Below are 144,179 nucleotides of genomic sequence, written 5' to 3'. Positions count from 1 at the left end.
AAAGAAAGAAAGAAAGAAAGAAAGAAAGAAAGAAAAAGGAAAACTATGTATATAAGTTTGAGATGTTGGACTTTCCCTCATTGAAAGTAGAGTGGTCTTTCCTGCATTTCCTCTAATACGGAGCAGAGAAAATGATGAGTAAATTATTTTTTTTATGTTTATTTATTTTTTAGAGAATTAGAGAGTGCAAGTGGGGGAGAGAGAGGGAAACAGAGGATCTGAAGTGGGCTCTGTGCTGACAGCAGAGAGGTGGATGCAGGACTTGAACTCATGAATTGTGAGATCATGACCTAAGCCAAAGTTGTACGCCTAACCAACTGAGCCACCCAGGTGCCCCAAGGAGTAAATGATTTTCAAATGAATGAACAATCACATTCAGACTAGAGCAGATTTCCCTGCAGACACATCCAGTATGTATCATACCTAGAATTGTTATGACACATTTAAAAAATCAACGTAAAGTCTCCATTAAAAAACTGTTTTTGAAGGAGGCACCTGGGTGACTCAGTCGGTTAAGCATCCAACTTGGGCTCAGGTCATGATCTCATGGTTCATGGGTTAGAGCCTTGCGTTGGGCTTTGTGCTGACAGCTCAGAACCTGAAGCCTGCTTCGAATTCTATGTCTCCCTCTCTCTCTGCCCCTGTCATGCTTGCACTCTGTCTGTCTCTCTCTCTCTCAAAAATAAACAAACATTTAAAAAATTAGGGGCGCCTGGGTGGCTCAGTCGGTTGAGCGTCTGACTTCAGCTCAGGTCATGATCTCACAGTTCGTGAGTTCGAGCCCCACGTCGGGCTCTTTTGCTGACAGGTCAGAGCCTGGAGCCTGCTTCCGATTCTGTGTCTCCCTCTCTCTCTGCCCCTTCCCTAATCATGCTCTGTCTTTCTCTGTCTCAAAAATAAATAAATATTAAAAAAAATTTTTTTTTTAATTAAAAAAAATTTTTTTTAAGGTAATGTAAGCTAAGAATTGTTTTTCTCTCATGTGTCTTCACAATACCTCTTAGTAGACATTACCCTTTCTGGAGTAATATTGAGGGAACCAGATTGTGGAGGGCTTTATATGCCACGACAAAGAGTTTATATTTGATGTATTAGCTCTGGAGAGTCACCGAAGGATTTAGAACATCAAAGAAACTTAATGAGAATGGCTGTGACATGACACCTGGGCCTGGGAACTAGGGGCACTAGGTGGGATTCTGTTATGACATCTCTGGGTGTTGCAGGAAAGAGAACTGGTCTTAGACAGGGTCAGTGGAAATGGAAAAGAGATGGATAGGAGAGGTATTTTGAAAAAGTATATACTCCTTGAAAGCTGGAATTCTGTCTCACCTGTCTCTGTGCCTGCTCCAGCATACCAGTACAAGGGACTCTAAAGAGCCAACACACATATGTCAGAGTAAATTGAACTGTGTGACAAAACATGGCAAATGAAGACTAAAGACAAATCAATAACGCCTATGATACCTGTGGTGGATTGTTTGGGATGAAAATTTAGTTATATTTTGAAAAATGATACTAACATACCAGTAAATCGGAAAAATGGTGATATCCTTGAGAGACTTCACCGGTGTGAGGGTCATAATCAAACACCAATTCCATACTTACTTATGGTGCCTTTGAGCTGTCCCCAGACACCATTCCTTGATCTTCCTCTGAGCTCCAGGGATACTCCATTCACTACGCATATTGCTGCTCTTACCACATTGTACTACTGTTAGTTCCCTCCCATTATAACTTCTTGAAGATAGAGACTGAATCATGTTTGTTTGTTTTTTTTTAGTTGAGGTATAATTGTCATGCAGTAACATGCACACATCATTACTGTACAGCTCACTTTCTACTTACATATACACCCATGTAGCTACTAATCTAGATCAAGATGTAGAATATTTCAATCACCCCAGAAAGTTCTCTTCCACTCCTTCTCAGCCAAAAGTCATGTTTTGCCCTGCCCCCAACCACTATTCTGACTTCTATTGTATAGATTGGTTTTGCCTATTCCTGAATTTCAAATAAATGGAAACATTCAGTGTGTACTCTTGTGCTCAGCATGAGGTTTTTTTGTGTCACTGTATTTACTGGTTGCTCTAATTATTTTTCCATTGTTTGAAGATATCACTTTCCTGTTGATGAATATTTGAATTGTTTCCAGTCTTGAGCTATTATGAATAAAGCTGATACTGAATTCTTGTGCATGTCTTTTTTGGTGACACATGCACTCATTTTTCCGGGGTGTGTATCTGGGGGTAGAATTGCAGGGTTGTAGGGGAGGCATATGCTTCACTTTATTAGAAATTGTCTGGGGCGCCTGGGTGGCTTGGTTGTTTAAGCGTCTGACTTTGGCTCAGGTCATGATCTCGTGGTCCGTGGGTTCGGGCCCCGCGTCGGGCTCTGTGCTGACTGCTCAGAGCCTGGAGCCTGTTTCAGATTCTGTGTCTCCCTCTCTCTCTGCCCCTCCCCTGTTCATGCTCTGTCTCTCTCTGTCTCAAAAATAAATAAACGTTAAAAAAAATTTAAAAAAATTAAAAAAAAGAAAAAAATAAAGAAATTGTCTAATAGTTTTCCAAAAAGGTGGTAGTATTTTACTGTCCCACCATTAATGAGACTTGCAGTTGGTCCACAGCCTCACCAATGCTTGGTAAGGTTGGTCTTCTTATTTGGGTCATTTGGGTGAATACATAATGCATACAAAATACATAATGTGTTTTGTACATTTTAAAAATCAGATTGTTTGTCTTATTAATTACTCATGTTACTTTTTTGGATTCCCAGTATTCAGCATAGTGACTGACAAGTAACAAATATTTTTATAGGTTTGTTGAATAAGACAGTGAGAGTAAATAAATCTGGCTTTATCTGCAAATTTTTCTCTGTCACTGGCCACAGGAAATGGGTTGTGGAAGTAATTAGCTTCTATGATGCATTTAAATTTGTTGGTTTTTGAAAATATCAAGACATAAATTCCAAACACAGCTGGTTGTATTTGTGATAGAAGCACTTATAATTTTACATTAAATTTTGGTTCATTCATGCATGCATTTAAAATACTCATCATCATAATGTCTGGAAGCCCAGAAAGATTTTAGACCAGAATACAAATTGTAACATTATTTTCTGTTCTTCTTTCATCATGTTAATAAGGTAGATTAGATATGATGTCCAAAATGCAGGATTTATTCCATTAGTTACATTTTTTATTTGATTTCTAGACTAGAAATGTGCTTTCAAATTCCTTGGAGATAAACGAGCTTTAAAAAATATGAAAAAGTTTGAGAGTCCAGATTTAAGTTTATTTTATATTTAAATAACATTTTTTAAATTATAAAGGTAAAAGCCACTCAATTTTGAATATTTAGAAAATATGGTAATATAAAAAGAAAAATAATCTTAATTTGACCAAATCCAGATTCTCACTCTGAATATCTGGCCTTGTTTCTGTATTTTATACAGAATATATATGTGTTTTATACAGAATATATATATATATATATGTATATATATATATGTATATATATATATATGTAAATATGTGTGATCTATGTGGCTATATGTTTATTTTTGTAGTTCCACCCACCTTTCTTTTATGGTAGATTATGCTAGTTCATATGTATATTTTTAGAAAGTTGGCTGTTTTATGTCTCTGGTATCTTTTGCATAGCCTTTGCTTCATGTAGCAAACTTGAAAATAGGTACTTAATCCTTTCCCACTACCTGTACTTCTTCAGGGTGGGACCTGTGTCCATCTTTCCTTCCTCCTAGCACCTAACATAATGCCATGTGTGTGTGGCAGGCACTCGCCCAGTGTTAATTTATGAACAGGGCTCTAGACAGCTGTGGGCTCTGTTAGAGGCATTGCTGCAACAAAGACAAGCTAGATTCTGTGCACTAAGAATAGGCTATTCTATCTGGTAAAAAACTCCTAGTTTGCTTCTACTCCTGAGGTTCTGCAGATCCAGGAGCTCAGAAGGATCCTTAAAGATCTTCTCATTCAATTCTATGCATCCAGGCATATGAATTGCCAAACTCTAGGACAGCCATGAAGTCTCTTGAATCTTTTTAAAGATGGGGACTATTGAAATATTTTGTCAAATGTAGTTTCCTCCAAACATTATTTTATGGGTAGGTTTAATCAGTTATTTAGTTATGCTTGAGATAGCTGAGTTTCGCCTTGACTTTTCTAACACTGAAACAGAATGAGAGTCTCCATTTAGGTGGTAGAAAGAAACGATAGCAGAAAGCAGTATGCTGAATTTACAAAGTAAAGAGGTTTATCCTCTAAATCTTGAATATACAAAGTTGTAGCTTTGTGAATTAATGTGACATACAGGTTTAAAATATGAAAATTAATGAGATTTTATAAAATCTCACTTGTCAAGAAATAAACCCAAAGGACATCGATAGGCATGATATAGTTATGACTGATTAAGGTATATTTTTTTCTTACACTGAAAAAGCTTTGTGTATAATCTACCTCCAAACATTATTTTCTTTTAGGATAAAATGGAGTGAACACTCATGGTGACTTTATGTGAATTTACAATGGACACTTTAAAAAACTTCAAAACAATTAAGGCAAATAAAAATGGACCCAGACCCCAAGATTTCCTCCCAGGTGAAGGTTGAGGCCGGATGTGCACAAGGATGCCTCTTCCCATATCATTGTCTTCCCAGAGTTTTCTATGGGGGGGGGCGGGGAGCATGTACACAAATCCTTTAATATGCCAGGAGGGCTTTGGAAGCTGAGGGTATAACTTTACCTGGTCTAGGAATTGTCTAGGTGCTGTAATGTCCAGGCTGTGGCTATTTTTAGCAGCAGTGCTACTGGGCAGCTGACCCCAGACACACTGTAGCATAAGGAATGCAAAGCCTGGGCATCGCTGCCGGCTCCACACAGGGTAAAAGGATTCTTCTTTCCTTTTTACTGCACCCCTCCCAACCTTTAAGCTTTCACTCTGTTGTAGGAGGAATTAAGCTTCTGAGCATGATCAGAGTGCATCAGTTGTATTTTTGCAATTGATTATGGTTAGTAAGTAGGCAAATATTTAAACAGAACACCCAACATGGCACTAAAATCCTGCTGTAAAGCTAGTTCTTCTTACCACCTGAAATATCAAATTTAACCGAGTCTAAGAAAACCCGAAACTTGAATGAAGCTAATGAATTTGAGTTCCTTGAGCAGTCAGTTTTGTATCAAAGCACTTAGTGGGGTTAAAATAATTTCATACTATATATTTCAACTTATTGAATGCTAAGTATAGACCATTAAAATACAGTTTGTGCTTTATGTGAATAAGAAGATGGAATCATTTCATGGTTTACTCTTTTAAACGTATCCCTTTAAAATAGATACATTCTAGTATTAATCCCCAATGTTCTCTTTCTTATTAGACATCAGGTCTGTTGATCACTGCTCAGGAGACCTTGTTGGCCCCATGTGTCTATAACATTACCAATTAGCAGCCCTGCTCAGATGCAACTTGTTACCAGCCACAAAGAAGGGATTTATTTTAAAATTTTTTTTTTCAACGTTTATTTATTTTGGGGACAGAGAGAGACAGAGCATGAATGGGGAAGGGGCAGAGAGAGAGGGAGACACAGAATCGGAAACAGGCTCCAGGCTCCGAGCCATCAGCCCAGAGCCCGACGCGGGGCTCGAACTCACGGGACGCGAGATCGTGACCTGGCTGAAGTCGGACGCTTAACCGACTGCGCCACCCAGGCGCCCCAGAAGGGATTTATTTTAAATCTGTCCAGGGGCGCCTGGGTGGCTCAGTCGGTTAAGTGTCCAACTCTTGGTTTCGGCTCAGGTCATGATCTCAACCATCGTGAGTTCGAGCCCCACATTGGGCTCGGCGCTGACAGCATGGAACCTGCCTGGGATTCTCTCTCTCTCTCTCTCTCTCTCTCTCTCTGTCCTTCCTCTGTGCTCTCTCAAAGTAAATATGCTGAAAATAATAAAAATAAAAACGGTCCACTTGTTTCTCCCACAATTGGGCTAAAAACATGCAAGTAGGGCTATATGAAACAAAGGATGGTTTTGAAGTTGTTTAAATCATTCTAAAACTGAGAACAATTGCTGCACATTTTCCTGTATGCTTCAGTACCTCTCCTCTGAGTATAAGCACCCTGGAGACTGGAAGCGTTGTTTTGCTTCACTCCTTGTAAACTGCTTTGAGAGTCTCTGACATCATTAAGTCACATTTTAGCCCAGACATTTTGTGCAGACCTAAACTCTGAATGACACTTGCTTGGCTGATTAAGAGGGCAGTACAATATCTGGGAACTGCTCATAATGTGATACAAATGCCAAAGGGTTCAACTTGGACTTGAGATATTTTTGTATATCTCAGCTCTCATTGTTTTAGATTCTGCTGTGAAGATTTTATTTTTGTTTTCCTTCTGACGCACTTTGGCCTGGTTAATAATGCCTCAGGTCTGGGGCATATTTTCTTGAAAAGGATGGTATTCTTTATTTCTGCTGTTTCCTCCCACTTGAACTTCCCACCTCCCATCTTCTATCCCCACAGAAGTATTTGCCTTTTCATTTGTTATCTGAAGAAAATAATACTGGACCAAATTTACAAAAGATACAGAAATCTAGATAAATTCATTTATAAGAGATATTATATCCTTAATGTTGTAGGGATAAGACCTAATCATTGACTTTAAGTATAAGAGCAGAAATAACAATATCGATAATAACAATGCTAACATTTGTCGCCACGTTATATTATGGCAGACACTGTGTAAGTTACTATTATTATTATTTTTTAACTTGAGGGACAGAAAGCATGAGTGGGGGAGAGGGCAGAGGGAGAGAGAGAGAGAGAATCTTAATCTCTGCTAAGCATGGAGCTCAACTCAGGGCTTGATCCCATGACCCTGGGATCGTGACCTGAGCCAAAATCAAGAGTCAGATGCTCGACTGACTGAGCCACCCAGGAACACCCAAGGTGTGTAAGGTATTTTACATTCATAATCTTAGAAGATAAATTCAATGATTCCCATATTTCAAATGAAGAAATTGAGGCCCAGAGAGGTGAAATAGTCTAAAATCACACAGGTCAAATGGGTCCATGGTAGGACAAAGATTTGGACTGAACCTGTCTGACTCAAAGTGACATACATGCACAACACATTAAATGCCTGTGTGACCTGGGAGCCTGTCAAAAATGCAGAATGTCAGGCCCTGGCACAAGATTGCTGCGTAAGAATCTGCACTTAACAAGATCCCTCGGTGGATCATACACATATTAATTTCATGAGCATGGGTCTGGAGAGATCCTGCATCTTTTAATGAACAAGTTACTTATAAGTGTCTAGCAAGACCTTAAGGATATTGGCTTGGACTATCTTCTGAAGCAACCCAGTGTCTAGTCATAGCCAGTCATACCTTTGACATTCTGTCAACTAAAAGAGTGACAAAATCCTGCCTCTGGAATCTTAGCATTGGCTTCATTTGAACCTTGTACTGAACATGTTAGTGATCATGACTGCATCACAAATGAAAGCTGAGATTCAACAAACCCAAGTTAGACTCTGTGGGGAGTCCCTGTTTATGACTGCTGTCCTTGTGTATTTGTTAACAGTGTCCTGTTTCTCAAACATATCCAGGTTTGGATGACAAAGGACACGGTCACCCTAATGGTGGTCAGGTAATTGTTACTTTTACACTTGCTTGCTAATAAATGGTTAGTGAATAAGCATATGTATGCTTATAAACAATGAAACAAAAACACACCAGAAAAAAAGTCCACAAAACCTGTGTAAGGCATTGGGTGATAGGGTATTCAGTTGTGTAGAAGAATGTAAGAAAAGAAAAAATAATTCAAGACCTGGGTGGTCAGAAGAGCTCTCTGGAAAAGGTGACCACTCTTAGAAGTGGTAGGTTGTGATAGTGAAGAAAAGGAGCCTGGGAGAGCTCTTGAGGGAAAACTCACACCCCTGCCAACCCATGCAGGCTGTGCTATGTTGAGTCTGTAAGTCCTCAAGGTCTCCATGTTTGCCAATAGTGTGAGGCAGCCTATGGCCAGAGCAAAAACTGTGTTCCATTCACGATACCTCCTATGGGCCTTCTGGGTACTAAACCCAGTGGATTTGGTCTCCATTGACAGAGGTTTTGTGAAAATGTCAGCATGAGTTTCAAATAGGGGATCTTGTAATTTGTCAGAAACTTTATGGTTCACTTATCATTCCCAAGGAAATTACCTTGGTTTAGTCCTATCAAAGTAGGATGGGCATTACTATCCTCATTTTATTAGTGGAAAAAAAAAGTAAAGTTTACAAAAGGTTCATAAGAATAGTGTCTTACTATATATTCTTTTTTGCATCTTTCTTTTTTTCCTTGACAATATCATCAGAGTATTCTTACATGCTCAAATATTCTTTTATACCATAATTTTAACTATTTATATACATATCCTCATATAGGTATGACATGATTGCCTTAAGCAGTACTCTGCTGTTAGGCATTTAGATGGATGATATTCCTCTAATATAGGAGGGAAAGGTCTCTCCTATATTGTATATATTGTGGGAGGGAGTTTGAGTTTGACGATATCTATTCAATTTAAAAATATATGTGTTCCTTGAGCAAATGAGTGTACATTTAAGCATTTGTCCATTAGAAATAGTTACACATGTGCAACAGCAACATTGTTTATATTTGCAGAAACATTGGGAACAACTTATACGTTCATAAATTACAAATTAGGTAGATCATGGTACATTTATACAAAAGAATACTTTATAGCCATAAAAAGATCAAAATGTGCTGTCATGATTTCCAAAATATATTTTGAGTAAAAACACCAGATTGCAAAACAGTATGAACCCAGTTATTCAATATGTGAGTATAGATTTATTTAATCTGACACACATACAACATTTTTGGAGTATTATAAAACAGACCATAAAAAGTGATCTTTTGAAAGTTTATTTCGTGGGTGCATGTATATGTTGGGCAAGAACTAGACAGACATGCTTTGTACTTTATACATTTCTAGTTTTCCTTTTTTGTTTTCTGTTTTTTACTAATGAAAGAGTTTTTTTCACTACCTCTTCCTTTTTTTTTTTTTTTAAGCTTATATATCTATTTTGACAGAGAGCAAGAGAGTGCAAGCCAGGGAGGGGCAGAGAGACAGGGAGAGAGAGAATCCCAAGGAGGCTCCACACTGCCAGCGCAGAACCCAGGTCTGGGCTCGATCCTATGAACCGTGAGATCATGACCCAAGCTAAAACCAAGAGTCCGAAGCTTAACCAGCTGAGCCACCCTGGCACCCCAGGTTTTCCTCAACTATAATAATACTTCTACAGCTGAGCCTTGAACAATGGGGGAGTTAGGAGCACTGACCTCCCACACACTTGAAAATCTGCGTATAACCAAAAACTTTACTAATAGCCTATTGTTGACTGGAAGCCTTGCTGTTAACATAAACAGTCAATAAACACATTTTATATGTTATATGTGTCATATGCTATATTCTTACAATAAGGAAAGCTAGAGAAAAGAAAATATTATTTGGAAAATTATAAGGAAGAGAAGATGCATTGATAGTACTGTACTATATCAAAAACATCTGCATATATGTGGACCCATGTAGTTCAAACCCATGTTGTTCAAGGATCAGCTGTATTTATTATTATTTTTAATTAAAAAATAAATTATGTTTTTCTGTGGAAGAAATAAACAAGGATCATCGTTAGGTGTAGACCCACTCTGCTTACATCCTGACCCCTCAACATAGCTTGGCGGGAGTTCCAGTTGTATTTCAGGTGCTTTGTGCACTCCCATTCCATGGTTGGCCCTGCTCAGTGGGGCTGTCCTTACTCTGGGATCTTTCCTATACCCTTAACACCCTCCCTACTAACACTGTGAGTAAGCCAGGCTGAACTGATGCTCCCAAAGCCTCCCATCTATCTCACAGCCTGTGTTGGTCCTTCCAAACAAGGAGTTGTGAGATATTTTTTCCCCCACCTAGTTTTCTGAGAGATTAGGCTGTTTCCATAGTGTGATGAATTGCACAGCAGACTCTGTGCTATTCCTCAATCTGGACCTCTCAGTACTGCACTCAGCAGATAGTTCTTGAAATTTCTGGTTTTTCGGTGGTTCATTTCCAGGGTTGATGTGTGCTTTGTCCCTATTTCTATATTTCCTTAATTGTTTTTGGTCTGGATCAGAAAGAGGAGAGTTGTCTGTCTCTACTCATGTTGCCAAGTCTTGACTTGGAACTCACAGAGCCACCTAGCAGTGAACCCAGACCCAGGGGGGTATATCAGGCAGTGGGGCTAGCACAAGCAAAGGCAGAGGGATTAGAGAAAGTAGGGTACATTGAGGATACTGCAGGTAATTAGGCCTGGCATGAAGGAGATGTTGTAGGATGTAAAATATTTGCCCTTAAGCCATTATTACAGCTCCACCTACTACACACACACACACACACACACACACACACACACAGCCACCTCATGACTATGTCAAACAACACTGATTAATTTTGGAGGCAACCTCATAATCCCTCTCAAAGCAGACTCTAGCAATAGCCATCATCTGTGGCTATTGGTCTATAAGAGAAAATTAATTTTTCCATCTTAGCTGTGAAACATTCCTTGAAGCCCCAGGTAGAGTTGGTCACCATTTTTGTAGTGTGACCCTATCTATTGCACTCATGACCAAGCTGATAATATCAAATGTTTTATATCCATTCTAACTTATTTAGTAAGCATACATTTTCACTAATCTTCCTATTCATCTTTGGCAGGCAAATTGGCTGGAAAACAACTAGTAGTTGAGAAAAAGTTCAGGGCTGAAAGGTTCATTGCGATTTAAGAGGGGGAGATAGAGCCACTTTTCTCTGCTGATATGTAATTTATCTCTTGAATGTTCCCTACCTTTACCATTGGATTTCCATTGGATTCCTAAGTCTTAATGTATTGTATTTGTTCTCAATGTTTATTTGCTGACAAGATCAGCTTTAAACCAATGACATGGAAATTTAGGGCATTTAAAATAGATGTTTTAATGTTAGTAGTTGGGAACCAAAGATGTTTATTTTCTAAAATTATTTTTATTTCTGAAGCAATTAAGATGCACTTTTAAGTTTGACAGTTCACTTTTTCCCTTGAATGTATAGCCCCTTGGAGGTACTTATAGCCTAAAAACCTGCTGAAATGATGAATTGAATGTAACTCTTAAGGGGTACTCTTTGAATCCTTCAGGGCTATTTCAAATTCTTAAATCCATTTTCAATTAGAAAGACTTTTAATGGTCAGCATTGAAATGTTTACAGTTAAATTTAAATTCAGTTCTTTGCTAATGAGATGCCTTAAGCAACATTCAAATTAATAAAGGGAAAACAATATTTTCCTATAACTTTTATGCTTTTAAGTTTATTGTCCAAAACAGATAAGATCAAAAATAAAGAAAAAGAGCATTCTCTCATGATCTCATCCTCCAGCATCTCCATCTGCTTTCATTTTCACCTTTTTAAGTTCTGACCTATGTAAAACAATTCTTAAAATTATACTATAACATAAAAATATTTCTTTTTATTATTAATAGAAATTACATTCTACATCTAATGACCAAGCTGCCCATCTTTGTAAATACCAGTTTCTTTTCTGGTGTCATGTTTTCCATATCAAGATTTCTTGGATTCTCTCCAAACTCCTTTTCTGGTGTGTTCTCTCATTGAATTTACATGTCCCATGGCCTCATCATTCTTGAAGTTATCCTCTCATTCATTCCATAAAGTAAAAGACAAGAGAGCTCCCAAATATTCAATATGTTGGCTTTTTGAATGACCAAAGGTGATGGGAACTTCCTCTTTTTTGATACCGTAACTCCAGACTTACCGAATTTCTGTTTGTAAAACATGCTTTTATAAGCCTAAAATATTTGACACTGGATGAAACTGAAATTTTTGTATCCAGTCAGCACAGCAGATCTATCTCAGTTAAGAAAAAGGGAAAAAAAGTAATAGGTTTGCGCCAGCAGATGCTTGGCTGTAGAACTGGCTAGTGAGTCCCATGACCCAGGATGACTTGAAGAGGATGCTTCACCCTGTCTTTCACAGTTACAAGAAATTGTGGCCACTAAAAACCTTGTACAGGAGGAAAACTTTTCACTCCTTTTTTCTAGGTTCTTTGGCTGGCCTAGTAATTAAACTGATATAAGACAGCTTAACAGGAGAAAAACAAATTTAATTTTGTGTGTACAGGAGTTCATAAAAAATATGAGACTCAAAGAAGGGAGTAGATCAAGCAGCTTGTATACCTTTTAGACAAAGAAACAATAACTTTGTGAAGAATAGACAAGACAAAGGGATTTGGATTTAGGGTAATAAATTAGTAAAGCAGTAACAAGGATTGTTTACACAGCCTTCTCAGCCCTAAATTCCTTATCTCTGCTCTGCTGATAAGGATGCCTGTCTTCTTCCTGGTACAGGGAAGGTAACTTTCACTTGGAATATTATTTCCTGTTTTCAGAGGACAAAGGAGGTCAGAATGTCCTTCTTGAACCAGCTATTTCTTAAGTAACTTTAATTCAAAATAATTGATATGCCAAAGACATATTTGGGGGGGAGCATATTCTGTTCCCCTTCAGACTGACGCCAAAAGGTTTATTTCTCTAAAATACACTGACCTTGAAAACAAGGCAAGGGTTACTGTTTCTTTATGAGAGCCCTAAATGTAATTCAGACATTAACTCTTACCAGATTTGGGCCACAAAGCAACTTGTAAAAGGTGATTTTTACTTTTAAAATCAAGATTTATAATTTTTTTCTATACTGTCAAACTTTAAATTTTCCTCATGTATGTAAAAGTTCATTGATTTTTGTGAGATAATTTCTAGCAATATTTATGAGCAGCAAGAATTTAGAGTTTGCTAGGCACTTGTCTAAAGAATGTTTGTTGAATTTCTTTGAACCTCCTGTGAATTGGGCATTGTTAGTCTTATTCCCACTTTTCAGAAGACAAGACTATTGCACAGAAAGTTTAGTAACTTGCCCTGCTTACATGGAGGGGCCAGCAGGACAAATCAGGTGGTCTGGTTCCAGAGCCTACGAACCTAAGCACCAGCTACAGCAGCCTCCCAACCTGCAAAACGGCAAGAATGAGAGGCTTGTTCACTAGTTGAGAAGTCTGTGAATACTTGTCATGGAAGCCATGGTTGCATTAATGGGAAATGGGTGATGATAGAAACATAGTGTTTCAGAGAAGGCATTTACATTTCAAATTATTTGTGAACTACAGCAAAGCCATCCCTATTTCGTAACCTCATGTGGGATGCAAAAGAACTGCTTGGATGTATTTCTTTAGCAGAAATGGGGACACTTTCTGGGTTTGGGCGGAAGCCCCCTCAGGCTGTATTTTAACCTCACATTCCAGATCACACCCTTGGTATCTTCACACAGTATCCAGACTCTCTTCCCTCATCTCTTTCAACATAAAGCATCTTACCTGTGTTCTCCTCCAATTAATGATTATGTCTTCATTATCATGCTAAGCATCAACACTTATGCTTCAGTCTAAGCAAAACTCATTAGGAAATTTAGGGTAAATTTAAATTCCAGGCCCCAAAGCATATTTCAGATTTAGACGTGACTGAAAGAAACAAAGAGAGGCTGGGAACACAGTAGTTGAATATGAGGAAGAAAAATAATCCTCCCTAAGATTTTGCCCAGAGCCCCCCAGGCTGTAACTTCCTGCTCCAGACATCTTCCTCCTCCTCCTCCTCCTCACTTGGGCTGGCTGGCTTTGGCTGGAGGGAGGACACTTGCCTTTAATGGAGAGTTGGTCTACCTTTGATTCAGCTGTTTGGGTTCCTTGAATTAAATTAGAAGTGCCAATCAAAGCTATACCCCATCCTATCTAGTTAGGATCTTTTCACTTCTTTAATAATGGTGAAATAAGTCATCTCCATTTAAGCCAGAGTGGAGTAGGCCTGAGAAGAGCTATGTTGTTTGCTTAAAACTCAGTATGGGTGAAACAAATCCAAGCATACTGCTACTGCATTTGAGGGTTTGTTTGGTTTTTAAGTTTTTATTTAAAAAATCTTAACAGGTGAAAAAAAAGGGAAAAATTATTTCAGATTCAAAACTTGGACCCTAGGTTGGTTTAATAAACCAAATGTTTCTGAATATTGTGGAAATTAAGCAAGAATCTTTAAAAATAGCCAGTTAGGGGCGCCTGGGTGGCTCAGTCAGTTAAGCATCCGACTTCAGCTCAGGTCATGATCTCACAGGTCATGAGTTCGAGCCCCAGATCAGGCTCTGTGCTGACAGCTCGGAGCCTGGAGCCTGCTTCAGATTCTGTGTCTCCCTCTGTTTCTGCCCTCCCCCAATTGCACACGCTCTCTCTCTCAAAAATAAATATTTAAAAAAAACCCCACTTAGATTCTGCTAGTAAAGCCAACAATAACAACAACAGCAAAAACAGGAAGCAGTTGTTTGTAAGTGGGGGCTGCTCCATGAATGGAAAAATGAAAGACCCAGGGACGTAGTACCAAGAGGCAAGAAACCAGCAGATGCACTGAAGAAGCCCAGAAGAGAATGAGAGAGATTCATGTGTGCTTGCGGATTCTTGGCTTCTGTCCTGCCCTTGAGTTGGTTTCTGTTACAGCAACAGTTGCCTTCACTAATACCATAAATAATATGAAAAGCTAGAAAGCCTTAAAAGTGTCATTCATGACATACCTTCTGTAGAAAGAAGTGTATTGGAAACACTGAAATGCCAAAATTTGTTTGTCTTTCAAGGTTGAATGATGAATGTCCTCATGGGGACATTTCTCAGGCCAGTCAGTCCTCAGCACCCAGAGGGGAATGGAAGTTATCTAATGGTAGGAAGAGGTCACAAAGTTACTGCAAGAAGGCACAATCTTGTTAGGGTGCGAGAGGGTGCATACCTCCATTAACTCATTGTTCTCTTTGACTCAGGGAGTTCATCACTTGTGTAGAACAGAACATTGGGGCATTTCAAGAAGGACTTGTAGGGCAGGATACTGACAGGAAGACGTCATCCCTACTAGACCTCCTATCCTGACAGCACTTCCCAACTCCATAAGATGATCAAAAGAAACTAGAAATAGTGAATGGAAGTAGAGAGACATCAAGAATTTAGAATAACTTGAAAAGAAACAAGGTAAGATTTACATGGGTAAAATATAAAGGAATATCTCTTCTCGAAGTTGCTTCAACTGGTAAAACAGAGAAGAGGTGTGAAAGTGTGTGTATTTCAGGCACCTGAAAACAGTTTGAGGAAGAAAAAAGAATGAGTGGATGAAAATAATGTGTAACTGGTATAATTTGATTGTGAGGCACATACACATAAATGACTTGAGAAAATAAACGTGGAGAGTGTGGGATGTGAATGTTCAGACTTGTTCAATTTGGACACTTCATACTCCTATTATTTTGTTTTCTTGTTGATGCCCTAGAAACATACATTGAAATATTCCTTCCGCATCCAGGAGAATCTAGAGAGTCAACCCTTCCTGCCACCAAGGAAGGAGAAACTAGTTTTAAGATTTTAAGATTTAGGCTCTGGGTATAATGGGTCTTCATGGCTCATTGTGAAAATACAAGAGGGAGCTTGGTGTTTGGGGAAAGAAGCGGAGTGGCATGGATAAGCCCAGACAAGAAGGAACTTCTTCAGCCTGGAATGAGGTTCCCCTGAGAGCAGGGAATAGGAGGGGCTCAGAGCTTCTGGGTAGTTCCTGGGCTGGCTGCAAGGTGAACCTATGGAGGTGAGGTCATCAGTACCACAGCTGCCAGCCTCCTGGGAGACTCCTGTGTCTTACTCCAGGCATACAATCAAAGAGATTAACAGATCATGTCAGACATGATTAATAAAGATGCCTGCAGCAACCTTGATAAAAGGGGTATTAGAGGACTTCTTCCTCCAGGTACCATGAATGCCTTCTGTTTTCTGATGAAGCTCTGGGATGGAATTAATGACCCAAATAGAATTGACCTCCAGTGAGATAGGTTCTGTGGCAGAACATGGATTGAATTAATGAAAATTAGGTGATTTTGACTTCATGTTTGAGGTTTTGGACTGGGTTTCTTACCAGCTATGTAGTTTTAGCCAATATTGGCCTCTGTCCAAACACTAACAATGCACCTGCTCTTGTTTTCTTTGAAGGTAATACACCCTTCTCCATGAAGGGTGTATTTTTTAAAAAAAAATTTAATGTTTATTTTTGACAGAGAGAGAGACAGACAGAGAGTGAGAGAGAGAGAGATGGGGCACGAGTGGGGGAGAGGCAGAGAGAGAGGGAGACACAGAATCCAAAGCATGTTCTAGGCTCCGAGCCGTCAGTCCTCCGACGCAGGGCTTAAACTCATGAACTGTGAGATCATGACCTGAGCTGAAGCTGGATGCTCAACTGACTGAGTCACCCAGGTGCCCCCCCTTCTTTTCTTTTCTTTTCTTTTCTTTTCTTTTCTTTTCTTTTCTTTTCTTTTCTCTTTCTTTCTTTCTTTCTTTCTTTCTTTCTTTCTTTCACACTTTGTAATCCAACATCTGCACTTTTTTTGGTCTTATGGAATCTAACAGAAATACTGAGAGTGAATAAGATTACTCTAGATTTACGGGATTCCCTCAAATATAGGGAATTACTCCCTACCCATCATTCTTTAATTCTCGTTTAAAACGGTTAGTGTTTATATATGATGAAGGTTTATTTGGATAGGGCCAAACTTCAGTGCATGGGTCACAGATTTCAGGTATCTCTCCTTCTAAATAGACTGGATATAGGAAACTCAGATTTATATAAGCAACTGATCTGTTTTGCACAAATGGAAGACTGGAATTTAAAGAAAAAAGGTTTTGGCTGAGGTAATTCCTGGCTATAAAGTGATATCAAGGTCCCATTTTTTTCTTTTTTGTGTTAATTCTCCAATAAAAGGCCTAGGGTGTGGAGTAGTAAAGTAACTCTGATGATAATTTAGGGGTCTTGCCTTGAGAGAAATTTCTGTGAAGTAGAAGCAGCAGAGGGCAGATTTGGATTTGATTTGGGTAAGTGCTATGAATGCTGAAAGCTTTGCAAAGATAACGTTCATTCCAAGGTGGAAACCAGCACTGTCACAGACATGTGGCTTTGTTTGCACAGTTTGTTGGAAGGCGAAAGGATAGAAGGGCTCTGAATTCATTTGAAAAAGTTATTTTTCCTAATGATAAAAGCATTATGTGCTAAATTGAGGAAAATGGAAAATAAAATGTAGAGAAGAAAACAAATCCAATTTCCTCCAGAAATAACTATTATAACCACTCTAGTTCATTTCTGTATATTCTTTCTCTCTCTCTTTCTCTTTTTCTCTCTCTCATGTGTATTCCAAGATATATGCTGGAAATATACTGTAGATACTATTTTGTATCCTATTTTCTTCACTCAATAATAAATCATCAGCCTTTTTTTGTGTCCTTAAAAATTCTTCCCAAACATCATTTTGTATGAGTTGATAATTCATCAGAAATGTATAGCATAACTTAACCATTCTGCCTTTTTAGGGATATTTTTATGTGAAAATCATTGCACATAAACCTTAGACATATTTCAATTATTTCCTCATGACAGAATTGTAGATGTGGAATTATTTGGGGGGACAGAAGATATAAACTTTCTGTGGCTCTTAATTTATATTATGAAATTGTTTTCTAGAAAAGTTATAGCAGTTTATGCAAGAATGCCCATTTTATTATATCTTGTATGTCCTGAACAGTATCTTCTAAAACTCTTTGTAATTTGAAATGCTTAAAAAATTGCAATTGTTTGAATTTGCATTTCCTTGGTTAGGAATGAGCTTGAACATATTTCTTATGTTTATTAATCATGTACATTTTTTCTTCTGTAAATATATCTTTTTACTTGCTTTTCTATTGGGGGTTTTAGAATTTTTCTTAACATATATATTGAAGATGGTAATCTTTTGCTATATTTGTGATACACGTTATGAATTGTATGGTATATATGTATTTCTATACTAAGACTATTAACTCTCTTTGTTGAAGTCTGTGTTTATCTCATGTACATATCCTCCTCTGAAGTTCTTATCAATTCTTCAAGGATGCAGTCGAATCTTATTTCCTCCCCAAAGCCTACCAAAATCCCTGGGGTGAAATGAAGCCTCTCTCCTTCCATGCTGTCGCCATATTTGGTTTTGTTACTCTATAGCATTTGTTTTCATCTGCTTTAGAAGAAAGCTTCCCATGTTGGAAAGCAGCCATTCTGTTTTACTCATTTTGGTACCCTGACAGTGCCACAATCCTTCGCACAAAACAAGCGTCTGATAAATACTTGCGTTAAATGAAGTGAAATCAAAACCATGATGGCTTCACTTTCAAAATAATAGATCCTTATCATCTTGCAATTGCATGTGCGGTAGACTTGACAAAATCAACTACAATCTGGATGAACTACAAAAACAACTTGCCATGAATTTTTCTCTCATAACCCAAGCATAGGCTGTAGGGATTTATGACTCTCGTGTAGTTTGGTTGAAGTTAGTCACTCATATAAGCTTTCTCTAAACTATAACCATGAGCTCATATAATTAAATTTCACTGGGAAAAATATATCATAAAAGCCACTCTAGGTGACATGGTTATAAAAAAGAAATAGAAGCTAGACAGGCACACTTAATCACAACTTCTAATGGGATTAGAAATATGAAAACAACAACCCAAACAACAAAATATCCTAGAAGGCTGAGTTAAAATTGCCCAGAGTGATTGTGAGTGGTATAATTTTGTTTTATGGGTACCCAGGGCCTGTAAGGATACAGAATAGAATGATAAACATAACCAATAAGTAGTACAGTACATGGTTTGTGGCAGATGATTCACCAGGAATACTGATATAAAAGATTAACTTCAATTTTAAAATTCAAACCCTCAATTTTCTTTGAGAATCAAGAATTACCATGAGTGCTTTTGTTTTGTTTTGTTTTGTTGTTAGGAAAATTCAAATGAAAATAGGTTTAAAAGATGGGCCAAAAGTGGAGCCTGGAGAGTACTGTTGAAGTGTCAATAGTGGGATTACTTGTGCCTCAGTCTCTTTGGCTCAGCAAGAGTGAGGATTCACCTGGTATGTGGGTGCACTCACTCCTCCAGGCTGACAGACTCTCTCCCCTGAGACCATTGCTCTTGTGGGGTAGTGATTTCAGAGTAGGTAGATCCTCCAGAACCTTAAGAAAGGAGAAGACCTTAAGAAAGAAGAAAAACCTTAATGTAGGATGTGCTATTTTCTTAAGCCTTGAATTTCAAAGTGTACATTCCAGGTGTGAAACGGAAGAGGTGTGGAACAGGCAACTAAATTGTTCCTCCAGCAAGATAAAAGAGTTCTAATACTGAGTCAGGGAGATTGAAGAGAAGTAGACTTATGTGCAGCACTCTGCGTCTCCAAGCCCTCCTTCCTTCCTGTCCCAAGAACAAACTTCTTGACAGGCCTTACAGCAGAGAACACAAGGGGAGCTGTCTCCCATTACTTTTGGGAGATCCCCAGTGTAAAGGGACTTTTTCTCAGCAAATGTTCCTATGGCCACAGGCATGGAAAGTCTAACAGAGATGGTGTTGAAGGGCCCGTGTGAGTGCTCACTAAAAGATAATAACATTACGAGGGGGGATGCTGGGTGACTCAGTCGGTTAAGTCTCTGACTTCAGCTCAGGTCATGATTCAGGTTTCACTAGTCTGAGCCCAAATCAATTCTCTGTGCCCTTCTCCCTCTGTGTGGGCGCATACGCACGTGTGCTCTCTCTCTCTCTCTCTCTCTCTCTCTCTCTCACCGTCTTTCTCTCTCTCTCAAAAATAAATAAACATTAAAAACGATAACATTATGGTCAGATTTATAATGCTACTTTGAATAATAGTAGAAAAATTGAATTTTAGAACTGGAATGGACTTTAATGATGACCTAGTCAAACTCTCACATTGTACTGATGAGGTGGTCTCACCAGAAAGTTTAATTGCTTACCAAAGGAACCCAACCCTTTGGTGGCAGAGTCCGGATTAGAATCCAAGTCTTCCAGCGCCCAGTGCTCCTGATCTCCAGGACTCCAACTCCCATCCCCAGGCTGTCTACACTCTAATCCCAAGCATTTCTTTCATGGTTTTCTAATTTTTTTTTTTACACAATTAAAAATGTTTTATTAAGGCCCATACATAAAGTTATTTTTAAAAAGAAAAACGAACCCACAGAAGGACAAGGATGAAGGGTAACAAGCCTTGGCCCCTCCTTGTATCCCACTCTACAAATGCAACTATGTTAATGTTTCCCCTTTCCTCTTGCATTCCTTTCCACCTTTATCTCAAAATAAAATGCTGATGTGTTTCTTGCTAATTTATCATTTTCAGATTTTTGCTTATGGATTTGGTAAAAAAGAATCTAGTTCAGTCTAGTTCCATGACTCACACCATCATTGTCATTTATTACTACTGACTCTTTTTACGTTTCTGGGCAGACTATCGTGTGTGTCTTATTCTGTTTATCACAGCCTTGTGTAGAGCGTTGTTATATGTCTCTTTATTATTTTTTAAAAATACATTATTTGACATGTAATTCAATGTATATTATGTGCTTAATGCAGTTTTAACACATATGTCTCTGATGCTTAATGATACATTGTTCAGTTTTGCTTGTTTTTGAACTTTAAAATGCTCATAGTAGTATATTGTAAGCGATCTTCTTGGACTTGCTTTCTTCACTCAATATTATATCTCCAAAAGTAATCAATTGTGTTGCATTTTTCAGAGTTCATATTAACATCTTTGTGATACTCAGTTATGTGAATGCACCACAATTTATTCATCCATGCTGCTGCTCTCTCTATGGACATTTGTTTTTTTCCTTTTCCTCCCTACCTTCTATTATGAATACTGAGGTAGGAGCCTTCTTGTCTCCTGGTGGGCATATGCCCAGAGCTTCTCTTGGGTACACAGTCAGGAGTGAGACTACTGGGCCACCTGCTATAACAATGTTCAACTTTTAGAGATATTGCCAAATTGGACTGCCTCTCACCAGTGACATGTGTTTCCATGCATCTAACATCTCTCCAACATCACTGTGAAGTGACATGCTAATGAAATGGACATTTTTTATGTTTTGTATGTTTATTGGGCATTAATTTTATTCTTCTATGAAAAGCCTATATACACTTTTTGTTGATTTTTCTGTTATATTGTATTTTTCACGTTGATTTGTAGGGGTCATTCGTGTATTATGAATACTGCTCTTGTTTCTTATATGGTATCATAAGTCAGGGTACTTCCAGGAAGAGAAATCACACCAATTATTTGAACAAGGAAAATTTAATATAAAGAATTACTAAGTAGAAGAAGGTAGTTATCTACTAAAAGAAGTGAAAGATGAAAGTGAGAAGTCCAGAAGTAGCAGGTGCTTAGCCCCCCCAACCTCTCACTGCCAAGGCTGAGATTCAGACCTCTTCAGAGGGAAAGTCCTCTTCAAAAGCCTTCCAGTGGTGAAGCAATTTATGAGAGGGTGTGATCAGAGCTAGTCTGTTAGAAATACCTGCCAGTGCAAAAGGTGTGGGCATGATAGGTGTGGTCTCTAGAAGTGGTTCACCATTGCTGGAGAGTGAGAGTTGGTCTGTAGAAGTAATCAACCATTGCTCATGTGGGGGTGGGGGTGGGGCAGGAGGATGGCCAGAAGTTGTGTCTTTTTATTTTTTTAATTTTGTATGTTTATTTATTATTGAGAGAGAGAGAGAGAGAGAGAGAGAGAGAGCGCATGAGCAGGGCAGGTGCACAGAGAGAGAGGGGAACAGAGGGTATGAAGTGGGCTCCCCTCTGACAGCAGAGAGCCCAATGTGGGGCAGTAACTCAGGAACCATGAGACCATGACCTGAGCCAAAGAAGGATGCTCAATTGACTGTGCCAGTCAGGCTCCCCCAGAAGTTGTGTCTTAATGCTTAATTAGAATCAGATTAAACATTATTGGTAGGACTTCTTCATAGGTGATACAGTATACTGATGATCTGTAACTAATGACAAGTTAGTTCTTACTATCTCCTGGAAATCTCCATGATGAACCCACATTTTCTGTTCACTACTAGATGATCAGTGGGATGAAATTTTGCCCTCTGAGAATATATTTTTCCTCACCAATATGTAATGGTTTTTATAATTTTTCCCCTTATCAGATAATACATTGGGAATCACCAAGTGATGATTATTCCAATGCTATAGTACTGCATTTATTAGTCTGCATTCTTCTGTAAAGCAGTACTTTCTTTTGACTTTTCCCTTTTTCTTATGACAGAAAGCAGGCAAACACTCAAAGACCAATTGGATGATGTCAAAAAGATACAAAAGTCAGCCAGAAGAAACTCCCATAGGCCAAATTTTGGGATAATTTGAGCACCAAAAAAAAAAAAAAAAGAGGATATAATTAATTACAATGTATTCAATAAATAAAATCCATAAGTCTATAGGGATATAAAGAGCACCGAGAGAAAGAGATATTTCAGCTATTGGATTTAAACCACTTACATTTTTTTGTTACGATAATTGGTATATTGGGATTTATCTTTACATCTTAATTTTTTGACATCTATTTTTGTTCCACTTCTGTGCTTCTAGTTTTGTCCTTATTTGTTTTGGACAGATTGATTTTAGTTGTTAGGAATTATTTTTTTTGCTTTTTTCTTATTCCATTTTCCTCCTCCACATATGCTGAATGTATACATTATTTTCATTCATGTAGTGTTTGTCTCTGAAAAACAATTACTTATCCTTCTTTTTTTTAATTTTTTTAAATGTTTATTTATTTTTGAGAGAGACAGAGACAGAATGCAAGTGGGTTAGGTGCAGAGAGAGACACACAGAATCCAAAGCAGGCTCCAGGCTCTGAGCTGTCAGCACAGAGCCCAACGCGGGGCTCAAACTCACGAGCTGTGAGATCATGACCTGAGCCGAAGTCGGTAGCCCAACCGATTGAGCCACCCAGGCGCCCCTACTTATCCTTCTTAAGATAAGAGCAATGTGCCTCCCTCCTGTACACACAAAGACCTTATCACACCAACTCCAATCACTTCCCTGTCTGGTATACTAATATAGTCCAGCATTTTAGTTCTGTTTTTTTTTTTTTGTTTGTTTGTTTGTTTTTGTTTTTTAAGCATTTAAAATTAGAAACTATCATCATTAGGGGTGCCTGGGTGGCTCAGCTGATTAAGTGTCCGACTCTGGCTGAGGTCATGATCTCATGGTTCATGAGTTTGAGCCCCACATTGGGCTCTGTGCTGACAGCCAGGAGCCTGGAGCCTGCTTTGGATTCTGTGTCTCCCTCTCTCTTTCTGCTCCTCCTTGCTCATACTCTGTTGCTCTCTGTCTCTCAAAAACTAAAGTAAAATGTTACAAAAAAAATGTTTTTAAAAGAAAGTATCATCATTATTTTATAGAGAAAATTTTTGTTTGGATTTATATTTATGTTTATCATTTTATTAATTTACCACCCTTTCCAGAATCTTAGACCCCTCTTGTAGTATCATTTTCCTTCTTCCCAAATTACATCTTCTAGTAGCTCCTTTAGTAGGAAGTTATCAGATTTTGCTTATTTGCAAATGTCTTTATTTCACTTGCATTCTTTTTTTTAATTTTTTTTTTTAATTTTAGAGAGAGAGACTGGGAGAGGGGCAAAAGGAGAGAAGAGAATCTCAAGCAGGCTCAACGCTCATCATGGAGCCTGACATGGGGCTTGATCCCAAGATTCTGGGATCATGATCTGAGCTGAAATCAAGAGCCAGACACTCAACCGACTAAGCCACCCAGGTGCTCCTCACTTGCATTCTTAAAGAAATAGTTTTGCTAGGTACCAATTTTGAGGTTGGTTATTTCCTCTAACCACTATATTATTCCACTGTCTTCAGAATACTTTGTTGCTATTGAGAAGTATGTGTCTTTCTAATCGCTGTTCCTTTGTGTTCCTTTTAATTCTGCTTTTTAAAGATCTTCTCTTTGTTTTTAGTGTTCTGTAATTGTACTACCATTTATCTAGGTGTGGGATTCTTTTTGTTACTTGTTATACTGCTTGTATGTTTTTTAATCTGTAGATCCATGTTTTCAATCAATTCTGGAAATGTTTTAGTTAGTACTTTGCTAAACATTTCTTCTTCTCTATTATATCTATTCTCTTCTAAGACTCTCATTTTACATATGTTAAGCTCTCTCATTTAACTCTCCCAATTCTTTAAAAATTTTTTAATGTTTACTTATTTTTGAGAAAGAGAGAGGGGGAGAGAGAGCACAAACAGTGGAGGGGCAGAGAGAAAGGGAGACACAGAATCTGAAGCAGGCTCTAGGCTCTGAGCTGCCAGCACAGAACCCAATGCAGGGCTTGAACTCACAAACCAGGAGATCATGACCTGAGCTTAAGTCAGATGCTTAACTGACTGAGCCACCCAGGTGCCCCTACTCTCCCAATTCTTTAGTGTCCTTTTATTAGTCAAGATTCTCTAGAGTAACAGAACCCATAGGAGGTACACACACACACACACACACACACACACACCCTCCCACACCTCATGGGGAGGTAGGAGAGAGAGAGAGAAAGAGAGAGAGAGAGAGAAAGTGAGGGAGAGGGAAGCTTGGAGAGTCCAAAATCTGTAGGGTGGGTAAGCAAGCTGGTGACCCAGGGAAGAGTTGTAGTTGGAGTCCAAAGGCAGTCTACTGGCAGAATTCCCTCTTCATCAAGGAGGTCAGTTTTTTTCTATCAAGGCCTTCAACTGTTTGGATAAAACCCACCCATATTATGCTTTATTAAAAGTCTACTGATATAAATGCTAATCTGATCTAAAAACTACCTTCACAGACACACCTAGAATAATGTCTAACCAAATATCTGAGTACTGCAGCCCAGCCAAGTTGACACATAAAATGAACGATCATAGTCCTGTTCATGTTTTCTCTCCTGTTTTTCTATGATGAACTCTGAACACTTTGTTTGCATCGATCTCAGCCAGTAGCTAGCCCTCAGGTACTTTTCAGTTGTATACAATCTGCTATTTAATAATTAATTGAGGTCTTTTTTTAACAAATATATTTTCAGTTTCTACAAGTTATTTAAAAATGCCACTGTTTGGTTGATCATATTTGTGAGTCATTCTTCATTTTTTAGACCTTCTTTGCATAACTACTTCATATTCTAGACTTAATAAAATTCTAATATCTGTAATCCTTGGGTTCAAAATCTGTTGTTTGTTGGCGTTACATTGTAGTTTGTTTTCTCATATGATGTTCTTGGATTATAATCCCATTGATTGATCCTAATAGGTGGGAATCCTGTGGATCTAATTTGGGGAGTGTGGAAGATTTCCTGTGGAAAGGGTTTGCTTCTGTTCAGATGATGTCCCTAACATGGTATCATTTCAGCTCCTCATGGTACAGACTGGCCTCATCACAGAGTCCCAGGCTTCCCAGCTTCCCTTCCCCACCTGGCTAGGTCAAGGTTCAATTCCCAGATAGCAACACTGCTGTCTGTAGCCACTGCCAGAGTATCCAGATCTTTGGTCTCAGCTCCACGTAACTGCTACTCTATCTTAGCTATCACTATGAAGAAAATGTTATCATGTATGATCAATAATGATAATAAAGATAGTAGCATTAGCTGACTTCTTCTCTCCTAGATGGTGTACATAAGGAGAAGGAGGAGTGAAAACTATGAATGTCCAGCTGAGAACATGCATGGAGAATCAAAAAGCCTCCATGGCAACTTTGAAAGAGTCCTTCCTCTCCTGTAGGTTGCAGAGTAAATATGGCTGAACCTGAGCCCCAAGGCCTGATTAGAAGGCCTGCAGAGTTGCAACATCAATGAAATGCTCTGTTCTACTTGATCTCTCATATTAAAGTAAGGGTGCTGGCAAGAAGAGGGTTGATATAGATATTTGGGCAGATACGTGTGAAGCTGAGAGATATAAATCCTCCAATCTTTGAGAATTTCCTTTGGCAGAGGAGTCCTCTCCTGCTCTTCAGGAAATCTGCCTAATTTTGCATCAAAGTCTTTCAATGACTGCACCTCAGGCATCTGTTGCACAAACTGATACTGATTCTTGTTAGGACCTATCCCCTCACTATTTTTTATTGTCCCTGTGTTTGCATATAAGAGTTATATCACAACACGTTCCAGATAAAAAAATATCAGGACATAATTTCTGCTGCAACAGTTATAGTACCTCACCAAATTCTATTGTCAGAAGTGTGAGGAACATTTATGGGAATGAGTTCTAATGGCATTCACTTGAGGAGGATGAACTAGAAGGCTTTATTGGGCTGAATTATTTGCCATGGTGTGTTCACATGGAATTCTGAATTTAATGTGTTGGTTCAAGTACTTGTGATGGCATCACCAGCATCTACTACTTTGTAATTCTACTTTTTGTCACTGAGATCAGGGAACCCAATCCACTGAAGCATCTTCTGCCATCATCTATGGTTTGCTCAGGATAGCTACCCTAGGGCTATGGAAGATGGCGATGCCCCCTTCTCAATGCATTTCTTAATGCCTTGGTGACAAGGGGACCTTGAGTCCTCTTGGTTAGGAGATGGCTGAAAATACTGAATATGCTCAAAGCATTTCAAGAGTCCTATCTCCCTGAGCTTTCAGATGCTTTCCTCTATAGCTTGGTTCTCAAAAAGTGTCAGTCTAGTATCAGCAATGTCAGCATTACCTGGGCACTTGTTAGAAATTCAACCTCTTGGACCACGACCCAACCTACTGAATCCAGAAACTCTGGGGTGTATCTCAGACATATGCGTTTCTAAAACCCCTCCTGAGATTCTGTTGTATGACAAAGTTTGAGAACCAGTACTATATAACTCTGAAAGCACACTCTGTAAGAAGTCCGGTCATCTTGAGGTCACCACGCTGGAAAGACTATAAAGACTATTTAACCAGATAAAAAGAAAGACTATATAGAGAGACTACATAGAAATATGCCCAAGAAAGATGCCTGAGAAAGATGCCCGAGGACCCCAGCTGATCCAAGCCCTGGATGTCTGACTGTCACTTTTAATGTTTTAAAAAATGTCTTTGAATAGATATAGGACTTTGAGAAGTATGCAGTGCTGTTTGTAGGTATGTGCTTTTAATTTACATAAGGAGTATTGTACTGTTTCTCACATTTTTCACTTAACAGTACATTTTCATGTATTTCTCACCACTGTGTAGTAATTCATTACATGTATCTACTACATTTAACATTAATTCTCCAAATGATGAGCATCCAGGTTATCTTCAACTCTCCACTACCACAAACCATCGATCAACATCCTCATACATGCCCTGCCCCACTTCATGAACCTAGGAAAATTTCTATGAGGAGTATATTGATGAAGGAAAACTTAGATTCCTGTTTTTATTTAGAAGTAATTCTAGTAGAAGACAAGGCTCCTATGTCAGAAATTTTAAAAGACTGGTCGGGGAACAGTCAATACAAAAAGCCTTGATGCTTTCCTAGTTTTATATATAAAACATACACACACAATACAAGCATATACATAACTTTATATTCTTAGTTCTGTGGTTGAAACAAACAAAAAAGTCACACAGGTGACACATTGCTAAGAGCTATGATATTTGCTACTGAAGTCCATACTAATTGACGCCTTTTTTTTTTTTTACAAACTATGTACACATGAAACCAGCTGAAGAGTGTAGTCCCCTTTGGGAATGTGAATTCCCTAGATGGTTGGCAATGGAATAGTCTTAGTAAATATATAATCAGTTGTGAGTGAAGGAGGCGTGGGCTAGCACTAAGTGCTTTAAGAATATTCATGCAGTTGGGGTACCTGGGTATCTCATTCAGTTTAGTATCCAACTCATGATTTCGGTTCAGGTCATGAACTCAGGGTCCTGCGATTGAGCCCTACATCCGGCTCCGTGATGAGCATGGAGGCTGCTTAAGATTCTCTCTCTCCCTCTCTCTCTCTCTCTGCCCCTCTTGTCCTCTCTCTCTCTAAAAAATAAATAAATAAAATTAATTTAAAAAAAGGATATTCATGCAGTTATTGCTATCTTAACAAGAGGTCATTCTTCAGAACTTAAATTGGTATCTGTTATTTTGTAAATTTCTTAACTATTCAGAAATAAATGTAATGTCCTTAGAAATGGAAATAGTACATATACTCCATAAGCCTCTTGAAAGCACTTCTAGTTTATTGTTAATTATTTAAACTGTGGATATATGGTACACATAAATTAACTATCTATTACCTGTGCCTGAAGGAGAAGAATAAGGAGTGCCTATTGTTAGTGCGAGGTTTTGCCAAATTCCATTACTTCCTCCTTTTCCCCTCTGGGGCTCCCTTGCTGATGGAGGGACTAAGCCAACTGGGGAAACAATGATAGGCTTATTCTTTAATAACCAGGAGAGTATCTAATACTTCAGGTCAAGAATGTGGTAAAAACAGGGCACCTGAGTGACTCAGTCAGTTAAGCATCTGACTCTTGATTCCAGCTCAGGTCTTGATCCCACGGGTGTGGGATCAAGCCCTGCATCGGGCTCTGTGCTGAGCATGGAGTCTGCTTACGATTCTCTCTCTCTCTCTCTCTCTCTCTCTCTCTCTCTCTCTCTCCCTCTGCCCCTCTCCCCAACTTGTGCTCTCTCTGAAAAAAGAAAAAAAAAAGACTGGAGTAAAAGACTATGGTAAAAGACTGTAGTAAAAACAGAATTGGCTGAACCACAGAAGTATCTGCTAGTCACTTGGACTGAGTATATTCAGGCTGCTGGAGTTCCTAACTTACTCACCCAGGAAAGGACAGGGGAGGGAAAATGTCCAGTAGGTTTACTAAAGGAGACTGAAGGCTTATGTACCCACTGCACATGGAAACAGGACCTAAAGGAAATGACTAGTTTGGCATTTTCCTTTAAGGCACAATAGGCTTGTGCATTAGGTAATTGTGGCCTAATGAGGGTTGATCCATTCAACAAGTATTTATTGAGAATGTATTTAACCAGATACAAAGAAGAATCCACTTTATTGTAAGAGTTTATAAGCTAGAAAAATCTTTCTCAAAATGTGTATACCAAAAATAGGTGTTTGATGTAGGAGAGATCTGTGGTCAGGAAAGTTTGAGAAATGTTGGGTTGTTTTGGTCTGTTCAAATTATTATGATATCCTGGGTGACTTACACAGCAAGCAGTTATTTCTCAGTTCTGAAGGCCAAAAATCCAAGATCAAGGAGCCAGCAGATTCAGTGCTGGTGAGGGCCTGATTCTTGGTTCACAGCCGGCTGGCTGTCTTCTGGCTGTGTCCTCAACATGGCAGAAAGAGTGAGACAGTCCTCTGGGGTTGTGGCACTAAGCCTAGTCATGGGGGCTCCGTCCTCATGACCTAATCACTTCCCAGAGTCTCCACCAGCAAATACCATCACACTGGGTGTTAGGATTAAAACATATGAATTTGGGAGGAATACAAATATTCAGTCCATTGCATGGGTTATAAATGTTAAACAGATTGCTTTTGGCAGGACTTAGTTCATGTAACGTGCAGATGATGTGATTCTGCAAAAGGAACAGAGACTATAGTATTTCCCAAATTGTCTAAAGGACTAATGTTCCACTGAAACATACTTTCAGCAACATTTATGACCTTATCTACTCTTCTCGCCCTTTCTCCAGCCACACTGGTCCCCAGGCTGTTTCTTGACCATTCCAGCCCCTCAGCAGGAGGCTTCACTTTGTGTTTACCTCTGCCTGGGGCACTTTTCTGCAGATAGTCACTGCTCCACCACTCTGGTTATATTTATTAATTTTTCCTCCAACCCTCTTGATCTCCCGTCCCCACTTTCTTTTCCTCTATAGTAATTGTCACCTTGTAAAATACCGTATATTTCACTTATTGATTGTGTTTATTGTATCTCCCCAGGAAAACATACGCTCCCTGAGGGCAATAGTTTTGACTGTTTTGTTCACTGTTGACTTCCCACAGTGCTGGGCACTGAATAATATGACTGAGGGAAGAACTGGTTTAGAGGGAGAATTGCTGTAAGAGATATTGTACAATAACTTTAAAATTCTAGGGGCGCCTCGGTGGCTCAGTTGGTTAAGCATCTGACTCTTGATCTTGGGTCATATCATGATCTCTTAGTTTGTGAGATGGAGTCCCATGCTGGGCTCTGTGCTGACAGCGCAGAGCCTGCTTGGGATTCTCTCTGTCCCTCTCTCTCTCTGCCCCTCCCCACTTCTTTCTCTCTGAAAATAAATAAACTGAACAAATTCTAAACAATTATTCTCATTTTTGTGTATCTCATACTATCCCTCCTTCTTGATTTTCAGGTATCTCAGCCTTCGATATTAGTAATTTATTTATGACTTAATATTAAAAAGAAAAATTACAGGTGTCCCTGGGTGGCTCAGTTGGTTAAGTGTCCAACTTCAGCTCAGGTCATGATCTCATGGTTCATGAGTTTGAGCCCTGCGTTGGGCTCTATGCTGACAGCTCAGAGCCTGGAGCCTGCTTCAGATTCTATGTCTCCCTCTCTCTCTGCCCCTCCCCCACTCATATTCTGGGAAAAAAAGAAAGAAGAGGTATCTTTTTTTAAGTTCACAGGCCCCTATTTAAGGATATATTTCTGTAATGACTTATCATTAAGAGAAACAGTGGAGGGGGGAGATGAACTTAAGATCAAAGTTAAAAGTTCTTCTTAGACTTTTCTCTGGACACATTATATGTATTTTTTTGGTTTTTTGTTTGTTTTTTGAACTAGTGGTCCATATGCTTTGGAAGGTAACTTTACAGCCAGATCTACTTTGTTTTCTCAAAACCATCCTTTCCATTATCTGGGTGAATCAGATTTTAGAATTAAATAGTGATTTTTCTTTTTTTAGTTTTTTTTATGTTTATTTATTTCTGAGAGATAAACATAAAAAAAACTAAAAAAAGAAAAATCACTATTTAATTCTAAAATCTGATTCACCCAGATAATGGAAAGGATGGTTTTGAGAAAACAAAGTAGATCTGGCTGTAAAGTTACCTTCCAAAGCATATGGACCACTAGTTCAAAAAACAAACAAAAAACCAAAAAAATACATATAATGTGTCCAGAGAAAAGTCTAAGAAGAACTTTTAACTTTGATCTTAAGTTCATCTCCCCCCTCCACTGTTTCTCTTAATGATAAGTCATTACAGAAATATATCCTTAAATAGGGGCCTGTGAACTTAAAAAAAGATACCTCTTCTTTCTTTTTTCCCATCCTAAGTGAAATGCTTGTTTATTGAACTGTCATCAAATGTAATTTGATTAAATTGCACTCATTCATGCTTACATCCCCGTATATAAGGCTAGCTTGTTCTAAAAACTAACAAAAATAACAAAGTAGAAAATAATACAATTCTTTTCAGTTTCATCTTTCTTTATAAAAATCTGTGTCTAAATTTTCTGATGTTTAATTTTTAAGAAATGTTGGTTGTGAGTTCAAAGTTTTAATGGGACTAGAATAAACTTTAATGAATTTTTGTGTTATGGAACTTTTCAAACATACACAGAAGTAGAAAGAATAACACACTAAATCCTATGTACCTCTACTCTAGCTTCAACATCTATCAACATTATATCATCCTTGGACAATTTAAATATATAAGAAAGGAGTCTTCATTACTAAAAGGAGTCCTGGTTTAGTTCTATATCAAGTGTAAGACTCAACTTTGATTTCACACCAAACTATCCTAGAATCAGTAAAAAATGTTAATAACTGAAATTGGGTGGAGATCAAAGGTCAAGGGGTAAGGAGGGGGAGATTCCCCATAGTATGGCTGAAGGCATACTTTTGTTTCTTTAAAAAATTTTTTTTTAATGTTTATTTGTTTTTGAGAGAGAGAGATAGAGCATGAGCAGTGGAGGGGCAGAGAGAGAGGGAAACACAGAATCCAAAGCAGGCTCCAGGTTCTGAGCTGTCAGCACAGAGCCTGACTTGGGGCTCGAACCCACGAATCGCAAGATCATGACTTGAGCAGAGCCAAAGTTGGAGACTCAACAGACTGATCTACCCAAGTGCCCCCCTTTTGTTTCTTAATTGTGACCCTATCAAAATCATCTTATTTAATAAAATAATACTTATTAATATTAGTCGCCATTTTGGCTCAGTTGGTTAAGCATCCAACTCTTGATTTCGGCTCAGGTCATGATCTCATGATCTCAATGGTGGGGATTGAGCCCCACATTGGGCTCAGTGCTGGGCATGGAGACTGCTTAAGATTCTCTCTCTCCACTCCCACATGCTCTCTCTCCCTCTCCCTCTCTTTCTAAAAAAAATATTAGTCACCATTTATTGCGTGTCTTCTGTATTCTGGGCAATTTGCTATTTCTTTCACAAATATTTCTGTATTCAGCTTTCACCAACCCTGCAAGCTAGTTATCCCCAGTTTTCAAATGAGGCAGTTGGAAGCTCAGAATGGCTAAGTAGGTTTCTAAGATTGCCCAGAATCTAGAGAACAGGGCTGGGATTCAAACCCAGGTCTGTCTAAGTCTCAGCCAGATCCTACCACTCTCCACCTCCAACCCCAATGCTTGTGTCTCCTGTCCTGACTCTGTGACTCCTCTGCGAGATTCCTGGAGAGTCTCTTTACCGTCCTGTAGCAGATGCTGTCAGTGCCCTGCCAGTTCCCCTGGCATATCATATTTCCATGCATGCTAGCTACACTTCTGATTGTCGGAACCTGCATCTCTGCTTAAGAGCCTTCTCACACCTCTGGAGCCCCAGAGTTCTGCCCCAGCACGGGAGAGGCTTTACGTTCTAGAAAATTACCACTTCCCACTCAACTAGTGATTGGTAGGAGCTAAATATCCAGCTCCCTCATCTTTGGGCAGGATAACTCTGAAATGCTTGCTCCGTACTGGCTCCAGAGTTCGTCAGCAATATTGATTCTACCTGAATACAGTGGAAGTTTGCTTGAAAATACACCCTTTAATGATTCTTCGCTTCCAGTCTCATTTTCCCACCTCCTAAATTAAGTTTTTGTGCTCATATCCTCTCAGGATCTGCTTCTAAAGGAACTAAGCCTCTTCTATGCCTCAATTCCTTAACTATCAAGAGCAAAGATGTTGTATGAGATGAATTCAAGAGTTCTATAGTTCTGTTGTGTGATAGTAAATGTCACCCAGACTTCGAACAGGGCCTTGTCTTCTTATGAGATCAAATGAGCTCAATACCACCAGCCCTAAATTCATGGCCATGGGAGTCAGAAGCCTTCTCAAGAGTTCTGAGAATTCTTAAAGCGTTTATGAAGTCTGCTCACATCTACTTCCTACGCTTCTGCTACTTTAGAGATTCTGTTCTACCCTGTGGACCCAGATGGGGCTCTCAGCTTTTACTTCTTTCTCTTTTTTTTCCTTTTTTTTTTCCCTAAAGTTTATTTATTTTTGAGAGAGAGCAAGAGAGTGCAGGGGAGGGGGAGGGGGAGGGAGAGAGAGAGAGAGAGAGAGAAAGAGAGAGACACGGAGAGAGAGAAAATCTCAAGCAGGCTCCAAGCTGTCAGTGCAGAGCCTGATGCAGGGCTTAAGCCCACAAACCATGAGATCTTGACCTGAGAGTCATGATCAAGAGTCAGATGCTTAACTGATTGAGCCACCCAATCACCCCTCAGCTTTGACTTCTCTTAAAGCAAACAAACAACCAACAAAAACAAGTCCCTAAAAGAATGTGTAGCTTAGTCAGACATTAATGAATTTCTGGAGAGAGGATGAAGGAAGGAATGGTTTGGGGCCTCATAACACAAATAACTACAGGCAACACTGCTCTTATCAGAGTTCTCACAAGGCTTTGAGGAACCCTCTGCTGAGGATTTTCACTGATGCTTCCCCTTACCTAGTCCCAGGGCTTCTCCCTCTCTTTCTTCCTCCTGTCTTTGGTTCTTCATTCGTCTCTATCCTTGTTAATCTCAGGAGCAATAGCATCCCATCCCTTGTCCATGCAACCCAGCTTCTCCCTTCTGGAATGTTTTGACACATGTTTGTTATCTAAGCCTCAATGGCCTCGCTCATATGATGTGACCTCATCAATTTATTCTCCCAAACAATGACACATTCCTGCTTAGGAGAATTCTGGTGAACATTGTTCAGTGAATCATCTCTTCCCTTTTCCCCAACCCCTTCTCCAGTGAGTTAAAAATAGTTCTTTTCTTTCTCTTCTTCTAGTGGGCACTGCTGTTATCTCTTTGACTTACCAAAACAGGAATCCTAAATTAGTTTTTACTTTTTCTGTTTCGTGTTCTCTTCTTTCTCTCTCCATAAAGCCGATACACTTAGCCCTCTTTTCCAGGCAGCACTTGATGCTGGTCTCTGTCTCACTGTAAGCACATCACACCTTTTCTAAAGATGCAGATGGCTTCTCACTGTTCCACAGATAATGTGCACACATGATAGTCTTTCAAAGAAGTCTTTCTGTATTCAGAAAAATAAGTACACACTAATTCCTTGTGGCTTCCCTAAGCTGGCTCTGCTACAACTTTCCTATAGTTTCTAATAAAACCTCAATTATGTTCTTCAAATTGTTTCCTAGCTGTCAGATTCATGTGATCTGAATAACAAACATGTCTTTATCTACCAAGAAGAAGGCACTAGGATGGGATGAGATGCATCAGAAATTTATTGGTGGAAATATCACTGAAAGATAAAGAAGAGGAAGTAGGAAGTAGCAAGAGCTTCAGACCACGATGTAGGTCTCAGGAGTGTGCAAGGAGAGCGAGGAGGAAGGAGGGTTGGGTATGAAGAATCTCAGACTGTAGCACAGTTCTCAGAAAGTTTTGGTCAGGCTGATGAGGAGTCCTGGAGCCAAAGTTGCCCATTAGAGGAGTTCTATGTCTGCAGGAATGGGCAACAGTAGTGCCCCAGCCATTCTCTGTCATTGGCTGAGGACAGGCCAAGGGGAGTGTGACCTTAGTGAATGCAGGGCTGGATCTTTAGGGCAGTGAGATCAAGTTCCTGCAGTAGAACAGCTGACTGGTGTATTTTAATGGCCACCACGTTGTTATTCAACACCTTCCTTTCTGTTGGTAGACTCTTTTTTACCACTTTGCCCATTACCTTTATAAGTTATGTATCTAATATCAGCAGAGAATCTTTAGAAGGCAAACATTACATGTCAAATAATTATGTATAATAAAGAATTAAGATGATTTTACACAGTAATTTTGAGAATTGTTTTCTCTTAGTCATTTTTATCCTAAACTGGAGGATTTTAAGTTATGACTTCCAAAAAACCCTACAAATTGGAATAAAATTCCTTTACACTCAAATAAGTGTCTATCCATTATCTTTGTTTAAAAAACTAGAATGCTCAAATTTTATATCTTCTAAATATTCTTTAAAGGTTATTGAAATAATGGGGCACCTGGGTGGCCCAGTCAGTTAAGCATCCGACTCTTGATCTCAGCTCAGATCTTGATCTCAGATATTTGAGTTTAGGCCCCGTGTTTGGCTCTGCACTGGGCATGAAGCCTATTTTTTGAAAAAAAAAAAAAAAAAAAAAAAAAAAAAAGGTTACTGGAGTGATACCTTTGTAAGGGCTAATTATAATTGTTTTTTTTTTAAGTATCAATTATATGAAAAATGAGTGATTACTTTAAAAAAGATAGATGATACAACTTACTATCAGCAGGTAAGAACCACTTCACTGGTCAAAAAATTCATGCTGAAAAAAATCTCAGTTAGTGACAGTGATATTGAAAATTGTTATTTATATTTCTCAATGGAAAAATTTAAAATAAGCTGCTATAATTCCAAGCTTTCTAAAAGGAAATAAGAAAAAAGAATGCCCAGAAAAATATGAACTTGGTGTCGTTAGTCATAGCTCCAACATGCATGGACATTAACTTTCTATCAGAGACCAAGTGATTTAGATGAATGTTTTATTTACTCTTCATAATACTTCACTCTTATTCCCAATACACAGGTAAAGAAACTGAGGGCTTAAGAGGTTAACTAACCAACTGCCTAAGGTCCCTCCATCATGGCGGCACTAGAAATAGAACCTGTGATTTTCACAGGATTTATTTATTTATTTATTTATTTGTTTGTTTGTTTATTTATTTATTTATCTACTGCATATCTACTACTATCTTGCACTTCCAGTTAAGCTCCTGCTCAGTTGGGCTTGAGTGTGTGAGCTATAAGGCCTCTTTTCCTTCTATAGATAAAGACAGAATTTCAAAACCTTTAGTCATATATGAAACATTTTCATGAATATTGTCTTATTCTCAAAATATCTGTACTTTTATTGACTTAATCTTTTTAATTGACTCATTAAAAAAAAAAAAAACAACAGCTTCAGGGGCATCTGGGTGGCTCAGTGGGTTAAGTGTCCTATGCTTGATTTTGGCTCAAGTCATGATCTCATGGTTCATGAGTTTGAGCCCTGCATCGAGGGCTCTGCTCTGGCAGTGTGGAGCCTGCTTGGGTTTCTCTCTCTCTCCCTCTCCCCTGCTCACTCTCTCTCTCAAAATAATAAATAAATAAGTAAAAAAAAAACCCATCTTCATCAACAGAAGTAATGTCCATGAGACTGTTGTAATAGTTATATTTTCAATTTGTAATAAATTAAATAGACATAATAAAGTTTACATTCTCCTAAAATTGAATCTCCTAAAATTGAATTGAACCAATACTAGTCCAGATACAAGTGTTGGAGACACACCAGACTAAGACACAGACTAAAAGTAGGCTGAGTAGCTGCTCTCCATCTAGTCTCACTGGTCTTGGGTTGCTGGATCTTACCTCTGCAATGCTTATTTAGAGTGTGTGTGTGCACATGCGTACGTGTGAGTGCAGGCCTGCTATGGGGGGTGGGAAATAGTGTGATGGGGTAAGGTAAGGAAAGGGAAAAGGCCAAAAGGTCATGTCTTCACTAAGGTTTACAAAAAAGGATAAAAGCGGGGCGCCTGGGTGGCGCAGTCGGTTAAGCGTCCGACTTCAGCCAGGTCACGATCTCGCGGTCCGTGAGTTCGAGCTCCGCTTCGGGCTCTGGGCTGATGGCTCAGAGCCTGGAGCTGTTTCCGATTCTGTGTCTCCCTCTCTCTCTGCCCCTCCCCCGTTCATGCTCTGTCTCTCTCTGTCCCAAAAATAAATAAACGTTGAAAAAAGGATAAAAGCATTCAGCCAGTTAGTTCCTATGGGCTCACCTGTAGACTTCATCATGGACATTGCAAATCGAGGTAGCCAGAGCTGGTCACTGGAGATAATCATTGAGGCACAGAGATACTTGGAGAGTGGGCACCTGTGATGCGGAGAGCCAGCTGTGTGGAATGGTTGTGGGCTCCTTCCACAGAGACTCTCACTGATCACTATTTTGTTTCAGTACTATGCCTTGAATGTTACTAGTAAATACTGGCCAAAAATATTATAACAAAAGACTTCTGAGACTAGAAACTTGTTTCTGAAGATACTCAAGATGTAACTGGGCCCAGACTCACATATATTTGTCATTGTCCGATTAGCAAAATCAAGAGAAGGATTTTAATAAAAGGTTAACTCAACATCAAAGAGAAAGTTGTTAATTTTTTTTTTACACAAACTTTATTAGGGACCTTTCCAAGCATAGACAATAACAGAAGTAAAGGATAATAAACCTCCATGTATCATCTCCCAGTTATAAAAATTATAGTCATTTTTCCACCTATTACTCCTTCTGTTTTTTTGAGCAGGATTTTAAAATTCTTCAGTATGCACCTCTGATGAAATTTTTGTTTTATATAGAACTCTTCTGTCATTACCACATCTAAGAAAATCAACAGTAACTTATTTATACTATCTAATACTTAGTCTATAATCTGATTTTCCTGATAGTCTCATGGTTCTTTTCACAGGTGGTTTGTTCAAAAAAGGACACAAAGTCCACACATTACATTTCATGATTATGATTTTTAAATCTCTTTTCTTCTTTAAAGGCCCCTGTTTCTTCGTGCCATTGATTTGGTAGTGAAACGAGGTCATTTTTTCTATTGAATGTTTGCCATTCTGGATTTGACTGATTCCTTCCTTGAGGTGGTTTTCAAACTCGATCCTCGGTCTCCTATATTTCTTATTAGTTCCAGAGGCTTGATTAGATTCAGCTTCCATTTCTTAGGCAAGAAGACCCGGTAGTGGTTCCGGGTCCTTTTTTTGTCATATCATGTTGCATATAAGGTCTAATTGTTAAAATTTTAGGTTTTAAGATTTTTATTCAGTTGCTCTGTCTCTTTGGAGAGATTCAAAAGTATTCTATGTTCATTATCTTTGCCCAACCAAATACAAAAAATGTCAAGCTTTACACAGACAACATAACTAGGCAGAATAACTGGTTCTGAGTCTCTTGGACACTTCTTATTTGAAGAAAGATCCTCCCACTTCATACACAGAGGGGACTGACTGTATAGGGGAAAAATGTATAAGATATAAACACTGAGGGATTCCTAAATGTAAGATTACAAAAAGTACATCAGTAATTAGTATATTTAGAAACTGTATTATTAAAAGTCAGGATGAAAATAGCTGAATTTAATGAGTCATTTGCTAATTATTTAGCTTATGGATTTCCAATGCCATTTGCTTCTAGGCCTTTTCCTCTTCCTTAGGGATTTTTTTGGTGGTATTTTACTGCTTTTTAGCACCTCCAGAAACTACTGTATACTGCTAACTGACCATAAATTGTACACTTGGAGACATGCATAAGAGATTATGACTCAGGATCCATGCTGTGCTACTGACTGAGATAAACCACAAGCAGTTTGCACCACAGTTGAAGATTTTCAGAGCCAAAAGTAGTTAGAATTCTGCTGATGACCTAGCATGCTATCTATTGCTTGGCAAAAGAAACAGAGACATAAATCATGAAGATCAATGTGCCTACTGAAGAAATAGGCAGTGTTTCACCAGGCTCCTCAGGTGCTAGATGTATTTTGCTATGGGTCCATCCCAGGGGCTTGCAGACTCTGGGAGCTTTGAAACTCTGATGTGCAGACTCTTATCCTAGAATTATGTCTGATTCTCTAAGGGTGGATCCCAGGTACTGGGATTTTGAAAAAGTTCTTCAGGTGATTCTAATATGAAATCATCTCCAATTCAGCCAGCAAATAAGAGGTACCATTTATAGTCTTACTCTGTACAAAGGCCAGTGCCGAAAATCTCTTGCACATAAAGAAACCAATGCCTGGAGAGATGTTATTTGATCAATGTCCTGCTACAAAGCAGAGTTTCATATCCAGTCTGTCTGGCTTCTGAACTAGGGGCTTTTGAACTTTTTTTGAACATAATCCAAGGTAAGATAAAAAAATTTACATTATAGCTGAGAACACATAACATAATAAAACATAAGTTTAACAACAATACTTAATCTTATTTAGTGTTTTAATACTAATACTAAATCTTTAATACTAATACTAAATACTTAATCTTTATTAAGTATTTTCTTTCTGTTCCAAACACATGACAAGATCTTTACTTCATCACTGACTTCTCATTTTGTTTGTTTTCTCACATGGGAAGCCCATTTTTTTTTCTATGTACTTTTTAGAGGCTGTCAAGGTGGTTCCTGGCTAAAAAGCATTTCCCAGACTACTCCAGCTTATATGTCTCTTATTTCAATGCTTAAAGTTAACACACTGAGCTCATCACACATTTTTTTTAATCCTAAATTGTATGATATACTGTGATTCTCTGAATTTGTCTTCTATCTTAGATGGTTAATGTCTCCTTGACTGAATTTAACTCTCTAAGGACAGTGACTATGTTGTATACTTTTGTATCTATATTATTTGAAATGTGTAGCAGAGCTGGGCATGTCACAGATGCTAAAAACAGCTGCATGACCTTAGGTCAGTCTCTTAGCTTTTATTTCTTTATCCATGAAATAAACTGCGATGTTTTAGGTTAATTCTAAAGCCTCTTCCAGGTTTTTAAGTCTATCTTTCTATGATACATACAAACTTCATAAAATAGAGAGATGAAGGAAGAAAATATAAAACGTTTTTATGAGCAACCACAAGAAAAGTTCTTGGTGGGAAGAAAAAAAGCTGAAACTGGCATTTTTTGGTAGGCAAAATATAAACTCCTCTGTGCTATCTCTGAGCAGATAAAGAAGAACTTATTGGAGTTTGAAATGAAGTTGGGCCCTGTGTCACTTGGATACTGAAATGTGACTATTCACAGGCCACATTTCTTTTTCAAGTTGAATGAACATACTGTATAGGTAATAAGAAATTTCCATGGGCCCTTATCAAGTTGAATTGATTATATAATAACATAAAGTTTAACAAGGAATGGGGGAGTGGGGGCATGCGGATAGAAAAAAAATGATTGAATACAATTACGTCCTAGACACCATTTGTTTACAAGTGGTTGTTAAACATCACTGAGCACTTTCCCAGGGCTTCTGAGGTCAAAGGATGTGGATAACTGATTCAATTACTTACAACCCATGACCATCAGCATTCTTCTGGTCCTGAGGCTATTGGCAGAAGACACAGAGAGCTAGTCAGTCCCTAAGGCGCTGTGAGTGTGTCCGAGGGTGAGGGTGTGTGTGTGTGTGTGAAATGGGGGGTTGTGGGGAGTGGGTCATCTACGGTCTTTATCTACTCAACATTCATTTTCTCTTTGTTGGCGAAACAAATTTTCCTTTGGGAAACCTCCTCTCTCTCACTCAGTTCATGTGATTTACGTGTGTATGTGTGTGGGGGGGGTGTGGTGGACACTAAAGCTCCCTTGATCTTTTTCAGACAGTCAAGTGACCCCAATCTGCAGGGTATGTTCAAACCCACAGTTATAATGCTTAGTTCAGAGATGAGTGTAGGACCCAAGTTAGTCCAATAAGACTTATTCCTTGCTAGTGGCATCAGTTGCTAAGGAGGTTGGAGGAGAAATTAATGCTGGGGCTGTCAGTCTAGGCCCTTATTAGAGAAAACTAGTCCAATGAAAGCACAGCCACAATATGGAGAGAAATGGAGTCCTAACATTCTTTGAGCATCTGGAGAAAAAAATAAGATGTAAAAAACAATTTCTTCTCCTTCTTCCTCCTCCTCTTCTTCTTCTCCTTTTTTTTTTTTACACCCCCAGATCTACTCTTGGCTTTTTAAGCATGTGAGCCAATACATTCCAACCTCTTCCACTGTAGGTTTTCTTAAGTGACTTTGAGTTGGGTGTTTATTACATCCAATTATCCTGACTATATGGGAGTTTATCATAATAGGAAGATATCTCCTGGGGCACCTGGGTGGTTCAATCTGTTAAATCTCTGACTCTTGATTTTGGCTCAGGTCATGATCAAGGACCATGGCTCAATGACCACAGTCTCCTGCTTCTAGAGAGCCCAAGGCATATTTCTGCTCCACATTATAAAAGAAGTTGCTCCAATCTTTTGCACATTGTCTCCTTGTCCTCTTCCTCCACAAGTCAGCATGTGCTTGTTATGCAGCTGCAGGTGGCAGGAGAGAAAGAACTGAGGTCCAGTCTCAGGCTCCTTGATGCTGGTGCTTTTGTGTGCATGGAGAAACTACCACTCCCTCTGAGTCCGTCCCCTGGCGGGGGTCGGGGGAGTTCTTTGTAGCCCAGGCTGGATCTTCACCTTGAATTGAGGGCCTATCTCAGGTCAGCCAGAGGACACTGTGCAGGGTACCAGGATACAAATGACACCCTATCCTGAGGCCCCAAGGTACTAAGAAGCAAGAGCTGGAGGCATGAGGTAGAAAAAGAAGCTCTCTGCTGCCCACACCCACTGTTACCATGGTCTGTTCCTAAGGCTGATGGCTGCTGATGCCGTGTGTCTCTGGGGCAACTCCACACTGCGCATACCCCACTGTGGTCTCAGCAGTGATCACAAATGTTGATGATAGTTGGAAAAATAGTATCACTTGTCACTTGAAAGTAATATTTCCCAGCGTCATTTAGGTCTTAAGGTGGTATCTTTTCAGGGGGGCCTTTCTGAGTTTGGGGATCTTTACAACTAATCTCTGTTGAAAGTCAACTGTTCTAGTAATCCAGTTGGAGGCCATCTGGCAATTGGCCATTGGAAGAGAACAAAGCATAGGGCAAAGCAGGACATTTGGTAAATTTCCCATGCCATTTGCCAGTGACACTTTCAGAGGTCAGTCTAGGGGACCCTACTGGCCTGGCCTTTGGTTATTTCAGTGTTCAGCGCTCCCGGGGAGACCCTCACCACTGTGTGGAAGATAGAGAGGACATGCCTGACACACGTGAGGGAACGCAATTCCACTGGGCAGTCGCCAGCGGCGCACAAGGGCTTTGGGGGCGCGGACGACAGCGGCGCTGCGGTGGGGGTCAGGAAGGCAGGACCCTAAAAGAATGGGGGCGGTTAGGAGACTGGGCTACGTTCCAGGGCAATGGTGGGGCGCAAGCCAGCGGCGGGAGCGGCGCTCGGGTGCTGGGTGCCAGCACTTGTCCTACCTTTGCCCAGGCGAAGGGGCGACCAGACACGGCGAGGAGCGGGAGGAGCGGCCGGAAACCCGCGAGCGCAGTACCCCTGGGGCAGGCTGGACGGCGGCCTCCAGAATCTCAGCGTCGCCGCCTGCCCCCTCCCTCTTTACTTGCCTCCGCCCCCTCTCCCCTCCTCCCCCAGCCCTCACGTCCTGAAACGCGGCGGGCGCCTTTAAGAGGGAGCTTTGGTTACCCTGGGGGCGGGAACCCCTCGGCAGATTGGGAGGCGGCGGCGCTCGCTCGCGATGCTCCTCACTTTCTGCTCCAGCTCCCGCCGCCGTCGCCGCCGCCGCCGCCGCCGCCTGGGTAGCCACACCGCCTCCTCCTCTTCCTCCTCCTCCTCTGCCTCGAAGCGTCGTTTTCTGCAGCGGAGAGAAGTGCTATGTCAGGAAAGTTCCGGGAGGGACTGGAGGGGGCCATGCTCCCTGGGCTCTGCTGCAGGCGCCCGCGCGCAGCCCTTTGTATGAGGTGAGACTTGGGGTCCGCGGCCCCCCGGACAGGTAGCCACCCGCCGGGAGCGCGTCGCTCCGCGGCGCTGGGGAGGCGGTGCTGTCGGGCGGAGTGGCGGCGGAGAAGCAGCTTGCTTAGACCGAAGTTGTGCAGGAGAGGCTCGGGTTTTCGGGAAGGTTTTGCGGCAGCCCGCGCGGCACGGTGGGGGCCCGACCAGGACTCGGTTTCCCTGGGTGCCGCCTGCCTCGCCTCCCGGCGCCCCCTGGCGCCATCCCCTGCCCGCTGGAGCAGTTGGGCCTTCTAGGAAACTGGGCGGCTGCAGGTTGGCCCCCAGCGCCAGCTTTTGCTCGGCGGGGCTTTCTCCTCCAAATGCTAAGTGCCAGGAGTGAGAGGAAGGGGATGGAATCCTCTTGAACTTTTACACTGTGCTCTCGTCCCTCTTTAGGCGTGAAATGGACCTCGTTTGCCCAAGTCCGGAAGCTCCCCGGGAGCTCTAACAGTTCTAAGAGCTTGCCTCTTACATGTGGGTAAGCTTGCGGCGCTGTGTGTCTGTCTTTCAGCCCTGGTCGGTTTTCAGCGTCGCCCTGATTTTAGTCCTCTCTTCCCCGCGCCTTTTGAAACATTCTTTCTTTCCTTCTCCTTCTCCTTCTCCTTCTCCTTCTCCTTCTCCTTCTCCTCCTCCTCCTCCTCCTCCTCTCTAATATCCTTGACGTACTGAACATACACAGACAAGTACAAATCCCCCCAGAGATATATCTTTATGATATGCCCTCTAGGTCTGACCCAAAATTTCAAACTGATCCTTTCGTCTCTGGTAAGATATTTAGATTTGGTCTGGACACTTATGGAGTACAGGTATCCCCCGTAGTAGGTATGCAGTTTTGTTTTTTTTTTTTCTTTCGGCAAGGTTTTAACTGTACCTTTTTAAAATAGGATTTTCGCTTTATTTATTTGCTTATTGGTGAATATGGTTTTCATTATGTGTTAGATTAAAAGGCTCCAACTAATTTTAAGGGTAGTATTTTTAAGAATCATTAAAAAAAACCCCAAACCAAAAACAAACCCTGATGTTTCTTGCATAATCCAACATTACTTCAGACAATTTTACCCCTGGATAAGGTATGTAATTCGTGTAATTATTTGATGAAACCTAATATATGAGTACGTTTATTACACAAATGGGTAAGTTTTCTTTTTTCATGTGCCCTGTGGGTGAAGGAAGCCCATTTTCTCACACCTCCAAGTCTCTACTACACCTGTCTACTCCTCTTTCTGTCTTCTCCACTCACACTGTGTACATCTGATGTCAGTTGCAAATCAAAGATGCTGATGAAAAGTCCCTACATTTTGTGAAGTGTTGCATAGCCAAAGTTTTAGTGATATAATTGATTGCATCATCCAGATTATTTTAAACAATTAAAATAGAATGTGGGAGCTTGTTTAAAAAAAAGAATGTCATAAGTATTTAAATTCTCAGTTATATGCGTTACAGATAATCTCTTTGTGAAAAAATACTACCAAAATAGAGAGGGAGTATTATAGGAAACATTTGCGGTGGTGAAGTTTTGAAAGGAAATCGTTACAGGATAATCATTAATATTATAACATCTTGTTAGGTATGTAAATTTTTATCTCTGAGCAAAATTTTGTTACTTTGCTCTCAAGTATACCAGAACTGAAACTTAGAACTCACCATCCCAGCATTTTCTGAAAATTGACAGCAAACTGAATGTTCTTGGGAAAAAATTTGTTTAGAAAAAGTCACATACTTAAGATCCTAACTGAAGTTACCACTTTACCTTAAGTTTGCTTGAGTCCAGACAAGAGAGAACTGCGTTAAGTAAGAATTTGGGGTTCCAAGGTGAATGGGACTTAGTTCCTAGAATTTACAATTTTCTAGGAAATTTAACAATTTTGAGATTTTATATATGGTTTATTTGATGTGAGAGATTGTTTTATGAATGATGCTTTTTTTTAAAAAAAAATTAATCTCTACACCCAACATGGGGCTTGAACTCACCACCCTGAGATCAAGAATTGCATGCTCTACCTACTGAGTGATCCAGGTGTCCCTCAATGCTTCTTTTTGAAACTATATATATATCACAAATTTATATATAGAATTAAATAGCCCACATCTATCTATACTTACATATTTATATATCTGTATATCTAAAACAGGGAAAACTGTTCAGGTACTTGATAATATACATGCACCAGGAACACAGATATGAAAGATCAGAAGCTAAAAATACTTCCTGTTAAGGCTTGTCATCTCTTCAGCATTTTCATCAATTTCATCAGTATCAGTTAAGTTAAAAAAATACTATCTTCCCACATGTTCTTGTTCTTGCACAAGGCTTGGACCAGGAAGCCATATGCCAGTGATCTTAACCACATGTTTATTAAAATGGACTGAATTATCCCATCAGTGGATGATTGAACCAGGCATTTCTTATGCTTCAGTAATTTACCTTCAGTGGAAGAATCCCTAGGAAAAAATTGGCTTGTCAATATGATGTTTTCTTTTTTAACACTTCAAAAATGACCTTCAGGGCATTCTCCATAGGCCTGAGACTTAGAGAGTAGATCTCAAAGGCATGCGAGGCAAAACTTGGGAAGTTTTGGCACTCCAAGTTGTGAAACAATGTCCTAAGTATTTGATTTGAGACAGGTACCCATTAATGCTTGGGAAAATAATAGCTATGATCCAGTGCTCTAATCACTACAAGCTTTGGAGTATTTCTTCACCTGAAGCTGCTACATTGCAGCATATGTGTATGAAAATTAGAAATGAAATAATCTTTTAGACAGGTTTTTGCTTTATTTTCTAGGCGTTTTAAAAAAATATATGTTTATATTTGTGTTTATATTTGCCACACATGCCCTTTGTTACAGGGGGCAATTTTATTTTATTTTTTTGGCAAGTATGAGGTGTATTTTAGGGTGAGTTCTTAGTGTTTACTTGAAACAGACAGTAAAGTGTTTCAAAGAGTTTATGTTGTGTCTCTTTGGCTTTTAAAAAATAAGATTTGAGATGTTTGATTATGAGCCTGAGATCATGGTCTTTCAGAAATGTTGGGATCTTGGTCGATTATAGTTTCGGTTTCCTGGGAATTTTTTGTTTAAGGTCAAATGTGGCCGTAATTTTAACTGGATGATCCACAAAATAGGTACTTTCACAACCACAAAACATGGAGAACATTCCAAATAATTTGCAGTTTAGGCAGCCCAACATGCTTTAGTGTTTAGTTGGCTTGAGGCAGTGTGCCACGCTTGTAAAAAATGGTTTCTGAAGCTGACAGTGAGCTGTTCCAGTCTTTGACTTCGACACATAGGATAAAGTGCCTTTTAGCCTCTATGCTGGCAAATACGGACAGAATTGGTAAAAGTAATTTGTTCCCATTTCTGTGTCTGTGACAGAAGATTCAGAAAATTCAAGCATGAAACTGTAGCTTCATATACTGGAAAGCTCTTTCATGTTTAATAAAAATGTAAGGAAAAGTTGGGAAGGTTGGATTTTAAAATAGCTCTCAGATCTTAGGCAGAAGAGGTGTATTTGCAGTTAGGAGGGTAATCTAGTGGTCCCATGTTGAAATTAATAATAACACTATTATTATCAGTATTTCCTTTGAGTGCTAGTTCTAAAGAAATTATATTCTCCCAGGCCCAATTTAGATTGAAAAACATCCCCAGCTGGATAGTGTACAAATAACCAATCACTTGGCGTGTATGTTAATCAATTCTTAGGTAATTTTTAGTTGAAACCCTTATGTGTCACTTTAACCGTAAGTTTTTACATACCATTTGGGGCTTTTGACCCAAGCTTTTCTCTGAATTGACTAAGTCTTGTCTCTATCATTAAAGCCTTGAAAAAATATTTTAGGCAAAAATTTTTTATGTAGAAATTCTAAAGTTCTGCCTTGAGGACGTGGTGCCGAAGAAGGGGCATGATACCTTATTCTAGTTGCTGCCTTTCGAAAGCAGATGCCTTCACCTCTTCCTATTTTTTTTTTTTTAAATAAATTTTAGAGAAAGAACATTCGCAGGCGTTTAAAGATGCTTGACGTTGGATCAGAATAGGAGTTTCAACTGAAAGTTACTTAAGAATCAGTTGACTAACATTCATGTCAGGTGTTCAGTACAGTGGCAGAGGGTGTCAGCTGCAGGGTTTTTGATCTAAGATCGTCTCTGGAGGATACAGATTCACAGGCAGGTGGAGTGGAAAGGGGCGACTCCAGCCAGATCATCCATTGTCTTCCAGAGGGAAAAATGTTGCATTTTGTACACAACCACAAGTGTTTACTTGTAATAAAAATCTGTTCTTTTCATCATTTTAGCTTATTTTTGCCATTACTTCTAGGCTGTATGTGAAGCAGGCCACCTTTCTGCTCCATTTTGATTAAGTTTGCACAAATAGTAGTGCCTTCTGAAGTTTTACTGTCTGACAGTAGCAGAAAGTCTGTTCTTTAATTCTTTCAGCTAGTTCCCACTCAGTATTTCTTCAAACATGTTTCCTTTTTTTGAATTATTGAGCTCTTTAATAAAAGGAGTTTGGGTTGAAAGTTTCCCCCATTTTCCATGATAGGCTTTGGGTACATTTGTTCCCACAGAGAGGTTTAATGATGTTGGGAACTTCTCATTTTTGTTTCCATATTTTGTAAATAGTTGCTATTGTTAAGTTTCAAATATTTATTCTTTTTTAAAAAAATGTTTATTTTGAGAGAGAGATCATGAGTGAGAGTGGGGGAGGGGCTGGGAGAGAGGGAGAAAGAATCCCAAGCAGGCTTTGTGCTGACAGTGAGGGGCTAGAACTCAGGAACAACAAGGTCATGACCTAAGCCAGAGGCTTAACTGACTGAGCCACCCAGGGGCCCCTCAAATATTTACTTTTTATCCTTATGCTATAATAGATATTTTTTCCTTATGAAAGTGACACATGTTCATCATAGAACATGTAGAAAATCCAGACAAAATCAAAAAACCCCAAATCAAAAGAAAAGAAAAAAAGGAAAATTACCCCAACAGATAACAGTTATTAATATTTTGGGGCACATGGGTGGCTCAGTCAGTTAAATGTCCGGCTCTTGGTTTCAGCTCAGGTCATGATCTCACAGTCTGTGAGTTCCAGCCCCATGTCGGTCTCTCACTGGCACTGTGCAGCCTGCTTGGGATTCTCTTTCCCTCTCTCTCTGCCCCCCCACCCCCGTTCGCTCCATTTTCATTTTCAGCCTCCTTACTGTATTACCGTCTGACCTCCTGCCCGCAAATCTGATGCATGGTAGAACGAGTAGATACTGTTTCCTGTGTAGTCATCTCTAAGATTTAAAAATATTCTGCTTTTTGTCCTTTGCTGCCAACTCCGGGACTCTTCGTGTCCTGAGTATATGTGTGTGTCTATATATCTATATTTTACCTATATGTTCATCTGTATTTTTCTCTCTGTCAATAATATGAAACCTCATCTTGAAATTTTTTAATGCTTTTGTTTTATTTTAGAGACAGACTGGGAGAAAGGCAGAGAGAGCGAGGGAGACACAGAATCCTAAGCAGGGTCCAGGCTCTGAGCTGTCAGCCCAGAGCCCGACGCGGGGCTCAAACTCGTGAATGGTGAGATCATGACCTGAGCCAAAATCAGATGCTTAACAGACTGAGCCACCCAGGTGCCCCTGAAACCTCATCTTAACCAGAAATTACTTTTTGAAACCAGATAAATATCACTCTGGCCATCACAGAAACATAGTCACTTCTAGGGAAAAAATGAGATACTAAAATGGGTACAACCCAGGAAAAGGTCATGTGTAGACTGATGGTTAAATGTAGAGAGAATTCTCAATGTTGTTTTTATGACTGTCGTGACAGTTAGCCATCAGACATGACCCTAACGAAGGCAGAGTCACGTTTGCATTTTCATGTATATTTTTCATTTTTAGGATTTGGTCCTGGATGTTAAAGGAAAGAGAAAGTAAACCCATATGTACCAAACATATTTTCTGGGCCAGTTATTTTTTCAGGCATTGTTTTCTTCGCTGAAATAATTTGCTTTCCTCGTTTCTCTGAGGTTCTCTGTTCCCTTGGTATGCACCTCAGGATGAATTTTTTGTTTAGGTGAATATCATTCCCCTCTGTAATATCTCAGAGAATAAGAACCATATCTTTGTTTGGCATGGAATGTCACAGGTAGGTAAAGATTGAATAGGTAAATTGTTTTCATGAGACCATGTGAATGTTCACTGTTTACATGGTCAAGTTCAGAATATGCTATTGAAACTTATTTTACTATGTAATTTTTTAAAATAACATTTATTGTGAAGTACATTGTACATATAAAATGCATAAAGAATATTTATAAGTTAAAAAAATTGAATACCCATGGACCTACTACCAGAATTAAAAAGTATGATATACCTAGAATCCCTCTGTTTCCTCATTCTCCACCTAAAGTCAATGCTTGCTTTATCTCTAAAGCAGCATATTCTTTAGTGTTGGTTATTTTTGGACTTTTCGTAGAAGGAATTATATTAATTATCTATACTTTTATGCTTGCTTATTTGTTTGCTGTTATGTTTTTGAGATTTATCAATGTTCATAGCTATCATTTGTTTACATTTTTGTTTAGTGTTTTGTACGAATTCTGCAATTTATCCATTCTACTTTAAGGGACATTTGTCATTATAACTAGGTTTTCAGAAGTGTAAAGTATTAGCATAAGGTTTCCTTGATATTCTTTTATCTGTTTAATTATCGCTGCATCTGTGATATGTCCCATTTTTTTAAAAAAACTGCTGATTTGCTAATTTCTCTCTCAGTCTCCTTTAGTCCTGAGATATATAATTTCTCTTAATCTGTGCAAAGAACCAGCTTTTGGCTTTGCTGGTCATCTCTATCATATGTTTGTTTTCTCTTTCATTTTTGCTCTTTTATTGTCTTTCTTCTGTGTTCTCAGGTTTATTCTGCTATTCTAATTTCTTAGGTTGGGTACTTAGCTCATTAACTGTGAATCTTGCCTTATTAGAAGATAGTTAATTTCCCTTGAATCACTACATTAGCTGCTTATCAGAAATTTTTATGGGGGCGCCTGGGTGGCTCAGTTGGTTAGGCATCCGACTTGACTCAGATCATGATCTCACATCTGGTGACTTCCAGCCCCGTGTCAGGCTCTGTGCTGACAGCTTGATCCTGGAGGCTGCTTTGGATTCTGTGTCTCCCTTTCTCTCTGCCCCTCCCCACTCATGCTCTGTCTCTTTCCCTCTCTCAAAAATAAATAAACATTAAAAAAATTTTAAAAAATAAATTTTTGTGTAGTGTTTTTGCTATCATATAGTGCCGTTTGCTGTGATTTCTAGCTTCTAAATATACTTTGTTGTTGCTGCTGATTTCTACTCTACTTGTGATGTGGTCAGAGCATGTGGTTTCTATCATAGTAGTTCTTTGATGCTTTTTGATGTAAGCTTCATGGGCTAGCACAAATGTTCTGTTTTTAAATAAATGTTCCACGTGTAACTTGAAAATAATGTGTATTCTCCAGTTTCTGGGTGCAGTGTTGCATGTGGGTCCATGGGTATCCATAAGATGAAAGTTTCGACTGTGTTGTTTAAATATTTATACTTATTGACAGTTTTGTCTCCTTGATCATTCACTTACTGAGAAATTATAATAACGGATTTGTCAATTTCATCTTGATTATTTACCTTTGCTTATACATTCTGAGGTTTGATATTAGATGCTTTATAATCAGACTTTTAAATATTGTCATGGTAAATTAAACTTTTTATTATATGTAATGACCTTCTAAGTCTCTAATAGTGCTGGGATACCTGGGTGGCTCAGTTGATTAAGCCTCCAGCTCATGATTTCAGCTCAGGTCATGATTTCATGGTTCGTGAGTTCCAGCCCTGTGTCAGGCTCCGTGCTGACAGTGTGGAGCCTGCTTGGGATTCTCTTTCTCCCTCTCTCTCTGCCCCTCCCCCACTCACTCTCTATCTCTCTCTCTCTTTCAAAATACTAAACATTAAAAAAAATCTCTAATAGTTCTATTTGACTTAATATTTTTTCTTTGATATTAATAAAATGATATAGGGTTCTCTATGATCAACTTGACATAGCTAATGTTTTTAGATGTGTCTTTTGTAAATAGCATATAGCTGGATCTTTGCTTCAGAGTTTAGTCTTTTTATATTTAGAATAAAGACTGGTATATTCTGGTTCATTTATTCTCATATTTTTATGTATTTTCTGTTCTTTTTCTGTGTCTTTCTACTCTCCTTTGTTGCTTTCTTTTAGATAGATTGATTTTCCACTTTTTTTACTATTCCTTTTATTTTGAGGGTTAGGAGATTACTACATAGTATCTACTTTTTTAGTAGATACCCAGACAGTTCTATGCATACTTGTATTAATCTTGTCTAAAGTTAATATCTTGTCTAAAGTCGTGACTGAATTGTGTCCCCCCCGAATTCATATGCTGAAGCTTTAACCCCCAATGTGATTTTATTTGGAGATGGGGCCTATAAGGAGACAAGGTTAAATGAGGACATTGGGTATGGCCCTAATCTAATTAAGACTTGTGTTCATATAAAAAAGAGGAAGAGACACCAGAGATCTTTCTCTTCCTTCTGCACATGTGCAGTGGAAGGGTCATGTGAAGACAAAGTGAGAAGGTGGTTGTCTGTAAGCCAGGATGAGAGGTCTCACCAGAAACCAACACTGATAATCACCTTGCTCTTGGACTTTTAGGTTCTAAAACTATTAGAAAGTAAATTTCTGTTGTTTAAACCACCAGTCTGTGGTATTTTATGTTAGTCCTAGCAGACTAATACATTCTCCTTTTCTTCTGTTTTCTTATTTCTAAAGTTTATTATTTATTTTTAGAAAGCAAGAGTGTGAGTGGGGGAGAGAATGTGGGTGGGGGGAGGGGCAGAGAGAGAGACAGAGAGAGACAGAGAGAGACAGAGAGGGAGAGAGAGAGAATCCCAAGCAGGCTCCACACTGATAGTGCAGAGCCTGATGTGAGCCTTGAACTCATGAACGTGACATCATGATCTGAACCAGGATCAAGAGTCAGACATTTAACTGACTGAGCCACCCAGGGGCCCTCATTCTTCTTTTAAAAACATGCAAATTCCTTAGAATTTTTTAACTCTTAATGATACTCATTTCCAACTTATGTGTTTTTGCTGATGAGTATTTTAGTTCTAGCCTATTTTTTTCTCTTTTAAGTTAAATGTTAATTGTTGTTAACATAAAGGTGTTAAACCATGTATTTGTATCTGTCCTTACCATTCCTTCCTGGATTTCAGACCTTCTATGTGGGATCACTTTTTTTCTGCCTGAAGTATATGCTTTTCTTTTCCTTTATTGAGGGTGTGTGTGTGAGAGAAGAAAGAGACAGATTTTTGTGTGATAATCCTTTTATTCCACCTTGGTTCTGGAAAGACTCTGTGGTATCGAATTTGAATTTGGCAGTTTTCTTTGTGCGCATCAAGAAATATAGTTTCATTGTCTTCAGAATTGTACTGTTGCGATTGAGAATTAAGCAGTCAAGTGAATTTTTTTCCTTTGTAGGGAAATCTGTCTTCCCCTCTAGTACCATCTAAGATCTTTTAAAGATACTCAGGTATTCTCTTTCTTCTTAAAGATATTCTCCTACTTGCTCTCTCTTGTTTCTGAATTTTCAGTCTGATATTTCTGGATATGAATTAAAAATCTGCTTGGCATTAGACAGATTACATTTGGGAACTAGCATCTTTAGGAATTCTGAAAAGTTCTGTTTCTTATCTTTTGAATATTTCCTCTCTATTAATTTAAAGATCTCCTTTTGGAACCTTAACTGCATGCTTGTTAGGCCTTCTGTATTATCTTCCTTGTTTCTTACCGCTTTAATGTCTTGATTACATTTGGGAAAACTAATGTTTCTATTTGCAGTTTACTAATTCATTTCAGCTGTGTCTAATATTTCACTTTGCTGATTTTGTTTTTAATATTGGTTATTGTATTTGTATTTCTAGAACCTTATTTGATTCTTTTTCATATTTGCTTATCTCCTACTCATAATATCAACAATTTTTTATTTTATATTCTGATAACATCTATAACTGAAGTCATTTGGTGGGTCGGTTTCTGTCTGCCTCCCCAACCCCCACTCCCAGCTTCTTAATCACTAATGTTGCTTTTATCATTTTAAGGTTATGATTTTTGACTATGAGCTGCTCATTTTCTTTGGAATTTTATCTGTGGTACTTGTATCAGGCTGGGGTTGAAGGTGGGTTCCTCCAGAGGGGAAATGTATTTTGCTTCTGCGACTAGCTTGGTCACTCTCTTGACCTGGACACATTTTAAATCCGATTTCTCCTTGAAGGTTTTATTTTATTTATTTTTTAATTAAAAAAGAAATCTCAGTACTAATTGGTAGTTACAAATCCTTTGGGGAAATCATCCATCTAGCACCAGACTCAAGACCTACAGTTTTCTTTTTCTTTGCCCTTTTGGCATGGAGGAATTTTTTATTCATTTCAAACATACAGCAAATGGAGCCCTTTGAAGCTTGATTGCTGTTGGGGTTTTCTGACAAATATTATAATGCTATAATCCCAACTCAAAATTCAATTTAAATCTGACTGTACTGAAGAAACTGCTTTGTTTCTGAGATTGTAGACATGTCCAAAATAGGATATCTTTGTTTTTCAGATTAATATGCAAACCTTAGCTACTAACTATAGGGTGTTTGCTTTTGAAAAGAAAAAGCAGACACTAATATGTCAGCATATGATGGCAAGCCTCTTATTTTTTCCCGTTTTAACTCCAATTTTATAGTTTATTTTCCTCTGCTGATAAATTTGAAATATTGGTATTAGCACTTTCTCTTCCTAAGCCATAAACTTCATCTCGTTTACCTTCCCTTAGTATTTAGTCTTGGTTTTGTTCTTTAGGGAGTTAGTGCAGGCATCTTATTTTTTCAATTATTTGGTTACACCTGGTTACATCTTTGAACTTGAAAAACACTGCCAGTCACATTTAGCTTTCTGTTGCTTCAGATTTCTGCCTTTAAAATGGTAGTAGGGAAAGTTTAAAAGCTACCCATGGTCTGCGTTACCCTTATTTATGCTCTCAAAAGCAGCAAGTGAAAGATGGCAAGCGGCAGGGTTCTTCTGGGGGGCTCACTTCTGAAAAGGAGTAATTATTCTATGATTATTTCAAATGGTTACATCTTGGTAAATATTTTAAGAAGCGTATAGTTTTCTCTTTTGTTATAACATACTCATTTTTTTTCCCTTTAACCCTACGTAGGTTAGATGCGTGGGTACAGCCTTGGTTGTGATGAACAGTTAAAATAGAAGGAGTTTAAGAACGTCAAATTTATTTCTCCATGCTCAGTTACTGTGGATTAGCTATAAAAACTTAGATACAGTGATAAAATGAAGCCAAAAAAAAAAAAGGCCTAAGTAATTAACTTGAATACCTTTGGATAATTATTCCATTCATCAGGTGCTAATTACCCATGTCATAAACTTAGCTTTTACTATTTTCTCTGCTCTTTTTATGAAATAATTTTTCTTTTGCATTTTGAGTTTTAAAGTCCATTTTTTATCCTATTAATTTTCCTCATCTTGCATAGCAAGGCACCAGTATGGAAATGATTTCTGAAGCTTGACTATTAGAATCTTACTCTGCTAAGGTCTTTGTTCATATCTAGATTCTAAATTGTAATAAAATTCCAGGAAAAGATCTTTCTGGTAATTTTTTGTAATGAATAGACAGAACACTCATATGAAAACCCACATTACATAAAGCATCCATTTAGTGTGTGGCCCTGTCGAAGGGGAGTTTTCTGTTTGTCTAGTATAAACTTGAGACTTGGATTGATCATTTCACTGAATGCTGTCCCTTCTAGAATCTATGTTAAATTCTGCGCATTCTACTCAATTCCAGCATAATATGTATTCTGCATATAAGAAGAATTTTTACATTTGTTTAATCAACCATTAGCCAAACTACATTTGGGCCCTTTTGGTGCAGTGGTTCTTGCCCTTATTGAATATAGATCACACACACACACACACACACACACACACACACACACACACACACCACTTTCTGGCATCACTCCTTTATAACGCTGTATCTGCTATAGGGGAAATCAAATGAGAAGTGGGTGTGAATAAACTATAATACAATTGGAAAAACCCCACGTAAGTATAAGCAATGACGTTTGTACAGCAACATTTAGTGCTCTCCATCCTCCCTTTTTTTTGTGTAAGAGGCAATCTAGGAATTGCAATTTCGACTATTGCGTGTGCAGTTGACATTTGGCTAGTGAAGTCCCTATGGGCACTTGGTCTTACCAGCCATATGTCAGTTGCATGGGCACTTTGTAAACTTGTAAGGCTTTTACTGATGCTTTGATCTTTGAGCAGAGTACTAGAGCATCACTAGCAGCATCACTGGTAAAGTCAGTGGGTAGCCCACTAATGAACAAACACCACAACCTCAACCCAAATCCTTTCTCCCTGTGATTTTGTGGTGCATGATGAGGAATTGTTCTTTGGTGTTTAGAATGCAGCTATTTTATCACCTTGATTTTGTTTTTCTTTAATTTCTAAAGGTTCAAAATGAATATTGCAGATTTTCTTTAAAAGATTTGTTTGCTGAGGCATGATTTGTGGTGTAGGAGGGGAGAGCAGGGTGGGGTTGGGAGGTGATATGCAGTACTTTGAATTTAGAATGCCAGTTGTGGAGCACTTTTTACTTAGAATGATCCTTTCCCATTGTTGGAAGTACAGCAAACCTGATTGAAAATTTAAATTTAGAAATAACAGAAATGGAAATAAGGTTAGGTTAGAGGAGATAATTATTCTTATGCATGCATTCTGCTTTAGGGTAACATTTAGTGGAATCCTTCACTTACTGAGGTTTCAAGAACCATTTTTATGAATTAAAAATTATTTGTCAAAAATTTGTTTTTAGAAAACTTTTTTTAGGACCATGTGCATTTCATAAAGTTTTATTTATTCTTGCAATGAAAGATTCCCACTTTTAGTCTTCATTTATTTATTTGTATTTTATTTGTATTTTATTTTATTTTATTTTATTTTATTGTATTTTATATTTTATTTTATTTTATTTTATTTTAATTTTTAACTGTCTATGACCTATTTTCTCCCACCTCACCCACCAAAAATAAAACTGAATACAACATAAACTATAACTTTAAAACCAAATTATACTGGTCTTTAGCCTAGTACTTTTGGGCTCATTATTGTGGATAGTAGCATACTAACACAGAGCATGAGATTTAGAGACTATGGCAAGTCTATGCATATAGATGAGAAATGATGTTTTCTTTGTTTTCTTCTCTTTGAGAGTCCTGAGTTTTCCTTCACAGCACACAGAATCCTTTGGTTGTTTATTTTATGTTTGTGTGTGCTTGGTATAAGTCAGGGTTCTCCAGGGAAACAGACAGTAGGAGATACATGTGATTTATTATGAGGAATTGGCTCATATGATTCTATAGGCGGAGATGTCCTATGATCTGCCATCTGCAAGCTTGGAGACCCAGGGAAGTTAGGGCCAGTGATATAAGTATCAGTTGAGGGTAGAAAGCAGGTTGGTGTTTCAGCACAGTCAGGCAGAGTGCAACATCCCCCTTCCTCTGCCTTTTTGTTTTGTTTAGGCTTTGCATAGATTGGATAATGCTCAACCACACTGGGGAGAGTAGTCTCTTTACTCTACCAATTCAGATGCTAATATTATCCAGAAACACCATCACAGACACACCTAGAAATAACATTTAAACCAGGCACCCTGTGTCCCTGTCCATCACAATGAGTCACCACACTAAGACTTGTGTTACATAAGATCAGGAGATCTGTTTTGTTCTCCATTGTATGCTATGCTTAGAAGCTGGTTTAGAGCAGGTACTTCATAATTATTTGTTAAAGGAAAGAAGGAAATTGATTTAAAGAAATTTATAAGTCAAATTGAAAATTATATGTCAAAGATTTATGTAAAATACATGGGTAGTGGGCTACCTGGCTGGCTGTCGGTGGAATATACAACTCTTGATTTTGGGGTTGTGGGTTTGAGCCCTGCGTTGGGTGTAGAGATTACTTAAAAATAAGATGTTTAAAATGCATGGGTAGCGTGGTGGAAGACTGCGCATCAGGGCAAAATATGCAAGCGAAGGTAATTTCAGTTGGCATGGAATGACTCTATTGACATTTTGTTCGTCTTTGTCTGGTGGCTCCTTTGAATACTAAAATTAAAGTCTTCATAGATTTTTGACTCTAAGTATTTTAAGTATGACCTTTAGATTTTTCAGAATCTTCCCAAGTTAACCAGAATTATTTTGATCATGGCAGTGAATCAAGGTCAAACAGATTTGCCATTATTTCTGAGGATGAGTCAACACTGCTCTACAGCAATCTTATTTTGAAATGGCATACTAACAACAGAATGATCTTTAATTTGGTGCTGTTACTCCTGTGTTATCTTCTAGCTTAGTAATTGCATATTTTCCTGTATGTTCATTATTGGTATTTGCTATGGTAATTAATTAATTTCCATATGACAGGATCAAGGGGCCAGTGATTTGAGCAGCGTTCTTTAAAAAAAGAAAAGATACAGTTGACCACTATACATATATAATCAAGAGATTATTTGAGATCTCTTGTGATATCATTAAGGTCTTCTGATTCTACATTCTGTGAAATTTCTATGATACCGTAAGAGAACATATGTTTAGTTGTTGCAGGTGAGGTGAGGTAGTAAAGTGGTGGGGTAGGGAGTCTCATAAACTGTCTTATATCAAGAGATCATGTTTGAACCATCTTAGGCAGTGACATTGTCCAGATGTGTAGGAAGAAAGAGACTACGACCTAAGCATATTTGTCCCCACTTATTTTTAGTAGACAGGTAGCATGTCATATGAATCTAGTACAGGACCTGGCACATGGTTGATGCCCTAGACATTTGTGTTGAACTGTTGGCTTGAGCTCTCAGGGGCAGTCATAGTCACAGTCACAAATCATGTTGTTAAGAAAAAGAAATAGGCTATACTTCAGTTGCGCTTAGAGATGGGGGAATAAAATGGGCATGGTTGTAGTGGACTGTTTCTGAAAGGTCTAGGAAGGAATATATAGACTTCCATCATGTTTGAAGCAACGAAAGAACAAGAGAAGCTGTATGTATCTCTTTTGTTCTGAAAAAAGACTATTAAAAGTCACCGTTCTGAATAAAGGGGGCAGATGCTGGAGTGGAGAAGGTCAGAGGGAGAGAAACAGAGGTATGTCAAAATCATAGTGCAGAATCTTGAAGTGAGAAACAGATTTAAGTTCAGTTTGGGGTGAGAAAGAGAAAACAGTCATTTGCAAGGGTAATGGAGTAGCATCCCAAATGTCACTGCAGTGCTGGCGTTGTAGAGGACATGGTTTTCTTTTCTGGCCTGAATTGAACTGCTAGCTCGTATTTATTGAGCACTGATAATGCGTCAGTACTTTACATTTTCTGTCTCAATGTAACACTTACAACAGCTTCGTGAACTAAGGTGTATTATCGTGATCTCCATTTTTCTGAGGAACCAAGAGATGAGGTAATCTGCCCTGTGACACACAGTTTGTAAATAGCAACCAAGTACTATAAGTGAACTCAGGTTCACTGCTAAGGTGAACATGGTGGGCATCTGGAGGAAGAGTATGGAAGTTGCTCAGTTGGACACTTATGGTGGCCCTGACTTTTTATTCCTTCCAAAGGACAAGCCAAATCATTTGCAGTAAGAGGCAGTGGAGAAGAAATACCAGTACGATAGTAGAAAACATCAGTTTTGATTAGATAAATTTATTTGAAGGCTTTGGAAACAAACTCTCATCGTGCTAACTTTGTGTCTATTAATGAAAAATTAATTCTAATTCTCATGCAGATAGGATGCGTAGAGCGTTACTTAAGAGAACAGGTTTAGGGGCACCTGGGTGCCTCTGTGCTGACAGCTTAGAGCCTGGAGCCTGCTTTGGATTCTGTGTCTCCCTCTGTCTCTGCCCCTTCCGTGCTCATGGTCTGTCTGTCTCTCTCAAAAATAAATAAACATTAAAACAGTATTTTAAGAGAACAGGTTCAAAGAGTGGAGTATAGCTGAGTTGTACCCAGAAAGTCAGATGATGCTAAAGTGGGATTAAAAGAAAAAACTCTTGGGGCGCCTGGGTGGCGCAGTCGGTTAAGCGGCCGACTTCAGCCAGGTCACCATCTCGCGGTCTGTGAGTTTGAGCCCCGCGTCAGGCTCTGGGCTGATGGCTCAGAGCCTGGAGCCTGTTTCCGATTGATTCTGTGTCTCCCTCTCTCTCTGCCCCTTCCCCCATTCATGCTCTGTCTCTCTCTGTCCCAAAAATAAATAAACGTTGAAAAAAAAATTAAAAAAAAAAAATAAAAGAAAAAACTCTTGAGGTGCCTGGGTGGCTCAGTCAGTTAAGCATCCCGACTTCAGCTCAGGTCATGATCTCGGGGTCCATGAGTTCGAGGACCATGTCAGGTTCTATGTTGACAGCTCAGAGCCTGGAGCCTGTTTTGGATTCTGTGTCTCCCTCTCTCTCTGCCACTCCCCTACACACATTGTGTCTCTCAAAAATGAATAAATGTTAAAAAAAATTAAAAACTCTTGAGTTAGCATGAAAATAAAAATAGGCAGGGTTTGTTTATTTGTTGTTGTTTTTGGCTTTTTTTTTTCTTTAAATTGCATTGATTCCCAGGGAATGTTTCTGGGAACCAGAATGGTGATACAGAGATTAATATGAAAAAGTAGGCACTGGTTTTTTGTTTTTTTGCTTGTGTGTGTGTGTGTGTGTGTGTGTTCTTTAATTTTATTTTTTTAGTAGATAAATAATTGGAGGAAATATGGGGTACTTTAAAAAGTAGTGACTAGATAAATGATCATATTTAAAATTTATGGTTTTGGGGATAACAAATTCTATTCTCATAAGTCTGTTATACCCTTCAAGGATCAATGGGAGTACATTTCTTGCATAATAATGGAATAGGATGGTACACTTGATTAATTCCTCTGGTCACCAGTTTCTAAATTTTCAAATATTGTATTATGTTTTAGCTATGGCCAGTAGGCATCATGAGATAGAAGGATGCTTATTTTGCTTCTGTAATGTCTTTCCTATGGAATAGAGTTTTTTTTTAAAAAGAAATATCTTATGATCATTGAAAATAACTGTTATGTGAAAATGTTGTTTAAGCAGAATTTTTTCTTGAATATAGGAAATCTCATTTGGCAAGATTTGGAAAATACATAAAAATACAGAAAATACAAAGAAAAAGTATTGCTAAGAAACTTACTGGTCAGAAACATGTATTGATATTTTGATGTGTTTCCTTCCAGTCCCTTTTAAGAATTAAAAAAAAAACAAACATAGCAAGAGCATACTGTATAAACAGCTTTGTCTGTTTCCTTCACTCAACATGTTTGCATAATATTTTCTTATGTCATTAAATATTCTTCAGAAATAGTTTTAATGGCTGTATAGCATTCTATGATATAAAGCACATAATTAGCTCAAACTGTTTCCTTAATCTGAATAGGTTGGTTTTCTTGCTATCATGTACATGAAATTTTTTAACAGTTTTATTTTTTTTTTAAATGTTTGCTTATTTTTGAGAGAGAGAGAGAGAGAGAGAGAGAGAGAGAGAGAGAGAGAGAGAGAGAAAGGGGGAGACACAGAATCTGAAGCAGGCTCCAGGCTCCAAGCTGTCAGCACAAGTCTGATGCGGGGCTCAAACTCGAAACGTGAGATCATGACCTGTGCTGAAGTCGGACACCTAACCGACTGAGCCACCCCGTCATCCCAGCAGCTTTATTGAGATATATTTAACATTTCATAAAATTCAGCCATTTCAAATGCATAGTTCAGTGGTGTTCAGTAATTTTGCCAAGTGGTACAACCATCACCATAATTGATTTTTGAACATTTTCTAACCCCAGATAAGATCCCTCACACTCATTTATAGAATCTCCCCTCCCATCCTTAATCCCAGGCAACTGCTAATCTACTTTCTTTCTCTATACAAATAATTGACTCTTCTGAATAATTCATATGATTGAAATTATGTATTATGTGGTTTCTTGTGACTGATTTCTTTTGCTTACCTTAGTATATTTTGGGGCTCATCCTTAACAACATAGCAGTATCTGTACTTTATTCCTATTCATTGCTGAACAGTATTCCATTGTAGGGATATATACATTTTGTCTATCCATTCTTCAGCTGATGGACATTTAGGCTGTTTCCAGCTTTGTGCTATTAAGAATAATGCCACTGTGAATGTTCACATGCAAGTCTGTGTCTGAACACACATTTCCTTTCTCTTGGGTTGATACCTAGGAATGGAATTGCTGAGTTGTATGGGAGTTTTATGTTGGACTACTTGAGAAACTACCAAATTGTTTACCAAAATGGTTCCACCATTTTACATTCCTACCAGCAGTATATGAGGGTTCCTATTTCTCCATATCCTTACCAACATTTGTTATTGTCTGTCATTTATTATAGTCATTCTAGTGGATGTGAAATATTTCAGTGAGGTTTTTTTTTTGATATTTATTTATTTTTGAGAGACAGAGTGTGAGCAGGGGAGGGGCAGAGAGAGAGGGAGACACAGAATCTGAAACAGGCTCCAGACTTTGAGCTATCAGCACAGAGCCCAATGGGGCCTCGAATACAGGAACCGCGAGATCATGCTCTGAGCCGAAGTCAGAAGCTTAAACAACTGAGTCACCCAGGTGCCCCCTCAGTGCATTAAAAAAAATTTTTTTAATGTTTTATTTATTTTTGAGACAGAGAGAGACAGAGCATGAGCAGGGGAGGGACAGAGAGAGAGGGAGACACAGAATCCAAAGCAGGCTCCAAGCTCTGAGCTGTCAGCACAGAGCCTGACGCGGCTCGAACTCACAAACCGTGAGATCATGACCTGAGCCGAAGTTGAATGCTCAACCAACTGAGCCACCCACGTGCCCCTCAGTGCATTTTTAATATATATTTCCCTAATGACAGTGATGTTGAACATCTTTTCACACACTTATTAGGTATTTGTATATCTACTTTGTTGATTTGTCTATTCATCTCTTTTGTTCCTTTCTCAAATGGATTTGAATATTATTAAGTTATGAGGGTTCTTTGCACATTCTGGGTACAGGTCTTCTATTTGATAGGAGTTTTGCATATACTTTCAGTCTGTTTCTTGGCTTTTTGTTTTCTTAATTATGTTATCTGAAGTGCAAAATTTTTGAGTTTTGCTGTTTTGGTGTCATATATATGAATTCTTTGCCTAACCCAAGGTCTGGAAGATTTTATATATACTTTAATTACTTGAACTTTTAAAGGGTATTTAAAAATATTTCTTAAGAATGGATCCTGAGAGGGGCGCCTGGGTGGCTCAGTTGGTTGAGTGTCCGACTTTAGCTCAGGTCATAATCTCGCGGTTTGTGGATTCGAGCCCCGCGTCGGGCTCTGTGCTGACAGTTCGGAACCTGGAGCCTGCTTCAGATTCTGTGTCTCCCTCTCTCTCTGCCCCTCCCCTGCTCACACTGTGTCTCTCTCTGTCTCTCAATAATGAATAAACGTTAAAAAAAATTAAGAATGGATCCTGAGAAGTAAAATTTCTACAAACTTGTAATACATTTATTTTTAATAAAGTTAAAAAATATTACATATAAGCAGGAAGGTGTACAAATCAAGGGTGAAATAGCTCAGTGAAATTTGAAAAAGTGAATACATGTGTATAACCACCACAGATGGTCCATCATCCTAGGAACCCCAGAACCTCCTAGAAGGTCCTTCCCAGTCATTAATTGTACTCTTCCCCAAAGGTAAGCAGTAATACCAACACCAAAGATTCATTTTGCCTGTTTTTGAATTTTATGTAAATGGAGTAATACTGTATATACATTTTTGTGTCCATGTCTTTTGCTCAGTATTTTATTTGTGAGATTCATCCATGTGGTATGTTGCAGTTGCTTGTTCATTTTCATGGTTGTACAGTATTTCATTATATGAATATACCACATTTGTCAGTGCTACTTTTTTTTTAATCAGTGCTACAATTGATGGACATGTCTGTTCTAATATTTGGCTATTTCAAATAGTGCCATTAGGAATATACTTGTACTTGACTTGTAGTACAGAAATGTGAACATTTCTGTTCAGCGTATACTCAGGAGTGGGATTGCTGGGTTATAGAGCAGGCATAACTGCAAATTTACCATAAATGGTACCAGTTTTCCACAGACGGTTACCAATTTCCACTCCCAACAGCAATGAATGAGAGTTCCATTTGCACCTCGTCGTGACCAGTAGTCATTGTTTTCTGTCTTTTTAATTTTAGCCATTCTGTTAGATTGGCCTTTTTTGTGTTTTGTTTTGTTTGTTTGCATTTCCCTGGTGAATAATGAGGGACTGCACCTGTTTTGTTGTGTGTGTGGCTATTTGGGTATCTTTCTTTGTGAAGTTTTTATTTAGTTCCTATGCTCATTTCTCACCTGGATTGTTTGTGTTTTTCATAAAAATTCATAGCATTAAAAATATGTACATATATTCAGGGTATGAGTCCTTTGTCAGTTATGTGATTGCAAATGTCTTTTTCCTTTTGACCTGCCTTTTCATTTCCATAATGATCCGTTTTGGTCAATTTATCAATCTTTTCTTCATAGCTAGTGCTTTTGATGTTCCATTTGTGTCTTAAAAAATAAACTTCATTTGGAAACTTAATTAAGAAACCCAAACTTGAGCCAATTAGGTTGGTGTTTGGTTGTTAGGAGAGCCCTTCAATTTCCTGTCCATGCCTCGTCTGAGAATGAAGTCCTTTGGAAGTCGTTCCACCACCCTCCCATGAGCCCTGAACACCAGCTTCCAGCTGCGGGACGCTAGTACAGACCATGCTCTGCTCAGCTTCTCAGCCTCCCAGCTGCCTCTATTACTCAACTTTAAGCTTCTCAGCTGCTTTTAAGCCTTTCAGCTGCCACTTTTCAGGATTTTTGCCTCGCAACTGCCTTGAGAAAGCCTCTGAGCTGGCATTTTAGAACCGGCTCAGACCTCAGAGGAAAAGTATTATCAAATGCAGAGCTACCTCACGTTTCTCTGTGCTTCCTTTTCTCTGAGATCTTGACCTCTCAAGTTCTCCTTGCTTTGGTAACTCTTAGATGCCTTCAAAGAAGTTTTTAGTTACTTATTTTATTTTTTATATTAGAGGGAGACAGAGAGAGCGCCCGAGGAGGGAGAGGAGCAGAGGGGGAGAGAGAGAGACAGAGAGAGAGAGATGGAGAATGAATCTTAAGCAGGCTCCACGCTCATCACAGAGCCCGATGCCCTGGAATCATGACCTGAGCCGAAATCAGGAGTCAGATGCTCAGTCGATTGAGTCACCCAGGCACCCCCAAAGAAGTTTAAAGAAAAATTATCCAGCTTTTTCAGTTGTTCTTGGTGAGAGCATTGGTCTACCACAAGCTTGTCTTTCTTTTCCAGGAAAGGAAGTCCCTGGGGATATTTTTAAGAATGTTGATATAGCCTGCTGAAATACTGTAAGGTTGCATTAACTGGTGGAGTATCAGTTTCCTAGACTTATTTTCATCTTCTTTAAACCTTTGAAAATTTGTTAGGCAAAAATAACATTGTAATTTTCTTTTAATTTCAATTTTAGCGAGATTGAACACTGAAATGATGCTTGATTTTTTTGCATCTTATATTTATGATTTATTTACTACTCTCCATTATTTCTCATTTATTTTTTTAAAGTTTTTAAATTTTATTAAGTTTTTAATTTTAATTTCAGTATAGTTAACATACAGTGTTATATTAGTTTTAGGTTTACAATATAGTGATTCAACAATTCTGTACCTTGCTCAGTGCTCATGATGTTAAGTGTACTCTTTAATTCCCTTCACCTATTTCACCCATCCCTTCCCCCAGCTCCTCTCTTCTTACTGACTTTCAAGAACTGTATAACATGGTTGGTATTAACAAGAATTCATACATCTGAAGATAAAGGGTTATTGCCTTAATGGACTTAATAATTGTCCTTTCCATTCTTTATAATATTTCAAGACTTTTGAAGGCAGCAGTTGTATCTCCTTTTGTGTTCTTTCTTGGTATCTGGTGCACAGTACAGCCCATATTAACATGAAGCAGATTGTATTAAACAGTCATGTAGAGATAGGAGCCAGGAGCTCTAGAAGATTGTTCCCTATGTCATGCTGTGTTCAGTGATTAATCACTGTGAAAAATCTCTTCAGTTACTAGTTTGTACTATATCATCTAGGAGCATGGCCTCAAGTCTAGATTGTGAGGCATCCCATTTTTGAGTCATTAACTTTTTTGTCACATCCATCCAAATCACTAACTTAGGATCAGATTGTCCTTTGTGATATATCACATTCCCTGGGGATAAGTATCTCTTTATAAACCTCCCCAAATATAAAAGAGGAATTAAACGTCTTACCTTCCTCCCATGAAGTTAGATTAGTGTCATTCCTGGAAGTGTCGTATAAATGCTGAATGGCAACTTTACCAGTTGCATTTTGAAAGAATTTAAGGGTAAGTGATTTTTAGACTGGCTGCAGAGTTCCAAAGCATGCCCATAAAAATTTTTAAAAATCTAAAGCATTCTCCATTCACAGAGTTTATCCAACTCTAACCAAGTGTTTAGATTTGAAGAAATCAGACAGTTTAATTTTTAGTCAACATTATGAAACTAGTGTCTGAGGATGAGAGATAGTGGAATTTTCCTTGCCATGTCAGGGATACTTTGGCTTTTTTAATTGTGGAAGTTAGGATTTTGCTCCCAGAAATGTCCCTGTTTTAGTTACTGCCCTACCTTTTTTTTTTTTTTTTTTTTTTTTTTTTTTTGGTCATTTCATCAACTCTGCATAAAACATAGTGTCTGCTCTCATGCTGAGTCTGGCCCTCAGGGAATGGTGTTCTGAAGAAAAATAGAAGCCTTTGGGAAAGGCTGCTCTAAAAATAAAATCCTCAAGGCGTTCGACCAGGAGCATAGGCCAAATCTAGGGATGGCATTTTTAACATTACAGATTGCTGTATTAAATGGAATAAAAGTCTCTTTCTCTTTCCTCGGATGATGAGGGAGGCAGCAAAGCATTTTGTAAAGAGCAGGAACTTTGGAGCTGGGGTGCCCTGGGTTCCAATATCAGCTTTCCCACTGTTTATGTGATTGGAGGCATGTCAAGCTCTGAGCCTTGGTTTACTTTTCTTCACAATGGGGAAGGTGGTTTGTCAGGATTAGCAATATTATATTGAAGGTCTGGTACATGGTGGGTGTTTAAGAAATGGTAACTGTAATTGCACATCTTAAATTTTTTCTTGTATGCTAGAATAAGACTTTCTCCCCCCCTCCCTAATGGGATGGTGATTCACAGTCTAGAGCCAGGTTACCTAGGTGCTAATCCTAGCACTGCTGTTCATAGCTGTGCGACCTTGGGCAAGTGGCCTGGTTTGTAGCTCAGCTTCCTCATCTGTCAGTGAGAACGGTTAGGATGCTATCTTCTGAAGTTGTTAATTACTTCATATTTGTGAAGCCCTGGAAGGGTTTCTGCTGATATGTAAGCACTAGTTAAGTATTTGATATGTAGAAGTAAACAAAGCTGACATTAATTAGTTAATAAAGGTGATAGGACTAGAGATGGGGCTAGCGACAGCATTGCTGAGTGATAAATGATGGCCTGCAAGTAAGGGAAGCAGGCGCAGACAAATTTAACGGGATAAGACTTGGCAACTCTGAAGCTGGCACGGATTCACATGGCTGCTGTTGATCAGTAGGAATATCAGAGTGGTGGAGATATTTACTTTTAGCTCCTCTCTTGACAGCCTGCAGAGAAATGTTCTCACAAGAGTGGTTTCTGCCGTGTTCTCCACTGTCAGGAAGGAGACCAAAGGGAAGAGGAATGTGACTCGGGCAGAAAGTACTTCCATGCAGCACTCCAGAACACCATACATCTTCTCCTTTGGCTGGAAAAAAATACACATACACACACACACACACACACACACACACACATATATATAAATAATTGGCATACATATCTATAAATATATCTATAAATATATCTATATTTCAGGTAGAAAGTTGGAGGTCAGAGAAGTCTGGATTATTTTCTGAGTACCATTGGATGTCATTGTGCATAAAATATGTTTTATTTACTTTGAATTAGCATAAATAATACCAGAGTTGTCTTTTTTTGTTGAATTTTTACAATAATTTTATTTTATATCCTACATTTGAGCTAGTGCCAATCTTCACATAAGGCTTTGTTTTAATACAAATTGAGTATCTGGTAGACTTATACAGATGCTCACATGTTTGCCTTAATGTTCACACTTACATTAAAAAAAACCATAGCTACTGCCCAGAGATAAGCCAAAGAAGAGAAGACATCTTAAAGGTAAAACAAACTTGTAGGGGATACTCAAGAATGTGTACTATAAAATGAGAAATGAAATGTTTTTTTATGGCAGAGTGATTTTTCTCTCCATCTCAAATTTTACAGAGATTTCTAAAAAGAAAAAAGAATAAAAGCAGATGGGTTCAGTAATTTGTTAGCATGAATATTGAGAATACTTTTACCCCTGAGGAGTTTTGAAAAGTTCATCACGTTTTGTTTTGTGCAGACTTCCATTGGTCATAATAGGTATTTTAAAAGAAAGATTGATGGTGCTAAGTACAATGAATGGAGGAGGAGGGATGAATAGTTAGGCTGTACCCCACACTTGTACTGTTTTTCCTCAACCTACAACCCTACTGTGTGGAATAGAGCAGCCCATCATTTTACCCCTGAGTTGAAAACTAGAGTCTTATTTTCTCAAGAAATCAAAGGAACTGCCTGGTGGACATTTGGAGCTGATAAGGGCAGTGCATTTGCCCCAAACAAAGCCCTTGTCTTCTTGGTGTTTGAAAGCCCACACCCTGCTTACCTTAAAAGGAAATCAGTCTTTTGAGGAGTCCAGCCTCTCCACATATAGCAGTCTCTGCCAGCTGCTTTATTATGAGAGACCACAGAAAAACAGAGGAAACCCAACAGCAGTCATAGTGGAAAAAGTTACCCTGTCCTTTACTCAGAAACATGCATTAGATACATGAAAAGAAACAGCAGTACAAGAGTGGTAACATAAACAGAACAAATGTTCCTGGGAGAAACAGTGATTAATTAAGAAATAGAGGAGAATACATAAAAGAAAACTTGAGGGGCGTTTCAAGAAGATGACGTCTGAACAATAACAGGATGCAGCAAAATGGGAACAGTTCAAGAATAAGGAAGAACTCTTGAAAATCAGACATTTGTTTGCTGAAATTAAAACAGTGCAGTGGAAAATTTGAAAGACCTATAAGGCAATCCCATAGAATGCAGTACAAGAAGAGAGGCTGGAAACTTGGAAGAAGAGCAGAGATAGGCTTAGTCAAGTTGATCCCAATGACCACATACTTAGAATTCCAAAAGATATGACAGAGTTGAATGAGAGTTGAAAGGATGAAGAGTTGAAAAGATCAAATTAATAATAGAAACTTATTTTGTGCTCAGAGGCATAATCTGAATCTTCAGAGTGACAAGTTCTGAGGGCCCATTGGAATGGAAGAAGATAACTTCAAGTTCAGACTAATTCTTAAGAAATTTAAGGACAATAAGTGTAAAGAAAAGATCGTCAAAGCTTTTAGAGACGGAAGTGAGGTTGTCAGGTCCTCATTAGTCTTGAACACTTCTCTGAGGCACTTCAGCCTCGTCTCATACTTTTCCTATCTTGGACCTGGGGTCAGCCACCTTTCTAAGGAGCTTTGGTTTCTTTTGATGTTCAGTGGTGTTTGGAAACTAAGACTTGAATGTGCTCATTGTATCTGGAGTATGGGGGCTTCTAGACCCCTTCAGTGTGGATACAGCTAGGTGGGGAGGGCACCTATATATAAATTTATAATTTGTATATTGTAAATATACAAATGACTTAGTTTTTAAGTCTATCTATCTATCTATCTATCTATCTGTTTAGAGAAAGTGCGAGCTTGAACGAACTGGGGAAGGGCGGGGGGGGAGGGGCGGGGAGAGAGAGAGAAAGAGAAAGAATCCCAAGCAGGCTTTTCACTGACAGCATAGAACCCAACATGGGATTTGAACCCACGAAACTGTGAAATCATGACCTGAGCTGAAAGCAAGAGTTGGCCACTTAACCGACTGAGCCACCCAGGTGCCCCCAAATGCTTTATTCTTTGTTACATATACAAAATAATTTTACCAAATATCATTATCATTACTAACAACAATTATGCTAATTAAAGCCCAGAGTTTCTTTGCAGGTGTTTTTTTTTCCCTTAAAATACAGGGTGTTCTAAGGGCATACAACAGAGCACTATATTCAAAAGATAAGTTCTTCACTGTGCTTATCAATTTGGCATATAGGTTCAGGTTCATTTATTTTTGTGTTAAATTTTGAGAGTTGACATACTTATCCCACCAATTTAGTACTTTTTTTAATATATAAAATATTTAAATGGTTCAAAAGTCAAAACTGTATAAAAATATGCTCAGAGAGGCCTTACTACCATCTCTATTTTTCCATCTCAAGATCTTGTTAAAATGCAGATTGTCATTTAGTAGATCTGGAGCCTGATGTTCTGCATTCCTAATAAGCCCACAGGTGATGCAGGTGCTGCTGGTCCACACACTGCCCTTTGAGTAGCAAGTTCCTAGGTAATATTACAGATTTGCCAGCTTTTCATTTCGTGTTTCATATAGAAGGGACAGGGTAGCAAATGGCTTCATACTAAAGGCTTAGCCTTTTATTCAAATCAAACAGTATGAGTGAAATGATAGGAGACAGAAGATGACACAGGAAAAGGAGGAAAGAGGAGAGATAGCCAGTGTTCTGGAGAAGTCCTTCCCAGACCATCAGCAGTCTGCTGAAGGAAGTAGCAGCACTGGTGAGGGTAGAGGTTGAAGACACTTCCACCAAGAGGAGCAATCAAAAGCAGATGTTGGAATAGCTCCCTGGGGTGGTGGAGGCTGGGGCGGAATAGCTAGCTACCTGCTCTTCTCTGCTTTAGCCTGAAAAAGCACACGGTGGGAGCCTCCTTGAAATGTGTCCCTCAGTGTGGGCTTCACATACAGTTCACTAACTCCCAGGGACCACCATCTGTCCCACTAAGGAAAGCAACCCATTCAGGACCTGTCTTTCTGCAGTCTTCTGGGAGCTCTCAAGGTGAACAGTAGCAGAGCAGCCACAAAGCTGGGTCCTTCAGCCCTGTGTCCTGCACATCTGATCTGCATCTTTAACAACACGGCAGTGTAACTAAAGAGGCTAGGAAAGTGAATAGTACTTGTTGAAGTATGTCGAAAAGATGGTGAAGTTCATTCACTAACCTCAGTTGAGCTGGGTTACTTGGCTATAATGAATAATTCTTATAGGCTGAGGTTTTACTGTATTAGAATTTCATTGAGGCATGGCTTTGTGCTCTCTTCAATACGTTGAAGTTACTCTGTGGGGTTCAATTTAATTATTTTTACTTCTCATAGAAATAATAAAAGCACATTAAAAATGCAATAAGAAAAGAAAAGACCCACATTGCTACCACCGTTTACATATTACTGTCAGCATTTGGGTGATTATTTCCCTTGAGCGTGTGTGTGTGTGTGTGTGTGTGTGTGTAAAACAGAGTTATAATTACGCTGTGAAAGCAATTTTTATGATTTTACATTATAAGCAATTCTCTATGTTTTTAAAGTCTTCATAAATAACACTTAAAGTGACTGAATCATGTCTTATTGAGTTAACTAGGTCCCTAAATATTGGTCATTTAAGTTGAAAGATCCCTAAAGAGTTGTCAGCATTTGATATATATGTAAATGGTAAGTAAAAGTAGATGATTAAGAAAAGGAAATGTTCTTTTTTGGTACCTTTTTTTCCCCTCTAAGTATAAAATTATCTCTAAATCTTGAAAAGTGTAAGACAGTTCCGTTACTTTATTAAAGGGATTCATAGAGGTGGGTATTTTACTTGGTACTTATATGTAACAGAATGTATTTTTTTAATTAATTAAATTTTTTAAATGTTTATTCATTTTTGAGAGAGAGAGAGAGAGAGAGAGAGACAGAGCATTAGTGGGGGAGGGGCAGAGAGAGGGAGACACAGAATCCAAAGCAGGCTCCAGGCTCCTAGCTGTCAGCACAGAGCTCGACTTGGGGCTTGAACTCACAAACTGTGAGATCATGACCTGAGCCGAAGTCAGACGCCCAGCTGACTGAGCCACCCAGGCACCCCATAACAGAATGTATTGCCTCCAAAGGAATCCCAATTTACTTTTTAAAATCAGTCTTCCCTCACTCTCTGGCCTTAATTAAAAGCCTGATAAATCTTCCTAACAGGTTCCTTGCTCTTGGGGAGATAATGTGACTGAAACAGAATGCTAACCTACAGGTGTGCATAGAATATAGTTGGAATATAAAGAGGAAGTGCCTAGTCCAGGTTGCAGCCTTGAGAAGAATTCCTGGAGAGAATGATTTCTTAAAGGAAGTGTTAGAGTGTGTAAGAGTGACCTGACATAAAAATGTAGAAGTCCTCTTAAGTAGAGGGACCAGCAGGTGTCATGGGCCCATTCTCAGACCAGTCACTGCATGAAGATGAAGTGCTTGGTAGTCACACGACTACCTCCATGGCTCAGGAACCCTGTCCTTATCAAATGATGGGAGAAGAGGTACTAGTCAGAAACAATAATAATAACAACAAAAAAGAAAAACAAGTGGATATAATATAATTTGGGAGAGCAGAGAGGAAGGAAGCTTGTCTTAATTACTCAAGCATCCTTTACAAATTCTGATAAACAGTTTTTGAGTGACCATCCTAATGTACTCCCTTAGCTCCTGAATTCTTATCAATTATGAGTATGTTGGATTCCTCAGGTTTGTTGAGTAGAAAAAAATTAAAAGGTTGACCACTATTGCTGTAGTTGAATCCATCAGGTGTTTAAATGATTAGGATTGTGATTTTTTAAAACAATTATTCATCTGGCCACAGTTGGTAGGTGAATTTAAAAAGGGAGGACAACATCAAAATAAAGAGCTTCTGCACAGCAAAGGAAACAACCAAGCCTAAAAGGCAACCTATGGAATGGGAGAAGATATTTGCAAATGACATAGCTGATAAAGAGTTAGTATCCAAAATATATAAAGAACTTTATACAACTCAACGCAAAAAACCCCACAAATAATCCAATAAAAAATGATCAGAATACATGAATAGACATTTTTCCAAAGAAGACATGGTGGCCAAAAGGCACATGAAAAGATCCTTAACATCATTCATCATCAGAGAAATGCAATGCAAATCAAAAACACAAGATATTGCCTCACACCTTTCATGACTAAAATAAAAAACACAGGAAACAAGTGTTGGTGAGGATGTGGGGGGAAAAAGGAACCCTCTTGCACTGTTGGTGGGATTGCAAACTGGTGCAGCCACTCTGGAAAATAGTATGGAGGTTCCTCAAAAAATCAAATTAAAAAATTTTTTTACATTAATTTTTTAAGTTTTTTCCTCAAAAAATTAAAAATAGAACTACCATATGATCCAGTAATTGCACTACTGGGTATTTACCCAAAGAATACGAAAACACTAATTTGAAAGGATATATGCACCCCTATGTTTATTGCAACAGTATTTACAATAGTGAAATTATGGAAACAGCTAAAGTGTCCATCAAAAGATGTATGTATGTATATATACATATGTATGTATGTATATGTGTACGTATATGTATATATACACACGTGTGTGTATGTATATGCACACACAATAGAATATACACACACATACACACACACACACACACGAATATTATTTGGCCATAAAAAGGAAGTAATATTGTCATTTGTAACAACTTGAATGGATCTAGAGAGTATAATGCTAAGTGAAATAAGCCAGAGAAAGACAAATACTGTATGATTTCATTCATATGTGGGATTTAAGAAACAAAACAAATGAACAGAGGGAAAAAAGACAAACCAAAACCCAGACTCTTAACTACAGAGAAAGCTGATGGTTGCCAAACGGGAGGTGGGTGGTAGGGGGATGGGTGAAATAGGTCAAGGGGATTAAGAGTACACTTGATGAGCACTGAATAGTATGTAGGATTGTTGAATCACTGTTACACAACTGAAATTAATACAACACTGAATGCTAATAATACTGGAATTAAAATAAAAATATAATAAAAAGGAAGGACAAGATCATTTAGGAGGCTCCTACGTGGACTGGAGACATGATATGGGGGGTAAGGAGGAGAGAAAACAAAGAACTATTTGGGGGGCAGAATTGGCAGTGTAGAGTGATTTGGTGTGCTGATAGAAGGATAAGAAGAAACAGTGTTTGACTTCCAGGTTTTAGGTTGAAGTAAATGGATGGTGTGGCCATTAACTGCAATTAGGACAAAAAGTAGTGGCAGTAGTATTTTAGATTAGTATCTCTTTTTCAGTGCTTTTGTGTTTCTTAGCTGGGGTTTTCTAGACACCATAGCCTGATGCAAAGGAGTATATATATTTTAATGTTTATTTATTTTTGAGAGAAAGAGACACAGAAAGAGATCACAAGTGGGGGAGGGGCAGAGAGAGAGAGAGAGAGTGAGCGAGCGAGTGAGAGAATGAATCCCAAGCAGACTCCACGCTGTCAGTGCAGAGCCTGACATGGGGCTTGAACTGACAAATGTGAGATTATGACATGAGCTGAAACCAAGAGTCGGAAGCCTAACTGACTGAGCCACTCAGGTGCCCCTGGAATGCTATATTGAGAAGTGCAATCCTAGGGTAGCAAGAAGGGGGGGGTGTGGATAGGAAAGTGAGACAGGGAGGAAGTTGAAAAGCAAATGCAAGGTGGCGTGTTAACGACTTCATCAAGTGAATTACCTTCTAGATGGGCTTTAAAGAACTCTCCCTGGGCCTGGTGGTCATTTAGGGGCATAAGGGAGAGAGACGTCCTTTTCATCTTCTATGTCTCTCAGGCTGAAGTTCACCCCATAGGGGTTTGCTTTACCTTCACCCTTGGATTGGGGTTAAGGGGCTACTCTGGGCAGCCAGTGGGAAGCAAATCCCATGCCCCACAACACGGTGGGTGATATGAGTTGGGTGGTTGGAGGAGCTGGAACCTCTGTGGTTTCTGCAGGGTCAGATTTGGGCAAACAGCTGAGGTCGAAGGGATTTATGGAGGTACAGGTGGCAGGGGCGGGAGTGAAGATAGAGAGGCATGCAAACAGAGTCCAAAACATTTTCCCAACTACTCTCAACCCTGTTCTCTTTCCCTAGTTGCCCATTTATAGTCTGTGAGAGTTTTATGGTGCTCTGATTTTTACTATAATGTTTTATTTTTATTACTGCTCAGGTTTTAATCTTAGATTCATAGTCCTCTAGTTTATGAACCTAATACCTCCTTTCACATAATTTCTAGACTATGGGTTTAATATAATTGTGTTCCTCTATTTTTTCTCATCTTAGACTGTTTGTGCTGCTATAACAAAATACCATTTACTGGGTGGCTTACTTCTCACAGATCTGGAGTTGGGAAGTCCCAAGTTCACTGTGCCAGCATGGTTGGGTTGGGGGGCCCTCCAGGTTGCGGATTGCCAGCTTGTCACTATATCCTCTCATGGCAAGTGAGCTTTGTTGGGCCTCTTTTGTAAGGGTATGAATGCCATTCACAGGGGCTCCACCATCATGGCCTAATCATTTCTCAAAGACCCTACCTCCTAATACTATCACGTTGGGCCATTCAGACTACAGAGATTCTCCAGCTCATTACTTACAGGACAGATGACTGCCCTAAGGTTTGGATCCAAGTAGGTACTTGATTTCATCTGTTCTCTGTGTATTCCTATGCTAATCTCTAGCTTGCGTCCAAAATAGACAAGATATACAAAATGTTTCAGTAAAGAACTCTAAAGGCAATGCATTTGAATAAACTCTTCTTTTAAGGATGTCATAATGGCATAAGAGGCGACATTGGTTTATGAATATGTCAGAATTTTTTTAACTTAATGACTCAGTAGCTTTTTTATTGAATATATACTATATGCCAGGCTCTTAACTGGGTTCAAGGATACCATGCTGACCCAAAAATGTCACACCTCTACCTTCATGGAATTTGCTCTCTAGTTGGGGCAGGGGCATGGCAGGGTTGGGCACAGGCATGAATCAAAGGATGCCATGGATACCTGTAAATTGACTGCTGACTGAGGGTTGTCACAGAGAAGTTCATTTTGAAACGAGACAACAGAATGGGGGTGGTGGATAGCTTGGTCATGGGACCAAGAGAAGGTTCCTCTTGTAATGGAAGAGTAAGAATTTGTGAATTGAACAGGGAATGGGGGTAGGTGGTAGCAGGAGGCTGTTTATTATTTGGCAAAAGTTTACGGAACGCCAACTGTGTGGTAGCTCAGTCGTAGGTGTTGGGAATCCAGTTGTGAATAACCCAGGCAAAAAGTCCTGTGAGAGTTGTTGATAGTTTGGACCAGGATAATGGCAGAGGAGTTTGAGACAAGTGGCTTGATAGGAACAATATTTAGGAGTCAAAATTGACAATTATAGCTGAGGGAGGTAGATGTCAAGGTGACTCTTGTTTCTGGCATGTATAACCAGATGGGTGGCAATTGTCACTGAGCATGGGAACACTGATGTGCAGTAATATTTACCCCACATTCCTAATTCTTTTTTAAAAAAGATATTTATTTATTTATGGGAGAGCACAAGCAGGGGAGGGGTAGAGAGTGGGTACAGAGGATGCTGACAGGCTGACAGCAATGAGCCCAATGTGGGGCTCAAACTCATAAACCATGAGATCATGACCTAAGCCCAAATCGGATGCTCAATCTACTGAGCCACCCAGGGTACTCTACCCCTATCCCACATGTAATTGGACGTGCACAGTTTGAGGTGTTTTTGAGATATCCATGTGGAGATGTTAAATGAGCAGTTGGGTACTTGAGGCTGAAATTCGGAAGTAAGGTTTGGACCATTGAAAGACATTTGGCAGGTATCTGCATCAGGGAGTAATTGGAGCAAGCAAGGAGGAGATTGGTAATGGCACCAAAGAAAAGAACCAAGCTTTTAAACTTTTTTTTAAAAACCTGTGTTTTTCAAAATCAGACTAGATTATGTTGCTTTTAATTAGCATGTGGATTTCAATCTGACTGTCCAATATAGTCCCTTATGAAAACAAAACTTATTTTCACTCTTGCCCTGTGCAAATAATTTATAGGTGATAAGAGGAGATATTCAAGTTTTAACGAAGCAGTTATAGATCTAGGCAGTATGATTTGAGATTCCAGGTTCATTATTTAATAAGACTTGGTATTTCCTTCCAAATGTTGAATTTTCAGTCAAATACCATTGTGAGAAACATCGGTGGTAGTTAAATAGCATATCTGTGAACTATTCAAAAAGGCTGATGAAATTAAATTGGCCTGCATTTTCCCCAATAATAGTTTCAAGGCAGGTAAAGATTCTCGGTAGAACAATGACCTAACGAGTGTGAGCCAAGGAATAAGAATTAGAAATAAGAGACAAAAGGAATATGAACAAAACCTGTCACCAGTGGGGCTCATCTTTTTTTTTTTTTTCTTTTTTTGCTTTTTGTACTTCTAGAAAGGTTCCTTCGGTTAATCTTCTATTAACCACTTAAAAATGTATTTTCCTGGTTCGTAATTATAATTAATTTACTTTTCTATTAAATAACCTTTCTCGCTACTCGAATTTCAGTTTTAATTGTCATCAGATGTCACTTAGAATATTCTTCTCTGAAACAGACCCTTGCTGACATTTAGTTTAATTTCTCAGTATTTGTGGGGAAAAGTAACATGAATGCAAATAAATTCTCATGCTTACTAATCTAATTTTCCAAATGTCCACGGAAGAACTAAATTGAACATTAGTGAAAAAAATTCTTTTTTGTGGTGAATATTCTGGTTGGAATTAGAAATATATTGGGAATGGAACAGTGTTATAAATAGAACACTGCGTATAGTTCATATTTAAATTGTGCACACATTTTTTTTCTTTAGCTTTACTGCATATAGGTTTTAAGTTAGATATACTCTAAAATAGGTGAAATTTTGTTCAGTGATGATTTTTTTCTTTGTAAAAATAATTCTAGGGGTGCCTGAGTGACTCAGTCCGTTGAGCGTCCTACTTTGACTCAGGTCATGATCTCGTGATACGTGGGTTTGAGCCCCACACTGGACTTTGTTCTCATAGCACGGAGCCCACTTCGGATTCTCTGTCTCCCTCTCTCTTTGGCTCTCCCCTGCCCCTCTCAAAAATAAATAAACATTAAAAGATAAATAAAAAACTTTAAATAAGACCTCCTCTACCCCATCCTCTCCACTTGATTGTTACATATTTTCTTTTGGTTAGTTTGTTCAAAGCTTCCTTTTACTGTACCTACAGGTAAACCAAAAATAACAGAATTCAGCCAAAAAAAATGTAGACATTGTTATAGTGAAACAAATTTATCTCTGGACTATTCTTTTTAGTTATAAAGCAGGTTGCCCAATGAAAGTGACTACTCTTTTTGCTTCTAATGAAATAAAGTTGAAATTTGGGCTGTCTCTTAGGTGAACTGCCTGGTTCTTTATTTCTGGTTCCACCTACTTCCTAACAGAACTCAGGAGTATACTCAGAGAATATTTGCTTCCATCCTGGTGTGTTCTTTGTTTACCATTCTTTTCCAATTAGAATCTCTAGATGTGTAGTCAGAGTCTAATCTAGGCAAAGAATATGGATTTTGTGTGATACATCATTTCTTTCCTCTCTTAGTTTTCCATTTAATTTCTTAATGAGAGGAAAGGTAGGGGTGAAGGTAGGGGTGAAGTTTTCCATTTAATTTCTTAATGAGAGGAAAGGTAGGGGTGAAGCGAGGGAGGTTTTGGGGCCATGTGAATTTTTTTTTTTTTTTGGCTAAGAGTGTGGCAAATATCAGAAAGTACAGTGGTGTGAGACCTTTTTTCCTTTTAGTAGAGCCTCTGGCCCAGAATAGGAGAGAGATGCTCAGTTAGTCAAGATAAGAGCTCTCCTTTCTCCTTTCTTGTAGATTTACACTTTGTTCAAGACAGAAGCAGACAGTCTGAGTAAGGCCAATATTTCAAATTCTCACCTGTTTATATTCTGCTCTGTCAGTTATGAATTTGCTAGAACACTTGGGTTATTCTATTAGTCCTCTCCTGGTCTTTCCCAGTAGCCAGTTATGTGTTGACTTTGCTCGTTAAGCTACAGAAGAGTTCTAGAGTAGTAATTGTTTCAAGTTGGTGCTCCTCAACTCTTCTCAGTAGTCTGGGCTCAGTGGACTCCAGGCCAGCCTTCAGAGTGAGCTGGGACCGGGAGTGGCCAGAGGTCTCTGATGGGAGACCTGAGAAGTCTGAGCCAGGTCCTTGCTGTGCCCACCTGTTGAAAGGATCCATAATCTGGCTGGTTTGCTGCTCACCTTCTTCTCTATGGGTAAAGTGTGCTACAAGTGGGTATTGCATTTTAAGCATCACGAGTACATAGCTTTGTGTTGGGCCTGGTAGGTTATAGAGAAGATAGGTGCTTGCCTGCATCCTCAAGGACTTTTATACAGGAAACGGGTAAAGAAAAGTGTGATACACTAATAAAGATCAATGTTGGTTTAGTGTGAAAGAAACAACAACAACTACAAAACCAGAAATAAATAAAATTTTCAAGCTATTTGATAAATGGGTCAGAATAACATACCCATAAAATTAAAAAAAACCTACTAAGGGGTGGACTAGATTTTTAGTGATAGGTGGAGCCAGCTATCACCTTGGAAGAGATATTTTGACATACTACAAGACTCCTAGAAAATGTAGAGAGATGGCAGGCCTTTGAAGTTTTGCAGGAATCTTTCCCCTTTAGGGAAAGGATGTACGTATCTTACCAAGGTGTAGAGGGTAGGTACTATTTATTGTTCACTCAGCATGTAGTTGAAAGCATGACATTCTGTGGAATGCAAAGGCAATTGAGGTCTCTGTGGGCTAGATTTTGACAGTGTGCTGGAGAGTTGATAGAGCCTTGGGGTAGGACAGTAGGGTGCCAGCTGGAGGTAAACTGCTCAGATGTTCTTTGGTAACACAGATAAAGAAAAAAATAATAATTTGCCAGATCAATAGCTGTGTGCCACATGCCAGGGAATGTATTGATTTACTCCAGTAATGAAGTCACATCTGGTACAGCATCTGCTGTCTACAAAACCCATCTGTTTCTGTAAGGCCAGATAGGCAAGTTGAGTGTGGATGTGATAGGAAGGATCATCTTCATCCTTCCAGTCCTTGATGGTGATCCCAATTTTTGTTTTCTCTACAGGAATGAAACCATCATAGCCCTTACATGTCAAGGAACCAGTAAGGGAATTTTCCTGCTACTGAATATGTCTGTTGCAACTCCATATTTCAGAAAATAATATAGGCATGAGTTATGGGATGAGTGGGAGTTGGAACTGAGCTCAAACTTCATTAATCACACGGTTTCCATAAGCCTCTACTCTGAATGGTGCAACACAGTACCATTTTGGGTCTCCAGAAATGAGTGCCAGTTCAGAGCCATATTCAGCAATCCCACAAAATTCTGATTATTTCTCCTTCCTCAGTGTATAGTCACTCTGGTAATTGGCTGCAGGTTTTTTGAGGAAGACTGGTAAGAAAATTTATAGTACAGATTGGGCTGTGTAGCAAGGTCCTTCCTGAAGGGGACTTGACTTGTTTTTTACTCAAGGGGCTCTAGGTCTGTGTACTGGCTCAAGTTTGGGAAATGATTGAGAGACTGCTAATTTCTTTCTTTCTTTTTTAAAAAATATTTATTTATTTATGACAGTGGGGATGGGTGGGGGGAGGAGCAGAGAGTGAAGAAGAGGAAAACAGAATCCTAAGCGGGGCTCAAACTGTGAGATCATGATCTGAACTGAAATCAGGAGTCAGATGCTTAACCTCCTGAGCTACCCAGGCACCCCAAGGGGCTGCTGCTTTCTATTTTATAGCCTTGATGCTTATACATATCAAGTAGGACTTGATAAGCTTCTAGTTATTTCTCTCTTAGAGACACCATGATCAGACACCAATGATCCTGCAGGTCAGACTTAGCTTTTGCTCTGCTGCATTATGGTAACTGTGCTCACCTCATCTCTGGTTAAGTGCTCTCACCTAGCTCCTGCCACTCTGGAGTACTGCCATCCCCATTTAATTCAGGAACCCCATTTCTTGGATGGCAGCATTGCCCATTGTCACTCTTGGTCTGCAAAGACTAGCTTTGATAGAGATTCAAGAATGCTAATGGTTCTCTCAATCAGTGAATCTCTTAAAGCCTTGGTGGAAGCAGTGCCCTCTAGATCCTACCAGGTGACACAGTTAGAGGTGGGTGAACAGGTATTATATGATAAATCCAGTCCAGCATTCCTATCTGCCTAAGTCTTTGGATAGCTTCCTCTATACCCAAGATGATAAGAGATCTCAATTTCATCTATTGTAAGTGACTTTTGGGACCAGGCTTCAGTTAATTAATTGAGCAAACTGTTAGAGCCATTATTAGTCAGCTGAGCTAACACAAAGAATCTGAGAATCTGTTTTTATTATGACCATATCAATAAATTTGATCTGATCTAATATATTCCTTCTGACCTGACTCATTACCTTCAGAATCCTTTTTCATTCATATTCCCTGGTTTTTAACTGGAAAAGTCTTGCATTTCTTTCTTCTTTTTTTTCAATGTTTATTTTGAGAGAGGGGAAGAGTGAGTGCACGTGCGAGCAGGAGAGGATCAGAGAAAGGGGGGGAGAGAGAGAATCCCAAGCAGGCTCTGTGTTGTCAGTGGAGGGCCCCATGTAGGCTCATTCTCACTAACTGTGAGGTCATGAGCTGAAAGATCAAGAGTCGGATGCTTAACCGACTGAGCCACCTAGGCAACACTTGCATTTCTTTTTATGTAAGTGGTACTTCTTCCTAGGTCACACTTTGTGCTTCATCCTCTGGATTCTGCTTGGACTTTAGTCTGGTTGTAGGTACAGAAACAATAGAGGTGGTGGGGCAAGGGCAACAATAGAGGTGGTAGGAAGAGCAAAAGTCCCTTGCAAAGAACTACTTAAGGTGAGGCCCTTCCTCAGTGACTCTTCAGGCGACGAGAGACTAACCTCTTTATTTAAGGGGAGGAAAGGCCATTTCTGTTGGCTAGGAAGACCACAGAACAAGGTCCTCAGCTTCATCAAAATCCCCATGTACACCCATGTCAATATTCAGGCCCTGATTCCCTCCCAATCAGTGCGCTAATTTTAACAGAAGAAGACTATAAGATTGAGAATACAATTTACATTGTGATAGAGCCACCCACAGGATTGGACTTTGGTTTAGTTTTCAGAAATGTCATCTCTGGGACTGTAGCAGATAGAAGTTACTTCCGTAGTGGTTAATAAAGCTTTTTGGTTCTTCATCTAATCCTTGTGTCTGAAATGTAAAGTTCTCGATTTACTTTCCACACCCCCCCACCCCCATCTTCCAGAAATGCTAATTCTGGGACCCACTGCAGACTACAGAATTAGTGACTCTGGGTGGGGTTCAGCAGTCTGTATTTTTTTTTTTTTTAATTTTTTTTTCAACGTTTATTTATTTTTGGGACAGAGAGAGACAGAGCATGAACGGGCGAGGGGCAGAGAGAGAGGGAGACACAGAATCGGAAACAGGCTCCAGGCTCTGAGCCATCAGCCCAGAGCCCGACGCGGGGCTCGAACTCACGGACCGCGAGATCGTGACCTGGCTGAAGTCGGACGCTTAACCGACTGCGCCACCCAGGCGCCCCAGCAGTCTGTATTTTAACAGGTGCTCCAGGTGATTCTTATGAACCCTTACCTTTGAGAACCACCTGAACACCTTCAGAATTCTCAGAGAAAATTATTTTTATTGGAGAATTCTAAGCAAGGGCGATTAAGGGACAGAATAATAACTTATTCAAGCGTCCAGGGACTCAAAATTTACCTCCCTTTTTTAAATTTTTAAAAAATTTTATTAGAGAGGTGAAGGGGGTCAGAGGGAGAGAGGGAGAGAAACTTAAGCAGGCTTCATGCTCAGCATGGAGCCTGACGCCAGGCTCGATCCCACAACCCTGGGATCACAACCTGAGCTGAAATCAAGAGTCAGACGCCTAACCAGCTGAGCCACCCAGGCGCCCCAAAATTTACTTTCCTTGTGTTCTTCCTTCGAAAGCAATTGAGCAAACAGTTCCTGGGAAAGAAGGAAATAAAGGAAGCAGTGAAGTGGAGGAAAAAGGGCCTAGGAAATGTGGAAGCCAAGAGCCAAAAGCAGAAAGGAGGGTTTCCAGGATGGTAGTAAAAGGGTGTCTCTGCCTTCTGCATAGCAGATCTGGGAAGTAAGCACTCCAGGGAGGGATAGGAAGATGAAAGTATGACTCGGATATAAAAATGTAGTTGATAAATTTGGCCTTTCAAAATTAAATACTTGTAGGTATAGAATTTATCAGGTGGAACAAGTGAAAAAAATTATTGGTAGTTACTTCTAAAAATTGAAAATAAAAAATAAGTTAATTATTCTAGGAAATTCAAAATTTATATATGAAAGAAAAATATTCTATTTGTTTACTGACAGATATACTATTTATATAAATACATTAATGTTTATATTAATGTCTATTGTAATTCAAATTTTCAAATAAGATTTTGGTAGTATGAAGGGAGCAGAAATAAGTTGGAGTTACTATGACATCAAAATTGTCACCTATTCTAATAGGAAGTCAAGATTTAATATATAATATTGATAAATCAAAAGGTAGCAATTTCTTCATATTATTTAGATATATAAAGAATAAGTACTTGAAAAGCCTTTGAAATAATTAAAAATGGCTACTGCAGAAAACGGTAATGGATTGGTGAAGGGTGGTACAGGGCTCAACTGTCATTTAAAAAATCATTTGAGGGGCGCCTGGGTGGCGCAGTCGGTTAAGCGTTCGACATCAGCCAGGTCACGATCTTGCGGTCCGTGAGTTCGAGCCCCGCATCAGGCTCTGGGCTGATGGCTCAGAGCCTGGAGCCTGTTTCCAATTCTGTGTCTCCCTCTCTCTCTGCCCCTCCCCCGTTCATGCTCTGTCTCTCTCTGTCCCAAAAATAAATAAACGTTGAAAAAAAAATTAAAAAAAAATCATTTGATTATTTAAAAATTATGTGCATATGTCACATAATTAAATATTAAAGTGAGTAAAGAAGAAATTCCTTAATCTCACAAAACAGTGCAAATGAACTTAACTTTCTAAATATGTATTGGGCTGTATGCAAAGCGTAATAGAGGGAACTGTGAAATTAATAAAATCAGTCTATGCCTTCTAGAATATAATCTTTGCAGAGAATAAGGTAGCAGTAGCAGGTAAGACCAGAGAATACTCCAACCTCCACTGTCCATTCTAGGCACTGATACCCCGGTAATTGTGGCATTCTGGCACAGTCCAAACGTAAAAAACTTTACTCATATCATTAACCTAGTTACCCCAGTGTTGTTTCGTAGATCCCTTAAGAAGAAGGAAAGAATCATAAGTCCGATTACTTCTGCCTTATGTGAGTTTTACATGTGCACATTACATGTAGGGTGTGTATATATATACACGTATGCACACATTGACACAGAATTTTAAGTTTTTCTTATTTGGAAAATGTAGTAAGAGTTTCCCCTGATGGCAAATAAAGATAGATTAAACATTAGGACTCTTATGCAGATATTATCAAAATAAGCTAATTTTCTAGTTCTCATGTTGCTACTGTCCCATTTCCTTTGGAAATGTAAATTTTATTTTATTTTTTGGAAATGCATATTTTAACTGTACAACTTTAAAAAAAATTTTTTTTAACGTTTATTTATTTTTGAGACAGAGAGAGACAGAGGGTGAATAGGGGAGGGGCAGAGAGAGGGAGACACAGAATCTGAAACAGGCTCCAGGCTCTGAGCTGTCAGCACAGAGCCCGACGGGGGGCTCGAACTCACGGACTGTGAGATCATGACCTGAGCCAAAGTCGGACGCTTAACCGACTGAGCCACCCAGGCGCCCCTGTACAACTTTTATTTAGGGGTGCCTGGATGGCTCAGTCGGTTAAGTGTCCCGACTTTAACTCAGGTCGTGATCTCACGGATCCTAGGTATGAGCCCTGCACGGAGCTTTGTGCTGACAGCTCGGGACGGAGCCTGGAGCCAGCTACAGATTCTGTGTCTCCCTCTCTCTCTGCCCCTCCCCTACTCACGCTCTGTCTGTCTCTGCCTCTCAAAAATGAATAAACGTTAAAAATTTTTTAAACTTTTATTTAGTTTTATATAAAATTACAAAGAAACTTCAGGTCACAATTGTATTTGATGAGGAGTCCTGAGAGGGAAGAATCTTTTAACATAGTTACTATGAGCATTCAAAGCTGCTGCTTTGCTTATTATGGTTCAAAGTAAGAAGAGGAGGAAGGCCAGAGAATATTTACATTCTGGTAAGCCAGAAGTACAGTGAATAAAGAACACTGTATAGATACCAGGGCAAAGGCATTATTAAGTCCATGCATGCTGTGTTCCTTGATATTTATAAATTCTGGTTCTTTTCCTTAATGTTTAACTGTAAAATTGCCTTTAATTCCTTTGTAGATTCCTTATATATTAGAGAAATGGACCATTTATATTTAATAGACACCAAAAAGCTGATGCAAAGCTCTATGTGCATGGGTTGGCTTGATAGTGGGTGGACTTCAGTATGCAAGGTGATTGGGCACCAAGGTAGCATTTTTCTTAGGGTGCCATCAAATGTTAGAATCTAGAGTTTTTTACTCTAGGGCTTTCTAATTATTGGAATCGACAAACCTTTTAGTCCTGCATGGGTAGCACATGCCAGGCTGCTGGTGCTTTGGGAACAGCACTTTGGGTGGAGAAGAAGGCGAGGTGCTCTTATGGAATGTGCAGCTATTCATGGAGTCTTTCTGTTTTCAGCCCTGCACTGATACTCTTAAGTTTATGCTTATCAGATTCAGTTGTGCCACAGACTTGTGCTGATGGAATGAGAGTGTGTGATTTCCTGTGGTTGCTCACAAGAGGGGAGACCTGGGCATGGAGTGGGGTTCTGGTGGCTTTGGAGATGGGTTTTTTAGTCAGTTTAACAGTTTTCAGTGCCACCTACTTTCTGTAATCCTACCTTCCAATCCAGAGTTGCTCTGGAGATATGTCTACAGGGTGTGTCAGCTTCTTCTAAGCTTATTTCCCTGGAAGTATTGAGGATAAAGAGGTCTCTGTTCTGTTCAGTCAGCTACCATGTTGCTATCTGCTTTTTGTCTTGAGACACTTAAAAAAAATCCCTTATCTATTAGTGTATATTTCCTTCATACCTTTTGTCCTTTGGGATGTACATTTTGTTTAGAAAATCCTTTACTGACATTTCAAGTATGATTTTGAGATGCAGGGTCTACGGTCAATCTGCAGTTAAAAAAATTTTTTTTAATGTTTATGTTTTGGAGGGGGAGGAGAGAGAGAGCGAGAGAGAGAGAGAGAGAGAGAGAGAGAGAGTGAGCGAGCCTGAGTGGGGCGAGGGGCAGAGAGAGAGGGAGACACAGAATCCCAAGCAGGCTCCAGGCTCTGAGCTGTCAACACAGAGTAAGATCATGACCTGAGCTGAAGTCGGGCGCTTAACCAACTGAGCCACCCAAGTGCTCCATTGGTCTGCACTTTTTAACCAGAAGTCCAGGAACCACTTATTAATTTCTGCCTCTCTAGTGCCTGGTACATACAAGGTACTTGAATAAATATTTGATGAATGAATTTTTGAATTAAGTTAGAAGTTTTTATAGTAATGGGAGGCTTTGATGGCAGAAAAATATTATGACTGTATATGTTTATATAACAACCTAAAAAGCATCTTCTAAATTGTGGTTCCTCTTTGGCTCCATTCCATTTTTTGTTTTTGTTCTTCAACATGGTTGAAGACCAAATGTTTTAAAGTGTGTCCATCAACAAAATAAAAAGGCAGCCTACTGAATGGGAGAAAATATTTACAAATCATATATCTGATGAGGAGTTAATATCCAAAATTCATAAAGAACTCTTATAATTCAACAGCAAAGAAAAATCCTACTAAAAAGTAAGCAGAAGATCTGAATAGACATTTTCCCAAAGAAGACATACAGATGGCCAACAGGTAAATGAAAAGATGCTCAACTTCAGTAATCATCAAGAAAATGCAAACCAAAACCAGTGAGACGTTACCTCACAGCTATTAGAATGGCTATTATCAAAAAAACAAGAAATAGGTATTGGTGAGGATGTGGAAAAAAAGGAACTGTCATGCACTATTGGTGGAAATCTAAATTGGTGCAGCTGCTATAGAAACAGTATGGAAATTTCTCAAGAAATAAAAAATAGAACTATCATATATTCAACAATTCCACTCTTGAGTATCTGAAGAAAACAAAAACACGAACTCAGAAAGATATATGCACCCCCATGTTCATTGCAGCATTATTTACAATAACCAAGATATGGAAACAACTTAAGTGTCCATTGATGGATGAATGGATAAAGAAATCGTGGCATATATATACAATGGAATATTATCCATTTTTATCTATAAAAAGAATGAAATCTCGCCATTTACAACAATATGATGGACCTCAAGGGCGTTATGCTAAGTGAAACCCATCAAAGACACATACTATATGACCTTTTAAATGGAATCTAAAACAAACAAAAAATAAGAAAAACCCCAATAACCAAAACCCCAATAACTAAGCTCGTAGATACAAGAGAACAAGATTGGTTGCCAGTGGTGGGGGATAGATGTGGGTTAAATTCGTGAAGGGGGTCAAAAGGTACAAACTTCCAGTTATAAAATAAGTAAGTCGTGGTGATGTATAGTGTGGTGACTACAGTTAATGATACTGTATTGCATATTTGAAATTTGCTAAGAGAGTAGATCTTAAAAGTTCTTGCCCCAAGGAAAAAATTTTGTAACTGTGTGGTGATGGATGTTAACTATATTGTGGTGATCATTTCTCAACATATACAAATATTGAATCATTATGTTGTGCAAATGAAACAAAGTTATATGTCAATTATATCTCAATAAGAAAAAATAAATAATAAATCATGTACTACTTCAGGATGGAAATATGTTTGTTTTACTTGGTCACACACAGTTATAGCTATTACATTAGGCTTAAGATATACATTTGTGGGGTGCCTGGTTGGCTCAGTCAGTTAAGCATAGAAGTCTTGATTTTGGCTCAGTTTGTGGGATCGAGCCCTGTGTCAGGCTCTGTGCCAACAGCATGGAGTTTGCTTGGGATTCTCTCTCTCTCTCTCTCTCTCTCTCTCTCTCTCTCTCTCTCTGCCCCTTCCTCCCCCACATGCTTGCTCTCTCTTCCTCAGAAATAAATAAACATAAAAAAGATACACATTTGCCTATTTTTGTTTTTTCTTTAGAGATAGATGTATTGAAACTGATTTGTGTAGCAAATACAGTCTTTATTCTTATTTGTATGCATGTTTAGGCAATTTTATTAATTATATTTAGGTAATTTTAAAAAGTTTTAATGTTTATTTTTGAGAGAGAGAGAGAGAGAGGGAGGGAATGGGGGAGGGGCAGAGAGAGAGTGAGACACAGGATCTGAAATAGGCTCCAGGCTCTGAGCTATCAGCATAGGGCCTGATGCAGGGCTCAAACTCACAAACTGTGAGATCATGATCTGAGCCAAGTCACATGCTTAACTGACTGAGCCACCCAAGCGCCACTATATTTAGGTAGTTTTTAAAGAGACTTATGGTGATTATATTGTAAAGCTTTCCAGCTGCCACTGCCCCCTACACATTGGACCTTTGTAGTCAATAAAGTTTGAAAGTTACTGGATTAGTGTGGTCTCTTATTCAGATATATTTTGCATTTGAAAGTGACTATGTGAAGATGGATAAAAACCTAATAGGGACAAAGAACTTAAGCTATAAAAGTGAGAATAAATAAATTAATATTTTGAACAGATTAGTATTCTCTTTATTCATAAAGGCAGCCCTAGACAATGAAGAGGTGTAGATACAAATATGGTAGAGAGCCTGTGAGTTGGGTCCAGTGCTGGATCTTGGTCTTGCAAGTGGGATGCCTCCACCCCTCATACCCCAAGAAGTAAGTGAATTTTTTTGCATTTTCACTTAAAACTGATGTCTTAATTCTAAGTTCAGATAATGAAAAAATTACAGTGTGGTTTTAAACTTCTGTGCATTTATTTTCCCCCCCCCCCCAATATTGGAGATTTATTAAAAGAATCTACTCAGGAATACAAAGAGAGTCCTTTCTATTGAAAAGGTTACCTCCCCAGTAAAGAAAGAAGAGCCCATACCACAAAAGTAGGTTAGATAGTAGGTTAAGAAAGTCCCTTATAGAAAATTCTAGGGTTACAGAAATTGATAAGAAGTTGGGGGTAAGGATAAAGGAAAGATGATAAGAAACTTTTTGGAACAAGAGAACCATATATCTTAGTAACTTTTCTGTAGTAGATTTCTTCACACTGGAACGTTTTTCTGGTCATCTCCTTTAGAATCCCCATTTTATTATTTGTTTGACATATTTTATCAAGTTGCTAACACCTAGCCAGGTCTGTTTGAGGGAGAAGAAATTGAGAAGATTATATAAACCAGAAATTAAAAGATGGAAATGGATGGGCATGGGCAAGAAGAGGGACTATGAGAAGCAAAGAGAGCTTTAGAAAAAAAAAGTCTTAAAAATATGACCAAGACTTTTAATGTATAATTTTCTTCTCTTCTTGAATAACTTCTCCAGTATGGTTGGTGTTGGGATTTCTGAGAAGAAACACAAACAAAAATAGAAAGCCAGGAAACTTATTTTAGACCTTCATAGAAAATAACCTAGTACCTATAGGGGGTTAGAACAAAAGTGTGTGATTATCATGCGTTAAATAGAAACTGAGTTCAGTATTCTTTGCCAAATAGTTTTTGTGTTATTGTAAAAATGGAATATGAACTTGTACCAAAGAGTTATTAAGAAAAATATTAGTAATCTCAGGAGAACCAGATACTAAAATCTCTATTAGTAGCGACTGTGGAAAGGCCATGCTGCTATTGGAAATAAAAGAAAAATTAACTGGAAGGTTGTAACTTTTGCTTTTGAGGCAGTAATACACTTTGATTCTCTTCACTTTCACTTTATTTATAAATGTCATGAAAATTCCATCATGGTTGACAAATATAAAACAACAACAATATTTTAGTGCTGACTAGGCTAAGAGACTTAGGTATTTTTCACGGTTTAAAAAAGTGGTATTTCATGATGAAGGTAAGAAGTTAAATGTTATTTACAAAGCCCATTTCTCATTTACTTTTTGTATTTTGGGCTTGTTTGCAGGGAAAAGGTCTCCTTTGGAAGATGGAACTCTGTCCGTTTTCCAGAATGTGTTTCCAAGTCCATCAGTGAAACATGATACTGCTGCTGTGTGTTGAAATGCTTGAAGAACGCCCACATCTCTGCCAGCGCCTTCCATCCTGCTGAAACCATGGTCTTCTCTGCAGTGTTGACTGCGTCCCATACTGGGGCAACGAACACAACATTTGTAGTCTATGAAAACACTTACATGAACATTACGGTCCCTCCGCCATTCCAACATCACGGCGTTGGTCCATTGCTCAGATACAGTATGGAAACCATGGCTCCCACTGGGATCAGTTCCTTGACAGTGAATAGCACAGCTGTAACCCCAACACCAGCAGTTTTTAAGAGCCTAAACTTGCCTCTCCAGATCATTCTTTCTGCTATAATGATATTTATTCTGTTTGTATCTTTTCTTGGGAACTTGGTTGTTTGTTTGATGGTTTACCAAAAAGCTGCCATGCGCTCTGCAATTAACATTCTCCTTGCCAGCCTGGCATTTGCAGATATGTTGCTTGCAGTGCTGAACATGCCCTTTGCCTTGGTAACTATTCTTACTACAAGATGGATTTTTGGGAAATTCTTCTGTAGGGTATCTGCTATGTTTTTCTGGTTGTTTGTGATAGAGGGAGTAGCCATCCTGCTCATCATTAGCATTGATAGGTTCCTTATTATAGTCCAGAGGCAGGATAAACTAAATCCATATAGGGCAAAGATTCTAATTGCTGTTTCTTGGACAGCTTCCTTTTGTATAGCTTTTCCTTTGGCTGTAGGAAACCCTGACCTGCAGATCCCTTCTCGAGCCCCCCAGTGTGTGTTTGGGTATACAACCAATCCAGGTTATCAAGCTTATGTGATTTTGATTACTCTAGTTTCTTTCTTCATACCCTTCCTGGTGATACTGTATTCATTTATGGGCATACTCAACACCCTTCGGCACAATGCCTTGAGGATCCATAGCTACCCCGAGGGGATATGCCTCAGCCAGGCCAGCAAACTGGGTCTCATGAGTCTACAGAGACCCTTCCAGATGAGCATTGACATGGGCTTTAAAACACGTGCCTTCACCACCATTTTGATTCTCTTTGCTGTCTTCATCATCTGCTGGGCCCCGTTCACCACTTACAGCCTTGTGGCAACGTTCAGTGAGCACTTTTACTATAAGCACAACTTTTTTGAGATTAGCACCTGGCTACTCTGGCTCTGCTACCTCAAGTCTGCATTGAACCCACTGATTTACTACTGGAGGATTAAGAAATTCCATGACGCCTGCCTGGACATGATGCCTAAATCCTTCAAGTTTTTGCCGCGTCTTCCCGGCCACACAAGGAGAAGAATCCGTCCCAGTGCTGTCTATGTGTGTGGGGAACACCGAACAGTGGTGTGAATATTGGAACTGCCTAACATTTTGGGTGATGGTTGTTCTTTATCAGACTTTGAGTTTTCTCTCACATGGGTTCTCCAAGTATATTTCATTGTTTTTTATAGGGTGTGTGTGTGTGTGTGTGTGTGTGTGTGTGTGTGTGCAGTGTAAAGAAAGAATGGTGGTTAGTTATAATTCTGTTACCGATGATACACAATAGGGAAATGATCACAAATGTTACCTCCAAGGTTCAAGAGAAATCCTTGATTTAGTGTGGGGAGATGGTTTTTTGTTTCTTTGATTGATTTTGTTTTTGAAGCAGGAATCAGGATTGTGCTTATTGAGCCTGCAGTTACATTGAATTGTAGGTGTTTTGTATGCTGCTAAGGTATGCTTAATTGAGTTTATCGGGTTTTTTTCTGGAAGACATTGCTGCTTTTTGCCATCACATTGGAGCCAAAACCACCTATGTCTCAGTAGATAAATACTTACTTTTATTAAAAAAAAATAACCCAAGGGGGTTAGTGACATTTTAAAGGTCATTAATATTTACTTTGGTGCACTTTAAGAAATAATGTACAAACTGATTTACTCATGTTTTTCAGAATTGTTTTTATACATGTTGTGCTTTAGGGAACATTGCATTATCATTTCTAGGAAGACAGTTTTTAAAAAAATGTTTTATCTGCATGTCCAGTTTTAAAGGAGAGAACATAAAAATGTAGACATTTTTCTAAGCACGATAGTGATTCTTTGGAGCAAATAGGGCAAAGTCGAGGAGACAGAGCATCCCTGCTAATTTAAATGGGATTGAGTTGAGTGGGCTGGTGTTTCCTTTACTCAAGAATTCTCACAGAGTCTAGTGGGGAGAAGGACTTCCCATTTATTGGACGCCTACCATCTTCCAGGCACTGTGCATTATTTTATCCTCACAGCATCCTGTGAGGTGGGTAGTATTTTCTTTCTTTTTTGTGAAGAAAGCAAGTCTCAGAGAGACTGAAATCCTGCCCAAGGTTAATGGTAGAGCTGGACTCCAAAATACCTGTCTGAATCCTGAGACTCCTGTTCTACTGTGCCACATAGATATATCATTCTGGTTTATTATTTCATAGTCAAGAAGGAACTCTGGGTATCATGTAATTTTTTTAGACTAAAACCTTCCTTTTAAAAATAGCTTCACTTTTTTTTTTTATTACCCAAAGGAAACGTGAAAACATTGCAGTAAGTGTGGAAGATACAAAAAAAATCATTCACAATCACCCTTGGAATTTAAAGATCTCAGATAAATAAGGCTATAAAGAAATAAGGTGATTTTTTTTTTTTCAAAACAAGTGACTGACAATTATGGAGAAGTTAAATACAGCTGTGTGGAAGTCTTGGCCTTGCAGCTTCAGAGGTTTCCAGTTGTCCAGCTGTTTCTAAATATTCTGGGCGGAACAGCATTACTGCCCTGGGGTTTGCCCACAGCAGGGCTGGAATTTGTGAATATGCTCAAAAGTGTGTTTCCCACAAAGAGGCAAAGATAAGCCCTGGTCTGAGCATAGAGCAAGTTCTAATAGGGCAAATCTGGGGTTTCAAACTATTTCTCTTTTGCCGAAGACCTGCTCCTCTGAGCTGTCAGCACAGAGTCAAATAAAGGGCTCAAACTCACAAACCGAGAGATCATGACCTGAGCTGAAGTCGGATGTTTAACCAGTTGAGCCACCCAGGCGCCCCTCATGGGCTTTATAAATAGCTAAGTTAACCATTTTTGGATTTTTACAGCATCTTTTTGGAATCTTAGTGCTTTGTGAGCCAGTGGGGAAAAAGCCTCTGTTTCTTCAGTTTTACAGCCACAGAGCTGGATTAAATGAATCGTGCCCAACTTTAATGTGCTTTTTTCCACATGAGAGTAGAGATTTGTGAAGAGCCCAGCTGATGTCAGCATCAGTCTTTGGCCTCCAGTATTACTTCTTTACATTTTATTTATTATCTGTTTCTTAAAATGGAATGTCTACTGAACGTCTGAAGAGCCTATAGCACAGTATCAGGAATTAGGACTTGGGAAGGTTCCATTACAAAGGACTTGGGGAACCCTGCTCTTAAGACAGTTGTAATGGTATTAGAACTCATTTTCCAGTTAAAGAACTCTTTTGGTTCTCAAAGCATATTATTCAGCTTGTTGTTTTGGGATCAGCTTCTGCTGATAATCACCTACCTCTTTGGTTTCTAATTTATATTATTCACAGATTAAAATTGTTTTGTCCACTAGGGATCTTACAGAACATAAACACTGTAGTAGATACGTAGAAGCACATGGAAGTGAATCATGCTTTCCATTTTCAATATAAACTGGATTTCAAGCAGATATTAATAAGTATATTTGGCTTTCTGTAAGGAAAGTCAGCATGATCTGTATTCATCTTACATTGGCAGTAGGTCTCGAGACTCCTTTTGTGATAGGAGTTGAAACTGAGCTTTGCTTTCTTTGTCCTTGTTTTTTTATGAGCCACCCTTGGGTACTTTTATGCTGCCTGGTGGGCAGAGCATCATTTGGTGGGAGCACGGAGCGCTTGCTGAGATGCTTGGTGTTTGGGAAAGAAGACCATGTGGGGCCTTAGTTAGAACTCAGCAACAACACTGAACAGCGGTTCTCTTCACACTGGATACTCTTGATCAGAGGACAGTTTACAAATCATTTTGAATGTTTTTATTACGTATACATTTTGAAAGCTTTAAACAAAAAGTACTCTGGTGTACCTTTGAAAAATTTAGGTGCAGAATCCTATGTTGCCTATTTCCCTGTGTTGAGGGAAAAAAAAGTATCACTACTAATTATCGCCGCTGACTGACAAAATCAGAAATGTTTTTGTTTTCATTTTCCTTCTGGCTAATAAGTAAAGAGGCGTGAAAGAGACAATGAGATATTTGTGGTCAAGAGAAAGAGACAAAAGAAATCCTCAGTAGTCTGGAGTAGGGATAGTCAAACTTTAATACGAATTTGTGTCTATTCCCAGGGGAGCTTGTTAACACTACAGATGCTTGGGTTCCCCAGAGGGTCTGGGGGTGGGGCCCAGGGATGAACGCTTTTATTTTATTGAGCACTCAGTTGGATCCTGATGCACGTCCTGGGTTCCTGATTCTGATGCTGGTGCTTCAAGAAGCACTCCTGTTGAAAATATATGCATTTTAATATTGCCTGTTTTATGTTTGCGTTGGAAGCCATTATCTCCTAGTGTATGGGTAATTCACATTGAGGGGAGAGTCTTTGCATCATTGTGCTTCATTTTCTGCCATATGCATTAGTGCTGGATCTCGCCAGTGTTAGCCACACCTTCTCTCAGCTGGCAAATTCTGGTAGACCATATTGTTTCACGGTAGAGGAAAGAGAGTGACTTTATATTTAAAAGTCATGACTTTCAAGAGTCTGGTTCCTCTAATATTTTCTTTTCTTCTAGAGAGATATCTTTATTGTATATAATCTCCAGAAGAGTATGAGGGGAGTGTAAAGACTCATCTAATTGCTCTGCTTATGCCAGTCGTGTTCAATGGAAGCATGAAGAAAATAAAATAACCTTTTTAATATATGTATTTTGGTTGCTGACAAAGATAATTTGTTCCTAATCTTTGCTTTTGTTTACATGAAAATATTTATGTATATATCACAGAAAAAATTTTACCTGCTTGACATTTTATTCTACCATGAATTTTAAGTTTAAAGGACTGCTTAATTCAAATTTATTTTCACAACCATAGTACTGCTAAACAGCCTTCTTTGAAAACTCAGTTTTTAAATAATAAAAATATCAAAGCACATGTTTGTTATTTCAGGTAAATGGTAATACATTTCTTAGCTATATATTGGTACTAGTCCTTTGTAATTAAAATTAATTTATTTTACAAAGCCCCTGGCCTATATGAAAAAAAAAAAACCTTTGAATTTTGGGTTGTAATTCAAAAATAAAAACTATGGTTATTTGTGCATATTGTTATTACAACCAGGAAAAGAGCTCCCAATAAGATGATGAGTAAATATTTAACATTTCTAAAAGTGGAGTTTTTAAAAAAGGACTACTTCATCTTATCTTAGAAAAATTTGTCATGAATAATACTTTCGGTTAAATTAAAATCTGAGTTGAGTTTCAAACCCTGCTTCCTTTGGGTTTTTATTTTCAAATTAGCTCTCAAAGCCTGTGTGTATATAATTATATTCTAGTTTTAGAAGTTCTCAGAGAAGTTAAAGATGAAATGAAACTTGGCAAAAGACCACTGATATTAAGAACCAGTTTTAAGGAATTCTCTCTAGGAGAATTATGAAAATTTTACTGCTGAATTATTTAAAATTGGATTGTCACTTGGCAAAGCAATGACAATGTCTGCTCTTATTTTGACAAAATGATTTCAGACTGCACTTCCATTTCTAAAACCTAAGGCCTTTCTAAGATCCACTTTTAAATCGATAAGAAATATCAATTATTTGTACATGAGTTTCAACTTCTTGCCAATTAGACATAAGTGTTTTATTTTCTCTTGTTTTTCACTCATGCAATAGCTAAATATATTTCTTTTTAAGTTATAAAAGAAGATTGTCATTGAATCTACATTTGACAGGTTTTTTTTTTCTGAAATAGAAAGATACAGTGGAGTAGAGGAACACATTGAATTAAAAACATTTTTGGGGTGACTGGGTGGCTTAGTTGGTTGAGCAGCTGACTTTGGCTCAGGTCATGACTTCACTGTGAGTTCGAGCTCTGCTTCTGGCTCCCAGCTGTGAGCCCGAGCCCGCTTTCGATCCTCTGTACCCCTCCCTCTCTGCCCTTCCCAGAAAACCCACGCACTTTATTTCTCTCAAAAATAAATTCTAAAAAAAACCCCACACACAAAAAGACATTTTCATATCTACCATGAAAATGAAAAGATCATTTCACATCTATGGTGAACCCCACTCAAATCATACATAATAAAGAGAACCTTTAGGAGCAATGTAGATATCAAGGTGCAGTCAATTAGATTTAATACAAAAAGAAAACAAAAATTTTATGGCTATGTCAGTTAGCATTTAACCAAAGAAGCAAAATTAGTATATTTCTTAAGAGATTTATTCTAAGAATTGGCTTATGTGATTGTAGGGCTGGCTAGAACAAATCTGAAATCCCAAAGGCAGGCCAACAGAGAGGGCAAACGAAATCACAGGTACTAGCTGAAGCTGTTGCCCATAGGTAGAACTTTTTCTTCCTCAGAGAAGCCTCATTCTGCTTTGAAGGCCCTTCAGCTGATTGAATCAGGCCCACCCAGATCATCTAGGATAATCTCTCAGTTAATAATGGGCTTTAATTGCATCTACAAAATATCTTCACAACACTTAGTGTTTGATGGGTTAACTGGAGACTGTAGCCTAGACAAATTGATACATCAAAAGACCATTATAATGGTGAAATCCAAATTTAAGATGTAATAAAATCCTCCTATGATGCTACACTGCTAGTCTAAAAAATTTAATACATGTTGACGTTAGTAAAATGACCAAGATAAGCTTGTTGCAGAGGGTGGAGTACACATTCTGACTGCATTTTATTCAAATCACGATCATGGGACACCATATTTGCCTCTGGTTTTCACTGTATCTATTTTGAAACTTCCCAAAAGGGAATAACAATTGGTCAGAAGATTATGTAAACCAACTTCCTTTTATGTAAGCTTCCACGTTTGTGATGATGTCTTTTTAAAGAATTTAAAAGCACTTATAGCAATATAAACACTTAGCATAAAATTATGCTAATAGTAATAATGTTGAGTGCCATTTTTGGCCACTTCTATCAAAATACACCATATCTATTTGAATTCACAGTATTTTCTCCTTTATCCAACAGATGAAACTATGTTGCCAGGAGATTAATTTTTTGAGGCATAGCTTGGATTCATAGCTTTGGCCTAATGCCGAAGTTCATCTTTTTCTATGCTACCTTGCTCCTATTATTCTCTGATAACAGAACTGAGTCCTTACTGAGAAGAGCTTACACCTAATACTGGATGGTGACTGCATGCACTGGATAATAATAGCAGCAAAACCTATACACCAAGTTGTGGATATTAACAGAAAACGTAGATTGGTTTGTTCTTGGTTTTAAGTTGTTAACTCTATTTTGCTACATCAGAAAAGAGACTGGTAAGCTGACTGGGCCCCTGACAGCCTCGGGCACACCACCTCTCATGGCAGAGAACCTTCATGGACCTTGCTGACTGTGACAGAAATTTTGGGGACACTTAGACACCCAGACACTTCCCTTAAATTGCATAGATCCCAGAATCCCTTTTGGAAAGGCTTTTTACCCTGGTGCACACTTGAGGTTCCATTATGTGCTGACTTGTCTAAAGTACCAGGGTTTATCTATAGTAGGTAAGACGGGGTGAAGAGGTGAAGGTGATGAAATCAAGAGCTCTGGAGTCCCTGAGCGAGCTTTGACGATCCTGTTGTGTCACTAGATCTCTTTCAGCCCCACATAAGATGGCAGTGTTTTAAGACATCCATTAACGCATGATTGGTATAGTAATTAGAATTGTTTAATCAACTGAATTCTTGTTCTGAAAAAGATACTGTACCAAAAGCCCATTACTATAGTTTGTTATATATTTATGAAAACGTGTTTTTTTTCAATGTTTATTTTTGAGAGAGAGACAGAGCACAGCAGGGTCGGGGGGAGAGAGAGAGGGAGACACAGAATCCGAAGCAGGCTCCAGGCTCCCAGCTGTCAGCGCAGAGCCTTACGGGAGGCTCAAACTCATGAACAGCTAACTAGAACATGACCTGAACTGAAGTTGGATGCTTAATTGACTGAGATACCCAGGCGCCCCTGAAAAGATGTTTTAAATGGTGTAATTTATCTTATTGACCACCTGTGACAGTACCTCTATTAGAGGTTGGCAAATACACTGTACCCTAATAAACAGATGAAGAAACAGTTTTAGAGCAACTAGGTGACTTGCCCAAATTCCCACAGCAATTAGGATGTACAGCTGGGATTCAAAGCCAGCTGATAGCTCCCAACTGTAGAGCTCCTTCCACTTTGACTCCGTGAGATTTCACTGTTATGGACAGGAGGGCTGGACAGGAAGGTTGCAAGGTTTGGAGAAAACAGTGATCAAGTAAGCAGAGGCCAGGTACGTGGTCCTGGAAGATACCTTAATCGAATAGCTGCATTTTTATTAGTAGAAAAGAGAATAATAGAATGTTTACATTTTAAAGAAATACATTTTGTTTTGTTTTGTTTTTAGTTCATCACCCAAACTTTACCACTAAAAAGCAGTTGAGCTCATGGACAAACGGACACAGGCAGGTCAATGTGACGAGGCCAGGAATGGCTGCTTCCCAGTGTGTGGGCAAGCAGTTTGTTCTCAGTGTGAATTTAAACCTTGGAGGGGACTAAGCTGGGTCTACATACCCCAACCTTGCTCTGGTAAGTATTGCTGTCGCTTCTGCCCCTCTGGACCTATGCTGGAAGAACTTTACCTTCGCAGATGCTGGGGATTCCTTGGGAAACTGTCAGTAGCTGGGGAATTTCCTTCTGCCTTCACCTCCTCTTTCAGGACACTCATCTGAGGAACAGGGCAGCTAGCTGTAATTGGCACAGAAAGACACTTCTCTCTGACAGGAAGAAAGATGGTGTTTTCTTGTACGACTTCCCCAAAGGTATTTATAGTCTCAAACGTTAGATGGCAAGACATCACAATGTCATGTTCATCTCTTTGGAGGCTACTATTGCTAAGCAATGGGTTCTATTTGATCTCTTGAGGGCAAAAGGCTTGTACCAAGATGCAGTGACAACCAAACCCAAAACCATAGCAAAAAAAGAGAGCAGCTCAGTCTTGACTTCCAGCCCCAACTTTCCCCCTTGAGTTCATATGTTTCTTTCCTGCTAGACACTGAGCTCTCTGAGGACAGAGCACTGTGCTTGTTTATTGTTTCCCCAGCCTGACATGGTGGCTCACGAAGGGTAGTGGTTTCCAAAAGTCTGGAAATGGACCTTTTAATAATAGGATCTTGGTGGTAAAAATCATAATGGAATTACCCCAAACCAAACAGGTTCTAAGTGGCAAGAGCTGAGACCAGCACCTCGGTCTTCAGTCTCCAAATCCAGTGACCAGCCCACTATATAAACCTTTCTTGACTGAGGGGAGAAGCATCTGGGGGTTTTCAGATACAGCATCTAGGATACTTTGAGGGATGATTGTAGAGTGCATAGGGCTGCTAAATTTTTATTTGCTAAGCCTGGCAACCCTAAGTGTAGTGCACATATGTATACAAGTTTTTGACCCTGTGATGTGCGAGTCATGTCACGGAGGACATGTTCTGTTCCTTTTATTTGTAAGGCGATCTGTGACTACATCTTGTGATCTTGACTAAATATGCTGGGGCTCAGGCTTCAAAGGGAGGGAGGAGGACATGACTCATGGTGCCTCTGAGGAGCACAGATACAGATGGACTGATAACAGCAAGTAAAAGGTATGTTTCTGTAACAGTTTTTGCATATCTGTTTGTTGGTAAGTGAATGATGATGGTGATATGGACAAGATGTATTCAGTGACCACCTCCATCAGGGAGATTTTGGTTTGGGCAAAGTTTTCTATTGTTGGAATTAGACATCCATATGTTGAATGCCATTTGAACACTTGCAAAAGAAATTCAGAGTTTGAATCACTTTTACCATAGTTTTGGCAGGACTGGGAACACATTTTTTTTTTTTCAGCTGTTCTTCCTGATGGGAGCTATAAATAGTTTTGGGGAAGTATATAATTATCTCAAAGTAGAAGCTAAAGATAAAAAGCTGCTTAAGATTTTAAAGGAACATTTAATGGTTATTATTATGTAACATTTATTAAGTATGCACAGTGTGATCATTGTCTTTGCCAGGAAGAAACTTGGAATAAAAGTCAACCCAAGATGTGACATGTATAAATAGACCAAAAGGTATATTAATATGGTGCCAGAACAATGGGTTGTTTCAATAAAAAAATAATTTAGGAGTACAAAAAAGGCAGCCAAATACAGTGTCATACAAAGAAATGAAGAAAATTTGTATTTAGTAACAGATCTTTAAAAATATTGGCAATTTAAAACAAAGATGGATAGTCACATGAAAACAGGTAACATTAATGGTGCATGCATGGGGGAGTACTATGTTTTTGGCGGTTAGCTTAGACTTTTATATATAAAATGGGTTTACTTATTCTGTTCGATGAATAAATACTAAAAGATTTAAATACTAAATAAAGACTCATTGTTGGCTGAAGCAAGGTAAGTGTTATAAATAATGACTTGGGACACCTGGCTGGCTCAGTTGCTAGAGCATGTGATTCTTAATGTCATGAGTTCAAGTCTTATGTTGGGTATGGGTCCTACTTAAAATTAAATAAATAAATAAGTGGATAAGACTTCAGGCATCGGCTCCTGGCTAAGACTGTTATTGCTGTTTAATGCCCACAGAAAGCTCACAACCAAATAATCGTATTAATATAGCCATCATTTATTTGATGCCTGCTAGATGATATAAGTACTATATCTGTATATGTGTGTGTGTGTGTGTGTGTGTGTGTGTATATATATATATATATATATATATATAGTCTCTAATTCTTATAATTAATTCTACAATATAGATATTATCATTCTATAAGACCTTCAAAACTCCAAGTGGTTAATTGAAGTTTAAGAGGCCACAGGACCTGTAGAGATAGAAGAATTCAAACCCACATCTGCATGGACACTGATATTCAGGTTTTTTTCATGTTGCAACACCATCTATTCAACCTCTTACATATGCTTTCTTGTTTCCTTCACCTTATTTTTCCCTCATTCAAAAAGGATTTTCCTTTAGAATCTGATTGTCCCATTTAACCTAGTTTGGACTTCATGATCTATCCTATTGCCTCTGGGCCTGCCCTCAGTTTGTCTTCAACTCTTCTGTGGTGTCCTGGCCCTAAGCTTTGGTGATCTGTCTACATTATTCATCACATCTTCACCTTGGTGTATTCTAGCTTCAGCACTCCTAAGCACTCCTAAATGCTAATAGTTTGCATAGGTGGACACCACAAAATAAAACCTGAATATTCTCATCATGGCCTGAAGTCATGTGTTACTCATTTGCAAGGAAGAAGCATAGGAAATGGACCAAAGATCTTTATTAAGCACTATTGGTCCTTGTATCCTTGGAGAACTTACAAATATAGGGGAGAAATCCCACCAGACAGGCATACAGCTCCTAGAGGCCAGGGCAAACAGTAGACCTATGAGATCTAAATAATCCAAATGGTAGTTTATTTGTGTTCGGCTTCCTTCTGGAAAAAGATCAGACATGGGGACCACTAGGCAAAGCTCCTATTGAAACCTTTAACAAAAAGCCAGAAGCCTCCTTCCTCAGGAATGTTAGCTTGGTGAAGAGATCATGGAATTCCTCCAGGCTTGTGGCACTTGTCATGAAGTCCTGATGCCTCAGAAGCAGAGGACTTAGTGGGGGTTTGCCCCCTTTTGTATCATTGGTGCTTTCAATTTAATCCCAGAAGAGGCTAAGAAGCTGGTATTGTGGAGTTCAAGGGTTCCCTAGAGTGAAAACTGAAGGTTCTTTCTCTTCTGGATGGTGGTCAGTAACCCACAGTAGCATACTCAACAAATACTAGCTTACAGAAAAGTTCAAATATGGAGGGTGGATATGCTAAGGACTCAGAAGTGGAATATGAAAGCATTATTAATGTGTGGCAGGTACAGACCAAAGTTAAATAAAAGAAGTTGAGGGGTACCTGGGTGGCTCAGTCGGTTAAGCATCCAACTCTCGATTTCGGCTCAGGTCATGATCTTATGGTTCCTGAGATTGAACCCCGCGTTGGGCTTTGTGGTGACAAGGCAGAGCCTGCTTGGGATTCTGTCTCCCTCTCTCTCTGCTCTTCTCTCTTCTCTCTCTCTGTCTCTCAAAATAAAATTAAAAATATAAAAAAAATTGAGAAATGCCTAAATCTTTGAGAAATGGGGTTTGAAGGAATGAAGCCAGTAGGTTGAGGCTTCAGCAGACTAATGGGATGCAGAGCTGGTTGTGAGAGATGGGGCTATAAGTGTCTGGATTTGCACAGTTCTTTTATACCTCTAGGCCTCCCTCTAAGGACACCTGAGGAAAACAGATCCTTGCTGCCCTCACATCTCTGCCCTCATCCTACACTATATTCTCTGACTGTCTCCATGCTCAGCCTCCCAAGTCGCTCACGGGCCTCCTGGCTTGCTCCCTGTTATTTACTCTCCTGTGCAGGCCCAGCTTCCTTTATGGTACTTTTAGCAGACAGATTTCCCTTGACACAGGCTAGTGTTTTATATCTTTATGCCATAGAACTGTGTACCCCAGGCTGTGAAATTTATGGGGAGGCAGAATGAGTGACAATCATTGATATAGATCAGTGTCTAAAGTTGCCTATATCTCAGATTCTTTTACCCCTAAAAAACTATATTCCAAACGTGTATGTGTGTGTGTGGGGGGGGGTGGTGAGTAATAAGCCCATTTAGCTGATTGAAAGTACTGAGCCCCACCAAGACCTACGGAGTCAGTATGTTTAATAAACAGTTTGATCCCTGTTCTGCCCTCCAGAAGGTTCTCTCGTTCTCTCTTGTCCGTTGCTTTCCATAGCTATGTCTCAGGTGGGTCTGGGGAGGATGAGCTATCTAATAGCATTATCTTGGAGCCGTCTACTTTGGCTTAGTAAAGTTTTGGGGTTCTGGGAGTTGATTTAGAGCTCAAACAAAGCAACCTCCTTAGCAACATATGAAGCTTTCCACCTCTTACTCCTTTTTCATCCCTTGGGCTCCATAGGCTAAGAACCCAAAGTCAAATATCATATCAAAACACAGTTTTTGAATTGTGGAGCTGGGCATGGGAATTTCAGGCTCTTAGCAGCTGGCCTTGCCTTAGTCTCAGACATTGGCTCATGCATTTCACTCTCAACTGAACGGCTTCCATTTTGCTCTCTGCCTAGAGATAAAGTTAAACAATAGCTGTGGTAAGAGTTACCAGTGATTTGCCTTTTGCTCCGAAGTTCCATCCCCACATCTCTGTAATTAGGTTAGTTGTTCTCTTTGTCAGTCACTCCCTGAGTACATAACAGCAGATATTTTGAGTGGGAAAATATCTCAATTTTGGTCTCTTGGAACAACGCATCCCCCCCCCCCCCCCCCCGACCTTTCCTGGCATGAACCTTAACTGACAGGAAAGCATTCCATTTTTCCAACCCCTGGTTTCATTTCATTGGATTTTTAGCCATCCCAGATTGTAGGCCACAGCCAGAAATGGTCTTCATTAGTATAGCCATACTTTTCATTCCTTTCTGCTTTCAAATGGACCAATTTCAGCCTAAGTGAATCTTTGCTTTGTAGGACCTTTCAGAAAGCCACAATAATTAACACTCTCTGAACTCCCAACTTTTTTCCTGTCAAGTTATTTATTGGGGAATGTACAAGAGGCACATGGTCTCAGTCCCAGGGTACAAACAGAAGATAAAATTCTCCTTAGTTATACTTCTTCCCCTACCTTTGCCTATTCCATCTTTTTATCCATTACCTTCATGATGCCAGTTCCAGTTTCTTTCTTTTCTTTCTTTTTTTTTTGAATTTGGAAATTCCCCTCCAAAATTCCTTTTTTTTGAAAACAGAAAACCAAACAATCTGGTTTGAGTGTAGGCCCAGAGTATATGGGCTAAAAGTGGGGAAAGGAGTACATGATTCTCTAAAGAGAAATTGGGGTACAATGACTACATAGATCTATGAATCTTGGGTGGTCAAAAAACAACAAATTTTCATTACACTTGGTTTCTTTAAAAAAAATTTTTTTTAATGTTTATTTATTTTTGACAGAGACAGAGACAGAATGTGAGGGGATTAGAGGCAGAGAGAGAGGGAGACACAGAAGCAGAAGCAGGCTTCAGGCTCTGAGCTGTCAGCACAGAGCCCGATGCGGGGCTCGAATTGACGAGCTGTGAGATCATGACCTGAGCCGAAGTTGGACACTCAACCGACTGAGCCATCCAGGTGCCCCTACACTTGGTTTCTTAGCTGAGTTGCTGAATGCTCCCGGAAACTATCCCACAACCCTAAAGATTGGTGTTATGTCAAGTTTATGTTCTCCAATTTTATTTTGACCTCAGCACTCAGTACTACTTGGCAAACTTTTCCTATTGCCCTGGTCATCTCTTTTATAGGTTCCAAAATGATTATTCATAAGCCTCACCATTATTCCTTAGCTACAACTACCCATTCACCTTCAGCAGACAACTTTGCCTTTTACTTTCTATGGAATGTTGCGGAAAAAAGAGGAGACCTGTCTCAGCCCTGTTTCTACACATGCAAGCGTGTCTATATTGAAACCACTTTTGCTCTTTTGCTGTTCCTGTGTCCTGCACTCCAGGCTTCTCTCCTTTATAGGAAGCCCTCAACTATCATTGTGCCCTCTCTCTCTGATCTTTGCACAGTCTTCCCTCAACCTGATTTTCTCTCATAGGCAGGGCTGAATTTATCATAAAACCAATGAAACTTAAATAAACTTCAGGGCTTCTCACTTGCCTGAGCCCCTTTCAAGGGTTTGGGTGGGACCTTAGCAGTGTGTTTCCATGGTCATATGTGCAATGTGCAGATGTAAGATATGTTAACGGTAATATTTACATGTATAGTTTCTCACTCACTCCAAGACCATTTTCTCTTTCTACTTTGACTTACCTTCTGTCATATTTCCTTTGTGTTTGGGGAATCCTGTAGGTATTTTGGGATCTAAATTGAATTGGGGACACCCTTTAATTCAGGTTTAATGGGATGCATATATAGTTAAGTTATCACTAGCAAATCTAGTGTAGGAATGGCTTCCAGGAACACTCTCGCTCTCCATTGTGCTGACTCACGCTACACTGTGACATGAAGGTGCTGTATGAATGCATCTTTTAGTGTTTGACACCAGAAGTACGAGGATAGTGGAGAAGTGATGTTTGAAATGTTTAGAACCAGAAGCTAATCTGTGCAAATTCTTCCAATCTTCATATACATAAAATTAGAAGTGGAAAATGAAATTTTCATTGAAGCCTAGCAAAACAGAAGTTCTCTTCCTGTTAGGAGCATATTCCATAATGCAGTAAAAAATCCAGCTTACATATGTTTCTTTTGGGATGGGAATACTGTGAAGTAGAATGTATCAGAATTCCTGTATTTGCAAGGAAGAAACCTTTAGCTGTGTTATGGATGACAAGTATCTATACTGAAGTCTCATGTTTTATACATTCTGACCATTAATATTAAAAAATATTTTTTATTGAACAATCACATTAGAATAATGTCTGAGCTATCTTCTTGTTATCAGTAATAAATCCTTTGCTGTTTCCAAAGCATAGCATTGTATACTTCATAATACTCCTTACAGTCATAATTGCTCATTTATTCCTTGCCTCTTACAACAGTATAAACTCCACTCACTGGGTAAGAACTGTGTTACCATTGTTTGTTCACTTCTGACCACAGTCATCACTTCTTTGTTCTCTTTGCTAATGCAACCCTGCTTCGATATCTATTACTGTCTTCTCTGCAACTCAGTCCATGTTCCTCAGTAGACTGTCTTCATGCCCTGCTCCAAGACTAGCCCTGATTGATGTAATATCCATCTTCTTTGCCAATGACTTTTACAAGATTGGGAATGTGATGCAGTTTGCACCAATGAGGCACAAGGAAAGATTTGACAGGGGCATTTACTTCATCTCCTTGAGAAGCAATTCTCTCTTCTTCTGGATATATCATATTTGCAAATAAGTCTGATCCTTCCTATCAGACTGAGGGTGAAGTCAGTACACAGAGGAAGAGAGTGCCAAAAGAATCTTAATGAAATGGAGCTGGAATCCACAGGTTTTGTGACTCCTAAAACCTACATCACTCCTGGACTTCTGGTTACGTAGGCCAATAACTGTTCTTATTTAACACAATTTGAGTTGGGTTTTCTATTACTGGTAGCCCAGTCCATCATATGTAAGCAATATGCCTGGTCCCTAGTACTCAACAAATTCTAATTGAATTGAATAGGAAGTTCTTTCATATATATGATACATGTATCTTCCTTGGTATATAGTTTGTCTTTTATTCTTACATTTTTTGTTTTGTTTAATTATAAGATAATATAATGTTCACTTTTGAGAGTCATAGTAATATAGAAATGTGAAAGAAAACTTTAATCTCTACTTTTTTCTTATTACACCTTCTGAGGTAACCAGTATTGATCATGGGCTATGTGTACTTTTGTATTTTTCTCTATGCTTATAGAAACTTATAAACTTCTATTGTGTTTAAGTTTTGTTTGCTTATTCATTCATTTTCAAAAATGAGGTCATACTAGATGCATTATTGTACAGTACCTTTTTTTAATTCTTTTTCAAGATTGCTTTGGCTATTCAGGGTCTTTTCTGGTTCCGTACAAATTTTAGGATTATTTGTTCTAGCTCTGTGAAGAATGCTGGTGTTACTTTGATAGGGATTGCATTGAATATGTAGATTGCTTTGGGTAGTGTCAACATTTTAACAATATTTGTTCTTCCTATCCAGGAGCATTGGATCTTTTTCCACTTATTTGTGTCTTCTTCAATTTCTTTCATAAGCTTTCTATAGGTTTCAGTGTATAGATATTTCACCTCTTTGGTTAGATTTATTCCTAGGTATTTTATGGTTTTTTTGTGCAACTGTAAATGGGATCGATTCCTTGATTTCTCTGTCGCTTCATTGTTGGTATATAGAAATGCAACTGATTCTGTGCGTTGATTTTATATCCTGCAACTCATGAATCAAAGTACCTTTTTAAAAAATTGATAGATGATTCAAAGTACCTTTTTAAAAAATTGATAGATGATAGCTGTTTTTACAGGTCAGTCTACATGGGTATAATTCATTCACACGCCTATGTCTCGCTGCATCTTTGCTCTGCTTAAATGTTTCTCATAGAGTTTTATTCGAATCCTTCTCTTTAATTATATGTCTGAGCCTTTGACTGTTTCCTCATTGACTATTCCACCTTCATCATGTCTCCAAATTTGGAGCATTAGGAGAAAACAGTCGTTGATGGAATGCCTCAGGCAATGTGAAGGAGATATTAACTTTGCTAGCATTATGGCATTTACCATTTTGAAATTTTAAGATTTATTTTTCTCGAAAAAAGCAGATTGTCCTTTCTTCTACTTATTATAATAACTGGAAATGTTTCCCTGTTTCCTTTGCAAGAATCCTTACCTAGGGGAGCAGCCCGAGGGAGATGTCAGAGCAGCAAGCAATAAAGTAATGTTTTCATGAGGGATCCAGAAATTAGGTGAAATCCAGAAAGATCTAAAATTTTAACCCTAACCCAGTAAATAAAGACTTGTGCTCTTCCTTAGAAATGAAGATTTATCCCATAGGTTTGTTTGTTTATCATCAGTAGGGATATATACTTTATTTTCTATGACTCTATTAGACATTAATTCTTACTGATTGAGGATAGTTTAATACCTTGCTAGTAGATATGCTATAGCTGAAAGTGTGAATACTAAGTGACTTTATAATCAGTTCTCCCCACCTCCCTTCAAAGATATGGAAGAGTAGGAAACAGTGATTTTAAAAATTAAGGGAAAAAGAAAATTACCTGGCACATTTGTCCTCAGGGTGACACACAATCAAGACTTTTACTGGCTTCCCTAAGGAACAATTTATTCTTGGCAACAGCAAAACCTAATTTCAGAGAGACAGAGAAAGAGAGAGAGGGAGGGAGAGGAGAGATGATATGAACCAAATCGGACAGTATAATAAGGGCAAGACACAGATAGTCACAATATTTCCAAGTTTTTATCAGCTAAATAACACCAGAGAGAATCAAACAGAGCACCCTGTGGTAAATTAACCTACAAGCCAGATAGATAAAGGCAGCTGTGGTTTTGTGTAAGTTCAAAGCACAGAGGAAAATTAGCTCCTCCGGGTATAGTCATTTTAGACTCCAGGAACACTGGTAATTTTTTGAGGTTAGAAATATTGCAAAAGTCTAAAGCATGATTTTTCCTGAGATAACAAGACTCAGCTTGTCTGGGTATAAAATGATCCAAGGATTAGAGAGAGTAAACCCTGAGTTGTTCGTGAACTCATTGAAAACAAAAAAGAAACAAAACTGAACAAATAGACGGATAAAGTAAAGGAAAAGAAAATCTTTTACTTTTTATTCTTAGGATAGATACAAACATATTTGGGTTTTCTTAGTTTTGATATTTCATCACAATGAGATAAGGTTTTATTTTGTGAAATATACCTTTTCCTGAGTGGACTATGCCAGTAGCCTTCTATGGATAGAGTGGTATAGAGAGAACTTTGAGAACAAAGGGAAATTCTCTCAATTATACTGAAAGTCCTGTATTTGTAATTCACTGAAAGTTAATGGAAATGGGATACTAAGTATGCATTCTAAGGCACATTTGGATTCTTTGTGATAGAATCATATGTGTTCTGTTCTGTAGCAAGTACTATGTGAATAATTAATTGCTTTCTAGCAAGTAATATTTTAATGTGATGTTCTAGGTAGTTTTTTAGTTTGCTCTTTGGGTGACTTTATTGTAGCATACAGGGGTCTATATATTTCTAGGAAGATTATATTTTGTGCACTAATTTGTATTTTAATTTCAAGGCTCCGTGTCTATTAGCTTCAAAGCGGTGATTAGCAGAAAACTCATTAATAATGTAAGCTTGGTTCAACCAGGTAGCAATTAGCATGCCAGGCAATTGCCAAAGCTGAAAAGAATTCTGATGTGCTTTGACCCTTCTTTTACCAGAGATAAACATTATCACAAGTGAGAAGAATTTAGTGAAATTCTGGTACAGATGAAGTAATCTTTCTTTACTTATATAAAGTCATAATTTAGATTCAGTAGCATTCCAATCATGGTGTTTTTGCAATGTTTAAAAGAATAAAAAATGAGGATAAAACGCTTCATTCGAATATATATTTACACCTTGTCTTATTTAAAATGAATTTAGGTGACAATACAGTGCACACAATTCAATGAGATAACTTAATATAAGTACAAGGGAAAGTAGAATTAGTCTGTAAGAAAGAGTTGGGAGTAAAAGTAGGCACAGGAAATCACATGGATGTGCCATACATTCCGATCTCAGCTTCCTTAGGATCAATTCAAAGAGGGAAATGTGATCTCTTACAGGAGTGGCAGGGTCACAAGGTAAGTGAAAGTCAGTCTCAGTAGGAAACAAAACAAAACAAAACAAAACAAAACAAAACAAAACAAAACAAAACAAAAACTATTCCTGGCACTGAGACTGTAAACCACTTTCACTTTTCCTTTAAAGGTAAGACCCTGGAGAATGACATCCTTGAATGTTGAATGGCATCTTCAACATCACCTTAACAGGAAACACAGTTTTCTAGAACTTCTAAAGCCCTCTCACTATAGTGGAGAGCATCACTTAAGATCAAATTTCTGTAAGAGCAGTTGCCCAGGAGGGAGAACTCTAAGCAGGAAAGGTACTTTCCTCTCTGTCAGGCTAGTTCATTCTGGAGCTAGATCTCACTGAGCAGAATTAGGGGAATTGGTCGAGTGCTGACCCTTCAGGAAGTCCTCCATAAGGAGTGCTTCTCTCCACAGAGCTTCTCAACATTGTGAATTTGAGGGAATGTGCCCAGACAAGTAGCTGGACTGTGGCATTTGTGTTTCATTAAATGTGTACTATGAGACATGACTGTAGCTATTGTTGGATTTAGTGACAGCATCTGGTGATACTGCTGAGCTGCTTGCATGCTGGCCTGACAGTTTATCACTGTGACCAAGAACACATGAGACACAGCCTAAGATTCCAAATAAATGGAGTGATACCAACAGTACCTGTATGCAGCTCTTACCTGTATTATTGCAGCTGGTTGCTTTTCTGTCTCTACTCCTGGGCTCTGTAAGTTCCTTAAGGACAAGGACTGTAGAGCTCGGAGACGGAGCACCCTGCTTCTGGACATGGATTGTAGGGACTTGATCCTTGATGAAACAATGTTTCCTGGGGAAATTTATTTAACCTTTTGAAGTCTCAAATTCTCATTTGTAAATGAGTATGATAATAATGATCTCAACTTCGTAAGTTGTGAGGGTAAAAATATAGTTAATGTAAAGTGTTAGATGTGGTTGCTTTTCTTTTATTTTTATTTTATTTAATTAATTTATTTTTAATTTTTTTTATTTTTTAAAATTTACATCCAAATTAGTTAGCATATAGTGAAACAATGATTTCAGGACTAGGTTCCTTAATGCCCCTTACCCATTTAGCCCATCCCCCCTCCCACAACCCCTCTAGCCACCCTCAGTTTGTTCTCCCTATTTATGAGTCTCTTCTGTTTTGTCCCCCTCCCTGTTTTTATATTATTTTTGTTTCCCTTCCCTTATGTTCATCTGTTTTGTCTCTTAACGTCCTCATATGAGTGAAGTCATATGATTTTTGTCTTTCTCTGATTGACTAATTTCACTTACATAATACCCTCCAGTTCCATCCACGTAGTTGCAAATGGCAAGACTTCATTCTTTTTGATTGCCGAGTAATACTTCATTGTGTGTGTGTGTGTGTATATGTGTGTGTGTGTGTGTGTGTGTGTGTATATATATATATATATATATCACATTTTCTTTATCCATTCATCCATCGATGGACATTTGAACTCTCTCTATACTTTGGCTATTGTGGATAGTGCTGCTATAAACATGGGGGTGCATGTGTCCCTTCGAAACAGCACACCTGTATCCCGTGGATAAATGCCTAGTAGTGCAATTGCGGGGTCGTAGTGTAGTTCTATTTTTAGTTTTGATGCCATTGCTTTTCTTATTCTTATTTTATGGCAAGAGTATTGTGGTATAATGGTATTACACCCTTCAAAGTCAGATAGATCTGTGGTTGCATTTGTATGTTCCTGGACAATATATTCAATATTCCTATAACCCAGTGTCCTCTTCTCTAAAATGAAGATAACCCTATCATCTAGGGTTGTGTGAAGTTTAAAAAAAGGACAATATGATCAAAATTCTGAATGGAAAAAAGACTCTATTAGGCAAAGCCAAAAGACAATTGACAGACTAGGAAAAAATATTTGCCACTCATATCACAGAAATAGGTGTTACTTCTCTAATATATAAAGAACTAAAATTGTGAAGAACATGAACCCCATAGAAAATGGTTACAAGGCAAGAGAAGATATAAAAAGAAGAGAAATGCCCATAAGCATGTGAAAAGATGCTCAACCCCACCCACAGTATGGGAAATAAGGATCAAATACACTGAGATATCATTTCTCACCTATCAGACTAGCAGAAATCTGAAAGTTTGACAACATACTATCAGTAAGTCATCCACTGCTGCTGGTGGCAAATGTAGCAATGTGCTACAATGCCTGTTGGATATTATCTAGCACTAGCTACTAAAATTGTGGACGCATTTTACCCTTTGTCCCAGAAATCTCACTTCTTGGACTCTATACTACAGTTACATATGCACAATTATAAAATGGCGTATGTACAACTTATTATGGTATGGTCTTCAATAGCAAAAGACCAGAAAATGGCACAAGTGCCCACCAATGGGGACCCAGTTCACTACACAATGGAGTACTATGCAGTTGTGAGATGAATGAGGACATCCACAGCATGGTGATGGGAGAAGAGCTCCAGGAAATACCATTGCTAACTAAAGAAGCAAGGAGCAGACGTTGTACCTATATATTAAGCTACCTTTTATCTAACGAATGTGGGAGAAGAAGAATATATACCTGTATTTGTTTATATTTGAATGAAGACATTTTGGAAGGGTGATTAAGAAACTGATAAAAATGCCTACTGATAATGGATGAGGGGACATCCAAGGTGGACAGTAATGGGAATGGGACTAAGATTTATCAAAGTAGACTTTATTATTATTATTATTATTATTATTATTATTATTATTATTTAGAAGGGAGAAAGAGTGTGCACATGTGTGAGGGAGAGGCAGAGGGAGAGGGTGAGAAGGAATCTTAAGCAGGCTCCATGCCCAGCATGGAGCCTGACACAGGGCTCCATCTCAAGACTGTGAGATTATGACCTAAACTGAAATCAAGAGTCAGACGCTTAACCAAGTGAGCCATCCAGGCACCCCTATCAAAGTATACTTTAAACATTTTTTAAACTTAATTTTTATATACCTTATTTTTTGGAGCAGTTTCAGATTTACAGCAAAATGGAAAGATACAGAGACATGCCATATATCCCTGTCTGCACATACACACAGTGTCCTTCAATATCAAATCTCCCACCAGAGTGGTACATTTGTTTCAATTGACGAATCTACATTGACACATCATTCTTACCCAAAGTCCATAGTTTACATGATGGTTCACTCTTCATGCTGTACATTCTTGGTTTGGACAAATTTATAATGACATATATCCACCATTTAGCAGAGTACTTTCACTGCCCTAAAAAGCCTCTGTGTTCTATCTATTCATTCTTTCCTCCCCCATATCCCCTGGCAACCACTGATCTTTTTAACTGTCAATAATTTCACCTTTTCCAGAATCTCATATAGTTGGGATTGCACAGTATGTATGACTGGCTTCTTTCATTTAGTAATATGCATTTAAGTTTCCTCCATGTCTTTTTATATCTTGATAGCTTATATTTATTTATGTATTTATGTATTTATGTATTTATTTAAAAATGTTTATTTTTGAGAGAGAGAGAGGAACAGAGTGTGAGCAGAGGAGGGGCAGAGAGAGAAGGAGACACAGAATCTGAAGCAGGCTCCAGGGTCCAAGCTGTCAGAAGAGCCCGATGTGAGGCTGGAACTCACGAGCCGTGAGATCATGACCTGAGCCAGAGTCAGGCGCTCAACTGACTGAGCCACCCAGGGGCCCCGACAGTTTATTTCTTTTTAGTGCTGAATAATATTCCATCGTCTGGATGTACCATAGTTTATCCATTCAGCTACCGAAGGATACCTTGGTTGCTTCCAAGCTTTGGCATTTATGAATAAAGCTGCTATACACATCCATGTGCAGGTTTTTGTGTGGACATGTTTTTGGTTTCTTAGGATAAATACCAAAAAGTGAGATTGCTGAATCATGTGGTAAGAGTATGTTCAGTTTTATAAGAAACCACCAAACTATTTTTCAGGGTGGCTGTACCATTTTATATTTCCACCAGAAATGAATGATTGTTTCTCTTTCTCCATATCCTTGACAGTACTTGACGTATTATGGATTTTGGCCATTCTAAAGGTTGTGTAGTGGTATCTCATTGTTTTAATTTGCATTTCATTCTGATGATATGTGACATGGAGCATCTTTTCCTATGCTTATTTACAATCTATATGTTTTCTTTGGTGAGGTCTGTTCGTTAATGTCTTTGGCCCATTTTTTGAAGTTGAGTTACTTATTTTCTTATTGTTGAATTTTGAGAGTTCTTTGTACATATTTTGGATAGCAGTTCTTGATTAGATGCATTTTGTACGAGTATTTACTTCCAGTCTGTGGCTTGTCTTTGCATTCTCTTCGTACTGACTTTTACATCAGGAAAATTTAATTTTAATGAAATCCAGCTTAGCAATTCTTTCTTTCATAGATTGTGCTTTTGGTGTTGTATCTAAAAAGTCATTGCCATATGTAAGGTCATCTAGATTTTCTCCTCTTCTAGAAGTTTTATCATTTTTGACATGGAAGTCTGTGATCCATTTTGAGTTAATTTTTTTTTTTTATGGTGTAAGGCCTGTGTCTAGATTTATTTATTTATTTATTTATTTATTTATTTATTTATTTGCGTCATGTGGATGTTCAATTGTTCCAGCACCATTTGTTGAAAAGACTCTTTTGTTTATTATACTGTGTTTCTTTGTGAAATATCAGTTGACTACATTTTTGTGGGTTTATTCCTGGGTTTCTATTGTATTAAATTTGGTACATTTGTCTTTCATGAATACTACACTTTCTTGATTACTGTAGTTTTACATAGCAAGTCTTGAAGTCAGGTAGTGTCAATCTTCCAGTTTTGTTCTTCTCCTTCACTATTACATTGGCTATTCTTGGTCTTTTGCCTCTCCATATAACTGTTAGAATTAATTTGTTGATATCCTCTAAGTACATTGCTGGGATTTCCATTGGGATTGCATTGAATCTACAAATCAAGTTGGGAAGAACTGACGTCTTGACAATGCTGGGTCTTCCTGTCCCTGAACATGGAATAGCTATCTATTAATTCTTTGATTTCTTTCATCAGAGTTTTGTAGTTTTCCTTAGATAGTATTAGATGTATTTTGTTAGATTTATACCTAAGTATTTATTTTTGGGGGTGCTAACATAAATGGTGTTGTGTTTTAAGTGTAAAATTCCCTTATTCGTGTAACTATATAGCAAAATGACTCATTTTTGTATATTAACTTGCAACGTTATAGCCTGAAACCTTGTTGTGCCTGGTTATTAGTTCCAGGAGTTTTTTTGTCAATTCTTTCTGATATCTCAAAGATGATCATGTCATCTGTGAATAAAGACAGTTTTGTGTTTTCTTTGATAATCTATATATCTTTAATTATCTTTTTTTTTCTTATTGCATTGACTGGATCTTCCAGTGTGATATTGAAAAGCAGTGATGAGAGGAAACATCCTAATCTTATTCCTGATCTTGTTGGGAAAGTTTCTAGTTTCTCACCATTAAATGTGATGTTAGCTCTAGGTATTTTGTAGATACTATTTTTTTTTAAGTTTTTACTTAAATTCCAGTTAGTTATACAGTATAATGTTAGTTTCAGGGATACAATATAGTGATTCAACACCTGTGTACAACACCAGGTGCTCATCACAAGTGCCCTCCTTAATCCCCATCACCTATTTAACCCATCCTACGACCCACCTCCCCTCTGGTATCCGTCAATTTGTTCTCTATATTAAGAGCCTGTTTCTTGGTTTGCCTCTCCTTCTTTTTTTTATTTAAAGAGTATTTATTTATTTTTTAAAGTATTTTAATTCCAGTTAGTTAACATACAGTGCTATATTAGTTTCAGGTGTACAATATGGTAATATTCTTTATCAAGTTGAAGAAATTCCCTTCTATTCTCAGCTTAGAGTTTTTTTTATCATGAGTAGGTTTTTTATTTTATTAAGTTAAAAAATATTATTTTGATTTTTGAAACTTATAAAATATATTTTATTCATAAAACATTATGTATGAATATTACCTGTAGAGTAGTAAGCCCTCTTTCATGTAATTTCATGTCTCCTTCCCCAGGACTCAAGAAAATTTGGCTTAAAATAAATACTCTGCAAAAGCATGAAGTACCACAAGTCTTCCCTTCCCTAGATTTTACTTGTAATTTGCCTGAGTTTGGAACAGTTAACTTAGGATTTATATGAGTTAAACTTAAAAACGTTTACAGTCTTATTTATAAAAATGAAAAGTAATTATTTTCATCCCTCTCCCAGGATGTGCTCCCAGGTTGCTTGCTTGTTCCCTAGCATTTGAAGTTTTAAGGGGTTGAATATTTACTTAATTTCAAACTAAAGCTCATCACTCCTTGTTAGTCCCTGATATTGTGTGAGAAGCATAATAGGCCTGGACATTAAGAGTTTCTAATCTGGAATCTGCCACAGAGGAGCTGTGATTGTTTTTACTGGGTAGTCTGTGGATGGAGTAATTCAACCTTCATCCAACAAATGTTTATTAGGTGACTCTATGTTCCAGGCCCTGTTGTATAGCAAGAAAAAAAAATGACAAAAACTACTGCCCTCTTGATTGTTTATACTCTTACTGGTAAATACTTCTTGTTGTCCAATGTTTCACAGTGAAGGAGGCCATGATGTTGAAGCTTTATGTGAATAACAGTGGAACTCAGTACACATATGACACCAGTGAAAGTGTAAATAGTTTTTTACTGCAGACTATTGGTCAGTTCCAAGTAGGTGAAAGGGTGAGTATGCAGGAGCACTAGGCTCCTAAGGTAGCCACTTTGCTCCCTGCTCCTTTACAAAGGATGAGTCTCAACTACCTCAGCCTTCCCAGAGGGGCAGAGGACTGCTCTGCCCTCCTGAACTCATCATCATTTTATTTCTCTTGATTGTTACTCCTATTCCCTGTATCTTCATCCTCCATCTTCCCAGGACGTATGTTTCCCAACAGATATGATAAAATCTCAGATATTTCCAATTTATAATTCTTTCCAATTTCTTTGTACAAATCCAAACATATTCTGAAAAAACAATCAATTTTTTCTTCTCTAGTGTCCTATGGATTTACAGAGAGGAGGATCAAGTTAAAATCTGGTGGAGACAAGAGTGGAATCAGAGTGTGTGTGTGTGTGTGTGTGTGTGTGTGTGTGTGTGTGAGGGTGAAGTTGGAATCATCTCTAGGATCCTAAGGTACTTGGAATCAAGTATTATTACTAACATCTCAGGTTTTTTTTTTTAAATTTTTTTTTAACGTTTATTTATTTTTGAGACAGAGAGAGACAGAGCATGAACGGGGAGGGTCAGAGAGAGAGGGAGACACAGAATGGGAAGCAGGCTCCAGGCTCTGAGCCATCAGCCCAGAGCCCGATGCGGGGCTCGAACTCACGGACCGTGAGATCGTGACCTGAGCCGAAGTCGGACGCTCAACCGACGGAGCCACCCAGGCGCCCCAACATCTCAGGTTTGATGTCTTTCTTAGGAGACACTTTGGGTTGCTTGAGAGATTCATGTGACTCCTATCATTAACAAAAATTTGACATGATTTCTTGAAAAGGAATCACCTTTCATATTAAACTTGGACTTACCTCATCTTGGATAACACTATAATTGATATAACTGACTTAAAACATATGCTGTCTAGGTCTTTTAGTAAGCCCAAAGTTTTTTTTTTTCCCCCTGGGTAGTGACCAGAGAATAGAGGGATTCTAAATGTATGTGTGGGGAGTGAGTGCACGGAGGTGGGAAGGCTCAGTTTTGGTATGCCCCAATGTCAAAGCTGGAGAATTGGGTTGGAAATGAAATTTTACATTAGCTTTCCCAGTTCCCTAAATTCTACAAGAGAGTTTTTAGCATTTTTAACCAAAACAGGCAGGATAGAAAACAAATTGACTATGAATAGTAAGAAACAATCAATTTGATATTGGGAGTTGCTGATTTTCTTTGGAGGGATTGGATGAGTGTAACATTTCTGAACTGTGTCTGAGAAGTTTTCTTATGGTCACAAGCTTTGCAAATTCTTGAAATATATTTTTCAGCAATAGTAGCATTAGTGGTTTAGTGGTTATAATGGGAGAGAATAGGGAGAAGTTTACCTTAAATTAGCAACACAGAGGTACTGAAGGAAATTAATTTTCTAAGATGTTAAAGACGACTCATGGAAATACCTCTTTCTCTTTTAAGGGAGAGTATGGTTTCTGAAAGATACTGTATTGTAATTAGGGTGGATGTCTGAAGTGTAATACAATTACATTCAGGTTCTTGAAGTGTTTGGTAAATCCTATGCAACATCCCTTGACAATAAGCATTTTAAGGATTTCTCTTTTTATTTATTATTATTGTTATTTTTTAACATTTATTCATATTTGAGAGGCAGAGAGAGACAGAGCATGAGTGGGGACAGGCAGAGACGGAGAGGGAGACACAGAATCCGAAGCAGGCTCTAGGCTCTGAGCTGTCAGCACACGGCATGATGTGGGGCTCGAACCCACCAACTGTGAGATCATGACCTGAGCTGAAGTCAGACGCCCAACTGATGGAGCCACCCAGGCACCCCTAGGCTTTCTCTCTTTAAAGGTGATTTTCTAACCTAAGAGTGAGGTGACGATCACCACTTCAAAGACCCTTGAATAAATAGAAATCAATACTAATTATCCTGAACACTTGTTCACAAATTTGTTTAATATTATGTGTTTGTTTCAAAAGGTCAGTAACTTAGTTAACACATTTGTGCTCCTATTGTGGTCAGATATCATTTGGTTACTGTCAAAATAGAGCTCATTAGGAGTGCTTTCCTTAAATAGTGAAGCATAACAGAAAGGATGAGCTTTCTTAATGAAAGTATTTTTTTTTTAAGAATGAATGCCATAATGATCTTTGTTTTTCTTTTTTTTTTTTTTTTAATTTTTTTTAACGTTTATTTTACTTTTGAGACAGAGAGAGACAGAGCATAAACAGGGGAGGGGCAGAGAGAGAGGGAGACACAGAATCTGAAACAGGCTCCAGGCTCTGAGCTGTCAGCACGGAGCCCGACGCGGGGCTCGAACTCACGGACCGCGAGATCATGACCTGAGCCGAAGTCCGACGCTTAATCGGCCAAGCCACCCAGGTGCCCCTTGTTTTTCTTTTTAATTTTTTAACATATATTCATTTTTGAGAGACAGAGAGAGAGTGATAGTGGGGTGGGGGGACAGAGAGAGGGGGAGACACAGAATCCAAAGCAGGCTCCAGGCTCTGAGCTGTTAGCACAGAGCCTAATGTGGGGCTCAAACTCACAAGCTGTATTGGTCGCTTCACCGACTAAGCCACCCAGGTACCCCTGATCTTTGTTTTTAAGTAAAAATTTCTGCTGATATATTCAAAATATCTTGTGATGGAGATTAATACCTTACTGTATATACAGGACAAAACTTTTTCTGTACATATATTTTAATTTTCATAAACTTAAGTTTAAAAGTGAAAAAAATGAGTAAACTAACCATAGTTGTGCTTTTGTGTGTTTTTTAAAAATAAATTGTCAAAATGTGCATTTATGTATTTATGTATTGTCTCTGAGAGAGACAGAGAGAGATACAGAGTGCAAGTGGGGGAAGGGCAGAGAGAGGGAGACACAGAATCTGAAGCAGGCTCCAGGCTCCCAGCTCCCCAACATGGGGCTTAAACTCATGAACCATGAGATCATGACCTGAGCTGAAGTTGGACACTTACCCAACTGGGCCATCCAGGCACCCCTCTCGATGGCTTTTAAATTACAGTTGGCCATGGCCAAAAATAGGCTTCATCGCCAGCTTGTCAAGATCAATGCAGGTAGAGTAAAGAACTACTTTTGATGGTATCTCCCCTCAGAAACAGAAAATAAACTGCATTTTAATTCTTGGATTTATTTTTGGTGGGAAGGGAAAAGACAGCCATATTCTTGAGAAGGCCAAATAAGGGTGTGAACACTTATGTGGATGACTTGGTTATTGATTAACTAGGGGTTGGGAGTGGGCCACAAAAAAAAAAAAAAAAAACCAACCAATGATAGTGCATTATTAAGGAAATGTACCATACATATGTGTGTTCTGCAGATCTGGTACAGTATGGGGGAGTCAAAGAAGGCTGTCCTTGTTACAGTGTGGGCTTTTCACTTCACATGAAATTTTGTATGCAGTTGTGTTTGGATGAGGAAATCTGTAAGCCCTTGGGTTGATCAGAAATAGGTGACAGAATTAGCTGGGCAAGCTGGACACAAAGCATGCTGACCACCCTGCTTTCTGCAGGCTTTATAACATTTTAGTGGGTGATGGGCATTGAGGAGGGCATCTTTTGGGATGAGCACTGGGTGTTGTATGGAGACTAATTTGACAATAAATTTCATATAATAAAAAAAATAACATTTTATATGCAGGCACCCTGTTTCTCCACTAAACTAACCATGGCAATTGGGAAAGGGGTTGTGGTAGAGAAAATGGTTATGTTTTTTATTTGAAGTATTTTCCTTCTTCTATTCCTAGTTTGTTGAATGTTTTTTTTTTTAAACATTTATTTATTTTTGAGAGACAGAGTGTGAGTCGGGGAGGGGCAGGGAAAGAGAGAGACACAGAATCCGAAGCAGGCTTCGGGCTCCGAGCTGTCACCACAGAGCCCAACATGGGGCTCAAACTTAGGAACCGTGAGATCATGACCTAAGCCGAAGTCAGACGCTTAACCAACTGAGCCACCCAGGTTCCCCTTGAATATTTTTTTCATGAAAGGTACTGAATTTTGTCAGGTGCTTTTTCTGCGTCAATTGAGATAATTTGTTTTTTTTTTCTTCCTTCATCTGTTAATGGGATGTATTACATTGATTGATTTTTCCTATTTTGAACAATCCTTGCATTCCAGAAATAAATCTTGCTTGGCCATGGTGTGTGTATGATCCTTTTAGTATGCTGCTGATTCAGTTTGCTATTATTTTGTCAAGGATTTTTCAATCGATGTTCTTAAGAGGTATTGTTCTGTATTTTGATGTTGTGTCTTTGGGGCTTTGCTATCAGGGTAATGCTGGCTTCATAGAATGAGTTAGAAAGAATCCCCTCTCTTCAATATTTTGGAAAAGTTTGAGAAGGATTGGTATTCATTATATGCTTGCTAGAATTCACCAGTGAAGCCATCAGGTTTTTCATTCTCCTAACTAGTTACCTTCAGATTCATTCTCCTAACTAGTTACAAATCTATTCAGATTTTCTCTTTCTTCATGATTTGTGTTTCTAGGAATTTGTCCATTTCATCTAGGTGGTCCACTTTATTGGCATACAGCTTTTCATAGTACTCTCACAATCTTTTTTTTCATAGTCCATCTTGCTGAAAGTTTGCCAATTTTGTTGATCTTTTCAAAGAACCAACTTTTTGGTTTCACTGATTTTCATATTGTTTTTCCATTCTATATTTCATTGATCTCTGCTCTAATCTTTATTATATCCTTCCATCCTTCTTCCATCTTTGGGTTTAATTTGTTCTTTTTTGAGTTCCTTACATTATACAGTTAGGTAGTTGATATGAGATCTTTCTTTTTAAAGTTTTTTTTTTTAAGTTTATTTATTTATTTTGAGAGAGAGACAGAGAGAGACAGAGAGAGAGAGAGAGAGAGAGAGAGAGAGAGAGAGAGAAAGAGAGAGAGAGAGAGAGAGAGAGAGAGAGAGAGAGAGAGAGAAAATCCCAAGCAGGCTCTGTGCTGTGAGCACAGAGCCCCATGCGGGGTTCGAACTCACGAACTATGAGATCATGACCTGAGCTGAGATCAAGAGTCAGATACTTAACTGACTGAACCACCCAGGCACCCCTATTTCTTGTTTTTTAATGTAAGCCATAAATTTCCACCTTAGCACTTCTCTAGCTATAGACTTATATCTGTTTGTATTAATACATAAATACATAAGTAGATAAATAAAGCTGTAGCTATAAGTTTCCCTCTTAGCACTGCTTTTGCTGTGTCCTACAAATTTTGGTATGTTGTTTTTCATTCATTTCTAAGTATTTTCTAGTTTATCTTTTAATTTTTTTCTTTGATTCATTGTTTTTAAGGAATTTATTGTTTAATTCCCACAAATTTGTGAATTTTAAAGTTTGATTTCTGTTTTTGATTTCTGACTTCATCCTGTTGTGGTCAGAGAAGATGCTTTGTAGAATATCTACCTTTTAAACTCTATTGAGACTCACTATGTAGCCTGATATATGGTCTATCCTGGGAAACAGCCCTTGAGCACTTGAGAAGAATGAGTTAGATGTTGTTTTTGATAGAGTGTTCTATACATGTCTGCTACATCTAGTAGTTTTTTAATATTAAGTCCTTTATTTACTTACTGCTTTCTCATTTTTCTATCTGTTATTTTTTTTAATATGAAATTTATTGTCAGATTGGTTTCCAGACAACACCCAGTGCTCACCCCAACAGGTGCCCTCCTCAATGCCCATCACACACTTTCCCCTCCCTCCCACTCCCCCATCAACCTTCAGTTTATTCTCAGTTTTTAAGAGTCTCTTATGGTTTGCCTCCCTCCCTCTCTAGCTTTTTTTTCCCCCTTCCCTTCCCCATGGTCTTCTGTTAAGTTTCTCAGGATCCACATAAGAGTGAAAACATATGGTATCTGTCTTTCTCTGTATGACTTATTTCACTTAACATAACACTCTCCAGTTGCATCCACATTGCTACAAAGGGCCATATTTCATTTTTTCTCAATGCCAAGTAGTATTTCATTGTATATATAAACCACAACTTCTTTATCCATTCATCAGTTGATGGACATTTAGGCTCTTTCCATAATTTGGCTATTGTTGAAAGTGCTGCTATAAACATTGGGGTACAAGTGCCACTATGCATCATCACTCCTGTATCCCTGGGGTAAATTCCTAGCAGTGCTATTGCTGGGTCATAGGGTAGATCTATTTTTAATTTTTTTGAGGAATGTCCACACTGTTTTCCAGAGCAGCTGCATATTTGTCTGATATTAGTACTATTTGCGTGGAATATACTCCATCCTTTCACATTCAGTGTGTTTGTGTCTTTGGGTACAAAGTGAATCTCTTGAAGACAGCATATAGTTGGAGGATCATGTGTTTTTATCTATTTTGACAATATCTGTCTTTTGATAGGAGAATTTAATTCAGATTTGATTGGCAAGAATAACAGTTGACCCTTAATGTGGGGTTAGGGGTACTAATCCCCTGCATAGTCAAAAATCCATGTATAACTTCTGACTCCTCAAAAACTTAACCACTAATAGCCTACTGTTGACTGAAACTCTTATTGATAACATAAACAGTTTATTAACACATTTTATATGTTATATACATTATGTACTGTATACTTATAATAAAGTAAGGTAGAAAAAAGAAAATGTTATTAAGAAAATTATAAGGAAGAGAAACTGCATTTACAACAGTAAATATAGTCCTGTACTGTATTTACTGAAAAAAAAAATCCATGTGTAAGTGGAACTGTGCACTTCAAACTCATGTTGTTTAAAGGTCATCTGTAATTTAAAGTAATTACTGATAATAAGGGACCTATTTCTGTTATTTTGCTGTTTGTTTTTTATATGCTTTGTGTTTTTTGTCCCCTCATTTTCTGCAGTGCTCCCTTCTTTATGTTCAGTTGATTTTTTTTTTGTAGTGAAATGTTTAAATTCCTTTCTCATTTCCTTTTATGTATATTTTATAGCTATTTTCTTGGTGGTTACCATGGAGATTACATTTAGTATCCTAAAGATACAACACTCAGATTTGAATTTATACCAGCTTACCTTTGATAACATACAAAAATTAGCTCTGTCCCCATCCCTTTCAGTTGTTTGATTTTCCAAAAATTACATTTTTATGTGTTGTGTGCCCCATAACAAAAACTAATAATTCTTTTAAATGTGATTAGCCTCTTAAATTATATAGGAAACAAAATTTAATGTTCTAAAGTTACAATAGTACTAGTATTTAAACTAATAATTGTTTTTTAAAATCTATTACTCTCCTAAATTATATAGAAAACCAAAGCTTGAGTTACAAACTGTACTTACAATAAAATTAACCTTTTAATTGCCCATGTATTAACTTTATTAAGCTCTTTATTTCTCCATATGGCTTCAAGTTATTGTCTAGTGTTCTTTCATTTTGTTCTCCGGGACTCCCCTGAGCATATCTTTCAGGGCAAGTCTAGTGGTAATGAACCCCCTCAACTTTTGTTTAATTTCTCCTTCACTGTTGAAGGACAGTTTTGCCAGATATCGGAGTCTTGCTTGACAGTTTTATTCTTTTAACCCTTTGAGTGCATTGTTTACTCCCTCTGACCTCCAAAGTTTCTGATGAGAAAATGAGAAATCTGCTGGTAATCTTATTGAAGAGTCCTTGTATCTCATGCTGCTTTCAAGATTTTTTGTCTTTAGAAAATTTCATTATAGCGTGTCTTAGTGTAGATCTCTTTGAGTTCATCTTATTTGGAGTTCATAGAACTTCTTGGATGTTTATATTCATGTCTTTTACCAAAATTGGGAAACTTTTCAGCCATTATTTCTTCATATATTCTCTATGCCCCTTTCTCACTTCTCCATCTGGGACTTCCATAATGTGTATGCTGGTCTGCTTGATGGCATCCCGCAGGTCCCTTACACTCTGTTGGCATTTCATCAATCATTTTTCTTTGTGTTCCTCAGACTTTATAATTTCCATAGTCCTGTCTTCAAGTTCATTGGTTATTCTAACTGCTCAAATATATCTTGAATCCCCCCAGTGAATTTTTCACTTCAGATATTGTATTTTTCAACTCTAGACTTTTTGTTCAGGTATTCTATCTTTTTATGGATATTTTTGATGTGTTGACCTTCTTCACATCTCCTTGTAGTTCTATGCACATCTTTAAGATGGTTGTTTTAAAGTTATTGTTTATTAGGTATGTCATCAAATCTTTTTTCAGGGACAATCTCTGCTTATCCTTTCCCTTTGAGTGGGCCATATTCTCTGTTTTCTTTGTATGCCTTGTTATTTTTATTGAAAACTGGACAATTTGAATCTAATAATGTAATTATGGATATCAGATTCTCCCCATTTCCTAGTATCTGCTTCCTAAATATTTTTGATATTTTTTGTTATTATTATTATTATTATTATTATTATATTGTTGTAAGCTATCACTGTGTTGAAGATGAACCTGAAATATAAACCTGTGGTTTCTCAGGCCTTTTCTTAACATTTTCTCTTGGTCATGCATCGTCACTTTCTTATTTCCCCCATATATACAATTGTTTTTGAATGTCTTAATCTTTAATGTCTGGCTTCAAAAGGGGAAAAAGAGAAAAAATAAGGGCGAGGGGAGGGTGCTGGCTCTTTAAATTCCCTGGAAGTCACTTCAGCTATAAGAGGGGCCTGCAATAATGGAAGAGAGGTTTTGCAACAATAATGGCCACTCACCTCTCTACACTTCTGTGATCAGAAGCAGTCATCAGCTATCAGAGCAAAGATTCCCAATATTTGGAGGGCAGGGTCCTTTTTGCCCACCCCTGATTGCCATAAACTGCTGCAAGCTGCTCTAGGAAGTCTCGCACAGCTGCCTGCCATGTGGCTGAGATGTGGGGGATGGGTGACTGCTACTGTAGAAGAGCTGAAGTTGATCCAGTTTAAAAGGATTTATCATCCAAGCCTTCCTCTAGAAGTTACAAGCCTTCAAAAGACTCCAGAGTTCCAAATAGTTGAACCAGACAGATTGTTCCAATGCAGTTGTTGTCTAGGTAGGGAGAGAGATTCTTCGTGCTTCTTACTTTACCATCTTCTCAGAATCCTCTCTCAATCCATCTTCTAATGTTTAAACCTCCATGACTTCTAGAAAATCCCTACTTAGATTATTCATGTATTACATTCATATAATCCTTGATTTATTTTGCTAATATTTTATTAGGATATTTATGTTCTTGTTCATAAGTGAGATTGGCTGCTAGTTTTTCTGTTTTGTACTGTTCATGTCCAACTTTGACATCAGTATCATAACAGCCTCATAAAATGAGTTAGGGAAATTTTCCTCATTTCCTGTTCTTTGAAACTGTTGGCATTAGAGATAATATGATTGCTGATAATTTCAAAGAACATATAGGTAAGGTTTTCTGGTAATGGAAAGGTTTTATTCCCCTTTGATTTTGTAGGTATATTTTAAACCACTGACCCCAGTTTTTTAATGGTCATAAATCTATTAGAGTTTTATATTTCTTCTTTTCTTAGTTTCGGTAATTCATTTTACCATAATTGTTATTATTTCTGCTCAAGTTTTAATACTTATCAGCATGGAGTTATTCACTGTATTTCTTTTCTTTTTTTTATAAAGATTTTATTTTTAAGTAATCCACGCCAATGTGGAGCCCAAACTGACAACCCCAAGATCAAGATTCACACACTCCACTGACTGAGCCAACCAGGAGCCCCTCACTGTATTTTCATGCTTAAAAAAACTACTCTGTTTTCATACCTTATGCTTTATTCCAGATGCCATTTATTTTTGTAATCCCTTTTATTTTCTTGGTCACTCTTACCAACAACTTGTGTGTATTTTATAGTCTTTTCTAACAATTAGTACTAACTTGTGAATCACATCTATTTGTTTTCTTTTTATTACTTTCTGATTTAATCTTTATTTCCTGTTTTATACATTTGTGTGTGTTTTTTGTAAATTATGTTCCTAGCTTCTTGAGAATAAATTGTAGTTCACATATTTGCAGTCTTTCTTGTTTTCTAACATACATTTAAATAGAAAACATTAAAAGAAGCAAATGTAGCTACTTCTAGAAATTTAGCTATCTAGTGCTTTTCATGTTTCATTCTGATCCAAATTCCTTTTTTAACTTGTGGATTATTTAGAAGTATGATTTGTCGGTTCCACCTGTATATTATATTTTAAAAAGCTACCTTTAATTTATCAATTTCTAGTTTGATTGAATTTGAAGTAAAATAATGTCTGTATTATGTTGAACTTTTGCTGTTATCTTTTGCTGTTTAACATTTTTTTTGGTAAATATGTTAAATATGCTTGAAGAAGATATGAGTTCTGTTGGGGATAAAGTTGTATGTATATATATATATATATATATATACATATATACGTATATATATACGTATGTATATAAGCAAATATGTATGTGTGTGTGTATATGTATATATATATATGTATATACACATATATACATATATATATATACATACAGATTTGCTTACTTTGTGATTCAAATGTTCCAGACTCACTCATCTTTTGTTGTTGTGGTTATTGTGGCTTGATTTCTCTGTTGCTGAGGAGTAATAAATGAGCATTAGTACAGCATAGAAGTTTGACAAACACGTGGGGAAAACAGATGCAAATCCCTTTTCTGTCATCTCTAGCTGTTAGAACTTGGACAAATTACTTAACCTATTTGTGCCTTAGTTTCCTCATCTGTACTTGCGATGATAAATAATGCCATCTAACTCTGGTGAGTGTTTGAATTACTCATTCATTTATTCATTCAACAAATATTTATTTACCTAAAATTGTGTGCCAGTTCTTTTCTTGGCATATGCAATATACAAGTGAACAAAATATACTCCCATCTAAGCCTATATTTTCTTGATGAAGAGCCAGAAAATAAATATAATAAATAAGTAAATTATATAGTATCTTAGAAAATAAGTGCCATGGAAATAATAGAATAGAGGAAGGAGGGTGGATGTGAGGATGGGAGGCAGTTTCCTGTTTTAAACAGGGAGGTCAGGCTAAGTCTCATGAAGTTGATGGCATCTGAGTACAGACGTGGAATAAGTGAGGAAGCGTGCCATGCTGAAATCTGGGGCAAGTGTTCCAGAAAGAGGAAAGTGCAAAAGTCCCAGACCAGGGTATGTTTGGCATGGTTCAGGATACAACAGTTTTGTAGAGAGGTATGAGCAAGGGAGGATATGCTAGGGTAAGTGGTCTAGGAGGTAAAAGGGATCAAATTTGTAGAGCCTTGCAAACCATTATAATCATCTTTGACATTCACTCTAAGTGAAAAGTCAGAGGATGGTGAGCAGAGGGGTGACATGATCTGACATACCTTTTAAAAGAATCATCCTAACTGCTGTGTTGAGAACAGAATGGCATGAAGGAAGGCATGGAATCAAGGAGACTACTTGGAAGGGTGCTGAAGGAATACAGATCTTCCTTTACTTGCCATGGGATTATGTCCTGATAAACCCATTTTAAGTTGAAACTATCGTAAGTTAAAAATGAATTTAATACGCCCAATCTACCAGACATCATAGCTTAGTCTAGTCTCTCTTAAATGTGTTGCAGAACACTTATGTTAGCCTACAGCTGGGCAAAATCATCTGACACAAAGCCTATTTATATAGTGTTGAATGTCTCATGTAATTTATTGAATACTGTACCGAAAGTGAAAAACAGAATGGTTGTATGGGTACAGAATTGTTGTCAGTATACTAGTTGTTCACCCTTGCGACTGCATGGCTGACTGGGACCAGGGGCTCACTGTCAAGCCCAGCATCACAGGAATGTATCTGTACCGTGTATTGCTAGCCTGGGAAAATATCAAAATTCAACATTTGAAGCATGGTTTCTACTGAACACATATTGTTTTCACACCATGGTAAAGTTGAAAAATCACAAGTTGAACCATTGTATATCATCTGTGTAGGTAAAAGATGATAGTGGTTTGGCCCAGAGGGTAGGAGAGGAGGAGGTGAGAGGTGGTTGGATGTCTCTTGAAGACAGAGTCAACAAGACTTCTTGACCTATTGGATATGGGGTATGAAAGAAAGAGATGAGTAAGAATCACTCCAAGGCTTTTGGCCAGGGTGACTGGAGCAATGGAACATCAATATTAAGATGTGGAAGACTGTGGTTGGGGCAAGTTTTGTGAGTGAAAGTTAGAAGTTCTATTTTGAGTGTGTCAAGATTGAGAGTCTGCTAGACGTTTAAGTGAAGATGCTCAGTTGGGTCAAACAAATAAATATACATTTGCAGAGCTTAGAATAGTGCTTGACATATTAATGCTAGTGAATGCTGTATCGTTTTCACTTATTATTAAGAGAAATGTGTGAAGATTTCTCCACTACAGTTACAGATTTTCAAATATATCCTTGTAGTTCCTTTTTATAATTTAAATGTTTAGAACTGTTAAATCATCCTAATGAATTGTTCTTTTGTCATGTACAGACTCTTTTTATTCCTAATGATGATTTTTGCTGTAAAGTTGGTTTTCAATGACACTGATATATAACTGCTATACTTTTTGGTTATTATTAACCTAGTATACCATTCTGGCACTTCACTTTCAACCTTTCTGTGTCATTCTGGTTTCGGTATATCTCTTATAAAGAGCACACAGCCATATTTTAATTTTTAAAAAATCCAATCTGAAAGATCTTCCATTTAAATGGAATGCTAGTCCAGTTTTATTTATAAGGTTACTGTATGTTTGGATTTATTTATGGCACCTTAGTTGTTTATGCCATATAAATAGTACTTTCTGTTTACTGCACATTTTCTTTGCATTTTTTCTTCCTTCTGTCAGATTGAGCTAGGTACCCCATCATTTATTTTCTCTCTACTGGTTTGTTATTAATACACCTAATTTATATTTTTACAATTGGGAATTTGCCATTTGTAACATCCCATTAACATTAACATTAACATTAACATCCCGTTTGTATTTTAACACTTCATGAGAATGTTATTTGCTCAATAAGTAGGAGTCATCTGCAGTGGGAAGGAGGGGATTGGAATTGTGAGAACACCGGAGTAAAATTGAAGCCACTGTAGAGAGCAAGAGAATGAGTTGAATAGTGTATCATAGTTGGACTGCCAGGTAGTGTTAGGGTCCTGTTTGGGATGGTAAACAAGAGTTTAAAGTGGAAGCGCTCTACCTTATTCTATGACTTTCTTTAGCCAATCTAAACAATATAATAGTTATAGTCATCTAGGGTTGAGATTGGTCCTCACAGCAGCAACAAAAGCACAAGAGAATAGTAAAATTTTAAGACTGTAATTGAAATTATGGACAATAGAATCAAAGATGAATAAGGAAAAAACTAAAGCAAAAATAGTTCAGAAGCAAGAAGATTGGTTAATGAAACAGAGATCCAGTGAGGTTGAGGCAGCCTTACTTCAGCCAGCCAGATGGAAGGAGAGAAGTTTGTGGTGTTGGATGACTGATTGTAGAAGTAGTGTAATTAGAGTTAGAGAGCTCCTGAAAGATAACCGGACACGTGGGGACTGAAACCTCAGAGACCAGGGCTTAAAATGAAGATTGGAGTCTGTCAGAATGATAGCAAAGCTTGGGGTGGAGATGCCAAGGTCTTTGTCAGAGGAAGGTAAATAATGAGCAGCAACAGGGAAGAGGTGCCGAGAGGAAATTACCCTCATGTGAGCAGGGTTTGTTGGTTTTGTTTTGTTCATAAGAAGGCTTTGTTTATAAGGAGGACTTCTCACCTGGGAGACAATGAGGAGCAAGGAGGGCCTCAACTCACTCTGCCAGGATTTCACTCATATAAAATCTGACTATTTTGAAAATTTGGATTTTTTCTGGGTGTGATGGAATGCCTTTGGGTAGTTTTCAGCAGAGGAATAACATAGTCTGGCTTTTATTTTAAAAGAATCACTTTGACTTTCTTGTGAAGTATCAACTACAGGGGGCAAATGTGGAAGTAGGAAGACAGGAAGATACCATATTAGTGGAGGTGGAAAGAATGGTGGCTTGTACTAGGGTGGCAGCTGTGCCAATAGCAAAAAGTGGTTGAATTGTGGAGACTTCGAGGTTTCGTTTCCTTTAATGAAGAAGAGTTCTAGGTGATGACAAAATAACTTGTTGGTCTTCCCTCGAGTGAAGGATTTGCCCACATTCTAGAAGGCAGTTTCAAACCAGTGACAAGGTCTCCTCATTTCCATGACCCAGTGTCCACCATCTCAACTACTCACAGTCTACCTTCCAGTCTGGACTCAATGGGAAAACAAGCTTCAGGCTCAGAGTCCAAAAATAAAGTTGATTCCAAAGAGGAAGACTCTGGCAAGGGCCTCTTCCTGTTTGTCCAGCCACTGTCCAGCTTCCCAGTGATTGGGCTGCAACTCATGAAGGTCTGCATGAGTGCTGGGTGTGCTATATTCAGCATACCACAAGGACTAGTCAATTCAACTAGAATTCTCTTACAAATGTGTGACATTGTAGAAAGGGTATTCTCATTGGATGCTTTGCATTCCAACTCATCCAACATGAAGGTCCTCTTGGGCAGGTGAACAAAGCTGCCCTTAGCTTTGGGCTTAGCAGGCAGTTATATTCGCATTTATGTAACTTCTCCTCAGGATTAGAGCCTGCTGAAGTCACCTTCTCTTCCTTCTTCTCAGCCTGAATCTTACATTTTTCCTTCTGATGACCTTTCTCTTTCCATGGGGTCTCCTTTTTAGGCTAACTCTGCAAACTTTTTAGCATCAATTAAGCCATATTGTAATATGAATTAGATTTTTTTTCATAAGTAAAATTTAATATTTAGTAGTTACAACTTCTTCAAGACAGTCCAGAATTGGGATTGGTAGTTACAGGGAAGGAACCAGTGGTTGATACTGGGAGAGCCTCGTGGAAAGGAGGCTCTGGAAACCACTGGTTGAGGCACAGTGGGATGCACGTAATGGTGATGATAGCTAGTGAGTCATTTTTATCTGCTGGGAATGTTCTAGTCCTCAAATGCGCCTCCCGCAGACCCAAGGTTTACTTGATATCTTCCTTTGCACTCTCTGAGGCCTGTTTATTCTGAGGTTTAGGGGAGCCAGAGACTGAGGGCCAATACTGCTGCAAACAAAATACAGCTATTCATTGCTTAACTGCTGTCTCAGCGGGTAGACCTGGCCTTCACTCCCAACCACTCAGAACCTGCTACTGCCAAATATTGTAATATTCTGGTAGGAAATTTGCAGGAAAATTCAGGTGGAAGGGGGCTTGACCAAAGAGGAGTGTGGCCATGCTAAGAGTCCCACATTAGAGGAGTGATGACATCCTTGGAGCTCGTGCCTTGTTTCAGGATTTGTGCACAGGGCCCAGCCACCATGAGTCTGCAGGGCAGAGGGGTTGGCTGGAAAAGTTTCGAATGTAAAAAGCTGACAGGATTTGTTGAAGAACTGGAGGTAGAGTTTCTGAGAGAGAAAGAAATGAAAGAGAATACTTAGATTTTGGGTCTCTTTCAGCTATATCTTTTTAAATGTACCACTTTTATTTTCTAAAGTGAAGTGTCTCTGTGTTTGGTGAAGTTTGTATTTGTGTTAGTTAAGATATGGAATCTGGCAGAAGCAGGGACTCTTGTGTTTTCCAGTGAGACATCCCTAGGAATCGACTAGTTCTCTATTGTCTAGAAAACTCACTCTGTAAGCCTTTTAAAATTAGCACATAAGCTGATATAAAAAAAAAAAAGAATAAAACTCTGAGACTGATGGCCCTTCACCCACTTCTGACTTCTCATTGAAGTACAAATGCCAAATGTGCCTTTTAATCTTTCCCAGTAAATTGAAATTGTATTTTGGGAACTCTTGGTACAAGTTAATGAGATTTAGATTAGTATGATCTGTGAGTCCTAATTGAAGAGTGATTGAGGTCTTGTGGTTTTCCTATTGCATGAACATATAAAAGCAACAAGATAGGAAAAAACCTAGGAAATTTGTCAAATGGTAGGAGGTCTGGGATTTGATGAAATTTTATTTTATTTTATTTTTTTTAATTTGTTTTTTCAACGTTTTTATTTATTTTTGGGACAGAGAGAGACAGAGCATGAACGGGGGAAGGGCAGAGAGAGAGGGAGACACAGAATCGGAAACAGGCTCCAGGCTCTGAGCCATCAGCCCAGAGCCTGACGCGGGGCTCGAACTCACGGACCGCGAGATCGTGACCTGGCTGAAGTCGGATGCTTAACCGACTGCGCCACCCAGGCGTGCCAAAATATGTAATGATGAAATTTTAAAAATGTTCTGTTTGCTCTCTCTTGCTCTCTCTCTATTTTTTTTTTTTTTTTTTTTTTTTTTACAAATTATTTCATATGGACAGTTTCTTCAAATTTTTTATGTGGTCATACCTCAAATCCAGATTATTTAGGACAGGATTTTGGAAAGCTTGGGTAACAAGGGACATTTTCAGAAATGACTAAGCCAGAGATTTGGCTGGAGCTGAGAATTCCACAGCCCAAAAAACTACTGACTGTGTGAAATCCTTATTGAAACTTTTCTCAGAAGGGTCTGTTGAAAATTTCCCAGAAGCCATTTGAATAAGAATGATATTATGATCTTGGAGTTTTTTTAATTCCATATATTTAAAATTTCCAAGTAAAAGTAATTGTACAACAGGATGTTTATAATACAGGAATGCATTTTGGTTGTCTATTTATACTCAAATTATTGAATGACTTTCTGTAACAGTCCTTGATCTACAATAGAGGTTGATGTTCTATGTGAGTAAGCTTCCTTAAGAAACCTGGGAATTGGGGCACCTGGGTGGCTCAGTTGGTTAAGCATCCAACTTTGGCTCAGGTCATGATCTCAGGGCTGGTGAGTTTGAGTCCTGCATTGGGCTCTGTGCTGACAGCTTGGAGACTGGAGCCTGTTTCGGATTCTGTGTCTCCTTCTCTCTCTGCCCCTTCCCAACTTGTGCTCTATCTCTCTATGTGTCTCAAAAAAAAAAAAAACCAACCAAAAAACCAAATAAAATAAATGTAAAAAAAATTATAAAAAAAAAAAAGAAACCCGGGAATTAAGTGTATATGCTCCTTTATTATTATAGAGCAGCTGCTTATGCATACATGTTAAACATGAAAAGAGGGATTCTTTTTTTTTTTTTTAAACGTTTATTTATTTTTGAGACAGAGAGAGACAGAGTATGAACGGGGAAGGGTCAGGGAGAGAGAGGGAGACACAGAATCTGAAACAGGCTCCAGGCTCTGAGCAGGGCTTCAACTCACGAACCGCGAGATCATGACCTGAGCCAAAGTCGGACGGTTAACTGACTGAGCCACCCAGGCGCCCCGAAAAGAGGGATTCTTAAGACTCATGAGAAGAATTGTGGTCTCATAAGTTATCCAAACACAGTGTACTGCCTTTATATATATATATATATATATATATATATATATATATATATACATATATATATATATGTATATATATATATATTTTTTTAAGCTTATTTATTTTCAGAGAGAAACAGCATGAGTGGGAGAGGGGCAGAGAGAGAGTGGGAGAGAGAATCCCAAGTAGGCTCTGCACTGCCAGTGCAGAGCCTGACATGGGGCTCAAACTCATAAAACTGTGAGATCATGACCTGAGCTAAAACCAAGAGTCAGACGCTTAACTGACTGAGCCACCTAGGTGCCCGATACCTTATATTTTTAAACTTAATCTAAAAGCTATTTCAATGTTAGGTCATTGACTGGTAACTATAATTTTTGGTGTCTTTGTTTTTAAATAAACTCTCAAAATGCTTCAAATAAAGCAGATTGTATTATACTGAACTCATTGACAGTGAACTTCTTGGTTAAAGTACAAAAGTACGGTGTAGGAGCACCTGGGTGGCTCAGTCAGTTGAGCAACGGACTCTTGATTTCAGCTCAGGTCATGACCCCAGGGTCTTGTGATGGAGCCCTGGGTTGGGCTCCAAAATGAGTGTGAAGCCTGCTTGGGATTCTCTCTCCCTCTCTCTCTGCCCTTCCCCCGACCTCCTTCCCTCTTTCTCTGCCCTCCCCCCTCTCTTTCTCTCTCTCCCTCCCTCTTCTCTAAAAAGAAAATCTCTTTAAAAAAAAAGTGTGGTGTAAAAATGAGAGGAGTGTGTCTTATTGAGGTGGCAAAACCAGGTGAAGAGCAAAGGTAGCTATTTAGGTCACAGGCAGGATTTAATGAAAAAAAAGAACAAACCCTTGGGTGGTTAAAAATACTTGTTAACACTATTGTATTAGAGGTCTTTTCATCTTTCTTGCTCAATTAAATATCTTCTAAAACATTTGATTCATTTCCAAAGGTGAATTTGAGGTATTTAAAAATATTTCCTTTCAAAATTGCTTTCCATATTCCCAGATAAGCTGAACATAATTACTGCTGTGATTATATTATGAATGTAATCACTATAATTTTATTCTTGTTCATTTCCTTATTTTTTGAGAAACAGTTGCACCAGAGTTAAAGAATTGTGGTGGTTAATATTCATATATGGGAAAGGAGGTTGTGGTTACTTAAAAGGTGATATTTTTTTACCTGTGTAAAATGCAGTTCCTCCCACTCTGTCATCTTGTTTTTTTCCAAGTTTAGCTAATCTTTATAACTGAGAGGTTAGATATCCAGAATGCGGATTAGAGATCTTTGTATTGCTTTTTCCCTTTTTATCCCTTTTACTGCTGGCATTCATATTGGTCAAGCATTGTCCATGTTATGTCAACCTAGAAATCATACCTGTGTCATACTATTTATGCTCAGACATTTCCATTTAATAGATTAAATAACTGATATTTTCTTGAAACATTTATTGAGAATTTATGTCATATAACATATTCTATGTTAGGCATTTCAAACTAAATTATTTCATTACATTTTTATAAAACACTTGTGAGTTAAATGGGAGTTAAATTCACATTTGTGAGGTATTACAGAATGGCTTTCGGGCTAGCTTAATTTACAGATGGTTAACTCCATTTATTCAGGTATATGTTTCAACAAATAATGTTCTTTGAACACTAGACCCCCAGAAGAGAAAAAAAAGGACCCTATCTGCTAGCTCCTCATGCTGGGACCTCTTCTTCCTTCCTTTCTTTCCTTCCTTTGTTTCTTTTTATTTTTTTAAAAAATGCTTATTTATTTATTTTGAGAGAGAGAGAGAGCGCGAGTGAGGGAGGGGCAGAGAGACAGGGAGAGAGAGAATCCCAAGCAGCCTCTGTGCTGTTAGCACAGAGCCCAATGCAGGGCTCCATCTTATGAACCGCAAGATCATGACCTGAGCCAAAATCAGGAGTTGGACGCTCAATTGACTGAGTTACCCAGGCTCCCCTGGGACCTCTTTTGGTCTGGACCTTCTTTCTCTGGTTGGACAATGGTAAGGGTGGGCAGGATATTGATAGCTGCTGCAGGATATCACTTGCTTTCTTAGACCCTCATTTTCAGTTAATTTACTTTTGAGAAAATTTATAAATTGAGTTTCAAAATTCTCTCTTCTTTCAGAGCCCTCTACTGAGCAATTGTGCCCCTGAGCATTTGTATGAGAAGTGAGATGAGCAGTTGTATGAGAATATATGAGGAGTGCATGATTATATCCAATTGCAGGAAGGAAGGTTCAGTGAAGTTTGGCTCCACTATGCCAATCTAAATTAGAGATAAGTTTAGCAATAGTAAAACTCAGAACATTTCTTTGTGAGGTCATTTTGAATAGTTTAAAAATAATCTCTGATTCATGACACATTTTGAGCCAAAAATGTATTCTGTACTGAGTCTTAGTATAGCCTGGACTTATATTTTTTCAAAGGGAGGAAAAAATAATAAGCTTCTCTATAATAAAGAAAAGCCTTATTATATAGGCTGATATCAGTTTTCCCCTTTAATCCTAACTAATGTAAGGTAATCAGAAGCATGAGAAGTATCCAGAACCAAAAGAAAACTTAAATTTGTCCATCCAAGTCTCATGCTCGTGCTGCTAAATCATCGGGTTCTTGATGCTTTCTGTGAAAATACTGACCAGCAGCTATTGCCAAGGGGTAGGGATAGGAATATTTGGCTAGGGTATCATAATATCATATCATAATTAAGATATAATTCTGCCAGAATATATGCTCCATGTGGGCAAGAACTTTCCTCTGTTTGCTGCTGTATCCCCAGTGCCCAGGCCCTCAAGAAATTTTGGTTGAATGAATAAATAACTCTCAAGGCATGTAATTTGCATTCAAAAGAGACCACATATTAGCTCTGGCTAATATGTATTATAACATAATATATATAGTATATAATATAATATAGTAATAAGTATTTTAATTTCTCAGTGTCCTTGACCTTGAAAATGAGGATAATCATGCATACCTTGTAGGCTGTGTTGAAGATGAAATATGACATATTCAAAGTGCTGAGTGCAGTATCAGGGATCCAGCTAGTGTTTAATGGGAAGGGAGGCTTGCAGAGGAGACAGCTAAAAAAAGAGCAGCTTATACATCAGATGCTCCTGTTTTCTTAAGGTATAAAAAAAATGAGTGTGTGCATTTTTGTTTCTTTGTTAATTTCAGGTTTTCCTTCTCTGGGAGATTTTATGTTTCTTCAAAAGAATTTCATACATGATAATTTCAGTGAATTCTATTAATAAGTGTTTATAAAAGTAGAGAGGGATCACTATTTAATTTAATTTGAAGGACACATTCCTCTTGAGCAGGGTTTCCAATCTTAGGTTATGCCCGAGGTTCCTTGACCATTCACAGAGCTCTATAAAGTCATATCTTTATAAAGCTTTATAAGGTATATAAAGTCACATACTTTGATATTGTTTGGAGACAATGTGCAGCCAAAAGCCCCACTGTTTTTTGCAGTGAGCTTGTTGTCAAAAACTGACCTCTGTGCTCCAGAGGTGAGATATGTAACACAAAGACAGAGTCTGAGTATAAAGAGGAGCAATAGCTTTATTGCTTTGTCAGGAAGAGAAGGATGCAGCAGACTAAGGCCTTCAAAACTACAAGCTTGCTCACAGGAAGGGGCTAGGGGGGATTATAAGGAAATACAAGATATATCCAGTTTGGACAGGAATTATGTACATGTTGCCAGCCTCCTTCATCATGTCTTCAATGAGGTATGTTCCTGAAACACAAGGCTCTGAAAGGAGGAGGGGAAATTTGCAGAAGGAGGAAAAAGGTTACTTAGTTTAAAGTTGAGCTTCCCTGAAGAAGCATTAGTGCAGCCATTTTGATTTTTGTTCAACTTTATGTTTTTAAGTGGTTTCAAGTTGATTATGGCTATTTGATATATATCAGATAATACCAAGTAAACATTTCTTTGATTTAAAAATAGGGGAAAAAGTAACATGTAGAGATTATTGGGGGGAAGAAGACATTGAAAGGAGAAAAATAGGAGGGGGAAAAAGACAGGGTCTTGGTTCAGCTTTGCTCAGTTTCATGCAAACCCATTCCAGTTATCTAAAATTTATCTCTTGTGACTTTCAAAGTCCGCTGGTGGAAATCACCCATAAAGAGGTTAATTTTGACACTGTCTCATTTCACCTCAAAAAAATTCACCACCCATGTAAAGTGCTTCATGTAAAGTGGTTCATTTTTGGGAGAATATCATCTGAAACATTCCTGTCTTTCATCAAAATTTAGAAAATTTCAGTCTCCCTTCCTCTCAACAATATTATTTCCGAGTTTTTAAAGCGTATTAAATTTCCTCCAGAATCTTTCTTTGATCTCTGCATTCTGAAGTCAGTGTTGTATTGAGTGCCACCTACTTAGGAGTACAGCTCTCTATACTTTCCAGAAAGCAGCCCACTGCCCCCAGTGATAGTAGCAATTCTCCCATCAAAGATCATGGCTTTACCTTCCCCACAAATAACTTTGTGGTATTTCCTTAAGCCCAGTAGGAATCTACGACTCTCTTCATTCTGTGTTTCTCCATTTCCTGCTCTGGAGTTCTTACATCTATAACACTTGCTTTCCTGAACAGTTTTGCTGCTTATTTCTCTTGTTTCTCCATATGTATCCAATTGCTATTATGGAACATATTTTTAAACTAGACTTGTAGTTGATGCTGTCATGTGAGCTGAGCCAGCACTCTCAGGGGCCCAGTGAAGAGCAATATACCCTTGCTATACACCATGTCTCCCCCAAACCTGGCCTTTCCTCCTATTTTGAATTCCCTTGGTTTTGCATAAGCTTTCTTACTTTGGTGGCAGCAGTAATTTCACTTCCTGCTACCTCTTTTCTTTGGAATAGAGCTGAGAAGCAGGATGATAAGGAAGCCAGTGTTGGGTCATCAGTAATTTGAAAGCCTGTACACCACATCTCTGTGTGAACTCAATTAGGCTTGCCCTGCTAGAAATGATTGGCATGTCCATCATGCCTGCAGCTATTCTTACGGTCTCTCTCCTGCCAATACCGGATGACTTTTACACACACAGATCACAATCTTCTCTCAGTGCAAGAGCTTTGCTCTCTCCATGTGGGACTTTTTGCCTCCAAGAAATCCAACTCTTTGCAGGTAGACGCTACTGAGTGATCCAGACTCCCAAATCTCTGATATGTTCCTGGGTCTGCCTATTAAATTGAGCCCAATAAAATTTCCATTTTTGTAAGTCCAAAATTGTCAGATTTGTTTCATTTGAGGATTCAACACAGTATATGTGAAGTTGGAAAAGACACGTGTGTGACTCTTTGTGGGAGCTGTAAGAACTTTTGCTGTCTAGAAAAAGAAAGGCTGAAATAAGAGTGGCTTCTGTGTCCTCTGAAACCCACGCTGGTTCCGACTTGAGCTTCAAAAGCAGACAGGGGACAGTGAGTAGACCTCATTCAAAAGAGACTTGACATTAATAATGGAACATGCTATGGCTTCAGAAACATTGCTACAGGACCCTGCCCTGACAATCGAGAAGATTAGTAGATTTCTCTACATAAATATTTGAGACTGCTGATGACCAAACACAGCAGAATCAAAATAGGCAAATTTGGAAAATATATTTTCATATATTATGTAATATATATTTGATTGTATTTGTAATATATGTGCAATTATGTAATTTCTGTGTAATTATGTAATATATTTACATACATTATCAATTTGTAAAGAGAACACACAAGGCAGTAATAAAAAAACACAGTTGCCTAATGGCCCTATAAACACCTATATTTAGGGGCACCTGGGTGGCTTAGTTGGTTAACCATCTGACTTGATTTTGGCTCAGGTCATGATCTCACAGTTTGAGGGATTGAGCCCTGCATTGGGCTCCACACTGGTAGTATGGAGCCTGCTTGGGATTCTCTCTTTCCCTCTCTCTCTTCCCTCCTCCCACCAAATAAATAAATAAACTTAAAAAAAAGGCACCTAAAATTATTTAACTTCTCCAGTAATCCAAGAAACATTAAAACCAAACAATTTTGCCTTGCCTTTGTTTTGGGTTCTTTTTTTTCAGCCTTATTCTATAAACTGCACTTATTTGGAGTATATAATTGATTAAGTTTTGTATATATGGTGAATAACATGGTGTTGATGGATCATTTTGTTTCTGAAGACACAGATCTAATTAAAAAGTTACCCACAACACAACTTATAGCAAGCAGCCCATTTAGACTAGGCAATTATACAATTAAAGTGATTAGTTGCAATTATACCTAAATTTCCAATGTAAGGATTAATTTCCATGTAATGTATAGTGTCACTACATACTCATATTTAACTTTTAAAAACTCAACTGAAGAACCTCCTAATTACTATTATCTGCCACTTCCTGTAAATTTACAGTGGCCTGGAATCTAAGAACACCTAAATTCCATCAGTGAATTAAGTCCATCTAAGTTGAGTTTGTGTTCTCCCTCCATTGAATTTCTTCTGCTGAAAATATCCATTTTATTCAACAAAGTGGTGAAATAAACCATTTATTTTTCCTAGCTAAGCTATTATGAAGATAGCTACCAAAGAAGTTTGTATGATTTCAGAATTCAGTGATCTGCTCATTTTTCTCTGACCTTTAAGTTAAAAACAGAGGCAAAATGTTGCCTTGCTTTTAAAAGAGGTTTCTCTATAGAAGAATGTTCTCACACACGCATATTATTTCTTTTTATTGAGGGTGTTATTAGGTCATCCCTTTTTCCTTTGGGTGAGGTGGACAGAAGATAGGCTGCAATCTACCTTTAAACAGGTGTGATCAGAAATAGTAGTAGATCAATCAGTAATGGTACAGCCCTTAAAGATGAGCATCCTGAGCTGGTAGCAGCCTCAACAGCGTGTGGTCAGTTCTTAAAATTTGTGTTCCCAATCTGCTGATGATGGAAGGATGTTAGAACCTTCATGTTAATTGCATTATAGTGTGACTTTGGGAAGCATCAATCATGGCAGGTAGGTAATAATTGTTTCTTTCTATCCCTGCTAATCAGGTATAGAAAGATACTTGAAGAAAAGGATGGGCCATTTTTAATGTTGTTATCCCCAACACCTGCTGGAGTACCCATGTATTACAAAAGTTGGTTGGGTAAAGAATGAAAGAATTTGAAAAAATCATAATCAGTCTTCTCTTTATGCTAAGTAATTCCTTGAACATTTTCTGAAGACTTAAGCAGTCAAATCTGAAGTTCAGAAAACAAAGGAACACTGTCTGACATCTTTAAGGAAATGTGATGAATGAAAGCATTTTCCGAATAATGAAAGTTATCCTCTTTGAAGTTTAACTGCTTTGGTGGAAATATTTCTAAGATCTAGGCCACACTTCCTTACTTTAGTAAAAATATTTTTGGAAAATTAAAATGTTTTTAATCTGGAGGTTGTCATTTTAAATCCATTATTATATTGTACCTTTAGGGTACTATACTTACAAGTAATAACTCCTATTCTTCATTTGAGTCTCAGTTGGGACTTATTAACATCTGGAAACCTTCCTTGACACCCCAAATGTGGAGGTCTATACCATTTCTACTTCTCATTTCATAATGCCCCCTTCTTGATTATTACTACCTACTTGTGTGATTTTTCTAATACATTATAATCTTCATGACAGTAGGGATCTTCATGGTCTTGTTTACATGGAACAGTGACTGGTATATAACAGGCAGTAAATAAATGTGGCTGGTCTGAACCCTACCACATTGAGTGTAAGAGTGTCACATTTTATTATTTTTAGAAATAAGATAGCTCTGCTTTGAGTTACTTTGTTCCTGTTTCTGGCAGACAAGACATTCAATAAGTTTCCTCCCTTTATCTCTGGTTAGGCAATGATAATAAGAATCTTATTTTATACAAAAATTAGGAAAGAGCACCGTGATTTCCCACTCTTCACTGGTCACCTGGATATACACATTTTTCAAGCTCACAAATACTTCGGAATGCTTCTTTGTCAAGCTCGGGTATGAGTTTCTTTGTGAAATTCCATTCCCAGCCTCCCTAGATGTACTATGCAGCCCCCAACCCCTAGTTCCTTCACTTTCTTGTAAAAGGTAAAATGCTAAATAAGTCTTTTGCTAGTTTCACAATTTAAGAAAGTTCCCTCGGGGCGCCTGGGTGGCGCAGTCGGTTAAGCGTCCGACTTCAACCAGGTCACGATCTCGCGGTCCGTGAGTTCGAGCCCCGCATCGGGCTCTGGGCTGATGGCTCAGAGCCTGGAGCCTGTTTCCCATTCTGTGTCTCCCTCTCTCTCTGCTCCTCCCCCGTTCATGCTCTGTCTCTCTCTGTCCCAAAAATAAATAAATGTTGAAAAAAAAAATTTTAAAAAAAAGAAAGTTCCCTCAAGGACCCAGTGAAAACCATCCTACAGAGATGTAATCATCACAGAAGATAACACCCTATCTCACATTCTCCTGGGAGATTATGAGCCTAACTTCAGCTGTCACCTGACTCCAAATTGCAAACCCTACTTCCAGTCATCAAGATATGAGAGAATTAGCAATTTTATCTTGGAAACATGAATACCATGGGTTGTATGCACTTAGCTATATAAAAGAATACAATTTTTTTCTGTCTTTGGAATCTCTTCAGCAGATTGTCTGTGACCGATAGCACATGCACATTAAAGTGTATTCTATAAGAAAATTATTTTTTTTCTTCTATCTTTGTGGAGAGGTCTTTTGGGTTGGGAAGAGATTTTGTTTTTAATTATATTTCCCCAACATTTGGAGCACTCTACAGACTCTGGTTCCAACTACTTGTGAGATAATTCAACAACCGATCCTTTGCCCACTCTCAGAGTAAATGAGTATATTATCCTTCTTCCTGTTGGCAACTGCCAACTGGTGAGTTTTTTACCATGCAGCAGAAAAGACCCAGGCAGATGAATGTTGCAAAGGTCTGCATGGGAAGTGATGAAGACATGCGATTTTGAGAACAAAGTTCAGATCTATATGACATTAGGAAAAGACTGGACAAAATTGGAGTTTGCGTTGACAATTACTCTTCTAAGGACAAATGAAAATTTTAAAAAAGCAGCTTAATTCTATTGTAAATAAGGGAAGAAACTTCTCCCTCTTTTTTTCTTAGAGCATTTACTTTAGAATATTGTAATTGTATGTACTTTTTCCTCTCTTTGAAATATATATATATATACACACACACATACATGTGTATATGTATGTATGTATATACATGTGTATATGTATATATGTGTATATATATATATATATATATATATATATATATATATATATGCTTTTGAAGACTCAATAGGGTTTTTATCAGCTTTATGACTCAGGCATTTCTTTTTCAAAGCTGTAGGAGCCATCGCTGCTTTAAAATATAAATATCAAGGGGTGCCTGGGTGGTTCAGTCAGTTAAGCATCCAACTCTTGATTTCGGCTCAGGTCTGGACCTCACAGTTAGTGAGTTTGAGCCCCACATCAGGCTCTGTGCTGACAGTGCAGAGTCTGCTTGAGATTCTCTCTTTCCTTCTCTCTCTCTGTACACCCCCCCCACCCCCCTGGCTCATGCTCTCTCTCTGTCTCTCAAAAATAAATAAACTTAAAAAAATAAAATATAAATACTAAGCTCCTCTCCAGTTTCTGTGGAAGGGTAGGAGCCCAACTTCAGAGGCACTTTGCTTCAAGTTGCAAAACTACCTCCTGTCATAAAGATATGAAAGTTCCTTTCTTTTGGATGCAGTGTGTTCTTTTTCTGATTCCTTTGTGGAGAGGATTTCTGGGTCAGAGATTTGGTATTTAAGTGTGTTTCCCAAACACTGTCAAATAAAGCCCCGTCACCCACATAGAGTAGACCCTGACTAAATATTTTGTTTCTATTTTGTAGTAGCCAGCTATCTTCTGCCTTCTAAATATCCTCACTGGTAATTCCTACACTTCTTAGACATCTGGGTCACCTGCTTTCTAATAAATGATTGGTCTTATTCTGTAATTAGGCCACTGTTAATAATCAACCCAAGACCAGATGGTGTATAGGAAATTCTTATTTTATATTTTTGATGCCATCCTTTTTTTTTTTTGTCAGTGGTTTTATTTACTCCAAAGGTGTTGTAGATGTGTGCATTGAAAAGAATTTTGAGAAGTAGGACAGTAGCAGTAGTGGGAATTTAAATGGCTCTTTACTGCTTGAAAATTATTGTGTCATTTGCAGAATAAGAAATTGATCCTGGCTTGTTTACATCCAGTTAAGACTTATAGTACCCCAGCACAGTGATCTTGAAAAGGTAACTCAGGGGCACCTGGGTGGCTCTGCAGGTTGGGCGTCTGATTCTTGATTTCAGCCCAAGTTATGACTTCACAATTCGTGAGTTCCTGCACCATATTGGGCTCTGTGCTGACAGCATGGAGTCTGCCTGGGATTCTCTCTCTCTTCCTCTGCCCCTCCCCCACTCATGCCCTTGCATGTGTGCTCTCTCTTGAAATAAATAAACATTAAAGAAAGAAAATATAATTCAAATATTTTATGAGTGACAATTTAAAATGTGGTAGGAATTAATTGGCATAATTAACTACATAATTCAACTCAACCTTCCCCCCCTATCCAAGATCTATTGAGAATGTGAGTTTGTCACAGGAGGAGGAGAGAAGAATTGGGTCATGATGATGCCAGGTTGATATTGACGTCTAATGCATAATCTTCCAGAATGAGCTGCAGAAGCAGCAGCCATTCTCTAGAAGCTCTTCCATTTGTTTTTGGAAAGCCAACTTTGACTAAGCATAGTTCATGTCTTCTTTGCTTTTTCTAAGCTTTCTAAGATATAGAAAAGTTGCCGCTGAAATCTTGGGAAATGTCAAAGAGAAGGAATGTCTGGGTAAAGCGGAGCTTGATGTATAGAGAGTTCCATGATCATTTGAGAGTCGGTGTTTTTAACATGGCCTCTGTGGATTTCAAAGATCAGCAGGAAGACACTAAGTCATTCATTCATAGGACAGAATGAGAACATGCTGGAGCCTGGAAACCTTTTTCCTGTGATATATTATTTGTATTCCTAATCATGTTTAGCTTTGAATGGTTATTGAAAGAAAAGTTTATTGTTTTGATCATTAGACTCTTCTCTTTTGGATGACAGAAAGGAACCCTAACTGTTGTCATTTGATGACCTGTGTGCACTAGGACATTTTGTGTATAAGTGGGCTCTCAGATGCCTTTATTGTTTTGACCACTCTAAGCTTCCAAGTGAATAATAGTCAT

At 38.4% G+C, this 144,179-nt stretch overlaps 1 protein-coding gene across 2 annotated transcripts; it reads left to right on the top strand.

Moving 5' to 3' along the window:
* The first annotated feature begins 42,565 nt into the window (after nt 1-42,565).
* On the top strand, nt 42,566-94,794 carry GPR63 (G protein-coupled receptor 63). 2 transcript variants are annotated; one of them, XR_006299002.1, is made up of 3 exons: nt 42,566-42,878; nt 43,306-43,387; nt 48,360-48,849. XR_006299002.1 is itself a non-coding variant. In XM_043591970.1 (3 exons), exon 3 carries the CDS (start codon nt 89,433-89,435, stop codon nt 90,690-90,692), a length of 1,260 nt encoding a protein of 419 aa, XP_043447905.1. In that variant the 5' UTR covers nt 42,594-42,878; nt 43,306-43,387; nt 89,285-89,432; the 3' UTR covers nt 90,693-94,794. The 2 variants fall into 2 exon arrangements, 1 of the variants encoding a protein (XP_043447905.1); XM_043591970.1 differs by lacking the exon at nt 48,360-48,849 and adding an exon at nt 89,285-94,794 and having other exon boundaries at nt 42,594-42,878.
* Nucleotides 94,795-144,179: the final 49,385 nt, after the last annotated feature.

The sequence above is a fragment of the Prionailurus bengalensis genome, chromosome B2 (assembly GCF_016509475.1).
Source record: "Prionailurus bengalensis isolate Pbe53 chromosome B2, Fcat_Pben_1.1_paternal_pri, whole genome shotgun sequence".
Classification (NCBI taxonomy): Eukaryota; Metazoa; Chordata; class Mammalia; order Carnivora; family Felidae; genus Prionailurus; species Prionailurus bengalensis.
This window is presented reverse-complemented; position numbering and strand designations above follow the sequence as displayed.

Excerpts from the sequence above, each read along its gene's own strand:
- GPR63 (XM_043591970.1), top strand. The coding sequence starts at position 89,433 with ATGGTCTTCTCTGCAGTGTTGACTGCGTCCCATACTGGGGCAACGAAC.